Source organism: Schistocerca americana, chromosome 3 (assembly GCF_021461395.2).
Source record: "Schistocerca americana isolate TAMUIC-IGC-003095 chromosome 3, iqSchAmer2.1, whole genome shotgun sequence".
NCBI classification, from domain to species: Eukaryota; Metazoa; Arthropoda; class Insecta; order Orthoptera; family Acrididae; genus Schistocerca; species Schistocerca americana.
In genome coordinates this window covers 768,102,462-768,224,886 of record NC_060121.1, presented here as the reverse complement: position 1 = coordinate 768,224,886, position 122,425 = coordinate 768,102,462, and the positions used below count along the sequence as shown (strand labels likewise).

At 40.6% G+C, this 122,425-nt stretch overlaps 1 protein-coding gene across 1 annotated transcript; it reads right to left on the bottom strand.

Annotated features, from left to right (window-relative positions):
- Positions 1-15,097: 15,097 nt before the first annotated feature.
- On the bottom strand, positions 15,098-81,177 carry LOC124606387 (UDP-glucosyltransferase 2-like). Its single transcript, XM_047138368.1, has 6 exons — positions 80,992-81,177; positions 51,808-51,992; positions 45,571-46,030; positions 30,764-30,986; positions 30,452-30,671; positions 15,098-15,374 (listed from the first exon to the last, which is right to left on the bottom strand). The coding sequence occupies exons 1-6, from the start codon at positions 81,175-81,177 to the stop codon at positions 15,098-15,100; spliced, it is 1,551 nt and encodes a 516-aa protein (XP_046994324.1).
- Positions 81,178-122,425: the final 41,248 nt, after the last annotated feature.

The window sequence follows — 122,425 nt, the reverse complement described above, 5'->3', positions numbered from 1 at the left end:
CCCGCCCACCCACAGGAGAGGGATGTCGTGTACCAAGCGAGAGATACATTGCAAGTACTGCGATAGGCCGCCTGAACGCAGGCACAACCATTCCTCTGGTGCGCCTTAGTTAAATGCCGCTCACAAACCTCGATGTCTTCCTGCTCCACACCACTCCTTCAGCGTGTTGTATACGTATGCTGATGATGGGGCAGCTGACGTAGGGATCACTACCAATCACAGAATACACTGCTTCCACTTTGCACTGGACAACATGGAAATCCCTCTGCCGACAGACACCAAAACACGACACACTACAGACACTCCATAGTTCCAAACCAGCAGTTAGTCAGCTGAGTTTAGAACTCGTAGCCATCTCAGTGCAGTACTCGTAAGGCTAATTTCCGATTTAGCAGTCGCTATTTACAGAGAATTAGGACCATTAACAGAGTGGTTGTAACATGCCACACTTCTGTTATAAGTCTACCCCATGAATTAAGTGTTTCGTAGCCTTCAGTCAGTACATGCACAACGCTACCATGCGAGCTCTGTTGTTGCTGCATAAAGAAAGAGCTGTGATGAAAGTGAACTCTATCAGGGGTTCAAATGATTCAAATGGCTCTGAGCACTATGGGACCCAACTGCTGTGGTCATCAGTCCCCTAGAACTTAGAACTACTTAAACCCAACTAACCTAAGGACATCACACACATCCATGCCCGAGGCAGGATTCGAACCTGCAACCGTAGCAGTCGCACGGTTCCGGACTGCGCGCCTAGAACCGCGAGACCACCGCGGCCGGCTATCAGGGGTTCGCACAAGAAACTGTTGTCCATGACGGGACTGTCATGGAAATGTGACTCTTTTGTGTTCATTCTTTTAACTGTACCAAATTACAAAACGCCCATTTTCCTTTTTTTTAGCAATAAGGTTTTCTTTGTTTGGGGTGAACCAAGTCCCAGATAACATTGACTGGGATATTTAATTCAGCTCATCTAAGTTCTGAAGCACAAGGAGAAAAACTCTGTAAAAAAAAGGTCTTTGAGGATATCTATGGAGTCTATTTAATTGTTTGTTTAAAAAGTAAACATGCCCAAACACACTTAGATCTGACCTCGATTACTGGCACACTGTATGGGACTTACACTTAACATAACGTACAAGGGCGTGCTGTAAAGTAATGCCTCGATTTCTTATGTGAAATCTCTTAAAGGTTTTGAAACAAAACGTTATTAACGTTCAACAACTTTAGTCATAATGTCTACACATTTATTTCTCAACATAGATATTCTAGCGATGAACACATTTCTCCCACCTAGAGACCAGTATGTTGATACGTCACTTAGAGTGTTCGACTTCCTTGCCAGAGCCACAGCTTCATCTCTGTTTGCGACACTTCACATCAAATTGGAGTCCTCGAAAGGCATTCTTTAAGTTGAAACATGATAATCAGATGGGGTCGATTCGGAAATGCGTGGAGGATGATTGATGATGGTGAACGAAGGCGTTGGGTTGTTGCATGTCGTAGCACTTGTGGGTGATCCAGTGTTTTCATGTTGAAGGAGAGGATGGCCACGAGTGGACAAAGTCTTCGAATTCAAAACTCCATTACAGCATGCTGTTTCTTACGCGCTGACTTAGTTACCCTACATACATGTCACATGCTTTATGCCACATGCTGCACGCTACAATTTGCAGCTCTCTAGAGGCAGAGGTCTAAAAATATGTGAACATGAGCAATAGAGATTTAGAAAGTTAATAAAGTTTCTTTTATTTAAAAAGGCTTAGGAGTTTTCACATAAAAAGTCGGAGGAATTACTTTTCAGCAAGACTTCGTATTTTTAAAGGAGTTGATAATTCTTTCAGGTAATGTTACAGTTTCAAAGTACATTGATTGCATAGTTACATAATGTTCTCAGTACGAATACTATGGATATTTGGGACAAAAATCTACTTTTGAGCTTCGGTTGACTACGTCCTGGACAGGGATAAACGCATTATGACGTCATGTCCCCCTTTCCTCGCTTCTTATACCCTCAAAACTCCCCTCCCCTTCCCCTCCTCTAACCAGTCACAAGCCATGCACTTTCGTGTAAACAGGTCAATCAGGGAGCTTCTAGGGTACTTGATAGTTTGAACACGTTCTCGACTTAACCAAGCTCTTGCTCAGCATTTGTGCACATTTTAACACAGACTTCCTTGCATCACATGCATTCTGCCCTCTCTAATACCTTCCCCTCCTACCTCGTTTCATGAATGTTACATCAAGGGGACTATGCTAAGATGTGTATGTACTATCAGACAAGTTGAGACTTGTTAATGGGCACAGACTCGCATGTGTTATTTCTAACGTTAAAGAATGTGGACTATGCATGTATCGCATTGCTGTTAGAGGGTTGCTGTAATGGCCCAGCAGATTCCTGAGACTAATTAAAGAAGAGATAATCCGTAATATTAAAAAAAGTAAGGAAGATTATTGTTTAACGTCCCGTCACCTCAGAATGTTTCAAGCATGAGAAAGGAAATCGGTTGTGCCCTTGCAAAGAAACCGTAACAGCATTTGCATGTAACGATTTGGGGAAATAAAAGGAATCTAAATCTCGATGGCCATATACGGATTTGAACTGTGCGATGCCACTATCCGAATGTACGGTAGTATTTTTAGACCATGCGGCATCGGACGTCTGCAAAGCGGCTATCGCGTGAAATAAGCCTGAATAGCTTTGCTATGTAGTTCAGACTACTACACGGAATTACTGAATAAATATTGACGATGGCGTACAAGAAATCGAATGTTTAATGAATTCTGATTTTCATTAAAAAAAATAACCTCTTTGAAGTGACTGAACAGAATGCGCTAACTGGTGTACGCTAATCACGCCTAGCAGGCGAACAACATTTACGTAACACAATATACACACACGTATGATAAACACTTGAACTTGCTGTAAGTTAGATTGATCTACACCAACTGCCAGTAATGATTTTAATGTTTCTGAATTTGCATTGTACTGAAGGTACAATGAGTGCTGTGGTGGCAATAAATTCTTTAATTGAATAATCAATGAACACTATAGAACTGATGGTTACTAGAGGTGTTAAAAACATTACTTTAGAATCATTTTGTTCTAATGAAACTGAATGAGTATTTACGTTGATAATGTACTGAAAAGCCACCATATCGAGTTGAACTGTAATTAATGTGGCACAGTACCTGGCGTCTTCTGTCAGTTGTATAATCCGGCGTTTGTTGGAAATTTTCGGCGTTAACTCCGAATTTATCCTCTTGTTGCATTAATACGCCGATACTCACGTAATATAGCCTTTTTACTGGTATTGCTGCACACACAGCAATGGATTTGGGATAATAATGAACTATTTTCTGTAAATAATTGATGACACTCGTGGAATGCACTTTGAATCACAAACTTATTATTTCGCTCAGACGTTACACTGTAGAGAACTTGACTTGATAAATACATAAACTGGTTCGCTACGGATAAATGTACTTCTTATGGCGGCGGTACAAAATGCACTGTTCATAAAAACACTGTCGTACGATAACTACTAGTTCGTTGCTTGTGCTGGCGTGAGCTCATCAATGGATCTCATATGGTAGTAAGATCACATTGCAACATTGGCTGCAGACACTGGTCACTTCATACTTTGCTGCTGGTCGCTGCAGTCCGTCATAAATTACGCAGACTTCCACAATGCGTGCCATGTGCTTTTTGAGTGGGAACAGCAACTATATCGCTCACAAGCCGTCTCCGTCGAAATGTTGCATCCTGCAAGCCTTATTGTCCATTTGACTTGCTGACACACCATAAATCCAGTTCGTGTTTGTTGTAAGTTCACTTTTAACTGTCTATAAGCAACGTTACTGTACCGTACTAAAACCGTCACTTTCGCACTGCGTAATCTCTGTTCTGCATCTGAACAGTTAACATTACATTATTCAATTACAGTCATTATATATATAATATTAAATAAATATTTTTACTATACATAATAATATTATCCTAGTTTAATGTTTCTTTATTTCGTCATCCGAGCGCAACACTGTTCAGATACTGTCTTACTCAAAGCGCTACTTGATTTGACTGCTGCCAGGCGGAAGCACCTGTGCTTTTGTTTGCACAACTATCCAACAGATGGCATGAGCTTTAACTTATTCAACTGCTGCGCCTTGGCTATGCTTCGTTGTGGCATTACAACTGTCATCCTCCCTAATGTGAGTCCGTTGTGGTAATCAGTGCGCCACCTCGACCAACGACTTTAATGTGAAAGAAGGTAACATGTGCTGTATTTAATAGTTATCTATGTTGTAAATCGTCCGGGATGAGCTGCCTGATGTATTACAGCAACTCATTGTACTCGACTATTATATTATGGAACTGCATGTAAACCAAGGTTATGCTAAGATTTTTAACACTATGAAGATGTATGATTACCTAACACCAAACCGTGACTTCTACACTGAAGAGCTAAAGAAAATGGTACACCTGCCTAATAACATGTAGGGCCCCCGTGAACAAGCAAAAGTACCAGAACAAGGCATGGCATGCACTGGACTAATGTATGCGGTAGTGATGGAGGCAACTGACACCATGAATCCTACATGGCTGTCCATAAATCCGTAATAGTATGAGGGTGTGAAGCTCTCTTCTGAACACCACATTGCAAGGCATCCCAGATACGCTCAATAATGTTCATGCATGGGGAATTTGTTGAGCAGCAGAAGTGGTTAAACTCAGAAGAGTGTTACTAGAGCCACTCTGTAGCAATTTTGGACTTGTGGGGGTGTCACATTGTCCTTCTTGAATTGCCCAAGTCCGTAGAAATTCGCAATGGGCATGAATGGTTGCAGGTGATCAGACAGAATGCTTAGGCACGTGTCACCAGTTAGAGGCGTATCTAGACATATCAGGGATCCTATATCACTCCAACTGTACACGTCCCACACCATTACAGAACCTCCACCAACTTGAATAGTCCCCTGCTGACATGTACAGTCGATCTACTCATGGGGTTGTTTCCATACCCGAACATGTCCATCCACTCGATAGAATTTGAGACGAGACTGCCCGACCAGGCGACATGTTTACAGCATCAACAGTCCAATGTTGGTGCTGACGAGCCCAGGCTAGGCGTAAGGCTTTGTGTCGTGCAGTCATCAAGGGTACACGAGTAGGCCTTCAGTTCCGAAAGCCCATATCGATGATGTTTCGTTAAATGGCTCGCACGCTGATGGTTGTTAATGTCCTAGCATTGAAATCTGCAGCAGTTTGCGGAAAGGCTGCACTTCTGTCACGTTGAACTATTCTCTTCAGTCATCGTTGGTCCCGTTCTTGCAGGATCTTCTCCGGTCACAGTGATGCCTGAGATCTGATGTTTTACCGGATTCCTGATATTTTCGGTATATTCGTGAATTTGTCGTGAGGGAAAATCCCCTTTCATCGCTACCTCGGAGATGATGTGTCCCATCGCTCGTCCACCACCTCGTTCAAACTCACTTAAAACTCGATAACCTGTCATTGTAGTAGTAGAAACTTATCTAACAACCGTGCCAGACACTTGTTGTCTTATACAGGCGTTGCCGACCGCAGCGACGTATTCTGCCTGTTCACATATCTCTGTATTTGAATACGCATGCCTATGCTAGTTACTTTGGCGCTTCAGTGTAGAAAATTACACAACAGTGCAACTTGGAATAACTAGTAATTTGGAATAGTCAGTTATACAGTAAATATGTTTAACAGACTTACGTCAGATCACAAACCCAGGAGTGAAAAATGACGTAGGTAACCATCGTACGGATTTTATAAAATGACCCTGAATTTTTATGTGTTCCTTGGGTACAGAACATGTCATTATCAGACAGGAAGCTATGATATATAGCTACTGAATGATGGTGTGTTTGACCTGTAGAAGACTATCTAAGTGTATCGAATGACAACATCCAATGTGTGTCAGGATAAGTTAAAATTATCAGAATGTTATAAAATAGGCTATACTTATTTTGAAAATAATACTGACAATTTATGGCTTCTTTAAACTGCTGTTTTTCTTTGGTTCAAAGAGCGATTATTCGTCCATTATCAGAGATCAAAGCTGCCTTTGTGAGGAATCTTGTCCAAAGACATTGATAGTTCTGTGACTTCAGGAGCACAGCATGCCTTTTGCACTAATCAAGCAGCCGCCGTGTTGATCTAAGTATTGTCGAAGTCAGTATGCCGTATTTAATGTTTTTCGTTGTTATAAGTATTACGAAAACGTGCAGTAAGTTATTCAGTTACAGTTTCCTAGTGTAGAATATCATGCATCACCCGCCAGGGTAGCCGAGAGCGCTAATTCATTGCTTCCTGGACTCGCTCCGGCCCCAGATCGAATCCGCCCGGCGCATTAACAACGAAGACAGGATGTGGTTTTTAGGCGGTTTCCCACATATCACTAGGTGAATACCAGACTGGTCCCCATGTTACACTTCAGTTAATAACAGTTTATAACAGTTAATACTGTAACAAACTTAGTAAGACCTTCACTTAACAGATAAGAACTAAATCTCAACTATGTGCAATCGTGTACTGACCAGCCTGAGGGAAATTAGTACTTCCTACCTCAATTTAGCTTCGAATTTTCATACATGTTCGTGCAATTATCAAATCCAATGCTCCATAACCTCTTCCCTGTCAATAATATAAACAAAATGCGATTTAATTAATCTGCTAGGAAAAATATTTTACAGAAGCAAAGGATTTTTGCGTGTGTAATTTTTATTTCAGTCTTACCATACACATCTGTTACTAAAACTTTACAATTTATTACGAAATGTGACTTATTACTAGTAATGTCTTTTAAATAGAAGCACGTTGAATTCAGACAATTATACATTTAAGCATTCTTTTCTGTAGGCTCTCAATTTTGATATCTGGAAAGGTCATGGCAGAAAAGTAAATTATATGAAGGGAGTACCTATTTCAATGTACTTTCGTGATAAGTGCATGGTTCTTACCTTTTATGCTGTTTGCTTAACCCTGTAATGCCGACTGTCGCGAATTTCCATCGTACCAACGCTGTACTAACAACTAGCAGCTTAAATATTTTGCTGGTATATGCTGATTCTTCATGAAGCTACCAACGCCTCTGACAAGTGCTGCACCCTCCTGATTGTTTCGGGGAGCTCTAAAGCACCACAGTTTCTGATTTTTATCTTTCCTCCAGAAATTTATTCAGGCATTAAGTGGTTAAAGTACATGGAGATATCACATTTTATCACTGATGCGAGATTTTGGAACCAAACTCGATCCTTTATTCAGTCCTGGCCACAGTGCAGATTGTGACTGACCATATTTCTTACGCTGATTATAATGTATCACTGAGTGAGAGTGAGTAATTCAGTTGCTAGATCTGGATACAAAATGTAATCAACTTTCATGTTAATCTTAGTTAATTGTTAATTATAACCCTTTGTTTAGGTGACTGGGAATATTTGCCGTTTACAAAAACGACCAGTTTAATGCGGATTTTAGTTGCTGTTGAGCAGAGGGTTTGATTATTTGTTCAATGTTTACATAGAAATACCTTAATTGAAGATAAGCTCACTTTTGACACGGTACACTCTCATTAACAACATAGTAATAACGATAATACAAATAATAATAAACGTTAGTTTAGCACATTCAATTACTCACACAATTTTACAACAGAAGAAAGCAATCAGATCAGCAATCAAATCACATATTCCATTTGTAATGTAGTTTCTTATATTGTCGTTCATCGTCTCACTCAGTGAATTTAGAGAAAATAACTGATTGTCCATCTGGGTCTCTAAGCAACCTGATGTCTTGCTCCACAGTCAAAATGTACGATGGAAGCAAGACAAATATCTGGTCATCTGTCACAACCACTGGAGCTATAAACACTGCCTACTGGAAAATATAGATAGCGTTCCTAAGTATCTGTTTGTTTCTATATCATAAACACGTTCATTGCATATGTAGCAAGAACACCTATAGTTGGTTTCATTTTTGCGTCAGACCAATCCGATGAGATTCAAAACACTCGTGGTTTCGAAACAATTCAAGTAACAGTGGTTTTTGAAGCTTCCTGCTCACATACGGTACCGTATTCGGAAATTTTCTTGCATTCACTTTACCAGCCAATGATTTCGCGTGGGCTTTATTACTGACACTATGACCGAATATTATCCTCCGTTTCATCAATTTGTATTATGTTCTGTTCATTCACTTTCATAATGTTTTGTGGTACAACCAGAGTGTCAGGCAGCAATTAGATTCCCAAATTTCCTCGCTATTATTTAAGAAATACTTTTTAAATGTTCCTGTCTTCTTTGATGCCGACCGCAAAAGTCTCGCGCGAGGTTGAATCGCCACTCAAATTTTTGGCATTTCATTGATGTCACAACCAGCGGAAGTACACGTGGTACGATAGAGCACGGCCAGCATCCGTCACCCCAGTATCCGTTCAGATAACTAAATGGTATCAGCAACCTCGCCGCTAACCGCGATATAGGTTTATCACCTTTATCCTTCTGAACACTGATATTACGCAGAGTTCTAACCACTGCGCAGATTCTGCTCCACCAGCAGCATCAAACCTTCTGTAGTTCAGTACAGATTTCACTTGAATTAAGTTCAACAGCAACACTGACTTCTAAGGTCAGGAATCACTTAATCGCCTCGACAAACCCTTTCCATATACGACAAGTATTTTATTACTGACCCTGTAGCATCTTAAGACCTCCAATCCCAACAGAGTGTCTTCTTACACTATTATTAAACTCAAAACTGCTTCAGCCAGATAAGAAGACATCAAATGTCAATTTCAGCGCCAAACTAACACCGACTATGCACTAATGTTACCTGTGGTGTGTTATTTACACTATGTACTAGATATTAACGAGGAACCAGACATTACAGAAATTCTGTTAAAATCATCTCCTATACATCTAAACTTAGTAGGTTTTGTGTTTACAGCGAAGAATATTTCAAATAAAGGAAATAATTTTGACGGTTTACGCAGAACTCAAATGGGACTAACAAAACACACTACATGTAAGAGGTGTCTCACCTGCTTACCAGAAGTGACTAACTCGTGCTACACGCTTACTAGCTCCCCTGCGTCCACGTTTGAGGTGTTCATTACGAGCCTCGCTATTGGCTTGGAAAGGTAGCGAGAACGTGTAGACATAGCTGCCGCTCTTAGTATCACTTATCTAGATAGTGCGTTGCATCACAGCGCCGCTGGTACGTACAGGTATGTACTGTAGCTTCCGTTTGACTCATGCCGACAGAAGCCTTTTGTGTCAACAGTGACTCCATCGAAGAATTACTTGAAACATGGTGTCACTACCCCAAGAAATATTTAATACTTATTCTGAGCTACTTCTTGAAAAACCAGGTGTATCTTTACGTTGAAATAACCAAATACGAAGAAGCGATGTGCAGATTTCATCTTTATATATCCAATAAATAAGGGTGAATGGAAACGTTATATTGCAGTTTACATTTTTTTCTAGAAAGAGATTGCATCATGTTGCTATGGAGCCCATCAATTCAACATGTGGAGCCCGAAAACAGATGGAAACAGATTGTTCACTCTGAAACTTGCATCGAATGATAAAGTACATTACCTAGACACATGACTTTCACCGATAAATAACCACTTCTCACTCTGTATAATTTTGCGAAAGAAAAATATGTATTTGTCAAAAATAACTGAAGGAAAGGATTTTTACAACTTTAACAAATGATCAGAGAATAATGCTAATTACAATGCTATATGTTAGTGATTTTCCTTTCTATTTGGTTACGGATGGTACAGCAACTGTTATGAATCTGAGCAAATAAGCATCAACAGTCAAAGTAGTTAATGAAGTTACTAAATGGTTTTCCACAAATGGACCAGCCTTAAACCTTGAGAAAACGCAGTTCATTTGGTGTTCTACTGTCAAAAATACTCCACCACCTGCTAACCTGCAACACCAATAAGAAGTAACAAACACGATAAAAAATTGTATACTTTTAGCTGTGCATACTGATGAAAGATTAAACTGGAAAAACCGCATAATAGATTTTCTAATATGTTTAAACACAGCTGCTTTTGCTGTAAGAATAATTTCTAACTTTGGGGATGCAGAAGTCAGTAAATTAATGTATTTTGCATATTTTTATTCACTAGCACCTTATTGGGTAACGTTTGGGGGTAACTCTTCACATAGGGAAAAACTACTCATTGCTGAGAAGAAAGTAATTAGAATTACTTTAGCAGTTCACACATTTACAGCTTACAGGTATGTCTTTAGGCAGTTGCGGATATGAACCACAGCCTCACAGTCCATTTATTCGCTCATGAAATTCCTTATCAACAACCCATCTAAGTTGGAGAGTAACAGAGATAATCACATCAGCAAAAGGGAAAAAATATCTGCACTACCCTTGAATGAATCTCACTTGGCACAGAAATGGGTGAAATAAGCTGTAAAAAAACTTGACAATCTACCTGTGGAAATAAAATCTTTGACAGATATCGAAAGCGTTTTTAATGAATTTTACTGGGGTTTCTCCTTAACAAATCCATCTACATTGTAGAGGAATTCTTACATGGAATAAGTTGTTTAAGAAAACAGCGAATGTCGACCACGTAGTCATATAAATATTATTTTTTACCTATACGTTTTTAAGTTATACGTTGGTGTTCTATGTTCTATTGACATGTTCCAGCATCAAAACGTTTATTGTGAAGTCGACCTATGGAACAAGGAACTAGCTCTCATCAGCTAACAGGTTGCAAGTATAGTGGGGAAAGCTTGTTTGGACTACAGTAAGAGCATTTTTCTATGTTCTGGAAAGTAGGTTAGCTATGAAAAGCGTAGGAACAAAAATAGAGTTTGTGGTGTGCGTACTGTAAGACCTTCTGTACACACACCATCAGATTATTTGACTTGTCGCTCTAAAGAAGTAGGCGAGTGTCAGCAATATGTCTCGTGGTCTTATTGTGGCGTGTTTATCTTCTGCCGTTAGGTCAGATGATAGAAATGCCACTTGCACACTTAGAGTAGCAGGTTGACGGTGACCAACTTTAAACAGAACTTGATTAATTTTCACACACATTTATTAAAATAATAACAAGCATAAAAATTACTTATCTTGGTTGTGGATGCTATTTACAATTGACAATCTGAAGTTCCTTTGGTATTGGTACATTAATCTTATTCTCACATGTATCTCAGATACTTGACAAAAGTGTCTATACATTTATCTTCATGGCTATGTACAGGAATATGGTAATCTTATTAGGCACAGACTGAAACTTGAATATAGACTGGCACAGACAATTGTAGAACTCGTACAGACTGGTACAGACTAATGCAGACTGGTACAGACTGGTGCAGACAAATGCAGACTGACTAATCGGAGGTCTGTACACTCATTATAACACCTCGCGCATTCATGTATCACTGCGCGAGTGTGATCCGCGAGGAGAAAAGGTTCTACGTTAGCAGCAATCTCATTGGCTGCGTTACATATTAACACGCGGATCGGCGAAAGCAGAATTTGGTCCATCTCTATGGCAGCGCCATCTCGTAGTGCGGAGACAGACGAGCGCTGCGCCTGTGCTGTTGTGCTTAGCGGGGCGCGCTCTAGGGGGAAAGTTGTGTACGTGCTGACTGTGCGGAACTTTGTACACAACAGAATTGTACACCAGGTTAGAAACACACGGAAGTATCTCCCTGCAGGAGAAAAGCAAGACTGTCTTTGCTATGAACAGCAACCCTTTTATTCTGAGTCCACACAGGACTGTGTTTGTGATATTGGTGCGAATATCTGTGTGAGGCGTTACTTCATGTAGCCGGTGGGAGTCAGTGTGGCCACCACTACGACGTCAAGCAGGGTGGAGGCAGTGGCTAGTCGCATCTGAACTGCCAGTGCGAGCACAACAGCCTACTGCGCTGCTGTGGTTTCTGGTAATCTTAATGAGTAGGCTGTCTACGTATGCTAGTGGACAGGAAGTGACTAGACACAGCGTAACGCCGAGTTTTTGAAAGTACTCATTACTTCACATACCCACCAGCGATAGATGCTACATCTTGGGCGACAGTACAAGCTAACTTGGGTTCCACAGCGATCGTTGGCATCCTGTGAAATATAATCTTTGTACAGCAGAAATTACTTCCTAAGCTAATTTCTATGGCAACCCATTACCCCAGTGAAGTACGCGACAGAGGGCCCTTTTCAATATTCTGGCTATAGCTATCGACCTTTTAAAAGTTTTAAAAATGGAGTCACACATTGTAAACAATAGTCTGCGTTATATTCCCGTGTAGTATCAGATTTCCTGTTTATACAGACGCTACGTGCGGATTATGCTACTTTTTTACACAGATCACATGAGTAAACACTGAATGGAGCTTGCTTTTACAGCCCCTGGCTTTTGCTAGTCAGTCAACGGTTCGTGAAGTTTATCAGTCAGTTAGTTCCGTACACTCGGTCCTCATGTCATCTTGGTAACACATCATTAATGTCAGAACTAAATTTGCTAATATGTTATTTCTAAGATGGCTAAGTGTATCTCATACAAAACCCATTATAAAAATGTTATGTAGACCAAAACCAGTAACCAAAATGAAAAATTAAAAATCTATAATGATATGGACTGCCTTTTATAGAAATATTTACGATCACTGTGTATGAGAGTAAGTTGAAAATAAAGAGAGGTGACATATCCGACTTTTTTTAACAGCTTACCACTCACACAGGTCGTCGAGACATTTTCGTCGTTGGAATGTTTACATGGATGAGAAGTAACCTCTGATACGTGTGACGACCTCTTTCTCCAATGAATGTCACAGGAAACAACCGTGCAACCAACAGTATCGTTTTCTTTGGAGCATATTACAATTGTCCTTTTAACTCAGTCAACGAAGACATAAAATGACAAATGGGGGAAAATTCTTGTAGAAGCAAATTTTTGTACAGTGGTAGGGGCTAAGGCCACGTTCCACACACTAACAATTCTGACAAGTGTTGTGCGAACGTGGCAATTTGGGGCTTTTAAGGGTCTTTATATTTTGTTCGTTTTCAGTAACTCAAAAACTGGGGTTTCCAGCGAACCTGTTTCCAATTAAAAGTTTAAATTTTCTACAAAAAGATCTTCTTATTTTTTTCTCTACGATTAATAGTTTCCACGTTGCAGGGACGTAAAAATCGCAGATTAATAAAAATATCATTTTAATGGTATAAAATTAATCTTTGTTGTTAAATGAAGTGGGTTAAGAACAAATATTTAATGTGTGTACCTCACCCATGTACGTTAGAAACATATAGTGGGATAAAGTATGTTATCGAGGGGTGACAGCATGGGAGAGACTGGCGACAAGGGAGGGGTGCAGTCACATGAGAGAAGGTGGTCTGCCGGATTGTTGTATCATGCACTTAGCTGTGTCATAGACCTACAAACTGAAGAGTCACCTCTCCACCTCAATACGTCGCAGTAAGCAAGTGCAGCGTGTTCACAGAGTTATAACGACCCTTCCACAGTTCGCCTTAGGAATCACGGAAAGAGACTGTGCAGACATGCTTCAGGGGTGTTTATTTTCCAAAAAGTTGGTTGTCAGCAAATGGAGAACAAATGTGACTGACTAATATTACTAAAGTAAGAAACGCACGTGGACAGATTAGAAATAAGTCTGTGCAGATTGCTCTATACTGTTGAGGAGAAATTGATTCTTCTTCATCCTGCACGGCAGCTGTATCGTTCTTCCGTGAAAACCATCTTCCCCAACGATAAATGCTGCTCACTATTCACTCTGGATACAGACTATAGTTCCACAGCACTTCCTATGCGGTTCTCTTATGTGGGTAGACAAAACAAGTTCACTGAGCTCGTGTTTACATAGTGGAGCTATTTTCACTTTATTAACCAAGCACTTAACTGCAATTGATAAGTGCAATTTTTTTTAAAATACTTTTCTGTAAACAATTTCTTATAAGTATCTAATTTGTAAACGTTGTTTAGTTAGTGACCTATGTACTGTTGATGGGAAAGGGAGTCGATGGATAAACATGGCACTAGCTGCTTTCAGTTGTTGACAGTATATTGTGAAGCTGTGTAACCATGTTGGAATCACTTGGTGGTGAATTAATGAATGGTCAGAAGGTTACTGCACTTCTCTTACCATTAACTGTGTTACTGTTAGACTACGTAAATATCTTCCATTCAGCAACTTCTGGCACTTGTAGAGTGGGCTGCACTTAGTGGAGACACTTGCCACACGTTTGAAGTATATCTTGCGGACTGGGTGTGAAAACTGCCGATGGAGTAGAACTGATGATAAAGTTTAGAACAGCAGTCTGCTGTACTGTGTTGCTTCACTTCGCAAAATATCCGAAGTACCACAATACCAAGGTGACCTCCTCCTGACGCAGAGGGAGCCAATTGAAGCTTCTGGGCCTTTTCGGATGTTGGGAGAGCTGAGGCTGGGTTGATGCATTTGATACCCCTCGTGCAGTCAAACGTATTCCAAACGTTGGTAGTACATACAATGAAATCATCACTGTCGATTACGTAGTTATAGAATGTTACATATGGAACAGGCTGTTCAGTGTTTTAGACAGCAGGCAGCTCCATTTATTAAGCTGTTTTACGTAATAGCGATTGTAAGGATAGTGGTATGGGCTACCTGAAGAGATGAGGAGCTAATGACAGACGAAATATATTTGGACTTAGTATGCGAGGCATTACTCTATGCTATCCTAACCGAATATCTAATCACAAGGTCTTCATAGTGAGCAATGCACATGTTTCAGTCATTCACAATAGCAGGGGCAATATACTTTATACAGTAGAACGCAATGAGTTAATTTTGTAGTAAAACAGTTTCTAAATGCATGTAATTAACATGTTCTGTATGAACTATTATATTATGCTATTATATACTAATATATACTATTGTAAGTTACCAATGAAATACTGACTGTGATTCCTCGATTTCGACATTTGCATCATTGCACCAAATAAACATTCAACCAGCTTGCACGGAACAAAGACACAGATATTTGTGCTGCAAGATAAAGGAACATCAGGCAGCAACAGTTTCACTGTTTCTTCAATTTGCTGGGTCGAGTGAGCCACGAGAAGAGCCACCGAGTCAGTTTGAAGAGAAGGAACGCCGCGACGGCCACCACAGCCAGTATGAAGGCTATGACGTCGAGCAGCAGCAGCTGCCACCAGTGCAGGTCGAGGGCTGCGCTGCGCAGGTGAGGAGCCCCCTGGTGGCGGATCACGTACTCCACCCACCACACCGCCCTCTCCAGGGACGTGCTCTGGTGCTCCCGGTAGATGGCGGAGAAGCGCTTCATGTTCTCCTGGTAGCTGCAACAGGGAAAGGGAAATGCATTTGGAGGAATTATCACAGCAGTGCTTCTGACAAGCATAACGCAATAAGACTGAGCTGTATAAAACATTTAATCAGATACAATCACTGGATGTTTAAAAATATTCCGATTTTTTTGCCAATAATGTCGACATAGCTCAATAATGATAATGATGATATAGCTGTCCTGGCTGAAAGTGAAGAAGATCTTGTAGTCCTACTGAATAGAAAGGATAAAGTTATGGGTGAAGAATATAATATGAGAATTAATAAAGCAAAAACAAAAGTAATGGCATGCGACAAAGAAGATCAAGTGAAAGTCCAAGTTCATGTAGGCAATTAACTGCTTGAACAAGTTGATAAATTTACTTATCTGGGCAGTAATATTACCAGGGATGGAAGGAGCAAGGCAGAAGTGAGAAGTAGAATAGCTCAAGCAAAGGCTGCTTTTAACAAGAAGGAAAACATATTAACATCTAAGAGCATCAGCCTTGAAACCAGGAAAAGATTTTTGAAATCATATGTGTGGAGTGTGGCATGCTATGGGTGTGAAACATGGACTCTCGGGACAGAGGAACAGCAGAAGCTAAATTCTTTTGAAATGTGGTGCTATAGACGCATGCTCAAAATAAAATGGATCGACAAGGTCACAAACGAAGTGGTTCTGGAAAGAGCAGGTGAGAAGAGAAGCTTCTGGAGTGTCATTGTTAAAAGAAGAGTGAAATTTACAGGCCATCTATTAAGACATGAAGGACTCCTGAACACAATCTTAGAGGGATATGTCGAGGGAAAAAGACCAAGAGGAAGGCCACGACTGAGGTACATGGATCAAATCATGAAAGATGTGGGATGTAACACCTATAAAGAAATGAAGAGAAAAGCTGAAAGACGCACAGAATGGAGACAAGCTGCCATTGTAGCTGTTGCAAACCAATCCTTGGATTGACCACTACAGAAGAAGAAAGAAAGAGAAGAAGGTCAATAATAGAATGATGACATCAACTCAAGCTTCGAATCGAATGATCGCTGACATTTCAGGTATGAAATGGATCACAGAGAGTGGTAATGTAAAAAATTTAAAAAAATGTGTTTTTTAAAGGTTGCTCAGTGGAGTCACAGTTAGGTGAGAAGTTTTTGAATGTATTACTTTCAGGATATTGTGCGGAAAGGGACCAGTGCTACATTTATTTTAAAAATAGTCAGCCCACCTCTGACACTGAAGGATGAAAGCTTGTTCATTTGGCACACTTACACTGCTACATTTTTGGGTAAATCCGTGCAGTCGCAAAGTATGTTCTTATACCAGAAAAAGACCAATCATAACTATATGCAGAGGCACTTCGTGACGTTCATTCAGACCATTGTTAATGAATCATAAGATTCAACTGTCCCCTTCATGCACATACACCCCACATTTGGACGAATAACCATAGCAGTAGTTCTGCCAAGCGGATCCTTTTAAGTGAATGTAAAGATTATAGCTGCTTCTTTGCAAGTAATGTCAGCCTACGTCAATAACATAATGATAACATCAACATGTGATTTGAATCAAATGATCACTGATATTGCGGGTATAAAGGTTCATAGAGAGCTGAAACTCAAAATACAAAAAAAAAGGGTTTTTGAGACGTAGCTCTATGGAGTCATAGTAGGATGAGCTTCCTTGAAGGTATCGCTTTCAGAATATTATAAAACACTGACTAGTGCTACATTTACTTTATAATCAACGCTATCTCTGACACTGAAACGTGAAAGTTCTTTATTTCGCACGCTTACACTCTATTACGTTTTTGGGTAAATCCGTGCAGTTACAAAAAAATTCTAAGACCAGAAAAGATCAATCAGAACGATCTGCAGAGGTATTTCATGACGTTCATGCAGGTCATTGCTATCCCTCGAGCGGGCACGCTGTTGTAGAAGGTACAACAAAAAAATGGTTCAAATGGCTCTGAGCTCTATGGGACTTAACATCTGAGGTCATCAGTCCCCTAGAACTCAGAACTACTTAATCCTAACTAACCTAAGGACATAACACACATCCATGCCCAAGGCAGGATTCGAACCTGCGACTGTAGCGGTCGCGCGGTTCCAGACTGGAGCGCCTAGAACTGCCGGCCACAACGGCCGGCAAAAGGTACAACAGCTGCGGTTTTTATGCGTAATAGATGCCTTAACCTTGAGCCATTGCGCCGCCGCTTGCATGTATTCCACTGTTGATGTTTCCTCGACACTGTTAATGCGGCTTCAGTTCCGTTGGTTAGCTTTTCAGTTTGTTTTCTAAGTTGTCAGCAACGAGGTGTCAAATGTAAAAAGTACAATTTGCGCCTGCTGGTGTGACAGTTGCAAACTTTGTTCCAACAGTCAATACGTAGAGGTAAGTGTAATGAAGAGTTAACTATACTCATTCGTTATTTTTTATTGTGTATGGGTTCACAGTAAATGTTAATTTGATTATACTGACACCTGAATTTATTTATTGATTTTATTTCTTTTGATGTTTTATTTCAGTTCAAAGGGTGTATCAGACGAGAAAGATCGCAAACTATATGGAGACAGTGATAATGAAGTCAATCCATACTTTTCAGACTTGGAGGAATGTGAAATGGATTTGAATGATGAAAACATTGATTGTGGGGACTAATATTATGAATCTGAACTTGAAGGTGAGGATTGTGATGATCTTGAAGAGACAGCAGGTGTGCGAGAGTATTTTACTGGAAAACACTAAGCTGAGTGTGTTAAATTTCAAAAGCCAAGAGAAAAACATAGTGCGAATTCTACCACCTCCAAAGAGAAATGTAACAGATGTAACTGACGAAGTTAGTGCTTTTATGAAAATAGTTGTCCCAGACGTTATTAATGGAATCGTAAACTGTTCAAACGCGTATAAATATAGAGAGCGAGGACAACATCAAATGTGCCGCAAAAGAGATAATAAAGTGACATCGAGACACGAAATCATGCCTATGTTTGGGGTTCGTTTTTTGATTAGGACAAGAAAAGGCCATCATCCTAATTTACAGGAACTCTGAGCGGCAGATGGAATAGAAATTCAACTGCTGACGGCCGCACTGAGTTACTATATGGTTCAAATGGCTCTGAGCACTATGGGACTTAACAGCTATGGTCATCAGTCCCCTAGAACCTAGAACTACTTAAACCTAACTAACCTAAGGACAGCACACAACACCCAGCCATCACGAGGCAGAGAAAGTCCCTGACCCCGCCGGGAATCGAACCCGGGAACCCGGGCGTGAGAAGCGAGAACGCTACCGCACGACCACGAGATGCGGGCAGTTACTAAATGTTTCTGTTTCTTCCACGCTGTACGCGGTTTGATGACATGGAAACGAGGAACGACAGGAGAAAAACTAGTTAGCTGGTTGCAGTTCGCACAGTATTGGACGCTTTTGTTGCTGACTATCAAACTACTTACAGCCTGAGTGAATTCACCAGAACAGACGAAATGCTTCATCCTTTCAGAGGCCGCTGTGGATGGATTCAGCACGTACCCAGCAAACCAGCTAAACATGGGATAACAGTGTTTGCAATATTTGATGCAAAACATTTCATTGCAGTAATCTGGAGGTTTGCTGGTTGATACAACCATAAAAGCAATATCAGGTGTCTAATATTCGTGAATATATAGTGAAGAGACTTGTAATGCCTATAGAAAACTCTCCCAGAAACCTCATAACTGACAACTGGTACGCAAGCTGCCTCCTTACCGAATATTTGCTGCATAAGAAAATCTCTTGCTTTTGTAGTATGAGGAAGAACATACATGAAATTCCTCCGAAAATTCTCCCAAACAAAGAAAGAGAAATTGGAAGTGCGATATTTAGATTTATCCAGCATAAGACCTTAGTTTCATACGCTCCTTGTAAACATCGTGCTGTCATACTTTCGTCTACTATGCATGACATGCTGACAGTTGATGAAGAAGCACAGAAACCTGAAATCGTAGCTGACTACAATGTGTCAAAAGGTGGACTTGACGTTGTAGATAAAGTGTATGCCTTTTGCTCAGTTTCAAGAATTACGAGGAGATGGCCATTGGCTATTTTTTTTTTTTTATTATTATTTCCTTGTTCGAACATTACTGGAATTTATTGACGAATATTATTTTCCTTCACAAAGCGAGAAACAAGTTTGAACATTACTGGGATTAATTGACGAATATTATTTTCCTTCACAAAGCGAGAAACAACTTCATGAAGATTTGTTTATGTCAAGGAGCTAGCAGCAGGTCTTATGATAGAACACCTCGTATCTAGAGCTGAAATGAGATCATTTCCGGGACTGATGACCACAGCAGTCGAGTCCCATAGTGCTCAGAGCCATATGAACCATTTGAAGATCATTTCCGGCCGATCTCACTGTACGTCTCAATCACTTTCTGATGCATCGTCTTCCGAAGTATAGCAACCTGAACCTACGGCAAAAAAGTGCGGGAGGTGTATCCTTTGTGGATGTCAAAAGAATTGATCTCAATCAGTTAAAAATGGTAGATGTAATAACTTTGTTTCTAAACAACTTACTAAGAAACAAGCTGTCTGTGAAACGCGTTATGGAAGTGAACATATGTCAGAATAACTGGCTAAATTGTTATTAGAAGAACTAAAAGAGCAAAGCTTTTCTTATAAACGGTGAAGATAGTGATTGTCAACTGATTTCTTTAACAAATATTATAGTCTGTTCAGCACATGCTTGTTTCTATTGACAGATGCCTATGTTGTAAATTTTGCAACGCGCGCCTGCTTGTGTGAAAAGAATAAGCGCGCTTCCCATAAGGTTAATGCATCATACAATCCAACTGTGCGCTTCAAATATATATAATCCTAGAGTAATTTGTGATAAATAATCATGGACTCAATCAGAAAGAAGTGCCACACTAACTCAGTAAGAAATGAACAGCAATAGAGATTGGTATTTGCGTAGCACTTATTTAACCAATGCACAGAATGATGTGCACTATTTTGCGGAATCCACATTAAAGTATTTCCACGAGAACTCAAGATATTCAATGACAAACCCAGATTTTCAACAGTCTGTTTATTCTGTGCAGGTATGTCTTGCAATAGTTTCGAGCTTTTCTTTGTCACCAGTTTGTCACTGTGTATCCTATTCTGCATATTTATTTTTGGTTTCTTACATCCATCAGTTTTGATTTCTGAATCATAGTTTCAGCTTCTTCTGTACTATATACTAGTGGCTCCATGATGAAGTAGCTTTGTCAAGATATCCTATGGAACCTGACGAAATACATTAAACTGAATAATATAAACATAGTAATTAAATGTACTGAATTTTGAAAATTGTACCTCTATTCAATAGGTGGAGTTAATCGGACATGCATTTGCTCATACATTTGTGAGTAATATGTGGCACTGTCCGACAGCTGAAGACCAAACGCTATTCAGATTCTTTCACTTAATAGATACTCAATAATGGATATACAAAATGTTTCCGTTGATTCTTATGCTGCCTTTCAAGTCGTATTTGCATTAAAAACTTTCCAAAAAATAAAATAAGGGAAGGCTGTATGTTAATAGCTTACAGGCACAAAGAATATAAAAATAATGACACTGACTTGAGTTGTGAGTTTTATGTAATACTTTCAACACTTCTATATAATAGTTTAGTTATTGACTATCGTCCTCTTCTAAAAAGCCTACCTGAACAATATGTGTGATACATTTAAACACAGTACATATTAAAATTTACGATTGTACTTGTCACTGGAAGTACTCCACGTGTCGTCTTCACATGTGGATGCAATACCAGAGTTTATCTCTGCAATGAGTTATACTTTTAATGTTCACACGTCATTTCGCAAATCTCAACAAGAGTGTAATATTTGCTGTTCCAATTCTACCACCTTGATAGCGAGCGTGATGACAGATACAGGGATTAGTGACCACGAGGTTGTTGTAGCTCGAGTGAATATAGTAAAATCCAAACCGACCAAAACTGAACTCATAATACTTCTATTTAAAAAAGTCAGAAAAAAATTCGAATGACACTTTCCTCTCTCGAAATCTAGCAGAATATACCAAAAAATTTTGTTCGTATGTAAAATACACCAGCGTAAAGACGCAGTCAGTACCTTCTGTAATGGTAATGGTGACATTAAACGTTTTCTGAGTGTCGTATCGCATCATAATGTAAAAAGCGTACTGGAGCAACCAACTTTCGGCCACGGTTACAGTGGCATCCTTCTGGGCCTACTAATGTGCTTTACTTTTGTGTTGTCGCTTATATTTTTGTCAACCAACATTTCGACAATAGTTAGACTGGGCTTTAGCTCTACGGTGAAACCAACATGAATAATTTAGAAGCAAACATCCTTGTTGTAACAAAACTGCTTAAAACACTGAAGAAAGGCCAGCCCTCATGTCCAGACCGGTTACCAGTCAAGTTCCTTTCAGAATATACTGATACAATAGCTCCATATTTAGTAACCATATGCATCCACTCGCTCATAGAAAGATCCGTACACAAAGACTAAAAAAAGCACAAGTCAGACCAATGCCCAAGAAAGAATACGGGAATTATCCGATGAATTACAGACCGACATTACTAATGTCGAGTAGTAGTAGGGTTTTGGAACATATGCTGCGCTCGAACATTATGAATTATAGCGAAAGAAACGATTTATTGACAAACAGCCAACACGGATTCAGAATATATCGATCTTCTGAAACACAGCTACCTCTTTATGCTCACGAATGAATGCTTCTTATCGACAGAATACGTAAATTTGACTCCGTATTTTTAGGTTTCTAGAAGGCTTTTGACATCGTTCCTCACAAGCGATTTCTTATCAAATTCCGTCTCTATGGGGCATAGTCTCAGTTGTTGGACTGGACTCGTGGTTTCCTGTCAGAAGGATCACAATTGGTGCTAACTGACGGAAAGTTAGCGAGTGAAACAGAAGTAATATCTGGCTTTCCCCAAGAAAACATTATAATCTCTCTGCTGTTCCTGATCTACATAAGCGATTTAGGAGAATTTGTGCGGCCCTGTCAGATTTTTGCAGATGATGTCATTTACCGTGTTATGAAGAAATCAAATGATCAAAATGAATTGCAAAATGATTGAGACAAGATAGCTGTACGGTGCAAAAAGTGGCAGTTGAGTGTAAACAGTGAAAACTGAAACGTCATCCACATGAGTACTAAAAGGAATCCGCTAAATTTCTGTTACACGATGTATCACACAGAACCAAAAGTAGTAAACTCACATAAATAATTAGGAATTACAATCACAAAGGAAGTGCAACAGGTCTACTAAAGAGACTGCTTACACTACGTTCGTCCACCCTCTTCTGGAGTATTGCTGTGTGGTGTGGAATCCGCATCAGATAGGATAGACGGATGACATCGAAAAAGTTCAGATAAGAGCAGTTAGTTTTGTGTTGTCCGGAAATAGGGTAGTGAGTGCCACGGATATGATACACGAATTGTGGCGGTGGTCATTAAAACAAGGTTTTTTTTCGCAGGGGCAGGACCTTCTCACAAAATTTAAGTCACCAACCTTCTTCTCTGAGTGTGAAAATGTTTTTTTGTCACCCACCCACACAGGGAATGCTCATCATAATAAAATAAGAGAAATAAAAGCTCACTCGGAAAGAATTAACTGTTTGTTTTTTCCTGCGATCTGTTCGAGAATGGAACGGTAGAGAAGTGACTTGAGGGTGGTCCTATGTACCCTCAGCCACCCATTAAACTGAGAATTGCATAGCAATCATGTAGATGTATATGTAGATATTCAGAAGATCTTTATAATTTAAGAGCGGTCGCTTTAACGAAAATTTGCAAGAAGTTGTGACCATAATTAATGGGCTGTGAGTTCCAAACTATTCGAATAGACAGAACGTATGTACAGTCGTGCTCAAAAGTATCCGAACGATCTGAATTGCATTTCACCTCATTTGCATGCAACCCACATAACGCAGCTGTCTAGCAGGTTCTCTAATCGCTCCTTTGTACAGTCGTTTGACTATTGATAATGGTTCCAACAGGTCACCACTAGAAAATACTGCTTCGTATCGAAATACCTCAAGACGTAAAGTTGTACCACGATACTAGAAATATCAGGGAACACCTTACCACAGATAACACTGCCCTTAAGGCTTGTAAGCTCACATTTATTCAAATAAATGACATACCTGAAATGTTACTGCTCTCATTATTACGTCAGATAGGTAACGCACGTAGTACGTTCGTCGTATTCATGATTACCTCTTCAAAGTAATTTATTGTACTTGTTATTTAACGCAAAATGACATTAAAAATTTAAGTTATTCATAAGCAGCTAGTTGAGAATATGTATGAACTTCAAATCACACGACGAACCGTATCGTTCTGCATATGGATTCAAACTCAGGTCATGCAGACTAAGATTTCGCAACTGACGGAAACTAACAATCATTCCTGATTAGGCATACAGAGAGTGATATACCTTGATTTTAGAGAGTATCAGTTAGCAAATATCAACTTTAAATTACATAACGTAAACATTTTTAACGGACGCGAACTCCTACCCAGCATCTATTGTCCCTGTCAACGAACTACGAGAGATGTTAAATATTGCTTATTCACAAGTAACTTACTTGAAATGCTGGGAGGTAAAGCTTTGTGTTGGACAGGGATTCGAACCCAGAACCTAATCGGATTGTTAGCGAAGCACAATCAACTTTGACGTATCCGTTTTCCTCGGCAGTAGTTAGATGTTTTAACTGAAATGACGACATGAAACATTACTTTTTTCCTTCCCAGAACTCCAACCCGGCACATATCGCTGTTATATTCTAGAGAAAACGAACGTTAAATATGGGTTTGTTACACCAGCATCGATATGTGAGCATGTTTGAACTAGAAATAATATGACGAAGAGTTCAGTGCTGACTGGGAATCGAACGCCACACATATCGTTGTTGACTACACACAAAGAGAACTCAGTTACCGATTTTTTCTCCACCAGCAGCTCGGAATAACACCCTTGAACTTACAGTGATCTCTCAAATAGTTCTGTGTCCCACTGGGAGTCAAAAACGTCAGATTTCGTTAGTGTTGACAGCGAATGAAAATGCATTAAAAATCAAAATTATTTTCCACCAGCACGTAGGTGTTCTCATGCTAGAGCTTGATACTGCATAATGAAAACTTTAGTGCCGGGCCATAATTCGAACCCATTCCCGCGCAACATTTGGAGATGTTGAGGAATCTGCAATTTTGAACAAACAAAAAATAGTAGTCGAGCTTATTGTCACGAAGGGATCAAATCCCACGTTAAGGGCGGTCTGAGTTGCATTCCAAGTTCAGAACCAATTTCATCAACATACAGAAGCTCAAATAAAAGATGGAATAAGTGTCCTGTGACACTACATAGCGTTTGTTTCGTCACTAGAAATAAATTAGTACAAGAAAGGCTGCTACGGCCCGGAATACGTAATGCGTCTGATTCGCATTTCTGTAACTAGGTTTAAGGACTAGAGCGTAGTTATTAATAATACTCAGAACTGACTGCAAACTAAGCATCATAAATCAGTACCTCTCATACCTGTTTTTATATTTCATTCGTAACTGTACTCAAAACTAAGAAACTTATTCACGGACGTTTTCGTGTCTCGCCGATATTTGAGCACACCAAACAAATAAAAGAAAAAAAGAACGTATGCGAGTGTGTGTGTGTGTGTGTGTGTGTGAGAGAGAGAGAGAGAGAGAGGGAGAGAGAGAGAGAGAGAGAGAGAGAGAGAGAGAGAGAGAGAGAGAAAGGGTGAAAAATTGTTGTAAAGAAAATGAATATCGCTATGTAAAGAAACCTTTCATTAAAATGACACATTCCACATAATTACTAAATGTTGTATTCATGATCTATGGAACAAGTATTAATCTAACCTAATCTGATCATATCATATTGCTGTCTAGCTGTGAACAGACATGAATTACCGAAACTTTCGCCAGTATCAGTAAACTAATTTAAACTTGAAAATAAAAGACGACAGTTTTTGTAATGAACCGGGACTCCTATCAAGACCCTTTCATCCCTGTTAACTAACCACAAAAGATGTCTGATATACCTCCATTCAGAAGTAACAAATTGTGTTTGCATTTAAAGATGAATCACGTGATGTGAAGTTCTGTGACAGAGAAACGAACCCAACACGTAATCGGATTGTTAACTAAGTAAAATAAAATGTCACATATTGGTTTTTATTACCAGCTGCTAGGTGTTTGAATCTAAAATAAGGATACAAATTTTTGTGCCTGAGTGACAATCGGGCCGCACTCCTATCGTTCTTCCTTATCGTCCACGAATATAGCTTAAGTATCAGTTGCTTACTCACCAACAGTAAGATGTGTGCGTGTTTGACCAGAAAATGTTGGCAACACATGAACAGACATAAAAAATGCACGTTAATTTTCACTAGCATAGCCATTTAAAGGAACAGGGCTCTTATTTTACTTGTACTTGATTGAACTACAGACGTTGAAAAATTTGGTGCTGCACTGTGATTCAAATTCGTATCTCCTCTTTCGAGGATCTGAATCTCTCGGAACAGTGTAGTGCAATCATTTTGTTCCTTTTTCCAAGACTGCAATCTTCTCTAGGTCTCTTCCAAAGGTGAGTATGTGGGTCCGATTCCCGATCCAGTACAAAAATATTCATAATTTCATTTCAAGTTCTATCAAATGCACGCCGCCGTGTTAGTGAAAATTAACGTGCATTTTTAATGAATAAGACCCAATCGAAATCTAAGTGAGTAGTATTTTACAAATTCGTACCAATAGAGGCACGTTTGTGAACAGATACTCAGTTTTATTAAAACAGACTTTCGTCGTAAGATTATCGTGGGTAGTTTTATTTCATTTCTTATAATACAGTGCATAATTTTCGTAAGATTTCTTTTAGTGTTGTTAAAGCAATACTAAACATGAGAGACCAATTAATCATCAACGATATATACGAATTCTCTGATGTTATCTATAACAGTCTAACAACGCACATGCAGTTTATCGATTACATCCATGTTGAAAACTTGTTCTGAGTTAAAGCTGTCAAACAAGGTTTGAAGAAGAATAAAATGCCACTACCAGACGACAGCTAATGTAGAAAACACTTTTCTATTTTGGCACGATGTTCTCTCCCCATTCATAATATAAACGCTTCGAGATGCATCTGCTGCCTGACCATCTAGTAAACCTGAAAACAACAAAATGTCGCAGAAGTTAGCCATTTTTCCACGTGCGGCTATTTTGGATTGAGAAGCGAAGGCAATTATGTTCGAAGTTCCATTAGATTGATAACTTCAGCAGACAGCAGAATTGTGTTTCAAAAAATGTAGCAGCAAATGTCATAGAACTCGCGACGTTTTAACTACAGTGTGCGACGCTTACCGTTACGCTACTACCTACCACGTGGCTACCGCAACTCTAGAAGTCAACAACAGTTCTTCCAGGACTTTCTTATTCCACTGTGTCGTGAGATAATGCGTATGGCCGGATCTAGACTTCTGAGAGACATACAGTTACAGCTTTTTTTTTTTTTTTTTTTTTTGCACTGCAAGACGTTTTCAACAAACAGATAGCGTAATAGTGTAGCTCAAATGGAAAGGAACACTAGCTGTTTAAATTACTGCATCCTACACTGTAGGCAGTTCTGCGTAGTGGGCAGTTACGTGACTTTATTGCGGTGATTACAAAATAGAGTCGAATGTATGTACTGGGTAGCCGAGGCAGCTAGTTCATAGCTAATCGGTCAACCAAGTAAATGAATGCACTGAACATGCTGCAAACCACTACAGGAAGCCTGCGTGTCAGAATTCTCATCGAGTGTGCCGCAACAGTGTTATGATAGAGAAATGTGTAGCACCGCTGAGGATTTTGTGGTCCGCTGGATTGATGATTTGCTATACTGCTGGTCTGGGTTCGATTTCAACATCTGCTGATGATTTTTAATAGGGAGAGACAGATTCTATTCTCTTCTGGCTACGCCAAGTGAAGAAGGTATAATGGCATTGTGGTCTGAAATTCACTTTAAACTTGATATTCCTTCTCTACCAAGTAGTCGTCAGGTTGAACCACAATAAAGTCAGGAGTGGCGAAATGTGGGAACACTATCACCAATAACCTTTCTTGTACTAATTTATTTCTAGTGACGAAACAAACGCTATGTAGTGTCACAGGACACTTATTCCATCTTTTATTTGAGCTTCTGTATGTTGATGAAATTGGTTCTGAACTTGGAATGCAACTCAGACCGCCCTTAACGTGGGATTTGATCCCTTCGTGACAATAAGCTCGACTACTATTTTTTGTTTGTTCAAAATTGCAGATTCCTCAACATCTCCACATATTGCGCGGGAATGGGTTCGAATTATGGCCCGGCACTAAAGTTTTCATTATGCAGTATCAAGCTCTAGCATGAGAACACCTACGTGCTGGTGGAAAATAATTTTGATTTTTAATGCATTTTCATTCGCTGTCAACACTAACGAAATCTGACGTTTTCGACTCCCAGTGGGACACAGAACTATTTGAGAGATCACTGTAAGTTCAAGGGTGTTATTCCGAGCTGCTGGTGGAGAAAAAATCGGTAACTGACTTCTCTTTGTGTGTAGTCAACAACGATATGTGTGGGGTTCGATTCCCAGTCAGCACTGAACTCTTCGTCATATTATTTCTAGTTCAAACATGCTCACATATCGCTGCTGGTGTAACAAACCCATATTTAACGTTCGTTTTGTCTAGAATATAACAGCGATATGTGCCGGGTTGGAGTTCTGGGAAGGAAAAAAGTAATGTTTCATGTCGTCATTTCAGTTAAAACATCTAACTACTGCCGAGGAAAACGGATACGTCAAAGTTGATTGTGCTTCGCTAACAATCCGATTAGGTTCTGGGTTCGAATCCCTGTCCAACACAAAGCTTTACTTCCCAGCATTTCAAGTAAGTTACTTGTGAATAAGCAATATTTAACATCTCTCGTAGTTCGTTGACAGGGACAATAGATGCTGGGTAGGAGTTCGCGTCCGTTAAAAATGTTTACGTTATGTAATTTAAAGTTGATATTTGCTAACTGATACTCTCTAAAATCAAGGTATATCACTCTCTGTATGTCTAGTCAGGAATGACTGTTAGTTTCCGTCAGTTGCGAAATCTTAGTCTGCATGACCTGAGTTTGAATCCATATGCAGAACGATACGGTTCGTCGTGTCATTTGAAGTTCATACATATTCTCAACTAGCTGCTTATGAATAACTTAAATTTTTAATATCATTTTGTGTTAAATAACAAGTGGGGTATGTTACTTTGAAGAGGAAATCATGAATACGACGAACTTACTACATGCATTACCTATCTGATGTAATAATGAGAGTGGTAACATTTCAGGTATGTCATTTATTGCAATAAATGTGAGCTTACAAGCCTTCAGGACAGTCTTATCTGTGATACGTTGTTCCCTGATATTTCTAGTATCGTGGTATAACTTTACATCTTGAGTTATTGCGATGCAGAGCAGTGTTTTCTAGTGGTGACTTGTTGGGACCATTATCAATAGTCAAACGACTGTACCAAGGAGTGATTAGAGGACCTGCTAGACAGCTGCGTTATGTGGGTTGCAAACGAATCAGGCGAAATGCAATTCAGGTCGTTCGGATACTTTTGAGCATGACTGTACATGAGGGTCTTTCCACTGTTCTCTTTTACGGCAGTATTCCGGTCTGCAGTCGGTGATGAGTGAGTCGGTAGCGATTTCTAGTTTTCAGTAAATACAGGACTTATTCTTTGGGTGGCAAGCCAGTCGCAAGTTTCAAATCGTTACAATTTTGGATACGTCATTATTTCGACTATATGTATTTATTTGTTCCCAAAAATGTACCATTTATCTTCTTTTAATCAGTTGCTCACCTATTTTAGTACTCTCTTCTAAACTTTATATGTGAAATCGGTGTTTATATGATAAAACCTGCTTTAAACAGTTTGTTATTAGGACACATGCATAGCAGTGTGCGATACATCCCTAACATTGTAGAATCACACTTTAAGATCATATACCATACCAAACCCCAATCAAACTCTACAATCAGTCTGAGAGCGTCTGAGAGCAACTTGATAATATTCTCACGAGGGAATGGCCACCAGGGTTCCTTTATGCTTCCATGTAAACGCTGTTAAGGAGAAATTAATTTCAGATTAATAGTAAACCAGCGTCTCGTTGTTGTATTTTGTTACATACTCGTTCCTCGGATGCCACAAATGGCGGATCTGTGAAACAAATGTAATCAAAGGTAAATCTTTGAAAGCAAATGGTGATTCTATTATTAAAGAGAATCGAGCGTGATGGCCCGGTAGTTAGCGCTCTCAGTCGGTAGGACGACGGTTCATCCCAGTCTGCTCATCCAGATTTTGAGTCCAGGCAAATTCTGAAATGGTTCCTTCGACGGGCACAGTGAATTTTCTTGAACATTCTTCCTCAAACAGAGCCTGGACTCTGCCTTAATGAACTGTCGTCATTGGGACATTAAACTCTAATCTTCCTTTTCCCTTCTTTTTTAACAATGTGATAATGACTTCCCATACTTTCTGGTTATAACTTAGCTCGAAAATATAATTATGAAATATAAATTTGTATCTAAATAAGAATCCGACTGAAATTTTGTTTCACTAGATATTCCTAACAACATTACAGGAAGTACAATGCATGCCAATATATTAGAATCCAGTCACAAAGGAAGGGTGTTAATATTCCATTAAAAATACAGCTATTTTCACTAATAAAGAACCTCTTACATTCGGCACTTGTAGTCACATGGATTATACCAAATTAAAATCACTGTGTGCCTTGCAGTTCTGACAATATTTAAGTTCTGAGACGAATTGCTCCTGAATTTTGTTACAGCACCTACAATAGTCTGAAGAACCTTGCCATTACAAATATCAACCATGTTTTCGTGTGTACAAGCGGTTGTGTCACTGTGCTAGTATTGTCGACACCATGGAGCTGCAAGGGGATTAACATTCGTATGCTGCTAAAAATTGGAGAACTAAAAACCAAATGTCCTCACCTCTTATCTTCCAGAACTGTCTGTACTGTTTCCAAAACGCTGTCCTTGGTGACGTCTTTTAAATCCAGCCTTCGCCCGACACCTAAACCGACCATTTTTTCTACATTGTAAATCTGGTCTCCTAGGAAAGGAATCCCAATGACGGGCACAGAGAAATAAGCTGCCTCGTTCCAGCTTTGTAGTCCTCCCTGAGTGATGAAGAGGCGTACGTTCGGATGAGCTGCAACAGTACAATGACGTCACTGATCCGCAGTAGTCTCTACGCTCGGCAGCCTCGCAGGCCGTTAAAGTGGAGGGCGTCCGCACACTCACCCAGCACGTCCTGCTGCGGCAGCCACTTGGCGGTCATCACGTTGCCGGGATGAACGGGCAGTCCATCAGCTTCCCATTTCCAGAGCACGCGCTGCGGCATTGCTGCGAAAGCGTCCAGGAAGGCGCGGACTGTCTCTGGAGGCATGGCGCTGCTCTGCACGTTGGAGCCCAGGCTGAAGTAAACCACGCCGTCCCTCGCGCCGTCTAGGAACTGCCTCACATCCTGATATACAGATGCGCTTCACATGTGACTTTAATATTTAACATGAAAGTCGTAAAGCTATACTATGTGGTGCAAAAGTCTCCAGAAACACATAGATCTACATTCCAAAAACGCCAACTATTTAATTAATACTGCATATGACACTGTTGCTACAGTCTCTCTCTTCAGTAATCAGTTTCACACTGAAGGAAGATTAACTTCCATGTAATCATCGTCTGTCCTAAGAAAGTTACAGCTGCAGTAACAAACTACAGCCTGGCTACAGTTAAAAGCCAGCTGCGCACAGATTTCGATTGCGAGCTGTAATTGTCAGATGGCTCTAAGCACTATGGGACTTAACATCTGAGGTCATCAGTCCCTTGGACTAAGAACTACTTAAACCTAACCATCCTAAGGACATCACAAACATCCATGCCCGAGGCAGGATAAAAACCTGCGACCGTAGCAGCAGCGCGGCTCCGGCCTGAAGCGCCTAGAAAAGCTCGGCAACAGCGGCCTGCCATGTAATAATCGTATGGAAGCGAAATTTTGTTCTAATGCTGAACCGATTACTCTGAAAAAAAAAACTGTTTGCTACTTTGTCCACCAAGGGCAAATCTGGAGCTGTAAATGCCAGAAAGTCGTACAGAAATGATTCCGTAGGTGATTAACTAGGAATGGAGGGCGAGCAGAAAAGGTGAAGGAAGTGAGAGAGGCGTAAAGTTTCTTGTATTATTAACCGCCACTTAACCCTTCAGGTTAAGAACGATTTATTTTAAATGTGATCTAAAGAAGTTTGGAGAAGACGGTATCTAATCCACCAAATTTCTCTTCTTCAATTCATATATTTCATCATTTTCAAAACCGGAGGCATCTACTGTGTCTCACGTCCACGGAAGCATATGTTCCGGGAGGGGGGGGGGTGGGGGGAGGGCACGAGCTAGGGTGCTGACTATAGGCAGATCACGTACTTGCAAGCTCGGCAAAAATGTTCGTTTCTGATTTAATATAGTAGTTTCGGAATACTAGCTCTTTTCGGACACTGCTCCAAGTGTACGAAACAGCATGTGATTCGCGACAGGTCATTCGGTGAATAATCCTGCTGAAGGAACGTCTGCAACTGAGCGTCATACCAGAGGTTGAAAATACTGCTTCAACTGTACAGTTCTTTTATTATCACGCGACCTGTTTCGGGCTCTTATAAGCCCATCTTCAGGTGTTATAACCTGGTGCTGTGACTCCCGAGCGCCTCGGTGGACGTGTAGTAGGGGCGGTGTGCTACCCATGAGCGCAGAGTGGTTGTGCTATCATAGGTAGCGCACCGCGCCTACTACACGTCCACCGAGGCACTGTATATAGGCAAAGGGCATGAACAAGGTGCCCCATTCAATCCTCTCGAGCTTCTTAGATTGAAGTTGCATTGGTTCTTGCATTGTGTACAGATTTGTTAACACACAGATAAACAAAACGTCGGATCCGAACTCTTGTTATCGTATGGGAAGCATGTCATTACTCAAATCTTTTTCAAAGATACCTGCTTTCAAGATTCTATAAGCCAAAACATAACGAGGGGCTATGCAATTTTTATGTTACGTTATTAAGAAGGAATTAGCAGCCGTGTCGTAACAAGAAACATGCCCTTGAGGAAAGGACATTGTGAACATATTTTGCATCTGTTGGCTGAAAAAGGGTGCTGGCACTGGGACCTCCTCCCCAGGGACGTGTCCAAGGCAGCTGGTATTTACTTCCAACAATTGACACCTTCCTGTCACAGTGTAAGAAGAACGACAGATGAAACTGCATTGCAGGTTGGTACTACGCAGTAACACACTCTGAAGCTGAAAGAGGCACTTGTAATGTCCTCACAGAAAATAACCTCTACCACGCACCAATTAATCATTGTCAATCAAACCATCCACATTCATTCACTTTGGAAAAGTATCTGATCTGATTTTTCTCGTAACATATGCGGCGACAGCTAGACGACGCCAAAGTATTTTCTAGCGCGTTTATTCTTTGAAATAACAGAGATGCATATATGCATTCTCCATGGTTGTTAGAGTGGTAACTAGAACAGCTTCTGGACGGTTTGTTTGAATAGAAAGAGAGTGTAAACGGAAAATAATTAAGACGTGGAATCACCGGAGGTCTGGACATGTAATGGAGATGGATTTAATACACAATTTCCTTCGTAAATAAGGTTTGTGACTTTTTGTTCCGGAGTGAATGAACGAATGAGTTTTTTTTTAACCATTTGATGATCACGTTGGCCCTGTAATTAGTGGGGAAGTTTCAGCTGTGTCGAAGAGAGCCTGCAATCACTGAGTCTGTGTTAAATCGTCCAAAAAGGCTTCGTACACATCTGGAATTCGCAATCTTTCGTAAAAGGGACAAATTGTCGACACGACTGATTCTCCCGACTGAATACAGTGTTTAACAGCAATAAATGTAAAGATCTTTTACAGCAAGCCAGCCGCTAATTACCAAGACGAAGGACTCCGCCAAAGACCCTATTTGGCTGATTTCACGTAAGGAAATATTATAACAAAAACTGTACATAGATAAAGGAGAGAAGGAGAGAGAGGGTGAAAGGGTCTTAAAGACAACAGATACACGTCTATACAGACAAGACATTACACAAAGTTAGCGGCTAGCTGCATTCATCATCTATTCATAGAGAAAGAGGAGACAACTTATTATTATCTTGTTAAAATGGCCAATCCGTGACAGGACACGTTTTTGGACGTAGTTAAAATAATTTTGGTCTCTGTTTCATGTCAACTACGACGAGCTAACCTAACTGACGCTTGGAAAAGAGAGGAAAGACACGCAGGTGATATAATTGGATCTACAAATAAAGCCGAAAGACAGCACGCTGGGCGCAGAGAAAAGGCCAAATCTATATTTTTATTATTATAGCTTGCTAGTATAGTTGAAGTATACGCTTTTTTGTTTAGTGTCATTTGAATGTTGAACATTGATTAACTATGTTCATGTTAGATGTATATTCATTGACCTGTCCCAGTTGCATTTATCTGTATATGTACATTAGGAAGGTAGACACAGAAATACTTTTGTGTGAATAGAGTTATTTATAGTGACAGTAGAAGGGAGTTATATATAGTGACAGTAGAACATTTATATGGTTTTAACTAGGGCAATGTTTAGGATGAGTCAAGCAAAGCAAAGCAGCACGCAACAGCCTTCAGCTGTTAGCACTGATAATAATGATGCAGTAAGAAGTGTTGTGGGACAGATAGCGCAATAGAACGCCCTGTAGACACGGCTGGAGGTGTAACAGCAAGTACACAGCAGGGATTAGATCCATTGCTAATTATCATGAGACAGATGCAGATGATAACCGAGAGCATGAATACTTTGAAAACAGATATTAACGCGAAATTAGCCTCAGTTACTGAAGGGCAAAATGATTTGAATACGAAATTAGCCTCAGTTACTGAAGGGCAGGAAAATCTGAAAACCGACATTAACGCGAAATTGGCGCCAGTTACTGAAGGGCAAAATGATTTGAATAAGAAATTAGCCTCAGTTACTGAAGGGCAGGAAAATCTGAAAACCGATATTAAAGCACAATTAGTGACAGTCACTCAAACTCAAGAAGAAATGAAATTAGTCCAGACTGTGATTAAGCAGCAGTTACAAGACAGTTTTTCCGAATTAGAGCAGCGGATAGAGGCGAAGACCAAGGAACTCAAAGATCAGGCCGAAGAGACGGAACGAAAGTTAACTGCACAAATAGAATTGGTGAAAGCACAATGTGAGGAATCTATTCACCGCGTACGTGTCGAAATGAAGGAGTATGTGGCTATTAAGATAGATACTGTACGGGAACAAGTGGAAATGGTTCCGCAATTAATACAAAAGCAAGACGCCATGTCATGTGCAATTGCGCAATTTCCTGAATTGGCACGTAAACAGGCTAACCTAAAGGAAAGCGTTGAACAACTGACAGAGCGTCAAGACGTTATAGACCACCAAATTAACGTATTAACGGGTAAATTATCCGAAATCACATTAGAAAACAAAAGGCTAATGTGTGAAAACGTTGAGCAAAATGTTAAGGCAGCATTCCAGAGTTTATCTGGCAAACAGGAAGAGAATTTGTTTGCGAAAGGACTTGAAGAGGTGAGACACCAGTTAGGCGCTGATTTGGAGCATTGGAAACAAACGATAGAAGAGTCGATGCGCGCTTCACAACAAAGCTCAGAACAAATTAATACAGGGCAGCAGCAGAAGTTGGCAGCGACTATAGAGTCAGTTACTGCTCATTCGCACACAATATCGACTTGTGTAAGTAATTCAAACATTAAATTGCCACAAGCGGGCTGTTTGCGTGAATTCTTATCTAACGGAGATTGCGAAAGCCTTTGCCATGCCGAAGAAAAAATGATAAAGCATAGGCCATTCCAGATTTTTAACCCTGACAAAAGGGGGGTCCATCCAATTGTTTTTATTCGAAGCTTCAGAGGAGTGTTACCCAGAAATTGGTCGGAGTGGCAGAAGATCAGTTTTGTTACAGGATATATACAAGGTTCGGGGGCAATCTGGGCCTCGGACATGACTTCTGTTTGCTCGACATATGACGATTTTGAGAAGGCGTTTTTAGCAAAGTTCTGGTCAGAGGGGGTACAGGAACGCCTAAGGCAGGAGGTGCTCTACCCAGAGCCTTTCTCCTTTTCGAAAGGAAACCTTAGAAAGTATTTCGAAAGATATATAAATAAAATGAGATACTGGGACAGACGTATGCCTTTGCCAGACATAATAAACATACTTAAGGCAAGACTACCAACTAGCATCCGGAATCAATTGATTTACGGCAACGACAAAGACTTGGAGTCGTTCCTCACAACGTTAGACCATATAGATATTATCGAAGAGAATAACCAGAAAACCCGGAATAACAGATTCCAATATAGGGAGATAGAACCTCCGCCAAACGGTAGGCGAGGAGGAAGTATGTGTTATGCCAATGGCGATCAATCGACACTTAGAAGGAATGAACAGAGATCGTTAAGTAATGGAGAAACCCCTCAAAAACTCAATAGTAATCCCGGCAATGGTCTTGCGAGGGGCTATTCAAGGAGCAACAGGAACGGGAAAAGATACAATCCCGTGTGGGGGAACGAAAGAAATTTCAGACCCCAAGCCTGGAATAATAACGATAATAGGAAGTGGAATCAACCGGGAGGAATGAATTCAAATAGCCAACATCAGTGGGGACGGACATCTACGAATCAACCGGTAATTACCGAAGTGACGGATGATGTCAACCGGGAGACAAATCAAAATCCAACAAACTTGTAAGGACCCACTCGTGCCCAGGAGGAGCGGTCAACAATTGGTTGAGGGCCAACAGGATATGTGTACCCATGTTAACGTATAATGATGGACGATTACTGGCAGATGAACTGACCGAGGACTTAGAACCACAAGATGAGGATAAGGGACAGATGGCAGTAGCCGAAGTGCAAGTCATTATGGAGACCGTACCTACAGTGGCGGTTTTAGGCACAGCTGCAACCACAAATGTTATTTCGGAGGCACTATTCAACAGGAACAGAAATATAAGACGAGTACCAATTTTTCCAGTACAAAATTGGAGAATAATAGGCGCCGTTGGGGCTCGATCGGCTAACGTAAAGGTGCAGTCACTACTTGGTGTGGAAGTCGGAAATGTAGCAATATTAAGCACATTCCTTGTTGTGAAAAATTTGGTGGTAGATCGCATTATCGGAGTCGACAGCTTACGTCAATACGGATGCAGAATAGATTTTAAAACAGGAAAAATTTGGTTGAATGTTAATAAACAAGAAATTGAGTTGGAGTTGTTGAGAAAAAAAAAGCCTTACGAGAAAATATTACTGTGGGATCAGTGTGCAAGTAATCAGGACGGCCCAAAATTCGAAAGAGCACGTAATTAGTGAGTTCCAAGTCAAAGAAGATTTCGGTAAATTAGTGTTTGAAAAGTTAAATGAATCCGACTGCATTATCGAAGATCAGAAGAAGCAGCTCAATGAATTATTATTCACGTATGAAAACGTTTTTGATGAAAGGCCAGGAGTTATTAAGGGATATATATGCCATCTCTACGTTAAGCCGCACGAAAAGTATTGTAGAACTTTCTATCCTGTTCCCTGGAGGTTTAAGGCTCAAGTTCAAAAGGAAATAGATCGCATGTTGAAATGGGGTTTGATCGAACCCTCTACAAGCGCATACTGCTCCCCATTGTTAGTCGTGCCAAAAGCAAATGGGACTGTTAGACTGGTACTCGATGCCAGAGAAATAAATAAAATCATAATTCCAGTGAGAACACATCCGGAAAACATAGACGAACTTATACAACGGTTCCAGGATGTTCAATATTTGACGAGCATTGATTTGTGGAGCTCTTATTGGCAAGTCAAGCTGGATGAGTCATCAAGGAAGTACACGGCTTTCATTTATTCCGGAAGAAGTTACCAATTTACTGTAGTTCCTTTCGGACTCAACATTAGTGCCGGAATCTTTATAGCAGCTCTAGGTTATGCACTAGGACCAGAACTCAGAAGCAGAATAACAGTGTTTGTTGATGATTTGCTTATTTCATCGAAACTTGGGAGGAGCATATTACCTTACTGAACCGAGTGTTGGACGTGTTCAAAACCATGGGAATAACTGCTAACCTACAGAAATCCCGTTTTGCAGTAAACAGAATCAAGTTCCTGGGGCATATAATTGACGCAAACGGAATTTTACCAACCAAGGAGAAGCTAATTGCGATTAGTAAGTTTCCAACACCCAGGAATAGGAGGCAATCAAAAGGGTTTATGGGCCTTGCCTCAAATTTTAGAAGATTCATAACAAATCAGGCGATGAACGCAGCAGCTCTAAATAATCTGTTGAAGAAGGATGTGCCCTGGCTCTGGACATTAGAGTGTCAAGAAGCATTCGAAGAGATAAAGAAACAATTAGTAAATGCGCTGCTTTTGTACCATCCGGACATGCAAGAAGAATTTTACTTGTCAACAGATTCTTCGAATGTGGGTATTGGAGCGTGCCTTTTCCAAGTACGCAAGATAAATGGACAACTCACCTTCTTTCCTATTGCGTTTGCTAGTCGTGTTTTGTTCAACTGTGAACGAACTTACACGACGACAGAATTAGAGGCTCTTGCGGTCATCTGGGAATTTAAAAAATTTCATTATTATCTATATTGGTCAAAGAGTATCGTATATTGCGATCATCAATCATTAACGTTTTTACAAACGTGTAAACTGTTACACCCCAGACTGGCTAGATGGACTCTCGCTCTGCAACAATACCAATTTAAGATTGTGCATGTCTCAGAACAGCAAAACATTATTGCTGACGCTCTATCAAGGTCACCACAGAGTTTGACCAAAGAGATTGAAGTAAATAATAACTCAGAATTCCCTGCATTGCTGCTGCAGGAAAATCCATATAAGATGTACTACGTCAATTTGTGTGCGCATATGGCACAGTTACAGAAAAGAGATGCTCAATGGGGAAGTGGGGAAGTGTCATTCAAAGGTTACAACAGCAACCTTCGGATCAGATGGCAAATTATTACAAGTTGGTAAATGGCGTATTATTTTTCCGCTGTGGAAGGCCAAACAAAGTCCGTTGGTTTGTTTGTATACCTGAGGCGCGAATAGAGAAACTCGTATGGTTCACCCATTTAACCTGGGGACATTTCGGTGCGACAAAATGTGCAGACAAGATAAGTGTGTACTGTTATTTTCCCAGCATAAAGCGCAGAGTGCATGAGGTCTTGAAGAAATGCATAATCTGTCAAAAAGAAAAGCCGGATTCAAAAGGGAGTAAGCACCCATTATGCTCTATATTAGTGCGAGAACCAAAAGAATTAATTTCGTGCGATGTGTGGACCGTTACTTACTTCAAGAGGAGGTGTTAGATATGTGTTGGCATTTCTCGATGTGTGTACGAAATACGTAAAGCTATACCCGATAAAGGCGGCTACAGCCAAAGTAATTGTATTAAGATTGACAAGGGATTATCTTCCACATGTTGGTATACCTAAGGCGATGATGACAGACAATACTAAGATATTAACGGGACTCCGATGGAAACAGGCTTTGTCTCAAGTCGGTGTGAAACACATACTAACGCCATTTTACCACCCACAAGGCAATTTGGTTGAGGGAATTTTTAGAGAGTTCAATCGATTTATGAGGACCTATTGCCATAATAAGCAGACTGCGTGGGCAAATTATGTGGAAGAATTTGAGCAGATATACAACAACATGCCCCACTCCTCCACTGGATATACACCTCATGAATTGATGTTCGAGGCAAAAGAAGAAAACTTCTGGACTGAACATATGCCCAAAACTCAGGAAACTGAGATGCCTTGGGAAGAAAAAATAAGGCAAGACATCATAAATATGACACAAAAGGCTGATCAGAGAAAACATCAATATGATAAATTAATAAAAAAGGTACAGGCGTACCACGTCGGAGAGAAGGTACCTGTCAAAAGACACACCAAATCATTCTTAATAAAGAAGAGTATAAAGAAATGGGAGTTATTATATACTGGCCCATACATCATTCTACAAATTCCGAACCCTGGGGCTTATCTGTTAGCATACCCGGGATCTAAGGGTTATTTTCCCATAACGACTTGAAAAAATTTAATGAAGATTAGAAGATAGGGAGGAATGGTGTTGCGAGTGACAGAGATGAACGCTCGAAAAAAAAAAACATAAAAATAAACTGTGTGTGTTTAGTGTTAGAAAACTTTAAACTGAAATAATCAATCAGTGACACAGATTGTAGAAATAGTGACTAACTATTACTATCGAGTGCTGCAAAGAAGACAGTGGAGATAGGCTTCACCTGTGTTTGGGCAAACATGGAACTTTAGCATTGCTAATGTCATCAAGATTTATAAAGGATCTGAATGACCTTCAAGAAGAAAGAAATTTTTTCCGAAAATGACGCTGCATAATCAAAAGAGGTTCCCAGTGAATATTCATATATAATTTCAAGTGCACGCTTAGATGTGTCAACGTGTGAAGTTTAGGCAGTGAATCATGAGTGACGGTTAATGGCGCAAGGATAATTTTCCGCGCAAAACAACTGACGCCGGCGCGAGAGTTGGAATCAATATAGACGACATAGATATGCTTTGTAAGAGACTCGCATCAAACGCGAGGGGAAACTGATTGATGTGAACTTCAAAAAAGTGTCATAATTTGACGTTAAGAGTTCTTGATTTATTGTTGAATGTCAAAAGAAACTAAAATTCATAGAATTAGTAGTTATTTAATGGGTCTTGTTCACTTTGGAATTTTGTTTGAAAATCCATTTCCATATATGTGCATGTATGAATGCCGGATGAATCAGAGAGTAAATGAAAGAAGAGAATCCAAATTCCCCACTACTAATAACTTTTACATTGCAGCAATCAAGCGGAGAAATATATGTATTTAGAATAAAATTTTTATGAGTATAGATAAATGATACGACTTTTCAAGGAAATGATGGATTATGTCTTTGTATAAAATGAACCACACTTTCCATTATTCGATGATTTGAATCCAAAATCTACTGCAAGTTGCATGAATACTTTAAATTACGAAGAACAAATCATTGACAGAAAATGTGTCAGAATTTTTGGACTTACAAGCACAAATGGTGATGCGAAGTCCAAAAGAAAATTCAAACTAGAGTAATTATTATGATGTTTTCGGCCACAGCATTAGTCAATGGATAAACGGAAACTTTAAGTCAATGGTTAAATTCCTTGCAGTACATCGTAAGAAAAAGGATACATGAAGCCATAGGGATTTTGTTTTCAAAAAGGAGAATCTTGGACGGTGGAACCTAACCAGTTCTTTTTACAGGAAGAGTTTCCCTTTCGGTCATTGCTAATTCTTTTGGAATGAATGTTGCATGTGATATCTGGTATCCCTGTTCCTTCTACTCTTCCCATTGTGGTCCGCGTAGAAGACCGACTACAAATGTGGACGTCGGGGACATGCAAGATCCGGGGGAGTTTCAGCATCGCAAGATATTGTCCTGGGAACAAGATTGTAAAAAAAAAAAAAAAAAAAAAAAAAAAAAAAAAAAAAAAAAAAAAAAACCTCGAGTTATTTATTGTAAAATTTTTTTTTAGCTAGAGGCACAAATCACTCTTCTCCAAATCGTTATATAAATCGATCCCTACCTTTCCTTTAGAGATCATTTTCAAATTTATTTTTTCTCTTCTGTAGGCTTCCCTATCTTCTATGTACCGTAGGCTAGGGGTCTAGGCTTAAGAGGTTTTCCAAGGTTTCCCTGCTTAAGAAAGTTCCCGAATGGGTAGACCCTGATAACAGTCTCATGAAAGATCATCTTCCTTGGTTGTGCACAGCAAACATAACACCTTGATGCACATAAAAGCAATACAGCCACGGTACCTGTCTCTTCATTTTCTTTTGTTTCCAATGTTTATTTCTTCGTCTGTCTAAAACATAATTATTTCTTTTTCAGTCGGAGGACTGACACTCATTACTTCCGGGTTACCCACACTAATAGATAGCTCGCGAAGTGTGTTCGGTAAATCAAAATTAGGCTCACAAACTTCGCTCGCTGCGAGGGGCATTGTAATGTCCCCACAGAAAATAACCTCTACCACGCACCAATTAATCGTTGTCAATCAAACCATCCACATTCATTCACTTTGGAAAAGTATCTGATCTGATGTTTCTCGTAACATATGCGGCGATAGCTAGACGACGCCAAAGTATTTTCTAGCGCGTTTATTCTTTGAAATAACAGAGATGCATATATGCATTCTCCATGGTTGTTAGAGTGGTAACTAGAACAGCTTCTGGACGGTTTGTTTGAATAGAAAGAGAGTGTAAACGGAAAATAATTAAGACGTGGAATCACCGGAGATCTGGACATGTAATGGAGATGGATTTAATACACAATTTCCTTCATAAATAAGGTTTGTGACTTTTTGTTCCGGAGTGAATGAACGAATGAGTTTTTTTTTAACCATTTGATGATCACGTTGGCCCGGTAATTAGTGGGGAAGTTTCAGCTGTGTCGAAGAGAGCCTGCAATCACTGAGTCTGTGTTAAATCGTCCAAAAAGGCTTCGTACACATCTGGAATTCGCAATCTTTCGTAAAAGGAACAAATTGTCCACACGACTGATTCTCCCGACTGAATACAGTGTTTAACAGTAATAAATGTAAAGATCTTTTACAGCAAGCCAGCCGCTAATTACCAAGACGAAGGACTCCGCCAAAGACCCTATTTGGCTGATTTCACGTAATGAAATACTATAATAAAAACTGTACATAGATAAAGGAGAGAAAGAGAGAGAGGGTGAAAGGGTCTTAAAGACAACAGATACACGTCTATACAGACAAGACATTACACAAAGTTAGCGGCTAGCTGCATTCATCATCTATTCATAGAGGAAGAGTAGACAACTTATTATTATCTTGTTAAACACTGTCACTTGTGTAGTATTGTAAGTTTTTCGGTATTACACTATGAGGTACTGGAAACAGAGAGAAGGGATTTGATGGAGAAATTTTCTTAAGAATTCTTTATTTATTTTCGATTTGCGTGCTTGTAGCTTCGCGACAGAACTCCTAAAAATATCGCATTCAGCGAGATAAAACCTGCAAGCCAACACATCCTCCGTCTGACAGACGATCACATTACCCCTTAGCTACCGAAGAGCTGCAGTATTAGTGTCTCACGTATTGTCCCAGTGGTGGACAGCACACATAACTCGCAGCAAGAAAGACTAGACTAGTTGCTACTTCCATGTGGAATGTCTTCCCTGGACTCAAAACCATAAATTGGTAACCCTGTGTCTCACCTGAATTGAATATCATAAATATTATTCGATGCTAAAACACTTAAAATCAAGTGAATTTAGCTGGATAGTTCTGTGCCATCCAGAAAATAACTCGTAAGTCATTGAGTAGCCACACTTATTTTGCATTATTGCCAAGATTTAATTTTACTACCAGTAGGAAGAACACCAGCCGATGTGTGTCTTGAATGAGCTTGGAAGTGATTGCAGCTTAAGTCTTAAAAACACATTCGCTGAGGGTCGAAATATCAAAAGCATAATACGTTCATCAGTTTGATTGCCATTTCTGTAACTAGCTTTTGGAACCAGAGCATAATAACTTATAATACGCAGGTCACTGACTGCAACCTAAATACCGTAAATCAATAACCGTAACAATTATTTTTGTTTTTCTGTCTTAAGCTCACTGAATACTGAAAAGCTCATTCACCGGACAAGAATCACCTACTTGAACATTCCAGTGGCTATACTGCAAACACAACTTTTGATCGTTATACACTTTGAAAATGTTTTTCTTAAGAATGCTGTCATTGGCGCTATCCCAAAAACAAAGGAACAAAAATTAAAAGATAATAACACACCACTGATTGCAAAATCACCAACCCTGAGACGAGAAGCAGTTGTCACCAGAATTTGGAACAAGTAACAACACATTAACCAAGAGACGTTTTTACTGTAAAAGCAGTAGCATGAAACAAAAGTTTAAAGCTTCTCATATCGGCAAACGTTAAAGCAAAATAATTTCAAGGATCAACACGACACCCAGCTTAAGTCGCATTGACAATCACTATTTCTCCAAAGGAGTTTGATAAATCTACCACGAAATATGTAGCTGTGCCCTCACTAGAAAACATTTATTGCGAAACAGCCAAAAGTTTTAGAAGCTTTCGAATAAAAATAAGTTTTGCAGCAGCTGAAAGCTTCACAACACACCATAACATTTCCCATAATAAACCTGCTGTACAGAAGATGAAATATGAATCCTGCTAACATTCAAACAGAGAGGAACTCTGAGGCCACAGCTGGAGAAAATGTCTTTGCACTTCATCCAAACGAACTAAGTTTGTTTTAGTCGCTCATATGAGAAGTATTGAAAATAACGTACTTGTAATTCAAAATGACGCTGATGATTTTGCAGTAGAAATCAGTCCGCCTCCGGTAGCTGAGTGGCCAGCGCGACAGAACGTCAATCCTAAGGGTCCGGGTTCGGTTCTCGGCTGGCTCGTAGATTTTCTCCGCTCATGCACTAGGTGTTGTGTTGTCCTAATGATCATCATTTCAACCCCATCGACACGCAAGTCGCCGAAGTGGCGTCAAATCGAAAAACTTGCATCCGGCGAACGGTCTACCCGACGGGAGGCCCTGGTCACACGACATTTTATTTTGTAGAAACCACAGATATGTGTCAGCAACGCTCTACCACCATAGAATAGCAGACAAAACTGACTCCATGGAAAAAAAAATGGCCTCATGTCTTTCATTATGTTTACACTCATGCTACCAATAAATACGTATTACTGCCAGAAAGTACTACTCTGCTTGTAACGTCATCTACTAAATATGAAAATCATGAATAGTATTCATAGGAGTCACGGTTTCATGTCGAAAGTACTATCTAACAATTTAATTTAATGACATAAGAGTGATATTAAACTGCACATATTTAGTAAGCTCACTTTTGCAGTGACACTGATCATTAATATGTAATTTTTATTCTTCATTATGCAGTACTTGTTATTTTATGACAATATTTCTTAAAAATTTACGTACTAGTTAATGTTTTTCCTTATATGGGCCACTTACAGTATACGAATTATACTACAGTTTCTGTGATTACATATCTGGTTCCACATTATCTGTCCGTGCTCTGTAGCAGCCTCATTTCCATCTGCACACAATGTAAATTTTTTCTCATGTGTAAATAAGCACAGCAATCCCCATGACCATATTTTAGCTTATGATTTTGTCCTGAAGCTATTCAAAGAATAAAATAAGGTGAAAAGTAATTCCGCAACGTGTTTTAGTCATATAGCGCTATATATACTCGAGAAGCTTCTAAAGAAAAAAAAATCGAACAATACCACAATAAGTGTATGAGTCATCCGTTTCGAACAGTCACAGTTCTTTTCGTTCAAAATTCTTTTCCCTATTCGCACATCATATATAAAAAAATTACTATAAAAATTGAGTACTGCTTTACCGTGAGCGTAGAACAGCCATTTCAAGATGATACGTCGCGTACAAGCATTTGAAGACGACGTAGAAGTATATAACTTTTCAAGAAAGTAGCGTATGAAAATTGTGTAATAATGAAGAGATGGAAAGCCATAAACAGAAATGGAAAACGTATCAAAGCATCCACTGGATTGTTGATTGCACATTTGCTGTGCGGAATGTGTTTATGAACGACGGATGCGAAGCAACCGTCACCCCCGGTACACAAATGAGATGGAATTATTAGGTGTTACACGCTCTCACACTGTCTTCATTTTGATGCCTAAGTAAGGGCATTTGCAGACATGTGGTTAACTTATGCATTGTTATATAGTCATTATTGTAATAAAATATGTTTTTATAATGCTAAATTAAGTAGCAGAAAGTAAATAAGTGTGTATAATTTTCTCCCTAAGTCGTTAACATTTCCTTAGCACATTGTTTAACGGCTCTCAGCTATTTGCTACTCGAACATCTGAATCAGAAGAGCAAAGGCCCACAGTTTCTATTCAACAATTGTCAATACCTTTGGCAGTGGCTTCTTCTCCTTCTGGATGTGGATTCCAGTTAATTCAACAATATTTGGCGTGTTTGGCACAGGGTAGCTCAGGCTGAAGTGATTGTTGACCAAAATGAGGCTGAAATTGTAATCCATCACCCTCAACGTAGGTGGGTTCGCACCGGAATACTTCCTCATTTCCTCCTCGTGTCTTCCATAAAAAGCTCTTTCTTCAACATCAAGCGACCGCAGTAAGATGTAAGCGTTGTACAGTCTCTGCCAGAAGGTCATGTGGTCCGTGTAGCCGAGATTGTAGTCGGGGATGTAGGAAGGATTAATAGGACCGCCGAAGGTCTTCCGAATAAGTGACGTAGCTCCCAGAGAAGTGTATCCAATTAACGGTGGAGATCCCATTTTGTGTGCTAAGCCGTAATAACAGGAGCTGCCGAGTTTCTCTACGATGACTGCATCATACTTTTGCTCCACTCTGCAAGGCAAAACATAATTATCACGACTTCCCAAGAGGACATGTTCAGTGAAGAAATCATTCGACACAAGTATGTAAAAAGAATAAGTGCCACGAGACACAATTATTGAAAAGGAACATCGCTCCCACAGATGATAAAAACGAACGGAAGTAAAATTTTATTGTTCCAAATCACTGGAATAATTTTTAGTGTACTCATAACACAATATTCAGCATAAGGAATATTTTTCGATGTTATACCTTCAACAGAAAGCTGATTACACTGTCCTTCGCTACCTGAATTCTTTTAGTTCTACGAACCAGCAATATGTTTTAAGTAAAGGATAACACGGATGATTGACGTCTTGCTGCATTCGAAAATCTCTAGTACGAAATTAAGTTACTTAATAAATAAAATACAGTAACAATCATGGTGTTACACACGATACCATGCATTTGAAGAACACAGAACTTCTGTGCAATGAATGGTCGTTAAAATCCTATTAAACTTTGCACATATGTGTTGGTCAGTGTGTCTAGTATGCCTGCCGACTGCGTCACGGCGCTATTTTCAGTAGTGAACACACAGGAAGCACGTAAAAATGCCCGGAACGATAGTGTCTTCCGCCCAGTATGGGTGCCTGCTGAGAGGTTTCGCCTGATTTCACGCAACTGCTTATAATGTAACTGTCACCCACTCCCTTCTTCACAATTCGCCGCCGCACACTGCAGGGGCACTGAGTATGGCTCAGCAGAGTTTTCGATGAGAAGTGTTTGATCACCCACGATGTAGCCCGGACTTCGCTCCCTCCGATGTTCATCTCTGCTCGCATGAACCGCTGGCTGTGAAGACAACATTTTGGCAAAGACAACGAACTGTTGATTAACGTAGAGAAATGGCAAAAGCGCTGATTTCTGCCTTCTATGACAAGGGTACAGGCAACTTGACACGGTGCTAAGGCAAAAACGTAAGTCGAAGCAGCGATTATGTGGAGAAGCAGCTGGAAGATGCAGCCAACTTTTGCAAAAGAAATATTTTTGATTTTCGCTTTGGTTTCCATTTCTCTTCCGATTGGACATCACTTTTCGAATAACCCCCATGCATAACGAACATTATTTATTTGATATCCACTTCTGGATAAAAGCATCCTCTACACTTTCCAGTGCATTATGGTCTCTAGTTATATGCCTCCACCTTGGATATTTTAAAATTTCGAAACTCAATCCTTTATCCTTTCATCTACTTGCACAGCTACAGATCCCATTTACATCCGTTTTTATTTTATCGCAGTTGGAATAAGGTTTTCTTCTCCATTCATTTGTGTTCCAGCTTTTCCTAGCAATTCTCAACATTCATCCTTTCGTTTTCCACTGAACAACAGTAGAAGAGCTATGTATGTTCTAGCACACTTAGTTTACTTTTGTCAAGCGGGCAGGTCAAAGCGCTGCTCATAACATGACTAGCTGTGTCCACTTAACAAGGACCTCATCACCTCTTGTCAAAGATGTCACAAGCTACACCCCTTTTACAAAGATGTCATATTGGGGCAAATTCAAAACATACATAGAAAACAAGCAGTCAGCATGTAGGTGCCATGTTAAATGTGAATGACTAGCAGTAATTACGAAAATCACATATAAGACTCACCTGCATTGTGGGAAATGGTGCCAAGTTCAAAGATATTTGCATGTTAAAAAGTAAATTGGTGCCAATCAGAAAAAATGAAACACATAAAACACAATGTTTATGTTATTAACTTACAGGTTACATAACGCTTGTGTATGACCATACTGTAATTTCTGTAACATAGTTGGTTTAAGGCACAATGCTTTATTCACACAAAAAAAAGTGTTCTGTCGAAACTAATGCCAAAAATATACCTTTGGATGCTGACATGAAAAAGTCCCAGCGATATTCCCATGCATAAATTGTTCTATAACAGCTCAAAACACATGAAGTCTGCAGCGAGTAATATCTGCTTTTGTGTTTTGGGCCCACAGTGAAAAATTGTCTTTTAATGACGTGATTGTTATGAATAATAGCCAACTACATTGCTATGCCAATTGTTTATTTTTTAAATCATTCAAGATGAGCCCATTTCGGCATATTGCCAACATCAGGTGCAGTGTAAATACATAAGTAAGCGATGGTCTTAATACAATGTCCTGAAACTATGGTTTGAAAAGCTGTTTTGCGTCATTGGGCGTTTTTACCTCACATGTAACATTGTTGCTGTCACGTCCTGTCTTTTTCAGAATTATTACTTTCTCCTAGATGTACAATGGAGATTTATATCGGAATTTAGTTGGTTCCCATGTATGCTACTTTTCTGACAGCTTGGATCACAATGGATCAGCGGTATTAAATGTTTACATAGTAACCATTATAAATACGTGATTGTGAAATTCGGTTTTTTTATTATTTTTATAGGTATGGTTCCAGTCATCTTTCCATGTAGAATTTGTTTTAGTTTTATCTGAGATTTTTATTTTACTTTTTTTAAATATTTGTAATTTTTTTATTTGACATTTTAAAATTGTTTTACAATTTAAAAATTAATAATATAAAGAATTAAAAATGTAAAATAAAAATCTCAAAACTAAAACGAACTCTAGGCAAAACGATAAATATAACCAAACCAATAAAAATAATAAAAAACAACCAAATTTCACTCATCACTTATTTGTAATGGTAACCATGTAATACCGCTTATCCACTGTCATCCAAGTTGCCAGAAAAGTTGCGTACATGGAAACCAACTAAATTCCAATATACATCTCCAATGTACACCTAGGAGAAGGTAATAATTCTGAAAAAGACAGGACATGACAGTAACGATATTAGATGCAAGGTAAAAAGGCTTATAGATGCATTACAGCTTTTCAGATCATAGTTGTAGACCATTATATATTTATAGCTTTTCAGATCATAGTTACAGACCATTATATTAAAACCATCACTTACTTATGAAGTTACAGAGCATCTGATGATGGCAGTATGCCAAAATGTACTCACCATAAATGACACAAAATATCAATAATTTACATAGCAGTATAGTTGGCTATTATTCATAACAATCATGTTATTTAAAGAGTAATAGTTGATCTCTCATTGTAGGTTTAAAAAGAGATTTGCACAAAAACAAAGTGACAAAGCGGATAACTGTACAAAACACATGTTGGCCAAAATTCTACAATAGGCAGAGAAGTACACTAACTCATAGCAGTCAGAATTACTATTTTATGAGTGCCACCTATTGGAAGAGTCAAGTGTCACAGTGCCACAACACTGTCATCATATTTCACTAGATGTCTAAAACGTGACTCAAATTATATGCCACAGTGACAGTTTCTTGTCCAAGAACGTAAAGAGATGGACATTTCAATAATACATCTACTTGAGACTATCTGCATGTTACTGGTGGTGCATAGAATGAACTTTCATCACTTCATGCTTTTTAAATATTTCCGCTAATGTTTCACCTCACCAATTATCAGTTTATGGGGGATGAAGACAATGTACCTAATTTTACACTAGGAAAATATATCAATGTCATTGAAAAGTTAATATTTCTTTTTATTACCTTTGATCTATGAAGACTTCACATTATGTGCAAAACAAAGCTTTGATGAAGTATGTAACATCTACCGATAGAAACTGTGATTCCAATTCTTTCTAAAACTTTTATGAGCGTTTTTTCTCTTCTTTCTCTAACCAACTACTAAATAATACCATATTGGGCATTACATGACACTTCCCCCTTCCATTCATGACCATGTTACAGCAAAATTTTAAAGAACTCTCCTATATATCATCGCGTAACAGGAGAATTGAAACAAAATGTTCCATATGTAGCTATGTTTACAGGCCACGTGAAGGTGCCACATACTGTGCTTAAAGTAATTTGAAAGCTTGACCTGTTCTTTTTCCACTTGGAGGTAGGAAGCCAATACAAGATCTATTGAAAATGGTTTTATGGATATACAAATTTATGGATATACAAATACACTAATGGAAGAAAACATCATTGTTGATTTTCAACATTTGTCATACATTCTACACTCTTTCACCAAATGAGCAAGTAGCAAATGTAATATGTCTATCTTTTCATGACACTTTTAGAAAAACTTGACGTGATAGTGTAGGGTACATGCGCACTCCTGGGTGCTCTATCAGTCACTACATTTTGATGGAGTCATCCTCTTTGACATTCCTTGTGAATATATTTGCACTTTAAATCATTTCCTGCTTCAATAGATAATTTTATTTCGATGAAAAGATATCATTTTCGAGATAGCGACCTTTCATATCTGGATTTTCCCATCGTTGACTTCGATTATATTTCATCTCAGTCGCCTCCTACCAATACCTTTGTTCATATAGTTTTGTGTACAAACATTTCGTATTTTGAAGATCTCCTTATGTATTATGAAAATGTGCAGTTTAAGTGATACATTGCAATAAAGATCCCGCTACAACACATTCTTCCCATCCTACAACGGTGCTTGATAAGTTCCTTTGTCTATGACTATACTTAGTGCTTTTACATGTATTTTAAACCATTTCAATTAGATGTTTGGTATAATTTGTTAGTTAGTTTGTGAAATAAATACTTTCAATCCTTTAGTGAGACTTGGCATAATAGTTCTTACAGGCACTTAGTGTAGCCTTTCTCGAAATTTGTTTATGTACATAATCTTGAGTAAGGCTAAATCATTTGTAATAAAAAGCAATAATCGCCAGTCACTATTAATTATTACATTTTTCTATTGTAGAACACAGTATATTATCTTCTTCAGCTTGAATTGTGCTTGTTAAGATGAAGCAATATAGAAAAACTTGTAAAATCATCAGGTGATGTCAGTTAGTTCTATGGACCACCAGTGACATGGCCTCAGAAGACACTGTCAACAAACTTTATATATTTGAAATATGGAGTTATCAGTGAAACACCCTGAATAAACATAATGCATGTGTGTGTGTGTGTGTGTGTGTGTGTGTGTGTGTGTGTGTGTGTTTTACAATGTACGTTACATGTGCAAATTGCATATTATATCTAATTCTTTGGATAATTACTATTGAACATGTGCAAAAACTATTTATTATATAGACAGCTTAGAGCTTTCCCAAATTGACTGCTGTGGGACACATTTTGACTGAATGTTTCATTTTAATGACAGGAAAGCACTGGTATGATTGACTGTTTCATTTTCATGCCTTTCATGCACTGTGAGTAGTTGGATACAGGATAGATTGTGAGGGCAGAGTTACAAGTATGAACTGGGATCATTCCATAACATTAGATTATTGAATTTTTGGGATCTTTTAAAATTTGTTTTTACATTACAACCATCTTGAAATTTCCACCAGCGCCACCTTAACTTATTTAATTTTACATCAGGTTCCTCTTCGATTCCGCAAATGGAGTACTGCCTAACAGAGACCTGTTGAGCTTGGTGTAGCTGCAAACGACTGGAGTGCCACGAAATGGAGACTGCCTGAACTCGGTGCTTATTTCAGAGTCCCTACAGAGTTCCTACTGAAATGTTATTGTTTCTGTTACTTTGGCACCATGACGAAATTTTATGGTGTGTAATAGGTTCCAGCCTGATGTAAGACATAACTGCTGTCGTTTTGAACTGATAAAACTTTGAAAGGGCATACAACTGAACAACATCTGGTACATGCCGACATCTAAAGGAGAATTTCGCTGATATTTTAATATTCAAAACACTTCATTTAGCAACACCTATAACATGTTTTATTTGTTATATAAAAAAACTTGCGTTGAACTTACTTCATAAATTCTTTCATTGGCTCCAAACCAAACTGAATGGCGCACCCAATTTCCGCCATATCAAAAATAAATTTTAGGATCGCCGTAGGAGACGTTGGATCAGGAAATTCATTGAAATCAATCCTTTCTCTGAAGGCTTTACTACTCAATGAAATGTCTATTTCAGAGTAATTTGCAGTGGGAACCTGAAACAAGTATGGAAATGTAGTATGTTAGTTGGGAAAACAACAGTCCACTATAGTCTGACAATACATTTGAAGGGACCACACTGTGGTTCAGGTCGAAAAAAATCGATTTTCGGTTTTCATCATATTTCGATACATTAAGGTTTTATTTCAGTACTCTGAAAAGGATTTTGCGGAAAACTTTTTTTTTCGAGCATTTAAAGAGCATTTTGCTCCATGTGTGTTTATGTGCCACACCCACTTTTCTCTGCCCACTTCTCTGCATATATTTTATATCTTTATATCCCCTACATTGCACGTTAGGGACCTTTTTTTTTTTTACTCCTTAGTGTGTTGGCTATCCTTGGAATGCAAAGTTCCGTATTCTTTTGTTTCTGCTGTTTGTAAACAACAGGCTTTCAAAGAAATGGCTCTGAGTACTATGGGACTCAACATCTTAGGTCATCAGTCCCCTAGATCTTAGAACTACTTAAACCTAACTAACCTAAGGACATCACACACATCCATGCCCGAGGCAGGATTCGAACCTGCGGCTGTAGCGGGCCTGCAATTCCAGGCTGAAGGGTCTAGAACCGCTTGGTCACAACGTCCGGCAACACACTTTCAAACACTTGTTAGTTTTGTTCAAGTGTGATTGAGAGTAGTTGTTATACTTACGTTTGAAGTGCTTGTTTACGTGTGTTTTGTTGTGTTTATTGAATATGACGAAACGTAAAGGCATTTTCAAGAAACGACAATTTAGAGGAAACAAGTTTAGAAAGCTTTCTGTACAAGAGGTTATGTCGCCTGGCAACGATGTTTTTAATTGTAATTCTTCAACAAGTGCATCATCAAAGAAGTTCTCACCGTTTCAAGAGAGTTACAACGAATTTACTGTAAGTGAGAAGGGGTGCAGTAACATTATTGTAAATTTGAGAATATTATCAGATTTAATTTCTAAATTTGTAGAATGCAGACAGTGTGGTGAGTCACACAGTGTGAAAATTTGTGAGAGTGTCAGTGTGAGATAAGTCTAGCAATTGCTTTGGATTTAATTTGCACTAAATGCTCAGCAGTGATTTCAATTATGAGTTCTTCAAAACCAGATGCAAGTGGCCCTTATGAAATCAATACTAGATTAGTTTATGCCTTAAGTTTCATTGGCAAGGGCATGGCTGCAGGGAGAACATTTTGTTCAGTGATGAACTTATATCAACCACCAAATAAATTTGAAAAACGGACTGTGATATTAGAGAAACCTGTATGTGAGGTCAGTGAGGAAAACATGAAACTGGCTGCTGCGGAAGCAGTGGATGAAACTGATGGATGTTCGGATACTACAGTTGCACTTGATGGAAGTTGGCAGAAAAGAGGACATACTTCTCTGAATGGAGTAGTGACTGCCACGAGTGTAGACACCAGTAGAGTGTTAGTTGTGGAGATAATGTCTGAATATAGCAAATGCTGTAAGTCAATGAACATAAAGAACACAACTGTGTGGCTAATTTTAGAGGAACAAGTTGTGGTATGGAAGTTCATGGAGCACAACAAATATTTCATCGCTCCGTAGAAACAAGAGGTGTATGGTACACTAGATATTTGGGCGACGGTGACAGTAAGGCATACAACAATGTGGTAAACTCTAAGCCATATGGAGATGCCATTATCAGCAAAATAGAATGTGTAGGCCATGTTCAGAAACGTTTGGGAACAAGGCTGAGAAAAATATTTGTTCATATGGGAGGAAAGTATTAGGAGATGGAAAATTGTTGACCGGACAGCGTCGGTTAACTAAAACTGAAATAGAAAACTTGCAGGTATACTATGGGCTGGCAATTAGGAGAAATAAAGAAAATCTGGAGGCAATGAAGAGAGGCGTTTGGGCCATATTCTTCCACAAGTCCTCTACTGATGATAAGCCATGTCATGGATTGCGTCCATCAGGAGAAAATTCGTGGTGCAAATACAATAGGGCTCAGGCAACTGGAGAATATTATTCTCACCAGCATTCTCTTCCTGCTGTTGTTATTACAGCTATTAAACCTATTTTCAGAAACTTGGCTCATCCTGACCTTCTAAGGAACTGCCTGCATGGGCAGACATAGAACGCAAATGAATGTTTCAACAACATAATTTGGAACCACCTTCCTAAAACTGTATTTGTAGGCATGCATACAATGAATTTAGTAGGTCACGATGCTGTTATTACATTCAATTGTGGTAATATTGGAAAGTGTTGGGTACTGAAAAAGGTGGGAATTAATCCTGGTGAAAAGATGATCACTGAGCTGCAACACTGCGATAAAATAAGGACAGCCGATGCAAACAGGTCTGCATCTGATGTGGCCAAGAAAGCAAGACAAACATCCGGGAAGGTGAAAAAGAAGCTGGAAGACCTGCTAGAGGCCAAAGAAGGGCCATCATATGCAGCAGGACAGCTTTAATTAACTGGAAGTAACAAATTTCAAAAGATTACTCTTTAAAGTCAATTTCCCGCAAACTAAAATTTTCGGTACATATGCCCCATTATATCATAAAATATCACAGATACTCTGGTACTTCATTCATTAATATTCCCCCATTAGGAAGTTCACAAAAAATATTTTCTGCAGAATAAACGTAATATTTTTTGTTAATAAATTTAAAAAAGTATTTCTTAAAAATATAAAATGTATCAAGTAGATTTTAGTACAGTTGACTCTATTAGCATCATGTAACATGCAGTAAAAATATTAAGGTCCTGCATCAAATAGTTTTTTTCAGAAATGGGTCAAATACTTGCCTAAGTTAACATGGGTTAGATAGGGAGGGTGTGGTCCCCTTAACAAAAAGGGTTTTGTACGGTATAACCCAATAGAAAATATAAACATAATCTATTCACTGTTTCTTCTTCCTGATTTGTTTTTTCTTCCTGATTTATTTCTGTAATGCGATACATTAATATTTGTTTGTATTATGGCAGCAGAACGTCGTTCCTTAATACGTGTACATATTTTCTCCTTTAGTGGCATTCACAAAATCTAATTTGTACACTCATATGGGTGTCTCAGCTGTCGTGAAGTTATAAGCGATCTCAATCAGTAATGTCGTTTGCAGGTATTTAGAAAATTTTATCTTTGATAAATATAGAAGGCCTAACGTTGAATGGGCAAGGAGGCCTGAGAATGGAGTACTCTCTGCCACTTCAAATTCTGGGAATGCCTGGTGCATCACTTATAGCAGCCTTTGACGAGGGTGATAGTGCTACATCTTCTTGGGTAACTACTGCTGGTTTGTTGTCAGCTAATTGTGGCTAAGCATACAGTTGCCACAAATTTAGGTAATGGTTAAAACGGATACTTTTTCTAAAAAATAGAATCCATCAATGTTAAGGACCCTCAAACTTCGCCATATACTCACGATATATGCTGATCTATCTGTAACGTAGTATGCTGAAATTTCTCTGTGAAGTATTATCTTCTCTCCTCAGAAGACCAAAAAGTAAGTTACTCTTTTAGCGGTGTCACGTTTGCTACGACTGCTATACTGAAACCAATTTTACTGAGAGGCCACTCCTGTCTCCAAAGTGGTGTGTGAGCGGAGCTAAGGCATGCGACTGCCAGGTGGCACGGAGAGTACAGAATTGAGAATGCTTTCTCAGAAACAACATTTTTTATTAATTGGTACTTCAAACAAGAGATCGATGAATGCTGGCCAGGAACTGGCCATGGCTAGTGGACGGCGGGTGAGCACGCTGAGGCAGCAGTATCTTGTAGCAACAGAACAGGGGCTGCCTGGCTGCCAGCGACGACTCGGCAGATCCATTTCGAAGTTTAGGACTATCCGAGATATCTGACGGCCGAGTCTGTTACGGCAGAAGATAACCCACTCTCATGTCGTTGACTGAGGAAACGCTGTGTTGGGCTAAGGAGGTATGGCCAACCTTCGTTGAACCTTTTTTCGGATTCACATAATTGAGCTCGTGACCCTTCTCATCCTGTGACACAACAGCACCGCTCATAGGGCACAAAACCAAAACTATAGCGTCTGTGACATTAATGTTTATCGGGTAATGCGCCGATACAAATCGCATCCCTTTCCCGACGTGCCTCGTGAACAAACCATGTCCCAAAACAGCGTTTAGAGAATACACTTATTTTATATAAAACACATCTTCAGACGGTTACATTTATTCACAAGTTGTGAACATTGTTTCCTTACTTATTACGTTTTGCAATAGCTGTCTTAAGACTTCCATTGCATAATTCTGAAACGCCATTACTAAAGAAACAATGTTCACGTCACGAAAAACAACGCTGTTTTTCTGTCATTCATATCTTCTTTCACCTATAACAATGACAAAAAAAATCTGTCAGTTTACATTGTGGTTTAAAGTACATGTTTAGATATAGGTCTTCCCCTACCCGGCTGTCGGTACAGAAGTGGGAGGAAGTCAAAGGCACACCGCCATACCTAGTAAAGCACTGGAGTGTTCAAACCACCATGGATTTACTTGATTTGTAGTGTAACAAATGAAACACAAACATACTTATAGGCAGACGGCCTTAGCATTTACGGTACCGAAGTGGCCCTATTCAGCTGTTTCTGCACCAGTCAGTAATTCTCCCCCTCCCCCTCCTAACACGCACAAGGACGCTTGGTAAGTAGCCGACAATGAGTACTCAGCCGCTAAAAACCTCCAAATTTTCATTACCTTTTTTAGGTTGATAACACTATCAGATACGGATGTCTCCTTTATACAGTTACACAGTTTGGTCGTGTTTGCTGTGTTACAGAATGAGTGAACCAAATAAGAGCTCAGTGACCACTGACGAATAACATCACCATACTTTCAATCTGAAATCTCCCAGAACGGTTAGGGTAGGCTCCTGCACTTTTAAAGTCATTCAAACAGTTTTCAGGTTTCACTCTGAGTAAGCATTCCTCCGTAACATAGAATAGTTTTTCAACGCGATGTGTGTGTTTGCAGTTTCATGAAGCTTTGAGATTGAAAAACTCCAGAAGAAACAGTGGGTTTCATACACAAAAGAGTTCGTAATACTGCAACACACTGCATACTTTTTTTTTTCTAGAAAGTGTCAGAAGAGGACTGGAAGACTTTTTCGCCTTTTTGCACCAAACAACACTATTGCTGCAATGCCAAATCACAATTCAAATACAAATCGTTGCTGTCCATGACCAAGGGACGCTTATAACGAACTGCAGCATAATGTAATACGGAAAGAAGTGCTGAAGAAACGATGTCACGAGTTTCAAGCCATATAATGCCGTAAAACATATATTTTACTTTGAATATGATTTGGGAGATGGAATGAAACGTGGAATCACTACGAAATATGTACAAAAACTTTTGATTTCCCAATTTTTGCTGAAGACGATTGTGACTGAAAATCTTGAATCGTTATCGTGACATAAGGATTTCAGAAGATAAAACGCTTTACTTTACACATTAGATGTATAGAAAGCATTTTCTTTGGTGTGTCAAAATGGCAAATCTTTGCAAATCAGGTGTTTAAAAAAAAGTTGTTTTGAAAACAAATTTAGAATCAACGAAAAGTACATTTGTTTAGTAAATGACAAAGATTTGGAGCAGTTGATGTCAATGGCTTTCATATTTATCTGTTACCCGTAATATTTTTATTCACGTCTGAGGTATAAATGTTTTCATTTGTGAAAATGAACGATATTTACAACAAATATTTTGTTATTCACGAATTAGTCTCTGCTCTTCAGTTGTCATTCGAATAAATGTGCCCAACTTACGTGGAAAGCGAAGTGCATCTCACATGCACACACTACAAATTCGCACACTATGTGCAAGTGAGTGCAAGAGGGTAACACCTGTGTGGCTGTTGACGATCTCATGACATCCGCCTGGCAGCAGCCCAGCGCACGCTGGCTTATGTTACACTACTCGCCATTAAAATGGCGAAACCAGGAAGAAATGCAGATAATCAACGGGTATTCATTGGACTAATATATTATACTATAACGGACATGTGATTACATTTGCACGTAATTTGGGTGCATAGGTCCTGAGAAATCAGTACCCAGAATAACCACCTCTGGCCGTAATAACGGCCTTGATACGCCTGGGTATTGAGTCAAACAGAGCTTGCATGGCGTGTACAGGTACAGCTGCCCATGCAGCTTCTACACGGTACCACAGTTCATCAAGAGTAGTGACTGGCGTATTGTGACAAACCAGTTGCTCAGCCACCTTTGACCAGACGTTTTCAATTGGTGAGAGATCTGGAGAATGTGCTGGCCAGGGCAGCAGTCGAACATTTTCTGTATCCAGAAAGGCCCGTACAGGACCTGCAACATGCGGTCGTGCATTATCCTGCTGAAATGTAGGATTTCGCAGGGATCGAATGAAGGGTAGAGCCACGGCTCGTAACACATCTGAAATGTAACGTCCACTGTTCAAAGTGCCGTCAATGCGAACAAGAGGTGACCGAGACGTGTAACCAATGGCACCTCATACCACCACGGCGGGTGATACACCAGTATGGCGATGACGAATACACGCTTCCAATGTGCGTTCACCGCGATGTCGCCAATCACGGATGCGACCATCATGTAAACAGAACCTGGATTCATCCGAAAAAAATGACGTTTGGCCATTTGTGCACCCAGGTTCGTCGTTGAGTACGCCATCGCAGGCGCTCCTGTCTGTGATGCAGCGTCAGGGGTAACCGCAGCCATGGTCTCTGAGCTGATAGTCCATGCTGCTGCAAACGTCTTCGAACTGTTCGTGCAGATGGTTGTTGTCTTGCAAACGTCCCCATCTGTTGATGGAAGGGGGGAGCGGGGTGTCCACTGGGGGCCGAAGCGCACAATAACCTGGGTTGGGTGTGTGGGGGGGGGGGGGGGGGGGGGGCGGTGGAGTGAGTGGATTGCTGTAGCCTGTTGTGGGGTTGTGAACCACTGAGGGCTATGGCGGGGACGGAGCCTCTCCTTCGTTTCTAGGTCCCCAGTTGAATACACAATACACACACCCTGTGCAGTCATAGATCCATACCCTCATTGTTGGTGCAACGAATTCGTTCTTAATTTATGAACTCTTAACAAACGACAAAACTCCTTTATTACTTTAGTATCCTAGTCCACATCAGCATCTCTGGAGTACCCAACAAACAAATTAGTAACCATTGATTCGGAATGGCTGTCATTTCTAAGCAGCGCGAAAAGTGATCCATTATAGTTAACACAAATGGAGCTCCAACTGTTGTATACCGAAATGGATCCATGATGTCCGACCAGTCACCTCCAATGATTTGCTACCTTCCGGTAATCTCCACAGAAGAACACCCTAACGAGTTAATTCTGCTCTTCACATGCACTAGACACAGTTCTTTACATATTGTTCTGCGTCCTGCTTACGTGTTCCGCTACGTGTTCTGTTCTAGTATCCCTCAGCCGTGCCGCGAGTCGTTAAGTCGGGTTCCGATTGCAATTGGGCTGATTATCCACGGATGGTTGAACTGGTCGTTAGTGTCCTCCGTGAAAGTGGCTTTTATTTCCAGATATACTGCTCTGCTTTATTTTCGGAGTAGGGGCAGGTTGGTTCTGGTTGGGACTTCTTTTACAGTCTTCCCGGTCTTGGACCCCATGTCCGCTCCCTTTTTAGATTTGGTCTCACCTTTTATGCTTTTACTGTGGTTGTTTAATGTTCATTATTTTATAATTTGACTCGCCTGACTGTATCCCTCAGCTTTTAGCGGACCCTCTTTCTTCTGCGACTAACTTCGGAACCGCGAGACTATGACCTCGCCGTTTGGTCCCATACCCCCCTAAATTAATCAGCCAATTGGCCAAGTAGGCAGATATTTGGCCAGACGAGGTGCGGATACAGTACTGAGTCTCTTGTGGCCTCTCGCGCACTCTCGGTATCGGGTGGAGTTAAATCCGCGGACAGGAAGGAAGCAGTGCGGCAAGTAAGCGGCCGAATGTGCCTGGCTTGCTGTTGCCTTCCAGCTCCAGGGACGATAGTAGCCAACAACTTACAGCAAGAAGCAGCCTTCACGTGATGCTTCCTTTAAAATATAGAATGAGCAGCTTCTGGAACGTTACACTAGAATTCAGTTCTCATGTGAGGTACTTCAAGCGTGGTTTTCGTGTTACGCAGTCCTCTTCGTGCGTCTCCGCCGCTGTGTTTAAGTGCAAGCTTGGTAGCGTATGGAAGTGCACTTTTTTGACGGAAAGCCGTTATTATTTCGAGTGGAAACTGACATCGCGATCGGTTAATCTCAGTTTCCCGGGAGGAAAATCCCCCTAGCGTGTTTATTGGTTAGTCATGTACCTTTTTCCTTGTAATGACTACGTATACAACGTTGTGCTGAGTTACAGATCTAACGTTTCTTATTCGATGTCTTAGCAAGTAGCGCTGAAATTTAACTCTATCCTTTTTAACCCTCATGATGTTCACTGATTATTAAATAACCATTTGTTTGCTTCGTATATGAGAAGCGTTCTGTCAGTCGTAGACCAAGTAACTGCACTTCCTGTCGTATGTTCTGTGTACTCGCGTGGTTGTTGAAGTCTTGCTCAAATGTGGGAGTGTTAATTGAAATGTGGAAATAGTATTTACTACGCATACTGGCCTCTCTTTCTGAACTACCGAGAGAAAAATAAATTGCAGACTGAGGTCTGCATACTGCAGCAATATGATTATATATATATTTGCCCTTTGTTTTAAAATTTGTTCTTCGCGTGCTTAGAAGCAGCTAGTTTGGATGTCTCGGCCAAGGTATCTTGACACGTGCCGGCCCCCAGTGACGTCAGAGCCAATCTTGTTTATGCTCCTCTGCTCTGGAGTCGATTTGAGGCTTTAGTGCCTGATTTTGAGAAATTGCTATGTTTTATTAATGTGTTTTGGTGTTTAATTCAGGGTGCTGGAGGTAGTTTCAGCTCTGTTGAAACGTGACTGCTTGTATTGCTATTCGAAATCTGATAAGAGATTAGAGATTTTAATTGCGATTCAATTTTTTCATTAAATGTTTCACAGTTGATTGAAATCTAATCTCTGTTTAGAATAAATTTTAACTGATCTACATTAAGCAAGGAATTTGTTGGAGTAATTTTGGTACTACTGATTCTGGTAATTTTGTAATGTCAGATTGTACTTTATGTTCCTTTTTTAGGTGCTCTCGGTGGTGGTAGAGGATCTCGCCTGGTGATGGAGATCGGCTGCCTGAGGAACGAGCAACTCAACTGAGAGTTACACATTCGCAGCCAGTCGGAGGATGGACACATCGGGGAGCTGTGTTCAAATCTCCGTCGGGTGGTGATGCTTCTGGTACAGGTTCCTAGGGAACGTATTGGTCAACTGAGTGCCGCGCTGGACAGCTAAGCCGCTTCTTTCCGATCCTGAGGAAAACCTCGCGTTCCTACTAGGTGGCCACCTATCACGAGCACAACTGTACTGAATGCAGGCACAGATTACGCACTGGTTTCACCTAATTGGATTTATGGCTGGTAGTATCACATTTACGAAGGCGAGGGTCAATGAAATGAAAACTATAGTAATTACTCTACAAATAAGATTTAGTGCTTTAGAATGGGCAAGGGGTGCAGGCAAGAGTGAGGAAGACAATGCATTGTTATTAGATAAATCGGGAGATTCTTCTGCCTCAGGGAGACGAAGTGTGGAGAGTGAGTCATGTTGTTTTGTTAAGTTGCCAAACCCACTTTCAAGACTGCTGAAAGGAGTGGAGTACCTTGCCATCAACACTATGCAACAACTAGTAAAATTTTTATGGTTTTCTGTAAATTTGGAGAGGCAGGTTAGTGTGTTCAAGTTTTCATGGCGTGTCCTGACAGACCATGGGGTAGTTGCGCACTAGGATTATGAAGGAGTGGTTACCAGCCAGGCTTAAAAACTACTTGATTAACCAATATCTTTCTTGTGTTCAACAGGTCAGAGCCATTGACTGAATATACAAGGTGGTCCATTGATCGTGACCGGGCCAAATATCTCACGAAATAAGCGTCAAACGAAAAAACTACGAAGAACGAAACTTGTTTAGCTTGAAGGGGGAAACCAGATGGAGCTATGGTTGGCCCGCTAGATGGCGCTGCCATAGGTCAAACGGATATCAACTGCGTTTTTTAAAATAGGAACCTCCACTTTTTATTACATATTCGTGTAGCGCGTAAAGAAATATGAATGTTTTAGTTGCACCACTTTTTCGCTTTGTGATAGATGGCGCTGTAATAGTCACAAAGATATGGCTCATAATTTTAGACAAATAGTTGGTAACAGGTAAGTTTTTTAAATTAAAATACAGAACGTAGGTACGTTTGAGCACTTTATTTCGGTTGTTCCAATGTGATACATGTACCTTTGTGAACTTATCATTTCTGAGAACGCATGCTGTTACAGCGTGATTACCTGTAAATACCACATTAATGCTATAAATGCTCAAAATGATGTCCGTCAACCTCAATGCATTTGCCAATACGTGTATCGACATTCCTCTCAACAGCGAGTAGTTCGCCTTCCGTAATGTTCGCACATGCATTGACAATGCGCTGACGCATGTTGTCAGGCGTTGTCGGTGGATCATGATAGCAAATATCCTACAACTTTCCCCACAGAGAGAAATCCGGGGCGTCAGATCCGGTGAACGTGCGGACCATGGTATGGTGCTTCGACGATCAGTCCACCTGTCATGAAATACGCTATTCAATACCGCTTCAACCGCACGCGAGCTGTGTACCGAACATCCATCATGTTGTAAGTACATCGCCATTCTGTCATGCAGTGAAACATCTTGTAGTAACATCGGTAGAACATTACGTAGGAAATCAGCATACATTGCACCATTTAGATTGCCATCGATGAAATGGGGGCCAATTATCCTTCCCCCCCATAATGCCACACTATACTTTAACCCGCCAAGGTCGCTGATGTTCCACTTGTCGCAGCCATCGTGGATTTTCCGTTGCCAAATAGCGCATATTATGTCCGTTTACGTAACCGCTGTTGGTGAATGACGCTTCGTCGCTAAATAGAACGCTTGCAAAAAATCTGTCACCTTCCCGTAGTTTCTTTTGTGCCCAGTGGCAAAACTGTACACGACGTTCAAAGTCGTAGCCATGCAATTCCTGGTGCATAGAAATATGGTACGGGTGCAATCGATGTTGATGTAGCATTCTCAACACCGACATTTTTGAGATTCCCGATTCTTGCGCAGTTTTCTGCTACTGATGTGCGGATTAGTCGGGACAGCAGCTAAAACACCTACGTGGGCATCGTCATTTGTTGCAGGTCGTGGTTGACGTTTCACATGTGGCTGAACACTTCCTGTTTCCTTAAATAACGTAACTATCCGGCGAACGGTCCGGACACTTGGATGATGTCGTCCAGGACACCGAGCAGCATACATAGCACACGCCCGTTGGGCATTTTGATCACAATAGCCATACATCAACACGATATCGACCTTTTCCGCAATTGGTAAACGGTCCATTTTAACACCGGTATGTATCACGAAGCAAATACCGTCCGCACTGGCGGAATATTAAGTGAGACCACTTACTTATACGTTTGTGACTATTAAAGCGCCATCTATCACAAAGCGAAATAAGTGGTCCAACTAAAACGTTCATATTTCTTTACGTACTACACGAATATGTAATAAAAATGAAGGTTCCTATTTAAAACAACGCAGTTGATATCCGTTTACCTATGGCAGCACCATCTAGCGGGCCAAACATAGCGCCATCTGGTTTCCCCCTACAAGCTAGACGAGTTCCTTTCTTTGTAGTTTTTTCGTTTGATGCGTATTTCGTGAGATATTTGGCCTGGTCACTATCAATGGACCACCCTGTATACGGGAGGTTAGAACGGCAGTACTAGTTTTTGATGCCCAGCTGTATGTCTGAGGTGGTAGCCACTATTGTGCAGGACGTGAAGCCGGAAATCGCTCCCCTGTTTTATACGTGGGGAGGCCCGCCACTTGCGACTTAGACTGTTTGGTGGCAGGCATCGAGGGCGTGACGCATACTGACATGAGGCATGGGAACGAGGAGGCATTTTCCCAGTTTAGCGGCAGTGACGCTGGTAAAGGCGGCGCAACACGTAAGACAAGTCGCGTTAAAGGATGTTGCTGTCACTGTGGCGATATTGGCCACCTCGCTAGCGATTGTCACGTTGAGCAGAAGGTGCAGGCGAACAGTTAGTGCCAAAAAGGATGCAAGCAGTTTTAATTGCGTTTTGCAAAAGGTTTGCAATAATGTCAGAGCGTTTAATGACATTCCGCTGCTCTTTACGTACGCGAACATTAATCACGAACCCATCTGTGTATTATTAAACTCAGGGAGCAGTATTATTAAATTATGAATGGTGCCGTAGAAATTGTACGTTTGAAAATTCCCTCACTTACAACCCCGCCACGCGAACCTGTATCTCCGTTAATGTCCAGAGTCTCGTTTTGACTTTGTTGTTGCGGGTTTCCTGTAGGAATGGCGTTTTTCCTGACGCTTCCAGGTATTGGTGGCGAAAGGTTTGCGCATTCACTTGTTGTTAGCATCTGTTTTTGCCAAAAGAACTACGTTAGTTCCGAAGTATTCAAGGCGGTTTTCCATTTCAAATTGTCCATCTCTAAGGTTTCGTTTATGTCAGCACTAGAAATTCTCGGGTTGTTGTTCGACAGCAGCCAATTACGGTGGATTTGATGTGCCTCATTTGTCCAGGGAAGAAGCTCAAGAGTGACTGAAAGTGTTACAGTGACGGATGGATTATGTGTGACCAACAAAACTGAATATCTTACCTTGCCCTCCGATGAGGTGCCAGGTAGGAAGCTCCCTTACATGTTGTCGCCTCCTAAAATTAAAATGGAAAATATGCCGAATGAGGGCATTAGTCTTTACTCTACATCTCCTTCTGACTCTCCCATTTTCTTGGTGGCAAAGAGTAATGGTGAGAGATATAGACGAGTAGCTGATTATCTGGTTTTGAATCATAAGGTGACCCCGGAGTCCGTTCCTCTTTCAGATTTATATCACTGGCTCACTTGGTTCGTCAGGGCTCGGCATTTCACGACGCCCGATTTGAACCAAGCATATTACCAAATTCTCCTAACGGAGGAAGCCAATGTGACCACTTCATTTACCACGGATTGGAACTTGGAGTTTAATCGGTTGCCCTTAAAGTTGTCGACGAGTGTGGCTGTTTTACTTAGGCTCTTGCATTCGGGGCTTGGGCGACATTAAGTTCAGATTTGCGTAAAATTCCCTGGGCGGCGTCGTAGTTTACACCACAACATTTCCAAACATCTCGAACATCATCGTCAGGTCCAGTTGTGTGGCGCATCAGGAGATATCTTTCCTAGGGCATCTGGTCTCGGCCAACAGAGTGAGTTGGACACTCACGAGATCGGGCTATATACCACTTTTAGTCTCCTATAACTAAAAAGGGAATAGCGAGGTTCATAGGAATGGTTAATTTTTTTCTAAAATTCATTCACAAATTCCCAAAACTGACGAGGCTTTTAAATTTGTCACGATGGAAAGGGGAACCGTTGAGTCTGACAGAGAGCAAGCACGGAGCCTTTGATGACTTGAAGACTGCATTAAGTAATGCTCTGGTGTTGCCTGGCCTAGATTTAGACTACCCTTTCATCTTTCAAACCAGCGCTTCCAATTCAGGGCCAGTGGCAGTATTGTTGCAGGAGCGAGACGGAGAGCACAGGCCACTCGCCTGCGCATCCAGTTTGTTGACGCCCACTTAAGGTAAATATTCATTGTACGAATTCAGGCTGCCGCTGTTCTGTTTGCCACTGTCAAATTCAAGGTCTGTTTAGAGCATCGTATATTGATCCTTCAGACGGAAAACCATGCCCTCACTTTGGTGTTGGCACAGACTGATATAACTGGGTGCATTTCCCATTGGACAGTGCGGTTTTCCACTTCCAAATTCTCTGTCAGGCATACAAGAGGACAGTAGAACCTGGTGGCGGACGTGGTCGAATGTTTGGAGAAAGAGGGTGAGGGCTCTTCCTCCAAGGATTCAGGTAGAGGGAAGGCTGATAGTGCAGGTCTTACTGAAGTGTCAAATTTGTTTGCAGATCTAGGTGAACAGTAGTAGCACGATCTGAAATTGAGGATCATCAACCGTCGTTTGGAAACTGGTGAAGATATCCCAGGATATGAGCTGAAAAAAGTGACTTTTTGATCCCATACTAGGAAGGGTGGGTAGTTATATTTGCCTTCCCAGGGTGTTGTTACTGGCTGTATCCCAACACTGACTTGGTTATACGACAGAATCTGGCCATTTACAAAACTATCCACAAGATTAAGCAGTCTCTGACATGGCCATCATTGTATAAAGATATAAGGACAGTTATGGGTCAGCGCAGGGAGTGTAAGGTTGCCAAAACCAATTCTGAAGGATGTACAAGGGTTGCTCCAGTCCACCTGAGCTCAGCATCCAATGCAGCGTTTATCGATTATGTAGGACCGCAGATGCGTTCTTCTGATTTGTCTGGTTCACACCCAATGGAGAGGTGACTGCAGATGCTACGACAGGCGGTGCCGATACTAAACGCCTCATAAAAATATTTTCCGTGTTTGAGCCTCCCATCATTGTCATAAGTGAAAATGCTCTGGGATTTGGGCCTCCCTAGATCCTCATAAGCGACAATGCTTCAGGATTTGGTTAATTGGAGTTCCCGAAACTCAGGTTTCAACATGTGATTTCACACAACAACAACACTCTACTATCACTAGCCATTCTTTGCAGATATATTTAATAGGAACGTTACTGGTGCACTGAGTATATATCATACTGAAGACCAGAGAAAATGGGATGATTCCCTGCCTTGGTTCAATTTTGTATTTAACGCATCAAGGCATGAAGATCATTAGCCCACCCCAACATCTCTCAGGTTTCCTTATCTGCCGAATTGCTCATTACCTGACCTGTGATCCACTGCCAGCTTGTTGCCTGAGGAGATCCCCACTGAAGATATCAGGGGCAACTGGTGTTGGACTAAGACCTATGTAGAAACGGCCCACAAAAGAAAAGTGGTATTGTGCAACCATGGCCAACGTCCAGGGAACTTCAAGGTGAACCACTTGCTGATTGTGAAGAACTTTGGGGAACGAGACAGTGGAAGCAAAGCCCCACGTAAGCTGGCGTCGTGTTTTGTGGGCTCATGGTGCATCCTCAAGATGATGACCCTTTACACTCTTTGGATCAGAAATGAGGAGACAGTGAGCTACCAACAGGTGCGCATGAGCCAAGTGAAAGGTGGTGGTTACCATATAGATAAGTTTTAAATATTTGTAAACCCTACCACGGGGCTTGGCTTTTATGGGTGGATGGTGGGGGGTGAGGGGGGGTGGAGGGGAAGGCTGAGCAATGCCAAGAGCCGATACATTGTGTCTGGCTTGCAAGTGGCCTGACCTATGGCCAGAGAGGGTGCAGATGCGGTAGTGAGTCTCTGGTGGCTGCACACATACTGTCACTCCATTGTAGTTGAACTGGTGAGCAGGAAAGGAGTGTGCAAGCAAGCGGTCAAGTGTGTCTGGTCTCTGATACATGGCCTGGGTGTGTGTGCTTTGTGTATTTTAGAAGCAGCTAATTTGGGTGTCTCAGCTAGACTATTGTTATTGTGAGGTGTGCCGGTCCCCAGTAACACCAGAGCCAATCTTATTTACACTCTTCGGCTCTGAAGTTGATCTGAGGCTCTGGTACCTGTTGTTTTGGTGTTTAATTCAGGACATTTAAAGTACTTTCTTCTCTGTTGGAGCTTGGCTGCTTGCATTGCTGTTCGAAAGCCGATCTGAGATTAGAGATTTTAATTGTGCTGAAATTTTCTCATTTAATATTTTAGAGTTGGTTTCAAGCTAATCTCTGTTCAGTTTAAAATCTAACTGATCAGTCTTAAGCAAGAAATTTGGTTCTTGGTATTTGAATATTCACTATTCAGTTTGAAATGTAACTGGATTTCCTATAATCTTAAAGAAAATTATTGATTTGATTCTTTTCTGAGTTCATTTTAAAGCTGGTTTCTGTTATTAACAAAAGTTGTTCGGTCTTGTAGTATGTATGGATGATGTTCAATCCCCCACTCGTCCAGTCCTTTAATATCCTACCCCGTATGCACGCTACAATCCTCATGACCTATTACAAAGTTTTAAACAAAAATCCCGCCATTGCACACGTTTTGGATGGGCATATATTCACTGGGCACACCACATGATGGCTCCGGAGCCTCCATTGATATTTAATGACGAGTTACTATTCCCACCTCGTCCCCACTGGCCGCACCCTGTCATAGACTTCTGCCACCAGTCCTGTTCGAGATGTCCTACACCCGCTTTTCTTATATTGCTCCAGGCGAACGGTCTACCCTACGAGAGGCCCTAGCCACACGACATTTCATTTCATTTACCCACTTGCTGTAATACATCATTTTGTATAAGTGGTAGCACAATACAGGTTCTGAGCTTTGTTTGCTTGCATATGACTGGCACAACAAATCATGGTTGCATTACACTGCAGACAGCTTGCAGTCTTCGTCAGCTGCTTGGGCCTTACACCATTCTTTATGAATGGGACCAACTCCGAACACATTAACCTTATCACTCAGCGCATCTGCATTTATCTGTTCTTCTGGTCAACGAAGTATACATCGACTGAGATGTATCGGTGATATATAAACTTGTCAGGTAAATGAAGACATTTGTACAAATGTGCATTTTTACTATATATCGTGCGTTTTAAAAACTAACACGCCTCAGAGGTATGCTCCGTGTGTCAACATACCAATTTGCACGAAGACGCTTCTCATCTGTATCTGGTTTCACTTTATCCGCCATAATGACGACATGGTATGAATGATAACCTTGTAATAGAACACGATTTATAACCAAAATAAATTTTTTCTACTATCGCAACCAATCGTCAATAATAAATATTAATTAGTGCGAAACTTCGTATAATTTTTTTAAAAGTTGGATATAGATCGCTCCTTCCATTTTCTCAATATGAGAAACATCAAACTTTGCCAGGCACTTGATTGTGGTATGCCGAGCAGTCATGTAGCTGTAGATGTAGATGAATTTGCCACACATAAATCATCTTCCTGCAAGGTATCCGAATTGGCGACCATAAATCCCTTACAAAATTTCGTGTACAGGTTCCCAAAGTTATCTACACCAATTAGCACTACTTTGTGTAGCTGCTGGTTTCGTATAACACATCAGAGCACTTATTCTAATTCCTCATTTACCTGTAGTGGATCTACTAAATATATTTACTGGAAAATTAATTCCTGTTCAGTCACAGTATTTCTCACGTACCTTGCTGTGTTTGTAGTATAGGCGGTTTAAGGATAACTGTCGTGGCAATGTGGCAGCTAACAGTGTCCCCAGATGTCCCAACGAGTTCTACCATCCGCCAATCAGTCCATTTTAGCGTGACGTTGAAGTAAGAAATCTAACCTTAATACTGCCTCTGTCAGTCAGAACTTTTGCACAACCCGGAAATATTATGCCCTAAACCGAAAACTCGAGGCCATTGAAACCAGTGAACATACATCTCTTCTGCTCACACTTCTTGACCGAGATCATGGTGGATCCGACTTCTAGTTCCCCTTGACGTCGAAATTTATCACTGACACGTGTGAACCTGTGTCCAGTAAACTCTAATGCTTCGTTCCATCTACTGTGCTAAGTAACAAAAATCCCGCCATTGCACACGTTTTGGATGGGCATATATTCACTGGGCACACCACATGATGGCTCCGGAGCCTCCATTGATATTTAATGGCGAGTTACTATTCCCACCTCGTCCCCACTGGCCGCACCCTGTCATAGACTTCTGCCACCAGTCCTGTTCGAGATGTCCTACATCCGCTTTTCTTATATTGCGATTCGCGGTATTCCCGCTGTATGTAGCCTGCGAACTGACGCCAGGACAATTGGAGACTGGCTGGAGAATCAAGCGATAGCACCCAATGAGTGGCATTGTCTTAGCGGATCCGGTTTAATTCCGGAACCATTAGGGACAGCTGACAGTTTGTAGACCAGTGGCCTTACCTAGCTGATGAAGCTGCTTGATAGGGCTGTCGCTGCTCAGCCACACATTAGGCCAATGACTTGTGAGGACAGTCCACCAGTGGACTGCATGGCGCCGAGAGAAGAAGTGTTGGTAGTTCGGCTAGGAGTATGTATGCTCGCTCCAGTTGGGTTTATGACAATATATGGCCTCGCATGACGTCATCGTCAGTGGGAACGATGTGCTCTACTATAGCATGTAGCAACATTATAGACTGTTCAGGATAGAATGCCACTTCAAGGCATACAGTGAAACCGTTGTTGCAGAGCCGAGCTGCAGAATATTTTAGGTGGCTGGCTTGCATACGTCTTTGCTGGTTGCGACACCTCGTCTGAGCATACAACGCAACACGCGTTACATCGGACTTGCGATGTAATAAAACAATGCCCGAACATGAACACATTAAGGCAACATTTATAATCATTCCTCTAAGCTTAACAGTCACGGGTTTATATAAATACAATTTGCCATTCAGTACTTTAATATATTATATAGAGTGATTTCTCTGGTTTCACGGAGATATCCACTGCAGAGGCCGGTAGCCACAGTAATAAAAATTATTTTCTCTGAGACAAAATTAACAAAATCCTCATTGTATTATACACGTAAAATTTCTTTAACTCTGGAATAAAACAAAATTCCTCCTCGCGCGAACAAACAAACAACAGTTTTTCAGTGACAAACTAACTTAAAATTCCCGAATCCCAAAAACGAACAATTAAGTTCGTCAACACGTGGAATTAATCACAAAGGTGAGCCAAATCTTGAAATATGAATGAAATACGAAGAGAAACGAGTTCCACAGCCCACACTCTAACTTCAGTCATGGAAGCAAAACACTTTCAAACTATGTTACAGTAGTGCTTCACAGGGGAAGCCTCGATGGTCGAAGTTTAGAAAATTCTAAGGCCAGCGAGGACACATAAGCGCAGAAAAGTATTGGCCCGTCTTGTCAGGGGACAAATTGTACAGTAGAAATTAGACCATATCCCAGCTGGCACGTCGCCAAGCACGTTTAAGAGTCCTGACGGAGGAGGTGGCGTGCTGCCCTGGAAGATGTGTCCAGAGTGGAGCGTCGCGGAGAAATTCTTGTCGGCTGTGCGCCGCCCCAAACAGCTGCCTCACGGAAGGATCCCTGCAGGCCTATTTTCAACACGTCACCCTGCGGATGCAGGTAAGAGGGGCGGTACATCAACGTGCTCTACCGTCGCCAGGCACGCCACCTGGTGGCCTGGCAGGAATGTTTTGTCGCCACCTGCTGTTCTGGTCGCGGAGTTACGGAGTTCTGAGTTCCCGCGGCGTCTGTTCCGTGGGGGCAGAGTGCGAGGCAATCCAAAAGACGTAGTTGTGCGAGATGCCGTCGGCGTCTGATGTCTTCGGCGCCGCGGCATACTATTAACGCTCCATTTCCTGGTTCACTTGAGCGTCCTCGTTAGTTGAAAGATTGTCTCGTTAATTTCACGTGAACTTGTAACATACCAACTGTGTAGTCTGTCTACAATCTCTCGATTCGTAGTATCGCCTCTCTTGCTAATTTGATCATTGTTTCAGCGTATTATGAAAGAGTAACTCATTTTTCGTGGTAAACGAGTATTTCACCTAGATTTCCTGTTGACAAGTTTCCTTCGAACCTGTTGTGCATATAGGCCTCGACGTTAGGCTCCACTTGCGACGTTCCTGTTGACGAGAAATAGTTCCAAAGTCGATGACAATTATTACAATCGTATTTACCAAACGAAATTTGATCTCCAATCGCTAATGTAACTTTGATGTACATGCTCCTGTCTCTCGGTAAGGAATCTCGCTCTAACATGTCTGAAATGGGAGAGCAGCAGGTACTAGCTAGGAAATCCATAAAGTGGTGTTTCCCCAACGTTTTAACTGGGCGAGTAGTCTGGCTAGTATAACGTATTTGGTAGAAAATAAGAGTTGCTTACATCAACGCTGCGAATGATGGCCCATCAGCAACAAACTCAAATGTACCTTTCAGATTAACGGACCCAGCTTCCTTTCTTTGTACTTCCCACGTGACTTAATTATTCTCAGAAGTATCTTGCCGCTAGTAAGCAAAGTAGTAGCTTTTTTTAAAAAAAGAAATATGTTCAAATGTGAAGGTAGTTAATTCGAAATTTTTTTAATAAGACTGTGTTTTAATTTTGTTTGCGATTCGCAAATTTTATGATGGTACATTGGAATACTTCCGGCATAAGAAGTCACCCTCATTCTGCAAAACGGTTTGTCAAAGAGTTTGGAGGAGCGGACAGAGGTTCAGGGCACTCTCTTGTCCTAGTGGTGGAAAACTGCCCCTAAAGGCGGAAGAATCAGCAAAGAACAACGGCATGAGGATGCAGAAGGCAATGGAAACCCTACATTAAAGACACGGAACGTGTATCCACAGGACATGTGGCCTGTAACTGAAGAAGTGTCGTGATGATATCTCCATTGACAAAAGATTCCGGATTAGTCCACCATTCGTATATCTGGGAGGGGACTGCCAAGGGGAGGTTACCATGAGAAAAATATTGAATAATCAACGAAAGGAAAACATTCTACGAGTCGGGACGTGGAATGTCACAAGCTTGAACGTGGTAGGGAAACTAGAAAATCTGAAGAGGAAAACGCAAAGGGACAGTGAAGTGGTGGAAAGAAGACAGGGATTTCTGGTCAGATGAATATAGGGTAATATCAACCGCAGCAGAAAATGGTATGACAGGAGTGGGATTCGTTACGAACAAGAACGTAGGGCAGAGAGTGTGTTATTGTGAACAGTTCAGTGGTAGGGTTGTTCTTATCAGAATCGACATCAAACCAGCACCGACAACGAAAGTTCAGGTATACATCCAAGCTGAAGATGAAGAGATAAAGTAAAAAAAGACTATGCTGTCATAGAAGGAGGAGAGGTGATACTCCTACGTGGCGCGTCCCAGGTGGCGGATAGGGAAGTCCTCACCGGTTTACTGGCGGACTTGAGTGAAATAAAATAGCTCTCGCGGACCAAACACACCCTCTGCGGTTAACAACCGGAGTTGTAAATCGGAGCTTGCTCCAACTAAGGTTGACAACCTTCGACAGTCAAAAATGGAAAGGTCTTTTAGGAAAAAAATTCCACCATCCTGCTCAATAAGGCTGGAAAAGGCTACATTGGATTCGGTGGGTAGTCAACTAGAAGACAGCAACGAATCGGAGCGTTTGCAACCATCCAAATGCACACTAAAACACAAAAAGAAGATTAAACATGAGCAAATAAATTATATAGCAACACACAACATAAACTCACTACTTCAGACCGGAAAACTCAAGGAGCTCACAGATGAACTAAATAAAAAAAATTTTAATAACAGGGATCCAAGAAATGAGAAACACCACAGAGGACCCATTCGAATCACAAGGATACAGAATTTATAATGGGAAACCAGGACCGAGGGCAATGAAACAATGTCCCCAGTTTGGAACAGGGTTTTTAGTAAACATAAAAATAATAGATTCAGTAACGGATTTCCAAGCAGTATCACCAAGAATTGCGACTCTAAGCTTTAAAACAATGAATAAAACCTATACAATAATAAATGGTCATGCCCCAACAAATGAAAAAAATTGTCTAACAAAAACAAAGGAAGAGGTAGATAAATTTTGGGACCTTCTAGAACAAACTGTGAACAGAGTAAATAAAAAGAATGTAAAAATCTTATTGGGAGATTTCAATGCTCAGTTGGGAAAAGAAAGGAAATATAAAGATACAACTGGAATATTGAGTCCACATAAATTTACAAACAAAAACGGTCAAATACTTGTAGAACTCTGCAGAGAACACATCCTTATATCTAAATCAACATACTTTAAGAGGAAGCCAAGTAAACTTAAAACATGGAAACATCCAGACTGGAGGAAGGGCGAGTGGCAGCTAGACCATGTCTGTATGGACAAAAATTTTCATAAGGAGATCCACAATGTTAAAGTACTGAGAGGAGTAGACACAGGCTCAGACCATTATATGGTTAAAATTTAAATCAAATTCACACCATTAAAGAAGAGGACCGGAAAAACTAATAAAATAAAAAGGAGGTTTGACCCACATCAGCTAATTAAAAATAATAAGTACCAACAAATAGCACAAACCATCAAATTAACAGATGATCTAGAACAACTAGTGCCTAATCTTAAAAAAGAACCAGAGAATCTAGCTCCCTTGAACCCACGAAGGAAACATGCATGGTGGACATCAGAATGTGACAAATTCCATGAAGATAGACACCAAGCATGGTTAAAGTTTCAAAAGCATAAAACTGAAGAAAATGCCATCAACCTAAAAAATGAAAGAAAAAAATTCACTCAAAATATTAGAAGAATCAAGAGAGGATTTCATAAAGATATTATAAAGTCTATAGAAGGTAATTATCATAAAACCAACTCCAGGAACTATTGCAAAATCTTTGGGAAACAACTACAACAATATGAGGCCCCTACACTAATACTGAAAGATGAAGATGGAAGAATGACACACAGTAACAAGGAAAATGCAGAAATCATGGCAAAAGCATTTTACAAACTTCTGAATTGCGAGGAACCCAAAGAAACCTTACAAATCAACATAAATACCTCAATAAAAACCAAACCTAACAAACTAGACCCTCCAACTTTACAAGAAGTAGAAGAAATTCTTAAAGAACAAAAAAATTATAAGGCATGTGGAGAAGATCAGGTTTTTGTTGAAATGTGGAAATATGCAAGTGACACAGTCAAGACCTCCTTACACATGGCTCTAACAAAAATTTGGGTAACAGAACAATTTCCCAAACATTGGACCACAGCCATCATCCACCCACTACACAAAAAGGGATATAAAAGCAACCCAGACAACTATAGAGGAATCTCTCTCCTAGATTGCACATATAAAATTCTATCCAAGATCCTATATGAAAGAATCAAGGAGCAATTAGAACAGGAGTTAGGGGAATATCAGGGAGGTTTCAGACCATGGAGAAGCTGTCCAGAGCAGATAATTATTTTAAAATTGATTATGGTATTCTACAAGAAACGGAACAAACCTCTGGCAATAACATTTGTAGATTTTAAGAAGGCATATGACTGTCTCCACAGACCTTCAGTATTAAAAATTTTAAGAAATCTCGGACTCCATCCAAAACTAATTAAAATAATACAACTCACTCTAACCAACACCAAATCAAAAGTGAAGTTTAGAGGAGAAATTTCAGAACCATTCCTCATAAAAACAGGCTTAAGACAAGGTGACCGCCTATCACCATTACTTTTCAACTGTGCACTGGAATACATAATGAGAGAATGGTACAAGGACAAGCCAAAGAGGATAAGAATTGGAAGTGCAAAAGATGATATTAGCTTAAACTGCTTGGGATTCGCTGATGATCTTGCTCTCCTAGCCAACACCGTTCAAGAAGCCAGGCAACAAGTGAAATCACTACAAGAAATAGCAGAGAAAGTAGGCCTTAGAATATCATTTGAAAAAACGGAGATTATGCTAACTGATCCACCACTTGCAAACAAAATTACAATAGGAGAACAGGAAATCAAAATTGTTGATAAATTTAAGTATTTAGGTGAAATAATAACATACAATCTAAATGAGAAGCCATCATGGCAAAATAGAATAAAAAAACTGAACTATGCAAATTACGTTACCAAAACTACATCTATCTATAGATGCAAAATTAAAACGCTATAAAACAGTTACACAACCAGAAATAACGTATGCAGCTGAAACTATCTTCAAAACAACTAATACAGCAGAAATTGACAGAATACTAAAAGTAGAAAGAAGAATAATTAGGACATGCATAAATAAACAGTATAAAATAAATGGACATTGGAGAATAGCATCAAATGAAACAGTATATAAGAAAATAGAACCAGTCATGAGCACGATCAGGAAGAAACGCATCTCATTCTTTGGACATCTGATGAGAACTCCAGAAAACAGAATTAGTAAAAAAATAATACAAAAATTGTGGAATAGCAAGAGTGACATTAAATGGATCACAGAAATTAAGGAAGATATAAAAGAACTTCAAATTACAGTAGATGAGCTAAAAAACAAGACAGAGAAAACCAGAATACTGCAAGACCCGCAAACCAGACTACAAATGAAAATCAATAAAAGGAGTACGGGAAGAGTTGTCTCAGATGAAGAAAGAAAGAAAATATCTGAAAGAATTAAGAAATATTGGGCAGACAGAAGAGCAAAACACCTTTCATATAAGAATAGCTTCCAATAATTATATTACCTAAATATATTAAGTTATTGTCGAACCAAATTGTATCCATTTGTAACAACTTGTTTAGAACTTTGTATTTTTGACTACAGTGGGCCAATGAAGGCCATAAAATAAATAATAATAATAAAAAAATAAATGAGGATATTGAAGGGGTTATACAGTATGTAAAGAGGGATGAAAATCAAATAGTCATGGGGACTGGAATGCAGTTGTAGGGGAAGGAATAGAACAAAATGTTACAGAAGAATATGGGCTTGCAACAAGGAGTGAGAGAGGAGAAAGACTATTTCAGTCCTGTAACAAGTTTCAGCTAGTAATAGCGATAACCTGTTCAAGAATCACAAGAGGAGGAGGTATATTTGGAAAAGGCCGGGAGATACGGGAAGATTTCAGTTAGATTACACCATGGTCAGACAGAGATTCCGAAATGAGGTACTGGATTGTAAGGCGTACCCAGGGCAGATACAGACTCAGATGACATTATAGTAGTGATCAAGAGTAAGCTGGAGAGTTGTCAGCAAGAATCAATATTAAAAGAAGTGGGATACGAAAGTACTAAGTGACGAGATTCGCTTGAAGCTGTCTAAGGCTCTAGATACAGCATTAAGGAATAGCTCAGTAAGCAGTACAGTTGAAGAGAACTGGGCATCTCTAAAAAGGGCCATCAAAGAAGTTAGAAAGGAAAATATAGGTACAAAGAAGGCAACTGCGAAGAAATCATGGGTAACAGAAGAAATACTTCAGTTGATTGATGAAAGGAGGAAGTATAAAAATGTTCCGGGAAACTCAGGAATACATAAATACAAGCCGCTGACGATTGAAATAAATAGTTAGTGCAAGGAAGCTAAGACGAGATGGCTGCAGGAAAAATGTGAAGACATCCAAAAAGAAATGATTGTCGGAAGGACAGACTCAGCATACAGGAAAGTCAAAACAACCTTCGGTGACATTAAAAGCAAGGATGTAACTTTAAGATTGCAGTGGGAATTTTACTGTTAAATGCAGAGGAGAGAGAGGATAGGTGGAAAGAATACATTGAAAGCCTCTATGAGGGGGAAGATTCGTCTGATGTGATAGAAGAAGGAACGGAAGTTGATTTAGAATAGATAGAGTATCCAGTATTAGAAACAGAATTTAAAAGAGCTTTGGAGGAGTTAAGACCAAATGAGGCAGAAGGGATAGATAACATTGCATCAGAATTTCTAAGTCATTGGGGGAAGTGGAAACGAAGCGACTATTCACGTTGGTGTGTAGAACATATGAGTCTGGCGAGTTTCGGTAAATCATCATCCACACAATTCCGAAGACGGCAAGACCTGACAAGTGCGAGAATTATCGCACCATCAGCTTAACAGCTGCTTACAAGAATAATATACAGAAGAATGGAAAAGAAAATTGAGGATGCGCTAGATGACGATCAGTTTGGCTTTAGGAAAGGTAAAGGTACGAGAGAGGCAATTCTGACGTTGCGGTTAATAATGGAAACAAGACTAAAGAAAGATCAAGACACGTTCGTAGGATTTGTCGGCCTGGAAAAAACGTTCGACAATATAAAGTGGTGCAAGGTGTTCGAAACTCTGAAAAAAGTAGGGGTAAGCTGCAGGGAGAGACGAGTCATATAGATATGTACAACACCCAGAGGGAATAATAAGAGTGAACGACCAAGAACGAAGTGTTCGTATTAAAAAGGTGTAAGACAAGAATGTAGCCTTTCGCCCCTACTCTTCAATCTGTACATCGAGGAAGCAATGATGGAAATAAAAGAAAGGTTCAGAATTGTAATTAAAATTCAAGGTGAAAGGATATCAATGATACGATTCGCAGATGACATTGCCATCCTGCGTGAAAGTGAAGAAGAATTACATGATCTTCTGAACGGAATGGACAGTCTAATGAGTACACAGTATGGTTTGAGAGTAAATCGGAAAAAGACGAAGATAATGAGAAGTAGTAGAAATGAGAACAGTAAGAAACTTAACATCAGGACTGATGGTCACAAAGTAGATTAAGATAAGGAATTCTGCTACCTAGGCAGTAAAATAACCAATGACGGACGGGTCAAGGAGGACATCAAAAGCAACTAGCTATGGCAAAAAAGGGATTCCTGCCTAGGAGAAGTCTACTAATATCAAATATCGGCCTTAATTTGAGGAAGAAATTTCTGAGAAGGTACGTCTGGAGTACAGCTTCATATGGTAGTGAAACATGGACCGTGGGAAAACCAGAACAGAAGAGAATCGAAGCATTTGAGATGTGGTGCTACAGACGAATGTTGAAAATTAGGTGGACTGATAAGGTAAGGAACGAGGAGGTTCTACGCAGAATCGGAGAGGAAAGGAATATGTGGAAAACACTGATAAGGAGAAGGGACAGGGTGATATGACATCTGTTAAGACATGAGGAAATGACTTCCATGGTACTAGAGGGAGCTGTAGAGGGCAAAAACTGTCGAGGAAGACAGAGATTGGAATACATCCAGTAAATAATTGAGAACATCGGCTGCAAGTGCTACTCTGAGATGAAGAGGTTAGCACAGGAGAGGAATTCGTGGCGGGCCGTATGAAACCAGTCAGAAGACTGATGACCACAAAAAAAGTGGCACATTGATTTTCACCTGCCACATAACTTCGCAATGTAAATCGTGTATCACTGCGCAGATCAGTCATGAACAGAAACATGGAACTTCACTCTATTACACACTGCAGTTAGATATGAGGTATAACGAAGAAATATTGCCCACTGTTTGGTGATGCGCTGAGCACCTCTGTCGTTAAACAGTCTCTGGCAAAGGGTCACACTGTCCATTTATCCAAGAAAGTGAAGGCGTATGAATGTTGATATTGTTATTGCCAGTACTTGCAAAATCATTCAACATAGTTACTACTGTATGAACATGAGTGCTACGTCCACTGTCCTGAATGTGCACATTGTTTACGGCACATTACTACAGTATAAACGATTTTTGGCGATCAAAGATAACTGTTACCAAATGAAATTATATTTTTTGCTATATACAGAACTCTTTGGAGTAAGTGAAACACCAAGACCGAGAAATGTGATCACAATGAAATTTATTCCATCAATTAGGGACATGACATAAAACAATGATACGATTTACAGACCTGCACAATCACTGTGACAGTGGAAATTCAGTATGGAATAGCGCCACCAAATGCTGGCAGCAGAGCCGCTAGACGGCATGGCATGAAATCAATAAGCACCTGAATATGGACTGTTGAATACTCTACCACGCGGATTGTAGGTGCGTTCACAAAGCATCGACTCTGGTTGGAGGAGGACCTGAACAAACAACTTACCGACCGACCATCTCCAAGACATGTTCGATAGTCTACATATCACGTGAATGGGAAGTGGCATCCGTCATTCTTCGAACAAGGCTTGCACATTCCTCGCCAAATGTGTCTGGGCGTTGTCCTGCTGAAATATAGGATGTGGAATAGTCTGCAGGAGTTGCATGGCCTCGGCTGTAAGACATCCTTGATGTAGCGGTAGCTGTTCAGATTGCCCTCAAGACATAGGAGAGAAGGTCGCATGTTATAGGCACTTGGCATTTGTCCGCTATGCCGCACACAATAATGCAATCTACCCGATGGCGTTCACTACAGCGGCGCCGAACGTTTATGCAACCAGCACTCGAGGAAAAGATGAAGTGGAACACGTCCAAAACCACTACATTTTGCTACTCGCCACGCTAGTGTCGTTCGCTTGTCCATTGCAGTCTGCGCTTCTGACGGGTTATTCTCATTGAAAGCCGACAGAATGGCGTGCATGCCACCAGTCCATCCCTCAAATGACAGCGTCCAACAGTCGACACGCTCATGTCCGCCCCGTAGAAATGCTATATCATGCCAGATCTGAGGATGAAGCTCTTCTGCCAGTTATGTCCAAGAGGACAAGATGGCGCTCACCTAGAGCTGTGGCCACTTTGAGGCGTCCGACATCCTGTCGGCACTGCGTACTGCCCTCTTCTCCCCATGTTTCCACACACACCTCACTATGCCCCATACGAGCCGCGATGTCACGAACGACAGACCCGCCTCCCAGAGATGAATCATTTTACCCTGATCGAATGCACTCACTTGCTGGTACTCCCTGATATTCCACCCTGTGATGTTGGCGAGGCACAGTGGCACTTCGATACATGTTTTCACTTCCTGTGATGGCTCCACACTGACTGAACGTTCTGTAACACTGACACAAGAGTGCGCTGTTGGGCCTACATGCACGCCGTCTCTCTGCCATTTAAATCACTTGTTACGGCTCTGGTGTTCTATACGTCCACTTATCTTGTGTCACATCACTGGTTCTGAGAGTTCTACTTTTTACAAATGGTAAAGCATAATTTAAATTATACAACTTCGTTTGAACTACTATCAAGCTTCACACTGCTCAAAATTGCCTGGAGATCGTTTGGTCATTCTCAGTTACAGTAAACACTAACAGCACCTATATAATTGACGTAATACAATGCAAACGAATAGCTACCATTCACTCATCAGCCACATTTCATGTCGCACAGCATTAGTCACCGTGAAAATCTCTTAATATGTTTCAGGATGCTTTATAATAATTAAATTAGTTATTGCCTCTCACAGGATATTTGATGCTTTTTCTCCACTCACAGGCTTTCTTTAATATTCATAAAAATGAAGGCGTAGAGTGCTAGCTGGCTTACCTGAATGGGGTGGGTGGTGATGAAGGTGACCTGGTGGCCTCGCCTGGCCAATTCCAGCAGTATAGTCCTCAATGGCAACTGGTGGCTGATGGATGGGGTCGGCACCACTGCCAGGATCCTGGCCCCCAGACACCTTACATCCAAAGTCAGCAGGCAGGCGGCTGCCAGCAACACCGCTGTCCTCATGATCGCCACCTACCAGTGGTGGTGGAGAAGAAACCACTATACACGTCATCAGTGACGAACAAATAATACGCTCATGTGACAAAATCTAAGTAACTTACTTATAAAGGCACGCAGGTTGCTTGGGAGCGCTATAGGTGGTATTGAACCAGTAGTAGTGCTCATGTCACCCTGTCCAATGACATTAATCATGGTATGTACCTTTGAACAGAATCAATGTAATAAGATTTGTCACTGTTGTAAGAGGTTCCTTAACAGAGAAAATCATCCACTCACGTGGGTCATGAGGAGGTAAAGGATCGACTGTCGATGCCGAGTGTGCATGGTCAGTAAGATTGTGGTTACTAAAAGAGCAGTGACAAATCTTCGTGCATTGGCCTTTATTAAATTGTTAATCATGTTACTTACTAATGGAAACAAAGGTCAAAGGTTCAGCTGCCAGAATATTTCAGATTTCAACAACTGAAATTTAAAAGTGGGTGTTATAATGTAGAAACCTGATTAGATAACAGATAGGAGTTATCACGTATGAACATGCCCATCACGACGCTGAACAAGATTTTCTCTTTCGCTGGCGTATCAACGAGAACTTTCTCATATCTCTGCAACAAGCAGTGTGCAACTCGCAGCCACGTAACACAGCGTAAGAACAACGGTCGTAAAACTAAGAGGGACCAGAGGACTGGGATTCGATAGTAGGCAAAGGAATGGAAGGAAAAACTGGAGGAGCGCATAGATTGGGTGAAAGGATGAAATAGAAATCTATCAGAATCTTCCTCAGAGCATAATTTTATATTCGCTAACACTTGGGTTGGGGATCGTGTAAGACGGCTGCACTCGTGGAACAGATATGGAGACACTAGATGGTTTCAGACTAAAGACTGATATTTCGATACCAGATCTTAAAATGTAAGGCGTCCTACATCTACATCTACATTTATACTCCGCAAGCCACCCAAAGGTGTGTGGCGAAGGGCATTTTACGTGCCACTGTCATTACCTCCCTTTCCTGTTCCAGTCGCGTATGGTTCGCGGGAAGAACGACTGTCTGAAAGCCTCCGTGCGCGCTCGAATCTCTCTAATTTTACATTCGTGATCTCCTCGGGAGGGGGAAGCAATATATTCGATACCTCATCCAGAAACGCACCCACTCGAAACCTGGCGAGCCAGCTACACCGCGATGCAGAGCGCCTCTCTTGCAGAGTCTGCCACTTGAGTTTGCTAAACATCTCCGGGAACGCTATCACGGTTACCAAATAACCCTGTGACGAAACGCGCCGCTCTTCTTCGGATCTTCTCTGTCTCCTCCGTCAAACCGATCTGGTACGGATCCCACACTGATGAGCAATACTCAAGTATAGGTCGAACGAGAGTTTTGTAAGCCACCTCCTTTGTTGATGGACTACATTTTCAAAGCACTCTCCCAATGAATCTCAACCTGGTACCCGCCTTACCAACAATTAATTTTATATGATCATTCCACTTCAAATCGTTCCGCACGCATACTCCCAGATATTTTACAGAAGTAACTGCTACCAGTGTTTGTTCCGCTATCATATAGTCATACAATAAAGGATCCCTCTTTCTATGTATTCGCAATACATTACATTTGTCTATGTTAAGGGATAGTTGCCACTCCCTGCACGAAGTGCCTATCCGCTGCAGATCTTCCTGCATTTCGCTACAATTTTCTAATGCTGCAACTTCTCTGTATACTCCAGCATCATCCGCGATAAGCCGCATGGAACTTCCGACAGTATCTACTAGGTCATTTATATATATTGTGAAAAGCAATGGTCCCATAACACTCCCCTGTGGCACGCCAGAGGTTACTTTAACGTCTGTAGACGTCTCTCCATTGATAACAACATGCTGTGTTCTGTTTGCTAAAAACTCTTCAATCCAGCCACACAGCTGGTCTGATATTCCGTAGGCTCTTACTTTGTTTGTGAGGCGACAGTGCGGAACTGTATCGAACGCCTTCCGGAAGTCAAGAAAAATAGCATCTACCTGGGAGCCTGTATCTAATATTTTCTGGGTCTCATGAACAAATAAAGCGAGTTGGGTCTCACACGATCGCTGTTTCCGGAATCCATGTTGATTCCTACATAGTAGATTCTGGGTTTCCAGAAACGCCATGATACTCGAGCAAAAAACATGTTCTAAAATTCTACAACAGATCGACGTCAGAGATATAGGTCTATAGTTTTGCGCAACTGCTCGACGACCTTTCTTGAAGACTGGGACTACCTGTGCTCTTGTCCAATCATTTGGAACGCTCCGTTCCTCTAGAGACTTGCGGTACACGGCTGTTAGAAGGGGGGCAAGTTCTTTCGCGTACTCTGTGTAGAATCGAATTGGTATTCCGTCAGGTCCAGTGGACTTTCCACTATTGAGTGATTTCAGGTGCTTTTCTATTCCTTGGACACAGGGGCATATGTGGACCCTGATCATAATTTGTCACGAACCACAGATTAAATGGAAGAAACCATATAAAGACAGGAAATTAAGGGTTTGGAACCTGGATAAATGAAATGAACCAGAGAGTTTGAGTTAGGCAACGACTGGCTTACATACGGGAAGGGAGTACAATAAGAGACAAATGGACGGCTTTCAGAGACGAAATAATTATGACAGCAGGGAATCCAATAGGTAAGACATGCCCTCCTAGAAATCATTGGATAATACAGGAGCCATTGAATTTAATTGAGAATAGAAGCAAATATAAAGAAAAAAGGCAGTGATTGATATAGGCGAAAGTGATTTTTTTTTTTTTTTATGAACAGCCTTGTGATTAGGTTGATGCATCTCATCAGGGATTTAAACTACTTTGTGAAACCAATGGCACTTCACAATTCTGGGCTGCTCAGTTTCATGCTGAGCCTAACAACTCGCTAAAAGATTCATATAATCTTCCAAATCACACATGACAATGTTTTTACCACAACACAGTGAACACAAATCTTTGATCCTCCTATTACAGAACAGAGCGACTCCTCAAGCTACACAGTCCCTAGGGGAAAAGCTCGATAGACATCCACACTGAATTTTAACGTCAGTTTTACAGCCACTCTTGCGTACACGTGTCAAGCCTTGACACCAGTCAATATATATTATTTTCGACGGTATGAACCGTTACTTATTTCAACGTATGAGAAAAAAGACGTGGGTACTAGGCATACTCATAGGGCAGTTGAGTAATCATATGTTTAAAATTCATTGTTCACATGTCACCCCTTCCTTACTTCCCTTTACCTTATACTTCCTCTGCGATTTCCCTCCTCTCACCACTTCTAAGCCATTCCATTTTTGTGAAATAGGCCGATCAGAGAGCTAAGGCACATGCTAGTTAGAACATATCAATAAGTCTCGACTCAGCTGTCTTTCTGGATAAATATTTGTACACATTTTAGCACAGGCTCCCTTGCAACACATGCACGCAGCGCTCTCTAACACTCCCACCGCACCTCGTTGCATGAATGTCACTGGAACAGTGACACGATGGGTATGTATTGCACAGTCAAGTAAATCTCATACAAACCGAGGCTTGCTGATGTGTTCAAACTAGCATGTGTGTTATTCCTCGTATTACACAGCTGTCAGCTGTACTTGCATCAGGTTGCTGTCACAGGTTGTGTGTTATAGACTAGTGGACTGCCAAGACTAATTACAGATAGGTTGGTCTGTAATGTGAAAGAAAGAAATGTGTGGTGTATTTAATGGTTACCTATGTGGAAAATTTTCCAGGATGAGATGCAGGGTGTACTGTAGCAACTCCATGTAGTCGACTATTACATCATGTAATACCAGATTTTGCTCGAATTTTTAACAAAATGAAAATATGATTACCTAACACCAGACCGCGACGAAACAAGAATGTGGTTATGAACAGCAAATGTCTCGGACTAGCCAACTCATAAAGATATTTAACAAACTTCTAAGTCAGATCACAAACTCAGGATCGAACAATGACCTGGGTAACCATCTTACCGATTTTATAACGTGACTTTGAATTTTTACGTTATCTTTGAGTAAAGAACATGCTCCTATTAGACAGGAAGCTATGATTTATATCTACAGAATGGATGGTGTGTTTGACCTGTGGAAGACAGTCTAATTGTATTGAATGTCAACATCCACTGTGCGACAGAATAAGTTAGAGTTATCAGTATAAGTGATAAACGTTTTTTATTTGCAAGATGAAATTAATAACCTAGCATGAGGTCACTATAATGTTAGTGTGACACTACAAAGTAGTTGCAAGTGGGTAATTGACAGCATAGGCATAGCAATCCCACTTTTCAATTAATATGAATGGTTATTAAATTCAGATTTAAAAATCACTATTCAGTATTTTATTTGATAGAAGTCTTATGAACTTTCCAATGTGCAACACAATACATTAGTGTTGAGCCGTGCACGGCTAATGTTCATGCCATTTATTGTTTGTCATCTTCTGTTAGGTACTGTCACCTCGTTTCCTTATTCCATTTACTTGGGGTCACTAACTTCCTGCCTTACTTGCCCGTGAGTGGCAGCAGTAGCGCGTATCGATAAGTGCACTGTCGTACCATCTCTGGAGTGGCCGATAGTATTTCCGGGTCGTCGTGTGTCGGGAGTTCAGTTGGGAGCTCAGTTGGAAATGGACCAGCAGCGCGGTTGGGACGCAGCACCAGTGCAGTCAGCCGGCCGCGGTGGCCGAGCGGCTCTAGGCGCTTCAGTCCGGACCCGCGCGGCTGCTACAGTTCGAATCCTGCCTCGGGCATGGATGTGTGTGATGTCCTTAGGTTAGTTAGGTTTAAGTAGTTCTAAGTTCTAGGGGACTGATGACCTCAGATGTTAAGTCCCATAGTGCTCAGAGCCATTTGAACCAGTGCAGCCGGGCATGGAGCCCCACTGAAGTCCGCACAGCCAGTATCAGTGGGGACGACCGTTGTTTGGTCGTCTGGTCGGTCGTCTCATCGACGACGTGTAGTTGGGTCGGTTCCTTCCTCTGCAGAGATGTCGGTTGTGTTCCCTCTGCATGGTTGGGTCCGAACCAGTGTCTCCGGTATGTCGTCCATCCGAAGGAAGTAGTTGGAGTTAGAGACGGACCAGGAGAGTGGTCGGACTCTAACAACCCTACCACAACGAAGTTCAAAATTTAATAATGATTGTGGTGTTGCTCACGCTGCTAAATACTGCATTTTCGGGCAACAACAAAGTTATTATGTGACAGTTGTCATTAGAGCACAGTTAATAAAGTCATTTCAAGTAATAATGAATAAACTAGGCACTCATCTTTTTTTGTTTCCCACGCTGGTCTCGTTGTAAAATCATGGCTCAATCGTCGAAAATCTAGGTGGTGATGATTCCAAGCTCGGATGCAAAAAGGCCTAGGTTTTATTCTGCTATATTCAAAAGTTTTGTAGATGCACTTCACAAACCATTCTTGAAGATTAAACCTTTCAAACTTAGCACAATAGTGATGTAAAAAAAATCAGCACTCCGAATTTAAGTTACATTTCCTTTTTATTGCTTTTGTTGCAATATCACGTAACACACAAAACATTACTTCACAATACAAAACATACTTGAAAACATCTTCCTCACAGTCACTGTTAAAGCTCACATTTTATAAGCTGACTACAATATGCGTCTTTCCAACATGACGTCCCAGACTTGACCCTCTCAAGGTCCGACTCTAACTAATAACTGCTTGCGTGCCCAAAAATCAGAGTTACAAGTACGACAAAGATCACAGTGGCAAAAAAAAAGAATACACATAAGAATAATATCATTGCAACATAAACATATCGATGCATCAAAGTATCTCTACATTAATGAAATCAAATCTGAATGTTGTCTCAGAAATATGTCAACTACTTTACAGAAACGCAGTAGAATATTGCTGGTATCGAGAGGTTGAGCTGAGGTGCCGTAATGGTTGCGTAATTCAAGTACCATTACAGGACGCAGCAGGAGTGCAGTCGGGGACGGAGCAACGGTCGGCGACGAAGGAGCATAGGTGATGGAGCACAAGTGAGGTGCGGACAGCCAATACTCGCCGACTGCTGGTGACACACATGTACTGTCAGACTGAAGAAGACTGAAGTGGGGACGACCGTTGGTTGGTCGTTCGGTCGGTTGTCTCATCGACGACGTGTATTTGGGTCGGTTCCTTCCAGTGCAGAGATGTCGGTTATGTTCCCTCTGCGTGGTTGGATCCGAGCCAGTGTCTCTGGGACGTCGTCCGTCCGAAGGAAGTCAGTGAGTTGGAGACGCACCAGCAGTGTAGTCGCGACGGAGCAGCAGTCACAGATGGACCGCAGTCCAGTCGGTCAGTTGGCGTGGAGCATCGAGCAAGCCCTCGTCGCGCAGAGTCGGGCTGGAGCCGCTGGAGGCGTGCACGCGCGGTTGGAGTGTGAGGTGCTGCATGCAAGTGCTACGAAGTTCGTCACCCACCGATACTGGACATGAAAGTTGAGACCTCGCTAACTTACTATCGATCCTTAACTGTTTACATTTCTTCGTTTGATTCTGTGTGTCGTTGTATTGAAACCTTGCGGTCGTTTTTCTGACTGCATGGAGAGGAACTGATTTGGTTGATTGGTCAGTCACCTGTCTCTCAGTTGAGTTGCCTTCCGATTAAGAAATTGTTGGTGTGGCTGCCTGTCTCGCCTAAACGGACGCTAGTGTTACCATTCCACGCCGACCCTTGGAACTTCTGAGCGCCGTTTTGCGTCTGATACGGAGTAACTTCCGTGTTTGGGTTTTAGTTATTTGGTTGATGTGTGGCCTTCAGCCGAGTTTTATATATCCTGAATTAATGTTCTTGTCTTGCACTTAAGGCATGAGATTAGTGTTCCTACAGGGACCTTCAACCGAATTTTACATCAAATCTTTGGAGGCCTTAAGCCATTAAATTATTGTGTTGATGTGTGGCCTTCAGCCGAGTTTTAATATCTTTCAAATTAGTGTTCTTGTATCGCCCTTAAGGGATACGATTGTGATGTTTTTTGTGGGGCCTTCAGCCGAATTTGCTTCCATTGTTTTAAGATAAGGCCTTCTGCCATTGGATTGAAACGCTTCTTATTGCTTAATAGGCGGCCTCCAGCCGAGTTCCATTAAAATTAAAGTGCTAAGGCCTTCAACCTGTTTAGATTGAAGATTTTGAAAATATTTATGGTCAGACCTCCAGAAGGACCTTGTATTTTAAGTTTTTGCTTAGGCCTTGCGTCTTGCATTTTGAGTGTGGCCTTCAGCTGATCTAAACTTAGTTAAGGGAGACCGATTAAGGTTTTGAGTGTTTTGCATTGTTGTGTAATATGGTGTGTGGACAAATAAAGTTTGTATGTTGAGTGCAACTGGCAACAAACTCATTTTGGCCCCTTTCCACGACCTAACCTGCTCTGTCCTTCTATCCCAGGCATTTCAAGCGTTATCAGTGGAAGATTATAACTGTACTGCAAGATAAGATTAATACTGTAGCATGTGGTCACTATGATGTGTGAGTGACTTTCAGAAATAGTTGAAAATTGCTAGATAAAAACGTAACAACCGTCGTTTCTTACCTATATGAATGTGTATTATATTCAGTTGTAAAGCCAGCCGGTGTGGCCGAGCGGTTCTAGGCGCTTCTGTCTGGAACCACGCTGCCGCTACAGTCGCAGGTTCGAATCCTGCCTCTGTCATGGATGTGTGTGGCGTCCTTAGGTTAGTTAGGTTTAAGTAGTTCTAAGTTCTAGGGAACTGATGACCTCAGACGTTTAGTCACATAGTGCTCAAAGCCGTTTGAACCATTTTTCAGTTGCAAAAAATACTGTTCCGAATGTTATTTCATCAAAGTGTTAAGTAGTTTCTAGTGTGGAACTACATAAGTCAGTCATCACCAAGTGTACCTTAGGGCAATAAGTGATCTACACGTGTTTTGTACAGTTAGGGAATAATTTTGGTTTCTTTAAAGTGATACTTTACTTTGCTATAAAGATTGAACTCTAGTCAACACCAGGTGTACCGAAACCTGCCACTTTGATCAGTAGTGACAATGAGAGACCAGCCTATGTTTTGTACTGTTATAGAAAAAAATACTTATTTTGAAAATAATACATTTTTTTTGTTTCTTTGAACTGCTATTTTGCTTTGGTGCAAAACTCGTATTTTCGTCAAGAGCAAAGATCCTCTGTGTGGAACCTTCTCCAGAGACATTGCTACTTCTTGGACTCATAGTAGCACAGCACCCCTTTCATTGTAACCAAGTAGCAGCCGAGTTGATCTAAGTGTTATTGAATCTAATATATCGTATTTTGTGTTTTCCGTAGTTATGCCTACGTATTATGAAAATTTGCAGCTTAAGTGATATACAGCGCTAATGACCATTCCAAATACACGTCATAGAAATGAAATATTGTAATGAGTGACGTCAGTGGCTAAAGACACCGTAGCTCTTTTTTTGGGCGTAGCTCTTGGTGTTATTTACTAACTGAAAGGAAAGATCATACAATCTACAAACCTTGCAGAGACCCTTGGTACCATAGTTTTGAGTGCTAAATGTCACAGCCTTCCTCAGTATGACAACCAATTTCCATGCCTGCTCAGACATAGAGCTCCACTGGAATTTTCAAGAAATGTAGCAAATACAAAGCCAATCAATAGAGGTATATGCCGATAGACTTAGGCAGAGCTTGATTACACCTAATTAGTTTAAAACTGTTAATTGTGTAACCAGGTTAGTAAGACTTTCAGTTAAGGGGTACGACCTAAACCTCAACACAAAGGAACAGTGAAATGAGCAGTTTAAGGTACATTAACATTCTATGTCTTAACTGTTCGTGGAAACCTCTCCCCTGTCAAGAATATTAAGAGAACACAATTTAATTAGTTTTCTAGGAGAACTATATTCAGGAAGAAAGGATTTTGTTTGTGAGGAATATTGATTTGAGACTTATTGTGCAAGTCAGTTAATAAAACTTTACTTTCTATTACGAAATGGTACTTATAACTGGTACTGACATTTAAACAGGAGGACTTAAATTCAGGCACTTAATTTTGAATTTAAGCATTTTTTCTGTAGGCTCTCAAGATATTCTGAAAGACGACGTCTGGCATATAGAAAGGTCATGGTACAAGTGTGAGTTATGTGAAGTCAGTAACTATTTGAATGTAGTTTTGAGATAAGTACGTGATTCTTAACATTTATGCGGTTTCCTTAAAGTACGTGAAGGTGTCATATCACTGATAAGAGATTTTGGAACCAAAACTGGATACTTAATTCAATTCTGGACACAGTGCAGCTCGTGATTGACCATATTTGTTACGCTGAATACGATGTATCACTGAGTGAGTGAGTGATTGTTGTTAGATCCGGATACAAAACGTAACCAAATTTCATGTCAATCTTATTTTACTGTTAATTACAAGCCACCATTAAGGATACTGAAAATATTTATCGTTTATAAAAATGACCAGTTTCGCGAGAGATTTTAATTTGTGTTCAGCAGACGATTCTATTACTTGTTCAGCGTTTACATAGGTATTCCTTACACAAACAGCTAGCCACTTTTGTCACGGTACGCTCTCATTCACAAAATTATAGTAATAATAAATAGTCCTATAGCAGAACTCAATGCTGATAGTTCATGAATCACATTCATCAGCTCGCATAATTTCACAAAAGGACGAAGTTCTCAAGACAGCAACCTAATTACTCTACTGGCCATTAAAATTGCTATACCAAGAAGAAATGCTGATGAAAACGGGTATTAATTGGACAAATATATTATACTAGAACTGACATGTGATTACATTTTCACGCAATTTGGGTGCATAGATCCTGAGAAATCAGTACCCAGAACAACCACCTCTGTCCGTAATAACGGCCTTGATACGCATGGGCATTGAGTCAAACAGAGCTTGGATGGCGTGTACAGGTACAGCTGCACATGCAGCTTCAACACGATACCACAGTTCATTAAGAGTAGTGACTGGCGTATTGTGACGAGCCAGTTGCTCGGCCATCGTTGACCAGACGTTTTCAGTTGGTGAGAGATCTGGAGAATGTGCTGGCAAGGGCAGCAGTCGAACATTTTCTGTATCCAGAAAGGCCCGTACAGGACCTGCAACATGCGGTCGTGCATTACCCTGCTGAAACGTAGGGTTTCGCAGGGATCGAATGAAGGGTAGAGTCACGGGTTGTAACACATCTGAAATGTAACGTCCACTGTTCAAAGTGCCGTCAATGCGAACAAGAGGTGACCGAGACGTGTAACCAATGGCACCCCATACCATCACGCCAGGTGATACGCCAGTATGGCGATGACGAATACACGCTTCCAATTTGCGTTCACCGCGATTTCGCCAAACAGGGATGCGACCATCATGATGCTGTACACAGAACCTGGATTCATCCGAGAAAATGACGTTTTGCCATTCGTGCACCCTGGTTCGTCGCTGAGTACACCATCGCAGGCGCTCCTGTCTGTGATGCAGCGTCAAGGGTAGCCGCAGCCATGGTCTCCGAGCTGATAGTCCATGCTGCTGCAAACGTTGTCGAACTGTTCGTGCAGATGGTTGTTGTCTTGCAAATGTCCCCATCTGGTGATTCAGGGATCGAGACGTGGATACACCATCCGTTACAGCCATGCTGATAAGATGCCTGTCATCTCGACTGCTACCGATACGAGGCCGTTGGGATCCAGCACGGCGTTCCGTATTACCTTCCTGAACCCACCGTTTCCATATTCTGCTAACAGTCATTGGATCTCGACTTACGCGAGCAGCAATGTTGCGATGCGATAAACCGCAATCGCGATAGGCTACAATCCGACCTTTATCAAAGTCGGAAACGTGATGATACGCATTTCTCCTCGTTACACGAGGCATCACAACAACGTTTCACCAGGCAACGCCGGTCAACTGCTGTTTGTGTATGAGAAATCGGTTGGAAACTTTCCTCATGTCAGCACGTTGTAGATGTCGCCACCGGCGCCAACCTTGAGTGAATGCTCTGAAAAGCTAATCATTTGCATATCACAGCATCTTCTTTCTGTCAGTTAAATTTCGCGTTGGCGGCACGCCATCTTCCTGGTGTCGCAATTTTAATGGCCAGTAGTGTACATATTCCATTTGCATAGCATTTTTTTTATATTGTCGTTAATAGCAGCTTCTTTCGCCTCCTTCCGGATGGTGTGAGAATAATTTGTGTCCATTTGAGCATCTACACAAAGTGACAACTTGTTCCACTGTCAAACTTGTGTGATGGAAGCAGCAGAAATATCTTGCCATCTGTCTCAACTGCTGGGCCTGTAAACACTAACAACAGACAATAGGCAAAAGTAGATCGCATTTCTAAGGACGTTCTTGTTTCCATATCATCGCGTTGACTGAGAGAACTGGTTGCACATCTAACAAGCACGCCTTTAGTCTGTTTCCATTTCTTGTGTCAGGCCAATCCGATGAAGATTCAAAGCACTCCTGATTTCGAAACAGTTCACACAACAGTGTTTTATGAAGTTGCCTTTGCACATGACGCTCTATATATCGGGGATTGTTTCGCATTCACTTTACCGGCCATTGATTTCGCATGGGCCTTACGCTGACACTATGACAGAATATTATCTTTCATTCCATCAATATGTACTATGTTCTACTCAAGCATTTTCGTAATGAGACATAACCAGGGTCACAGAGGAAAATTTGTTCTTAAGTTCCTAATAATTATTTAAGAAACACGTTTGCAATGTTCCTGTCTTCCTTGAGGCCGACAGCAAAAGTCTCGCGTGAGACTGCATCGTCACGCATATTTGTGGCATTTCATTGATGCCACGGCGGACGGAGGTACACGTGGAACGACAGAGCACGAACGCTATCCGTCACGCCAGATAAGTTCTGATAGTTAAATGGTATCAGCAGTCTCGCTGCTAACCGAGATATAGGTTTATCGCCTTTATCGTTCTGAGCCTTTATAATAAACAGCGTTCTAAACACTGCGCAGATCCTAATTTTTCTACCAGCAGCATCAAACCTTCTGTAGTTCAACATAAATTTCGCAGGAGCTACGTTTGACAGCAAACACTGAATAAAATCCTATAAGTTCTCAGTTAAGGAATCACTTCATCGTTTCAATAATCCGCTCCCCAACGCAACTACTTTATTAGCATCGTAAGACCTTCAGTTCAGAGTGTCTTCTTTCGCTGTCATTGAACTCAAAACTGCTTCAACCGAAAAAGACGCCGAAACTCGCTTTCCGCTCTGAATCGACTATGACTGAGCAGGAATATCACTTCAGGCGTATCATCTACCCCCCATGTACCAGCCATTAATGAGTCATCAAACGCTACAGAAATTTAGTTAAAACCGTTTCCTATGCATTTAAATTATGTATATTTCTCTTTATAACGAAACAAATCTAAAATACAGAAAAAATTAGAAGGGTTACGCAGAATTTGCACCACACTTTATTGTGAAAACTCAGATGGGACTAACCACACCAACTACCCGTAACAGCTTAACTAGTTGTCTCACCTGCTTACGAGGGAGTGATGAACTCGTGCTACACGTTCACTCGGTTTCCTGTGCCCACGGCCTGCTTGTGATGTTGGTTGTGCGCATCTCTACTGTCTTTTACAGGCAGTGAGTACTTGTGGACAGAGATGACTCCCTCTTAGTATCACTTATCTAGGCAGCGCTTTGCGTCACGGCGTCCCGGGTACTTACGTAGCTTTCGATTAATCACGCCGACAGCAGCCTTTTATGTCAACAGTAACCCTCTTGAAGAATTCCCTGAAACATTGTGTCATTGCCATTATAGAAATTTACTACCTATTATTGGTTATTTCTTGGGAAACCAAGTGTAGCTTTACGACGAAAGAAGATTACGAAGAACCAAGGTGTAAATTTGATCTTTAGATTTCCAGTACAATTGGATGCACTGTATTGTAGTTACAGCTTTTTTTTTTTCCATGCAACCTCCGTCAGAAGCGATTGCATCATGCTATTATGGAGAGCACCGATTCGGTGCGTGGAGCTTCAAAACAGATGGAAAGAAATAGTTCACTCTGAAACACGTATGGACTGATAAAATACATAAACCAGATACGTAAAGTTTACCGACGAAAAAGCACTTCTCTGTATAATTTTGCTGAGTGACAAAATTCTTCAAAAATAAATGAAGGAAAGGATCTATTTGATCTTAACAAATCATCAGAGAAAAATGCCTATTACAATAGTGGCCGAGACGAAAACTTGTTGACTATGCTTCGTTAAAGTAACGAGTCAACAAAATGACAGTAGTGATTTAAATAGTGAAGGGCTCCACCAGCTACGTTTCGTCATTAATAGCCCGGCACACTTTAGAAATTTTGTAGATTTCAATGTACTGTGGGAGTTCATATCGGAACTGCATGTGATGTTTACTTGAGTGTTCTCTTTCTTTGGCCTACAGTTTTTTTTTCTTCTTTGTTTGTTTGTGTGTTACTTGTTTTTTTGTGTGTTTGTTTATTTCTTTGTTTGTGTGTTTTTTGTTTGTTTTGTTTTTGTGTTTGCTGGTTGGTTTGTTTGTGTGTTTGTTGGCTGTGTGTGTGTATGTGTTGTCTTAAAGTATTGCTTCTCCTTTATTACGTAGTGATTCACACACATACGAAGCTTAACTCCAGCTGTTTGCAGACAATGTGTGTGATGGGCCTGGGAGACCACAGGTGCAATAATTTGATATTTGGTTCAAATGGCTCTGATCACTATGGGACTTAACATCTGTGGTCATCAGTCCCCTAGAACTTAGAACTACTTAAACCTAACTAACCTATGGACATCACACACATCCATGCCCGAGGCAGGATTCGAACCTGCGACCGTAGCGGTCACGCGGTTCCAGACTGAAGCGCCTAGAACCGCAGGATCACACCGGACGGCAATTTGATATTTACACAGTGTTTTGGCTTCAGGGATAGGTGGGATAACACCCCAAGTCCACTGTGAGGACGTTATCGGAGAGATTTTGTGTTGCTGCATTTGATGCTGTGATATATCTTACCACATACCTTACTGTATATGTAAATATCTACACACACACACACACACACACACACACATATATATATATATATATATATATATATATATATATATATATATATATATATATAGAGAGAGAGAGAGAGAGAGAGAGAGAGAGAGAGCGTTTAAATATGCAATTGGAGAAACGTAGGCCACATGCGAGTAGCTCTGCAGGTCCATACTGGTTTATAAGTGGCCTTAAAATTACTTTTACTATCTTTAGGCCACAAATAGTATACCTAAGTGATTTCCTAGCCAAGTTCTTGTGGATTGAAGATTATAAATAGTACTGTAACATACTAAGAAAAGCTGTAAAAAGTCCAAGAGTATGAAAATCTTGTGCAAAATTCACAGATTAGACAAGAAACTGAAAGCGAGCTCGAACATTGTTAAAAGAGAAACAGAGAAAAAAGCCATAAAAGAAGTATTGCAAACAATTCAAGTGTAGCAGATATTTTTAATAATTACTTTTCTAAACAGAAGTGAAAATGGGTGCAAGTTGTTCATAAGAGAAAGAAAAACAGTATGTTACACTGAAGAAGCAAAACAGAGGGTATTTAGTAAATTAAAAGTTAATCTCCTGTACCCATCTGAAACATGGAAGAGCATCATAACTCTAATTTGGGTGGGCAATATCTCCTAAAGACACTGAGGAGTTGTGGACTTATAATATGTAACATTCGTAGTCAATTATTTGATGCATTATTAACTCAAGTGTTTTACCACAAGATTGAAATATGCCATTGTGAAGCCTTTCTATGGAATGGAAGATTATCCAGATGTCTGTAACTACCGCCCAGTGTCACTCCTTTCATCATATTTTAAAATTTTTGAGAGGTTAATGTACTCCAGGGTTGTTCCCCATTATGTGGTAGTGGGTACTTAGTCAATAACAGTTTTCTTTTCAAATGGGGCCGTTATACTGAGTCAGCTATGTATACACTTAGTCAGCGCATAACAACAACTTTGAATGATAAATGACCAACTGAGATCTTACGTGAATTATCAAAGTCATTCTATTGTGTCAAACACAATATTTTATTAGGGAAGCTAAATTTTTGTGGAATGCCGGATGTAAGCAGCTGGTTTGTTCACGTAACAGTAGTTTTGTTATTATCGATGGTGAGTAAATGATCTACTAATTTTACAAGATGTCAGTGTGTAAAAAATGTATGCAGTGCCGATATTAAGGTACATCATGAAGGTGTTTCTATTATTTTGCTGTATGCCGAATATGAAAGCATGCATTCAATTTTCTAATTATGTTTAAAAATACCTTGATTCACTACATTAGTGCAGAAGTAGAGTTTTCAGGGATTTCTCCGGTTCCTCTATTACCGGATGTGAGATTTTTCCTCCAGAACAACATATGACGACCATTTCTTCCTTCCGTTTTAATGCATTATAGTGCCTACATTTTTTATGATTAACATAGAAAATTAATAGATCACAGTCAAATGCAGCTGCACCAAAGCCTCCCACTTTCCATATGTAGAGATATCTCTCTCCCTCTCTCTCGTTCACTCTTTAAATAGTGCTGTGCTGTTGTTGTGAGTCTTCAAGTATCTTTGAAGTTATAAGTGACACATGACGCTCAGCGTTTAAAATGCGACAAACTTGTAATTGTTGTAATGTCTTTGTAGCTCTTAAGTCCACTAAGTCCGACGGGCATGCGATTGTTCTGAGGTTTGCTGGATTCGAGTAACTTTCGCAGCTTGAACTCTCTTTGAACTATGTGCCAAATCAGACTTACGTTTGCGAGGCTGGTTGTAATAGTTTGAAACAGAGTTTTTGGGCTTACCGTCCGATTTTATTCTCATATCTACACCAAAACTCTCCAGCAAAGCCAGATGGTCTAGCAACTCAATATCATAAACCACGCACACGATGACATTGGATACTCACTGTCACAGAATAATGTACAGACACTGCGAGTCGCTGGTCATCACGACAGCGTCGTCTGCATGCCATTGTCAATACCACATTTAAAAACGTTAATAATATCCAAAAAGATACAACTTTCTAAAGTAGCCTATGTTCTTTCTCAGGTTCAAGCTATCTCTACATCAAATTTTATCGGAATCGGCTCAGCGTCACGGTAGCGGAAATATATCAGACAGTTACTTTCGCAATTAATAATACTGTTATTAGCATGGAAGTACAGATCAAACACGTTGAAAACTGAATACGCATTGTATTGAGTACGCTGAATCACGTTACGTAAAAATATCAACCAATAAAGGCATTTTCACAAATTTGGTTAAGTTCAAAAGTGCAAAAGTAAATATCTTTTTCAGAGAGTAATTATTGTTCTATATTTCGCGTAATATTCTTCAAATCAATAAATATCTTGAATTACGCACTTTTAAGGTACACTATGTTCTTCCTCAGAGTTCAAGGTATCTATGCCAAATTTCAGGGGTATCATTTCAGCGGTTTAGTCGTGAAAACATAACAGAGTTATTTCCGCATTTATAATATTAGTATGGATGTAGATCAGCAAATGCTTGGTTTAGCTCTCATTTAAGAAACAGAAGGCAGAAAGATACACTAGGCTGTCTGAGCAATGTAAACACTGATGCCACGTTATCTGCATGGGGAGGAATTACAATCGGAACCCATCTGGGTTCGATGACTGGATCACTACTGTTCTTGCTTTATGTTATTGAGGTGCCATTTTATTTGTCTGCAGACCATAAAAAAAATTTTGGGATGCTGGACAAATAAGCGTGAACGGAGAAAGTATTTAATGACGTTTTTGGAAAACTACTGAGTAGTTTTGTACAAATAGCGTAGCCTTAAACTTTGGAAAAATGTATTTCATTCGTTTTGTACGGCCGAAAATATCGCACCAACTCTTAATCTACCATAACAACAAGAAGTAACAGACAGGGAAGGAAATCATATTGTGAGGGTACTGGTGTGTAGTATCTGTAAGTGGTTGTTCTTTGGAGGGCGACAATACCCAGTGGCGCAGAGAGTCGCAAGCAGAGGCAGTTGTTGAGAGGCTGTGGAAGGTGTGGGTTGGGGGAGCCAAAGGCGGTTGCGTAGCGAAGGATTTATCTCTGTATTTAATAGTAGTGGCACACAGTTTGAATAATCGCGTGTTTATGTTTGCGCAGTGTGATAAAGGAAATAAATTAAATTTTACCAGTTCTTAATGCGTCTCCATCAGCTAGTACCACACCATTGCATTTAACAATGAACGAAGTCTCGATATACACGGTCAACTAAAACAAGAGGAATGTAACATAATAATCATTAATTAACCCATATAATCTCCAAAGGAGACGGGAGCTTATAATACGTTTTTAGGTGTGCACATCGATGAAAACCTAAATTGGGAAAAACTCCATACAAGATGTACTAAAACGTTTATTGAATGGCTACTTTTGTCATAAGAATAATTATCAAGAATATTTAGGAATATTCCATCGGTTCTTGGAGGAACATAGGCATATTAATAAGTTGATTACGCGGTATCAATTTCCCACAATAATACTTATTTTATAGTTACTTATGAACTGGCTTAAGGCTACTTAGGCCACCGTCAGATAACTTAATGCTAAACAGATAGTCCACTCCCACTCAACTTCAGCGACAATTCATAGCTGTACAAAGATTGTTGTACAAAGATATATGACACTTTATGACTACATCGATACAAAATGTAAGCATAATGTAATACTTAAAGAGCTCTGAAGAAGTAAATCTTACATCACAGTGTATTCAACATTAAAACTGTATGGATGCACAACCCCAAAAAAGTGAGTAATGTCTCAGGCAACTAGGTCATGTGGACAAACTGGTGAATGCGATGAACAGACCTAAAAATTAGGGGGCGGGGGGGGGGGGGGGGAGTCTACTTAATATGGATGTGGAACAGATATAACAAGTTTATTATCTAATGATGAGAGAAATACACTCCTGGAAATGGAAAAAAGAACACATTGACACCGGTGTGTCAGACCCACCATACTTGCTCCGGACACTGCGAGAGGGCTGTACAAGCAATGATCACACGCACGGCACAGCGGACACACCAGGAACCGCGGTGTTGGCCGTCGAATGGCGCTAGCTGCGCAGCATTTGTGCACCGCCGCCGTCAGTGTCAGCCAGTTTGCCGTGGCATACGGAGCTCCATCGCAGTCTTGAACACTGGTAGCATGCCGCGACAGCGTGGACATGAACCGTATGTGCAGTTGACGGACTTTGAGCGAGGGCGTATAGTGGGCATGCGGGAGGCCGGGTGGACGTACCGCCGAATTGCTCAACACGTGGGGCGTGAGGTCTCCACAGTACATCGATGTTGTCGCCAGTGGTCGGCGGAAGGTGCACGTGCCCGTCGACCTGGGACCGGACCGCAGCGACGCACGGAGGCACGCCAAGACCGTAGGATCCTACGCAGTGCCGTAGGGGACCGCACCGCCACTTCCCAGCAAATTAGGGACACTGTTGCTCCTGGGGTATCGGCGAGGACCATTCGCAACCGTCTCCATGAAGCTGGACTACGGTCCCTCACACCGTTAGGCCGTCTTCCGCTCACGCCCCAACATCGTGCAGCCCGCCTCCAGTGGTGTCGCGACAGGCGTGAATGGAGGGACGAATGGAGACGTGTCGTCTTCAGCGATGGGAGTCGCTTCTGCCTTGGTGCCAATGATGGTCGTATGCGTGTTTGGCGCCGTGCAGGTGAGCGCCACAATCAGGACTGCATACGACCGAGGCACACAGAGCCAACACCCGGCATCATGGTGTGGGGAGCGATCTCCTACACTGGCCGTACACCACTGGTGATCGTCGAGGGGACACTGAATAGTGCACGGTACATCCAAACCGTCATCGAACCCATCGTTCTACCATTCCTAGACCGGCAAGGGAACTTGCTGTTCCAACAGGACAATGCACGTCCGCATGTATCCCGTGCCACCCAACGTGCTCTAGAAGGTGTAAGTCAACTACCCTGGCCAGCAAGATCTCCGGATCTGTCCCCCATTGAGCATGTTTGGGACTGGATGAAGCGTCTGTTCACGCGGTCTGCACGTCCAGCACGAACGCTGGTCCAACTGAGGCGCCAGGTGGAAATGGCATGGCAACCCGTTCCACAGGACTACATCCAGCATCTCTACGATCGTCTCCATGGGAGAATAGCAGCCTGCATTGCTGCGAAAGGTGGATATACACTGTACTAGTGCCGACATTGTGCATGCTCTGTTGCCTGTGTCTATGTGCCTGTGGTTCTGTCAGTGTGATCATGTGATGTATCTGACCCCAGGAATGTGTCAATAAAGTTTCCCCTTCCTGGGACAATGAATTCACGGTGTTCTTATTTCAATTTCTAGGAGTGTAATAACTAGGGCTGCTGCTTCTTTAGTAAGGGCGAATAATGCATCAGTGGTTATTATGGACCAGGTAAGAATCCCTTTACTGGTGTTTATTAACGACCAGAATTTCGAGTAATGTTAATTTTCTGCATTCATTTACTCTGCAGAGGGCATCACATTTCACATCATATGAATGGCATTCATTTAGAGCATGTTCAGCGAATATGGAATCTTTTTCTCTATCTGCAGCTCCTTTCACGCTCGGTAAGTCTACTAATTATAGCCCTACCTGGTTGATCTATATACAATTTGCCACACAGATTGCAGGAAATTCTCTATATTCGACTCGGTCCTAAGGGAAGCTTATCTTTACTGTCGAATAGAAGGCGGGAAACAGTGTTTCTAGAGTAGAAAACTGGAGTACATCTCCTGGATTTCAGTTTCCTGGAAAGAATCTATGAATTCTTACCCACATATAACATTTGTTATCAATGTGGTCTCATGCTGTCTGGAGCGAATAAAAAGAAGAGACGGAGGATAACAAATGGACCCCATGCTTTATGTGGAGGTATTTCACAGGATTTTGTCAGGAAACTAAAATCCAGGAAATATACTCCAGCTTTTGTCGCTAGAACTACTGTTGCCCACCTTCTGTTCAACAGTAAAGATAAGGTTAAACCTTTAGAATAGAGTGGAATTTAGATAATTTCCTGGAATCTGTGTGACAAATTATATGTAGGTTAACCAGGTGAGTGTATAACAATTAGACTGACAGAATATGAAAGGAGCCTGAGATTGAAAAAGAAAGATTCCTTTTTTGCTGAACGTACTCTGAACGAACGTCATTCAAATAATGTGAAATGTGATGCTCTCTATAGGGGAACTAAAGGCAGAAAACTAACATTACTTGGAATCTGACCATTAACAAACGATCAAAGAAACCTGACCCAGACCTTAATGACCACAGTTCCAATATGCACACTTACTAAAGTAGCAGCAGCCAGTTATTATTTCTCACAAAATTAAATAAGCTTGTTATAACTGTTGCATGTCCACATTCAATTGACTTCTTCCTGTCTCCCCCCACCCCCTTTCTTGGTTTGTTCATCACATTCACCAGTTTGTCCATATGACGCTGTAGCCTGTGCCATTACTCATTTGAGCAAAATGTTTGACTTACAGAGTCATATAGCTTTAATAAGTATTTCAATTTACTGTAACTTATCATTTATTCGTACTGAGTGGCTTTGGTATTACATTACATTTGTGTTTTGTATCGATATAGTTATAAAATGTCACATATCTTTGTACAACAATTTTTGTACAGCTATGAATTCGCGCTGGATTGGACTGTGTGTGTAGTATTAAGTTATCTGATGATGGCCTAAGAAGCAGAAATAAATAATTTATGGTACATTAAGACTGTGTATTCAAATTCTTAATAATTGTCTACTTCGGAGATGTAGAAGTCTGTAAGTTAACGTATTTTGTGTATTGTCATTCATTGATGACTTGTTGGGTAATATTATGGGGTAGCTCCTCGCTAAGGCAAAAAGTATTCATTTTCCAGGATAAGGTAATTAGAATTATGTTTGCCATTCACATATGTAAACCTTGAAAAGATCTCCTTAGCCAGCTGGGAATATCAACGCCCCTCAGTTCATTTATTCACTTGCGAAATTTGTTATTAACAATCCATGTAAGTCTGAGAATAACAGAGATATTCACAACAGTAAAAGGAAAAAAAATGACCTGCATTACCTTTTCATAAATCACACTTTAACACAGAAATTGGTGAAATAGACGCTTATAAAACACTTCGACAATCTACTCACGAAAATAAAATTTTTGATAGCAGAAGTGTTTTTAAATATAGGTTACAAGAGTTTCTCCTTAACAACGCCATCCATACTATAGAGGAAGTCTCGAATAGAGACATTAAGTTATTTAAAAGAAACTTCAAATGGCCAACATATAAAAACATAAACATTATGTTTTACCTGTACTTTTTTAAGTTATGTGTATGTGTTCTATGTTTGTTCGGTTGACATGTTCCAATACCAAAATTTTTATCGTGAATTCGATCAATGGAACAACGAAATAGCTATCATCAACTAACATCTTTGCGACTACTAAGTGGATTTTTATGTTCTAGAATATAGGTCACCTATGAAGACCGCAAATAGGAGGCCATCACAGACACACCCATACAATTTCCTGCCTGCAGCAGAAAGGGGTGATTGTCTTAGCTATGATCAGCAGCCCAATTATTCTGACTCCAGACAGAATCGTGATTGTGATCTCGCCTGTGACTATCTGTTATGTGTCAACTGAAGTGCTGATGGGACTCAGTGCACTGGTCCACCCACCACTATCCCGTCCAGGAGTGCATGGTTCTTTGTAGGTATGAACCACGGCAGGCGGCTAGTCATGTCCGAACTGCCAGCGCGAGCACAGCAGGATGCTGGTTTGCTGTGGCAGCCTACCAGAGTGGTAGTGGCCCCGTCAGCTGTCACAACGTTTGGTAGATGGGCTTGGTGCAAGCAAGGGCACGAGGCACGGCTGCAGCCTGCATGGATGAGCCTAAACTTTGTGATGTGCATGGAAAACACCTGCCCGCATTTGTTTAAATAAACACGGAAAGACTCATCCTACTTCCACTAAAAACATTTTTAAACTTAGGGCAATTCATTGTGTTTAGAACTTGAGGTGGTAAGCTGTGATGGAAGGGGTGTGCAGGAAATTGTTTAGATGTTAGATAAAGAACCAGTCATTACCATCCCAGCCTACCATTGATGTTTGAACAACACACAGTTTTAAACTTAGGGAAAGTTGATTCTGAACTGGAAAGTCATAGGATTGGGAGAAATCAGTAATTTTTAATTTTGTCTCATTTTAATCTTAGGACTACCATGCTGCTTTGCCGGTATGCCGAGGTACACCAGCTTCATTACATGTCAAAGGTATGGGGAAAATTTGGCAACCATGCAAGCGAGCACAGTATTCACAGACCAGCAGCCATCATGAATTTTATAAATAGGACTGTTGGGGTAGGTCTGCTATCCTGGGTTTTTAATTTTCCACCAATTTTAGAATTTCCTGTCATATTATAAAAGGAAAACCAAACTCCATCCAAACAACCCTCGGCAAGACCAATGGTACTGACGACCACCGTGTCATCCTCAGCTGATGGCCATCATGAAATTTTGTAATCTCCGTGCAACAGCTAAGGCTTCTGCTGCAATAACAGAATAGTTACATTCACTTGTTATGACCACCTGGGTCGCAAAAGCAGTATTTGTAAGTTTTTGGTAAGTTCTATAGGACCAAACTGCTGAGGTCACCGGTCCCTAGGCTTACACACTATTTAATCTAACTTAAACTAACTTACACTAGGGACAACACACACACCCATGCCAAGGGAGGACTCGAACCTCCGACGGGTGGAGCCGCGCGAACCGTGACAAGGCCCCCTGACCGCACGGCTATCCCGAGCGGCCTCAAAAGCAGTAGTTCTGTGGGAAAAAAACCGGTCTTCACTACACTTGGAACTGCCAGACAAAATTCTGTTCTTTTCACACCTTAAAATTCAGTTTATGCTTGGGCTTCTTGGGCTTCCCAATGCCACTGATCATTCTTACCAATCTGCTGCATGGGATGAATACCTGATGCAGTCTCAGTACGCACATGAAACCTGTCTTCTCCTGAACTCTGAACTCTGATTTAGCTTAGTTGGCAGCAACGGATATTTCTTTTATAATTTTCTCGGGAATGATGCACTCTAATGACCATTGTTTCTTTCCTTTTTTCTTCCACAGCTAAGGCAATAACCCAATTTTTGTTCATCAAAAGTACTGCTACAACTAAAAGCTAGTCTCTGGTGTTTTTACCAAATGTAAAGTTGTTGGTTACACGTATGTTTAACAAGATCAAAAACAAATCCGCGGGTATCAATAATGATTCTAGGAAAATTAAAGTTAAGAAGAAGTTTGTCACCATGACATACAAAGGGCGTGTGTCGGAAAGAATTGTTAAATGCTTTCCAAAAAACATCCCTGTGGCTTTCCAGAATGAAGGGGCAAATGGCACATAGACTAAGACATAAACCAGCAACGACCAAACGAATGAAATACAACAATTTCGGAGTATATAAGATCAAATGTGCTGAGTGTGACAGTAATTATGTAGGACAGACAGGGCGGAATTTTGAAATTTGATACAGGGAACATTGCAGTCATAGCAGTCGGACATCATTTGGAGCGCATGTAAAAGATAGTAAACATGAAGTGAGTAATATAAATGAACAAATGGAGGTGCTACATAAAGCTCCAAAATGTCTCTGTCTTAACGTGCTCGAAGAGATTGAAATATACGCTAATCAAAGAAAAAACTAAGATCTACTACTTAATGAGCAAAGTGATTTTATGCATAGAAGTTATTATGAGATTTTTAAAGACTGAAACGTCCCCTTTTTGAAGAATTATACAAGACTGTGCTTTAACTGACACACAATATTTTTTAGCGCAACGCAATCTGACTTTCAATAATCCCTACAAAAGAATGGCCCTGTCTAATATTAACCTATACGTTTCACAAATCACTTACCTCACAAAAATCTTCGTTACTCGAACTACTGCAATACAGCGAGCGCCACTTCTGCCAGCTAAATAAAAGATTCAAACTAAGGAAGGCACTAACTACTGATAGGCATAGTTAGCAAATGAAAGATTTTAATAGAGAACAAACACTGTATTTACCTTAAAAGTCATATTATATATAGCAGTTCATGATAGTCTTACAAATTTCAAAACTCCGCCATCTCTCTCCCCACATCCATCACTGCTGGCGGCTCACCTCCAGCTGCGCAACGCTACGCGCTGTTAACATCCAGCTGCCGCTGCCCAACACTACAATGGCAGACAACAATGCAAACTAGCCACAGACTGCACACAGCACAGCCAGTGATTTTCATACAGAGCGCTACGTAACGTTGCGAATAAGAAAACATAAACAGCCTACTTACAAGACCTGTTTTAGGCTTACTCTTGAATGCAACAGCACGCTCCAGTAAGAACCAGCTGCAGCTCAGCGTACTGGCGGCGTGGTGAATTAGGCGCGGCGGAAGAGGACTTGGCGTGGCATTGTATACACTCTGACGTATGGAAACCCTCTCCACCACCAATCAATACAAAGAAGAGGAAACGCACATTTTCGAAAGAATATCTGCATTTTAATTATATTTTCGAGTTTCTTTATAAAAAAATTTTTACATTAGTGTAAATTATTTCGGTTCATGGCCCACTCAAAAACAAATTGTTTCATTAAAAAGTATATTCGCCTTTAATATGTACGGTGAAAAAATAACATAAGCACAATTCTTATAGGTAGAGGGCAGTTTTTACTGTTTCCATTCAGGCTTCCAATCAGGTTTCTCCAAAACTGCAATATAAGCTTTTAACAGATTAAAATTTGCTTTAGTTATGACAGTGAACCGATAGTTCTGTACTGACAAGTTACTCTGTAACTGAAATATATGTTTGTCTAACAGAAGATGGGCAGATAGCCTGAAACCGGTCATTGAAGATCAAAAATAGCGATCAAAGATTGAAATGCCTTTTTTTTAAGCAAGTGAATGGCAGATCAGCTAATAAGTGATCTTCAAATGATTATAGGACTACCGCCCGGAGGAATCTTACTGTGGGTATAGTTGAGTGTGAAGTGTAGACAGAATAGTGTGGAGAGACGGGGTATTAGTATTGACTGTTGTCAATTTAATGTCTTGAGCAACTTAGAAGGAATGGTTTCAGGAAGTAGTTACTTTGTGAAGCGGGAAGTTCATGTCATGGACAATTGGTAAGGTAGATAAGAATGTGTGCAGATTATTATGCTCAGTTAAAAGATTTGTAAATCTTCTACCGCAAATAGCGAGGTAGAAAATTGGAAATTTATGGTAAGATCCTATGGGACCAAATTGCTGAGGTCATCGGTCCCTAGGCTTACACACTACTTAATCTAACTTAAACTAACTTACGCGAAGGACAACATACACACCCATGCCCGAGGGAGGACTCGAACCTCCCACGGGGAGAGCCGCACGAACCGTGGCAAGGCGCCTAAGAACGCGCTGCAGCGAGGGAGAGAGAAAAATTTCTGAGCAGCGTACCCTGTTGTGGATGTAGTTGAGGCTACATTAAGACTACACAGTTACCTTGAATCGGCAGTTGTATCGGATAATAAATGAGACGCACATGGGATCTATCACGACGGTAAAAATTGTCAAATGGGTATATTTTGCGCTATACCACCTGTGGTATGCCTCACATCGAATGCAAAAGTAGTAGACTGCGTCATGTGTTCCGAAACAAGGGCATAATATCATCGTCGATAGTTGTAAGTCACTTGCATAGCGCTATTCCACAGATCGACGGCTCAACAATTGCCGCTAATACCGCAGTCTGTATAGTTGAGCTGCAGTTTGCTATTTATTACACTATTCCTGTCTGACCCCATCATCTGTCAATATTGTACTTATGATTTTGGACTAAGCTATCGTTTGCTTTCATTCCAGTTTTGTGAGGTGCACTGCTGGCCATTACATTTTCAACAACACGAAGGATGGAATGTAAGTAAATTTCACTTATTGCGCCTACACGTTACAGTAACAAGAATACTTAAATTTGTAGGCGATTTCAGGGCAAACACATGGTTTGTGACCATGGGAACAACAACGATACCATATAAACTGGACCTCGTGTCGTGCTGATGACAGAGAAGAGCATACTGAGGTGACAAAGCTTATGTGATACCTCTTAATATTGTGTCGGACATCCTTTCGTACGGCGTAGTGTAGCAGGTCGAGATGGCATGGACTCAGTAAGTCATTGGATGTCCCCTGCAGAAATACTGAGCCATGCTACCTCTTATTTATTTATTTATTTATTGTTCCGTGGGACCACATTTAGGAGAAGTCTCCATGGTCATGGAACGAGTCAATACATGAAATTATAACACGATTGTAGAAACAGATAAAATGAAATATAAGAAACATATTCAGGCGACAAGTCGTTAGTTTAAATAAAGAAAATCAAGAATGTAACACTGGAATTTGCTTAATTTTTTATCTCTTCCAGGAGCTCCTCGACAGAATAGAAGGAGTGAGCCATGAGGAAACTCTTCAGTTTAGACTTAAAAGTGCTTGGGCTACTGCTAAGATTTTTTAGTTCTTGTGGTAGCTTATTAAAAATGGATGCAGCAGAATACTGCACTCCTTTCTGCACAAGAGTCAAGGAAGTGCATTCCACATGCAGATTTGATTTCTGCCTAGTATTAACTGAGTGAAAGCTGCTAACTCTTGGGAATAAGCTAATATTGCTAACAACAAACGACATTAAAGAAAATACATACTGTGAGGGCAATGTCAAAATTCCCAGACTATTGAATAGGGGTCGACAAGAGGTTTTCGAACTTACACCATACATAGCTCGAACAGCCCGTTTTTGAGCCAAAAATACCCTTTTTGAATCAGAAGAATTACAACCGTTCATAATTGAGAAGGAATTTCCGGTGCAAAATTTCGTGAACGAACTGACAACTAGAGTATGTCCGAAAAATGTTTGATCTGGGTGGCCAAATTATTCCCTCTAATTGTGCAGAACATTCTTCAAACAAATCGTGAACAATTGTGGTCCAGTGACACGATGCATTGTCGTCCATACATGAATGGTTGCAAATAGCCCCACACCATTATAGAGCCAACATCAAGTTGCACAGTGCCTTGTTGACAACGTGGGTCCATGGCTTCGTGGGGTCTGCGCCATACTCGAACGATACTATCAGCTCTCACCAGCTGGTATCGGGATTCATCTGACCAAACGACGGTTTTTCAGTCGTATAGCATCCAACCGATGTGGTCACGAGCCCAGGTGAGGCGCTGCAGGCGATGGTGTGCTGTTAGTAAAGATACTCGAGTCCGTCGTCTGCTGCCATAGCCGGTTAACGCGAAATTCCGCCGCGCTGTTCTAACTGATACGTTCGTCGTACGTCCCACGCTGTTCTGCCGTTATTTCACGCAGTGTTGCTTGCCTGTTAGCATGGACAACTCTACGAACATGCCGCTGCTTTGTACATGGTGAGAGTGAATGCCTGAAACTTGGTATTTCGGCACACTTTCCAAACTGCGGATCTCGGAATGTTGAATTCCCTAAGGATTTCCGAAGTAGAATGTCCCATACATCTACCTTCAACTACCATTCCGCGTTCAAAGTCTGCTAATTCCCATCGTGCGGCCATAATCGTGTCGGAAACCTTTGCACACGAACCACCCCTGAGTACAAACGACAGCTCCGACAATGCACTGCCGCCGGCCGGGGTGGTCGAGCGGTTCTAGGCGCTACAGTCTGGAACCGAACGACCGCTACGGTCGCAGATTCGAATCCTGCCTCGGGCATGGATGTGTGTGATGTCCTTAGGTTAGTTTGGTTTCACTAGTTCTAAGTTCTAGGCGACTGATGACCTCAGAAGTTAAGTCGCATAGTGCTCAGAGCCATTTTGAACCAATGCACTGCCCCTTTTATGCCTTCGGTATGCGATACAAACGCTATCTGTGTATGCGCAACAACTACCCCATGACTTTTGTCACTTCGTGGTTCATCGTTCCACGCTGCCTCAACTCCATGCCGCAGTTCATCAGTCGTGGTGGCTGGCGAGTGACGGCGACTGTCGATAACACACGATCAGATGTTTTCAGAGGGTATATGTGGAGAATGTGTGCATAGAGAGCAACAACAGAGGTGATTGGAGTAAGATTGACGGTCTAACATTCAAAACTATGGAAGTTAGTGTAGAAATATCAGCAAATAGACAGAAGAAGAAGTACAGTAACTTAGAGAACAACATTTCGGGAGGTTCAGTTGAGGACAATTCTCGACTTGTTATTATCCTGTCTGATAAAGTTTTGTCAAAAGTTGAAATTTCTGTAGTAGCGAAAGGAGGCAATTTTGCTGTGAAGCCCCAAAACGTACCCACAGAGGACGTAATTAGGATGGAAACGGCTAGGATTTTACGTAAATTTAAGCCACCTAACAGTAATTTGCCGCCGGCACAAAGGAAGGCGCTGAGGGATATAAATGCAGATAAAAACATTATTGTTGTTAATCCAGATAAGGGTAATGCCACCGTCATACTGAACAGTGAGGACTATCATGGAAAAATCAATGATATTTTGGTTCCCTCCAATTACAAGAAACTCCAGTAAGATCCGACTATGAATATTTTAAGAATGACCAATCGACTGGTGAAAGCGTCTTCATTCGCTTCCGACGATAAGAAGCTGCTTTGTAAAACAGAAGCGTACCCACCTATACTTTGGCTTACCCAAAGTGCATAAACCTGAGGTCCTGTTAAGGCCAATTGTCAGCGCTATAGGCGGACCAACACACGAGTTAGCTAGACACCTTGCCTCAATGCTGCAGCCGTATGTTGGTAGGACGGACAGTCATATTGAAAATTCAGCTCATTTTACTGACAAGTTAAAGGAAACGAGCGTGGGCCCGGATGATATCCTCGTTGGTTTTGATATTGTGTCGTTATTTACCATCATTCCGGTAAACAAAGCTATCTTATGCATACCGGATATTTTTCCCACCGATATTGTGGCATTATTCGGACACTGCCTCACCACAACCTACTTTCAATACAATGACAACTTTTATGAACAGATTGACGGGTTGTCCACCGGTAGTCCTGTTAGTCCTGCTGTGGCTAACTTATTTATGGAGACTTTTAAACGACGGGCGTTTTAGACTGCCAGTAAGAGACCATCCAGACGGTATCGCTAAGTCGATGACACGTTCGTAGCATGGACACAGGGAGCAGAGGAGTTGGATGCCTTCCTGACACATTTAAACAGCATTAATCCGAAAATCCAATTTACTATGGAGACGGTAAGGAATGGGCAATTGAATTTCCTGGATGTGTCTGTGATTAAACGACGGGACGAAACGTCGGGCCACAGGGTGTATAGAAAGGCCACACATACTGATCGTTATCTACATAAAGATTCAAACCACCACCCTAGACAAAAAAGAGGTGTAATGAAAACCTTGGTAGACAGGGCGTACAAAATTTGTGAACCTGTTTATTTAAAATATGAGATTGAACATCTTCGGTCAGCTTTCGTGAAGAATGGCTATTCTAACAAGGATATAGATCGAGCACTTCGCTCTAGGCTGAGAATCAGGAGCAACAACGAACAACAGTCGCCCAAGGGTAAAGTTTTCCTTCCGTTCATTACTAAGGTCACAGATCGCATTGGGAAAGTTTTAAGCAAGTTTGGGGTAGAAACTATTTTCAGACCCACCAGGAAGATAAAAGAATATTTAAGATCGTCAAAAGATGCACTACACCCTTTGGCTACACCGGGGGTATATAAAATTCCTTCTAGTTGTGGCCAGGTTTATATCGGTACCACAAATAGAAGTGTGAACACCCGTCTTGTTGAACATAAGAGGGACTGCCGCCTGGGTCACACGGATAAATCGGCCGTAGCGGAACATGTTTACCAGGAAGGCGATCATGAAATAAAATTCAGCGAGATGAGCGTCATATCAAAAACCTCGCATTATCATGCACGCATGTATAGAGAGGCTATCGAGATTGATAAACAATGTAATCTACATCTACATCTACATCCATACTCCGCAAGCCACCTGACGGTGTGTTTAACAGGTAAGATGAAGGTGATAAACTGGATAAAATTTGGATGTCAGCGTTGCACCGCAAGCGTGACGATCGATTACTTTCAATCGAGAATGTTGGCATTACCAGAGATAATCTAATAGCCGACGCCACGTGATCGACAGTGGCGCCCTCTGTACTGCCTAAATAATCAGCGTTTCCTCGAGTTCTCTTCGCAGTTCGCCGCTGTACCTCCGAGGGTGCCTCCCGCAGTCGGAGACGAAACATCAGGGGAGAGTTTTATACTTCGACCATGGCCTATCAGCCGGAAGTTTTAAGTGAAGATTATACCGGCCGTGAAAGCTTACATTGCATGATCAACAACAGAACAGCCATTGTACCGCTCTAGGTCAGGACAACAAAGGCTACATGCAGTCTTCTATTATCATTTTACAAGATATCGTCACCGGTACCTTGAAGATAAGGCGGAGGTACAGCCTTAACACTTCATAAATGTAGCTCCTGCTGGCCAAATTATCGACTAAAGCGTACCACAGGTAATTGTGTTTTGTGTCAAATGACACTATAGACCATCATGGACTCGCGTGCAAGCTACGAATCCAATATTGCAACGTACTTCCTGCTCCACACGCGGATATGGTGATGGTGATGCTGTCGCTGGGCGCACGAGTGTCTCTCTCGGCTGCCGCGTCGAGGGACTCTGCAACAAAGGCCGCCGCGATCACAACCCGCGCTGCACCAGGCGTCATAGCCGAGTCGGTGCGAGTGCTTTTGTTGCTACAAAAGAGCCTATTTTGTGACTGCTGTGCGATCGTGCAAGGCTGATGTCCCGAACCCATCAACTCCACACTCGTAAGCTAGCTATTAGGTTTCCAGCAACAGAAGCAGAATGATAAGCCGCAGCCGTAATAGGCCACAGTCCTGGCGCTATCAAATTCAAACATGAGCTGATACTTGTTTCTTGTTCCTACACGTAGCATAACACCATCTTTTCACAGACAGGTAGCATTAAAACGCTGTTTTTGAAAGAGGAATCCGCTGCCTAAAGTACCCTTATACGCAGAATGTACATAACGTTACTTTATACCATCTTTACGTAGTTCCGCTCAAATGCAAATGTTTTGCCTCTCCCAGCTTGTCGTACACTTCATGAGAACGGAACGGTTGTTTCATGCTGTCTTCGTGTTGTTGCAATTTTAATGCGCAGCAGTGTACTTGTGTACTTGTTTGTTGTGGTTGTCTTCAGTCCTGAGACTGGTTTGATGCAGCCCTCCATGCTACTCTATCCTGTGCAAGCTCCCTAATCTCCCAGTACTTACTGCAACAAACATCCTTCTGAATCTGCTTAGTGTATTCATCTCTTGGTCTCCCTCTACGATTTTTACCCTACACGCTGCCCTCCAATGCTAAATTTGTGATCCCTTGATGCCTCAGAACATGTCCTACCAACCGGTCCCTTCTTCTTGTCAAGTTGTACCACAAACTCCTCTTCTCCCCAATTCTGTTCAATACCTCCTCATTAGTTATGTGATCTACCCATCTTATCTTCAGCATTCTCCTGTAGCACCACATTTCGAAAGCTTCTATTCTGTTCTTGTCTAAACTATTTATAGTCCATGTTTCACTTCCATGCATGGCTACACTCCATACAAATACTTTCAGAAACGACTTCCTGACACTTAAATCTATACTCGATGTTAACAAATTTCTCTTCTTCAGAAACGCTTTCCTTGCCATTGCCAGTCTACATTTTATATCCTCTCTACTTCGACCGTCATCAGTTATTTTGCTCCCCGAATAGCAAAACTCCTTTACTACTTTAAGTGTCTCATTTCCTAATCTAATTCCCTCAGCATCACCCGACTTAATTCGACTAAATTCCATTATCCTCGTCTTGCTTTTGTTGATGTTCATCTTATATCCGCCTTTCAAGACACTGTCCATTCCGTTCAACTGCTCTTCCAAGTCCTTTGCTGTCCGTGATAGAATTACAATGTCATCGGCGGACCTCAAAGTTTTTATTTCATCTCCATGGATTTTAATTCCTACTCCGAATTTTTCTTTTGTTTCCTTTACTGCTTGCTCAATATACAGATTGAATAACATCGGGGAGTGGCTACAACCCTGTCTCACTCCCTTCCCAACCACTGCTTCCCTTTCATGCCCCTCGACTCTTATAACTGCCATCTGGTTTCTGTACAAATATTAAATAGCCTTTCGCTCCCTGTATTTTACCCCTGCCACCTTTAGAATTTGAAAGAGATTATTCCAGTCAACATTGTCAAAAGCTTTCTCTAAGTCTACAAATGCTAAAAATGTAGGTTAGCCTTTCCTTAATCTTTTTTCTAAGATAAGTCGTAGGGTCAGTATTGCCATTTCTGCGGAATCCAAATTGAACTTCACCGAGGTCGGCTTCTACCAGTTTTTCCATTCGTCTGTAAAGAATTCGCGTTAGTATTTTGCAGCTGTGACTTATTAAACTGATAGTTCTGTAATTTTCACATCTGTCAACACCTGCTTTCTTTGGGATTGGAATTATTATATTCTTCATGAAGTCTGAGGGTATTTCTCCTGTCTCATACATCTTGCTCACCAGATGGTAGAGTTTTGTCAGGACTGGCTCTCCCAAGGCCGTCAGTAGTTCCAATGGAATGTTGTCTACTCCCGGGGCCTTGTTTCGACTCAGGTCTTTCAGTGCTCTGTCAAACTCTTCACGCAGTATCGTATCTCTCATTTCATCTTCACCTACATCCTCTTCCATTTCCATAAAATTGTCCTCAAGTACATCGCCCTTGTATAGACCAGCTATATACTCCTTCCACCTTTCTGCTTTCCCTTCTTTGCTTAGAACTGGGTTTCCATCTGAGCTCTTGATATTCATACAAGTGGTTCTCTTTTCTCCAAAGGTCTCTTTAATTTTCCTGTAGGCAGTATCTATCTTACCCCTAGTGAGATAAGCATCTACATCCTTACATTTGTCCTCTAGCCATCCCTGCTTAGCCATTTTGCACTTCCTGTCGATTTCATTTTTGAGACGTTCATATTCCTTTTTGCCTGCTTCATTTACTGCATTTTTGTATTTTCTCCTTTCATCAATTAAATTCAGTATCTCTTCTGTTACCCAAGAATTTCTACTAAGCCTCGTCTTTTTACCTACTTGATCCTCTGCTGCCTTCACTATTTCATTCCTCAAAGCTACCATTCTTCTTCTACTGTATTTCTTTCCCCCATTCCTGTCAATTGTTCCCTTATGCTCTCCCTGATACTCTGTACAATAGATTGTGGTCAGAGTCCACATCTGCCCCTGGAAATGTCTTACAATTTAAAACCTGGTTCCTAAATCTCTGTCTTACCATTATATAATCTATTTGAAACCTGTTAGTATCTCCAGGGTTCTTCCATGTATACAAACTTCTTTCATGATTCTTGAACCAAGTGTTAGCTATGATGTCATATTGGGGCAAATTCAAAACATACATAGAAAACAAGCAGCCAGTATGTAGGTGCCATGTTAAATCTGAATGTCTAGCAGTAATCATGAAAATCGCATGTAAGACTCACCTGCATTGCGGGAAATGGTGCCAAGTTCAAAGTTATTTGTATGTCAAGAAAATAAATTGGTGCCAATCAAAAAGAAATGAAACACATGAACACACAATGTTTATGTTATTAACTTACAGGTTACATAACGCTTGTGCATGATCATACTGTAATTTCTGTAACATGGTTGGTATAAGGCACAATTACATATTCGCACATCAGAAAATGTGTTCTGTGGAAACTAATGCCAAAAATATAACTTTGGATGCTGAAATGAAAAAGTCCCAGCGCTATTCCCATTCATAAATTGTTCTATAACAGCTCAAAACACATGAAGTGTGCAGTGAGTAATATGTGCTTTTGTCTTTTGGGCCCACAGAGAAAAATTGCCTTTTAATGACATGACTGTTATGAATAATAGCCAACTACACTGCTGTCTTCTTTTTATATCATTCAGGATGAGACCATTTCGGCATATTGTCAATATCATGTGCAGTGTAAATACATAAGTAAGCGATGGTGTTGATATAATGTCCTGTAACTATGGTCTGAAAAGCCGTTTTGCGTCATTGGGTGTTTTTACCTTACATGTAACATTGTTGCCGTCACATCCTGTCTTTTTCAAAATTATTACTTTCTCCTAGATGTACACTGGAGATTTATATCGGAATTTAGTTAATTTCCATGTAAGCCACTTTTCTGACAGCTCGGATGACAGTGGAACAGCGATATTACATGTTTACATAATAACCATTATAAATAAGTGGTTGCAAAATTCGGTTTTTTATTATTTTTATAGGTTTGGTTTCAATTATCTTTCCATGTAGAATTTGTTTTAGTTTTATCTGAAATTTTTATTTTACTTTTTAATTTTTTTATATTTTTAATCCTTTTTATTTCACATTTTTAAATTATTTTACATTTTAAAAATTAATAATCTAAAGAACTAAAAATCTAAGATAAAAATCTCAAAACTAAAACTCTAGGCAAAAAGATAAATAGAACCAAACCTATAAAAATAATAAAAAACAACCAAATTTCACTCATCACTTATTTGTAATGACAACCATGTAATCATGTAATATCGCTTATCAACTGTCATCCAAGCTGCCAGAAAAGTGGCATACATGGAAACCAACTAAAATCAGATATACATCTCCAGTATACACCTAGGAGGAAGTAATAAATCTGAAAAAGACTGGACATGACAGTAACGATCTTACATGTAAGGTAAAAAGGCTTATAGATGCATTACAGCTTTTCAGATCATAGTTACAGACCATTATATATGTATAGCTTTTCCGATCATAGTTACAGACCATTATATTAATACCATCACTTACTTATGAAGTTACAGAGCACCTGATGATGGCAGTATGCCAAAATGGACTCACCATAAATGACACAAAAATCAATAACTTACATAGCAGTATAGCTGGCTATTATTCATAACAATCATGTTATTTAAAGAGTAATGTTGATCTTTCATTTTAGGCTTAAAAAGAGATTTGCACAAAAACAAAGTGACAAAGCGGATAACTACAAAACACATATTGGCCAAAATTCTGCAATAAGCAGGGAAGTACACTAACACATAGGCAGTCAGAATTACTATTTTATGAGTGCCACCTATTGGAAGATACCTTCTAGTATCTCCAGGATTCTTCCATGTATACAACCTTATTTTATGATTCTTGAACCAAGTGTTAGCTTTGATTAAGTTATGCTCTGTGCAAAATTCTACCAGACGGCTTCGTCTTTCATTTATCTCCCCCAATCCATATTCACCCACTATGTTTCCTTCTCTCCCTTTTCCTACTCTCGAATTCCAGTCACCCATGACTATTAAATTTTCGTTTCCCTTCACTACCTGAATAATTTCTTTTATCTCATCATACATTTCATCATTTTCTTCATCATCTGCAGAGCTAGTTGGCATATAAACTTGTACTACCATAGTAGGAATGGGCTTCGTGTCTATCTTTGCCACAATAATGCGTTCACTATGCTGTTGGTAGTAGCTTACCCGCACTCCTATTTTTTTTATTCATTATTAAACCTACTGCTGCATTACCCCTATTTGATTTTGTATTTATAACCCTGTATTCACCTGACCAAAAGTCTTGTTCCTCCTGCCACCGAACTTCACTAATTCCCACTATATCTAACTTCAACCTATCCATTTCCCTTTTTAAATTTTCTAACCTACCTGCCCGATTAAGGATTCTGACATTCCACGCTCCGATCCATAGAAAGCCAGTTTTCTTTCTCCTGATAACTTCCTCTTGAGTAGTCCCTGCCCGGAGATCCGAATGGGGGACTATTTTACCTCTGGAATATTTTAGCCAAGACGACGCCATCATCATTTAACCATACAGTAATGCTGCATGCCTTCAGGAAAAATTACGGCTGTAGTTTCCTCTTGCTTTCAGCCGTTCGCAGTACCAGCACAGCAAGGCCGTTTTGGTTAGTGTTGCAAGGCCAGATCAGTCAATCATCCAGACTGTTGCCCCTGCAGCTACTGAAAAGGCTGCCGCCCCTCTTCAGGAACCACACGTTTGTCTACCCTCTCAACTGATACCCCTCCGTTGTGGTTGCACCTACGGTACGGCCATCTGTATCTCTGAGGCACGCAAGCCTCCCCACCAACGGCAAGGTCCATGGTTCATGGGGATAGACTTGTATACTTACTGTTTTGAAAATTATCTTTAATCTAAGTTAATTCAGTAAACAAAAGCAAGCTTTATTTTTTTTTTTTTTATTTCCCTCGTTCTAACTGTATCTGTTATCATTAGATAAGGAAGCTGTTGTTTTTAAGCTATGTAAACCGAATATAATATTGTTGTTCATTCTAGTTCTGTGGATTTTTTGTTTTGTGTGGCTACCAAGATAAGCTTACGTTACATTTCTTTTGTATTGTACGGATCGTAAAAGGACTTATTTACATTAAGAGGCAGGAGGAATGAGAAGGATATCAGTAAAACGTAAATTAATTGTTAGGTATTACAGGTTCTTTTGTTGGCTTTCATCTGTTAGAGTATTTCCAGGGTAGTGAATTTTTAACCGCTTTCGTCTGTAATAAATAAGCTAGTGACGTTGTCTCAACTACTGACTGTTTAAAAAAATTCAGTAGCTGAGTGCTCAGCACGGCTAACTGTATGCTGGGAACCGGGTACAATTCCCCCCTAGGTGTTGGGCTGTCCTCATCATTTCATCATGATCATCATCGACCCGTAAGTCGCCGAAGTGGAGTGAATTAAAAAGACTTGTGCTAGGCGACGGAACAGCCCCACATGTGATTTCCCGCGCAAAAATGCCATACGATCGTTTCATTTTTGCTTGATGATGGAGAATAATTAAGGCTTGAGTACAAGTGCACTTGAGATCACGCCACTCCAAGATCTTTTATCTAACTTACCATATAAAAGCCATGCATTCCGTGGAATGTTTCCTACAGTAAGGAAGTGGCATTGAGAAGAAATACACTGCGAGCAGTCAAGGTGTGGATCAGGCTATAGTAAATCAATTAAATGAAATATTTTTCTCTCGAATTGCAAATGGAAAAAAAAGCTCTAACGCTACGACGATTTAGCAGTGGTTAGTGACAAATCACTAGCTAAGTAAGGGAACGAGGTGAAGGAGGCATATTTGTTATGCTAAATGAACCATTTTACCAGCCGAATAAATTAATTTCTACAGTGAGTCTACGGTGAGGTTGACGGGTTGAAGGGACGAGGATCTGAAGCGAATGGCCACTCTGGTAAGCAGCTCGATATTACTACTAAGTGTTTCATTCCCAGCGTGTATCGTTTCGTAGGAAATTAAACTTAGAGGACGACAATTATTGAACTATGTGAAATAAAATCGTCATAGCTTCTGTACGGTTTGCATGAGAACGTTCAAACCGGACGGTTGGCCGCGGGGCACGATGGGATGGGAATTAGTATGCGCTATATGGTTTGCCTTAGCGACGAAGCCCACTTTCGTTTCGATGGATTCGTCAGTAAGCAAACTCGGGGCATTTGAGGGACTGAAAAGCCCGTTTCGCGATCGAGAAGTCTCTTCACCCTCAACGGGTGACTGTGTGGTACGCAGTGTCCAGTCACGGAATAACCGATGCGATATTCCTTTATGGCACAGTGACTATCGTGCGGTACGTGAAGGTTTTGGAAGATGATTTCATCTCCATTGTTCTCAGTCACCCTGATTTAGACAATGTGTGGGTCACATGAGATGGATCTCTACCCCATCGAAGCATGACAGTTTTTGATGCCCTGCAGGAGCACTTTGGTGACCACTGAAACGCGTATGTATTCAGTACCAGCGATGGCGAGGCATGACAGAATCTCTGACCAGAGAGTTATTTATCGCAGTAGTACGTAGCGAGTGGGCAGATACAGTTGTTGTGTGTAGGGAGTCGCGAGAGGATGTAGTCAGCCAACTGGAGTAGCGAGTGGACGGTTGTACTGAGCGGGCGTCGGCATGGGTCGGCGGCGTGCTCTCTTTACATCTCTGGTCAAGGTTCGGGACGAGGTATATTGTTAAAGAAGGTGATGAAGCAGCATTGGCACATCTGATAATGTATGTTAATTGTAATTAATTTGCTAAAAAAATGCCCCAATAATAATTTTGTTTTTAAAGTAATCGTTTTAAAGAAAAAGATTCATTTCAATTGAAAGAATATTTCCTTTGCTTTTCCTCCCAGAATCAATTTACCAGGGTTCCATTATTTCACAGGGCCAAAGGTCAGCGCTGCTGCCCTATTATTTTGGGTTTAATGATTAATCTTCATTTCTTAACTTTTGTGTCGAGTTTACATTGGGCCATTATTTTTCAATATTTTTGTAGCGAAGGTACAGTTGCTTTTATTTCAATTTATTTCGATTAACCTTCAAATATAGTCTTTTTTTACATTTTCTGTGGGGAGGTTACACTTGGCTCCATTTTTATTATCATTGTCATAAAAATTTGCGGGGAGGCTACACCACATGCGACTTGTGGGGCGGCGAATAAGTTTGTAGAAAATAAACTAATTAATTGCTGGATATTGACACTTGCAAGTTGTATCAGTTTCTGGCTTTTAGAATGTTGTTAATGCTGTCTTTCGCCGTTCTCAACACTGGCACTCTATTTACTTTTTGGCACCCAGAAAGTGATTTAATAAAACATGGAACCAGTAATTAGAGATCCTAGTGCCCACTTTATCTGAGAATGTTATTATAGCTGCAGCTTATAGCTCTGAGGAATTAGGAGATTGTCCGGGATTTCTAATCAAAAACGGTTTTCCAAAATAGTTGAGTATATTCTGAAATTCACTGATAAAAAACACAAGTATCCCTACAACGTAACTAACAGAGCAGTTCAGAGTCTAATGCGCTGATGCAACTATAAATGTCCGAATTAAATGTTAAAAAGAATGCTCGCCATAATTTGATGAAAATATTTCATCAAACGCCACGGTAAATATTTGGTAGAATGTCTGTCCCGCGACGGCACTTGAAAATACGACAGTACGCAAACTGAAGCTAGATAATGAAAATCATTCCAGAATTAACACTTCACATGAAATGTTTTCATGGTTCCGCGTATCTCTAGTAACTTAATACGGCACCCGAGGCTGTTTGTAGCAGATACACAGATGCGACGCGACTACCGACACAGATGGCGTGTCATTCAGCGTCTGGAGAGAACTGGGGCCTTGCTTCCTCGCGGAGCGTTCTTATATATAAAGCCGCGGTGCGGACGACTAAGGGAACGCCTGATCTTTTCGGCTCTCCCGACTAGCCGCTGGGCTAGTAACGCACCACTTCAAGTTACATAATAATTTATAGCTTCTTTTGCTGATGGCCGAAGAAGCTCTTAATTTAAACGTGCATTCAGCACGCTGGTAAGTATTGATAATAATATTTTGACGTGGCTAAGTTAAATACTTTGGGTGAGAGAATTAATTAAATTACACTGCACGCAGTAGATGAGCTCTGAACTGGCCCTTTTGAGATCCGCTATCGTTATAATTTTATAGGTATTCAAAAGAAACTTTACACATCTTCATAGTCATAGCGGACCTCCAACCCATTTAAATCTAAACATCCTAGCCTTATTTATTAGCCTACTTAATCTATCTTGCTTCCTTCAGTTTTGAGATGAAAACCAGAAAATCATGAATTTCCACTAAAATCTTAATTTGTGAAATCCAAAGTACTGTTTTTATTAAATCATTATGAAAGATGAATCTAAATTTAAATTTTGAAGTCTCTAGCTCTTTTCTGTTGCGCCAATGATTTTTTTCAGAAAAACGTCCAAATTTCGAGAATGGCTGAAGTTATCGAGCTGATATTTAACACACATTAATTTAGTATTATTCCTGACATGCTAGAAAAGTTTTAGGTCATTTGCTTGATTTTTAAGTTATTGCGCAACATTTATGATGTCAGAGCTAGTTGCAGCAGACTGGCTGGCACACAATGGAAACAGATGTGAATTTACTACAGCGTGAGTAGGCTGCTTCCCTACATCACCCTCTACTTAAATTTTTTTTTGTTTATGAATGTTAATGAATGAAAAAAAAATTTAATTACAAAACTGGAAGCAAGAGTACAGTTTAACTCCCTATGAAAATCAAAATTGATATATAAACCTGTAGAAACCTTAAAGAAAACTGATTACCTACATTAATTATTTAAATTGTAGGCATGTTCACTGCCTTTTAAACAATGTCATTACTCAAAATTTTAAGCAAAGTCAATGAAATATTTTGGCATACATATTGCCTTAGGCAAACAAACACATACAAATTGAAAAATTATGAAAATCTTAGATCCATTAAATACATTAAATACATTTTTACATACACAAATTCAAAGAAAATAACATGATACATAAACAGATGAATATTTCTTAGCAGTCTTTTCTAAACCTGAAAGAAAAGTTCACAAATAATTTTTACACACGTGGTTATAGCCGCTTTGGCTGGCGTCCTACACTTCCATTCACAAGGGTAGAGGTGGGGAAGTTGCTATGGTGTGCGTCCTTCACGTTCTCTCTAAATTACATGGGGGAAAGGGGAGGGGTCACTGTGAGTTGTGTCCAAATCACTCCACGCTTTCACGCAGCTACCAGGCTGCCATTATGTGGTTTGTCCTGTGGAACAAACAAAAAGAGTGCCTCAGACTCTGTTCACCTAACATCTAAGGGTGGGTCACAATGAAATGGGGATATACACATTTTATCCTTCAGTATGTTACTGGAACAAAGTTAACAGAATTTTTTCAATTCTACTCTTACGATTACTTAACTGTCATAAAATCGGTTAACAATTGGCTCAAAACGCCGTTAGTCACTTACAAGAGAAAATTTTATGCTCAAGGCATATAATCATAAATCCTATTTAATCTGAATTTATTAGTTCTGGGCCGGAACACTGAACCAATGCTCGGTACATTCCTGACAAATCTGCATTTTATTTACTTAACTCACTCATCTTTGATTACCTTATTCTTAGAGATAGTATGAGTATATTTGATTAGTGGTTGTCTTCTCAGCTTCTTTGTACATGTGAGTAACTTTTGGTAATAGTACAGTTCTGAGTGTTCAAAACACACTACGTTTAGTTGACTACAAAATCCACTTATTGGTCCTCTGCTGTTGTCAGTCCCACATCTGCA

What these genes read in the sequence shown, in the direction of transcription:
- LOC124606387 (XM_047138368.1), bottom strand. Translation starts at nt 81,177, where the DNA reads ATGAGGACAGCGGTGTTGCTGGCAGCCGCCTGCCTGCTGACTTTGGAT. An exon ending in AGAAGAAGCCACTGCCAAAG is followed by an intron (nt 30,987 to 45,570) that starts GTATTGACAATT and finishes TCTGTATATCAG; the next exon opens with GATGTGAGGCAGTTCCTAGA. An exon ending in ACAGTTCTGGAAGATAAGAG is followed by an intron (nt 15,375 to 30,451) that starts GTGAGGACATTT and finishes TCCCTGTTGCAG; the next exon opens with CTACCAGGAGAACATGAAGC.